Source organism: Corapipo altera, unplaced genomic scaffold, assembly GCF_003945725.1.
Source record: "Corapipo altera isolate COAL_440 unplaced genomic scaffold, ASM394572v1 52, whole genome shotgun sequence".
Taxonomy (NCBI): Eukaryota; Metazoa; Chordata; class Aves; order Passeriformes; family Pipridae; genus Corapipo; species Corapipo altera.
Genome location: NW_020884930.1, coordinates 4017426 through 4161604, shown reverse-complemented (window position 1 = coordinate 4161604; position 144179 = coordinate 4017426). Strand labels below are relative to the sequence as shown.

The 144179-nt window shown below is 38.5% G+C and overlaps 1 protein-coding gene and 1 long non-coding RNA gene across 3 annotated transcripts; one reads left to right on the top strand and one right to left on the bottom strand.

The window, feature by feature from the left end:
• Positions 1-45945: 45945 nt before the first annotated feature.
• Positions 45946-50011, bottom strand: LOC113954612. The gene is made up of 4 exons (XR_003530287.1): positions 49367-50011; positions 48604-48667; positions 47904-47986; positions 45946-46352 (listed from the first exon to the last, which is right to left on the bottom strand). It is a non-coding gene; the product is annotated as an uncharacterized LOC113954612 (long non-coding RNA).
• TRIQK (triple QxxK/R motif containing) lies at positions 47024-108341 on the top strand. 2 transcript variants are annotated; one of them, XM_027659154.1, is made up of 4 exons: positions 47024-47122; positions 65648-65729; positions 94365-94450; positions 105765-108341. In XM_027659154.1, the coding sequence occupies exons 2-4, from the start codon at positions 65669-65671 to the stop codon at positions 105876-105878; spliced, it is 261 nt and encodes an 86-aa protein (XP_027514955.1). In that variant the 5' UTR covers positions 47024-47122; positions 65648-65668; the 3' UTR covers positions 105879-108341. The 2 variants fall into 2 exon arrangements, with proteins under 2 accessions (XP_027514955.1, XP_027514954.1); XM_027659153.1 differs by lacking the exon at positions 47024-47122 and adding an exon at positions 49749-49833 and having other exon boundaries at positions 65645-65729.
• Positions 108342-144179: the final 35838 nt, after the last annotated feature.

The window sequence follows — 144179 nt, the reverse complement described above, 5'->3', positions numbered from 1 at the left end:
TTCTCTGAGATACCAGAGAATGAAATGATGAAATCTGCACAGAAGACAAAGTCTGCATCATAAATGAATAAAACATTTTATTTAATTCCTCTGTGGGGGCTTTTCTGTGAAATCCAGGTGTCCTTTCTGTTGAAACTCTTGGAAGAGGAAAAAATTACACTATTCATTATCACAGGCACAGCATTAGCATAGAACACTTTTCACACTGTGGCTCTTGTCAAAATATCCCATGCTCTGCAGCATCAGCTCTCTGACCACCATGTACTACTTGTGGCACCTTGGCATGCGTTTCCTATGTCCACTACATTCCAGCATGCTGAACATCCTCTACCATGCATCCTCTTCCCCTTTGCAGGATGGTTAAGATTTTTCTTCCTTCCTCTACCTGGTAGAGTAGCCATCTCATCCTCTTTAAAATAGATAAATCTGTATGAAAACTTTAGGCCTTTATTAGAAGGGACACTCTGAATGATTTGAACATGGATACCCTTTATAGGGTTCTTTTTGTCAGATCATTTTTCTCTCATACTTTTCACAGTGGTTCACAGATACTTCTTTTAGGGAGAGCCAGTTTGTTTTGTTAAATTACAGGGCTTTCACGTAGATTTCAGTGTTATTATGAAGAATAGAATACATAGAATTTAAACAAGCCTGCTCCTGTAACTTCATGACTCTTAAATGCACTACTCCTCTTTTATATCCTCTTAAATCATTTATGATACATCACTATTGAACATACCATACTTTACATTCTTCATGTAGCGACACAGGACAACTACAACACCGTAAGCTAATTAAAGCTACAGGGTAAAACTCAGACCCTGTTGAAGTGAAAGGGAGTTTTGAATCTTACTTCAACAGAATAAGTATTTCACCCCGAGGCCCCTGTCTCCCTAAGTCTCCCTGGCTGTTTGTGCAGAAGGTCCTGGAGAATATCAGTTCTCAGAGAGCTAATTAGCCAGTGACAGCCATATAACAAAGCTTCCTCCTACCGACATGGAGTGGGCAGCCCTCTGCCTTCAGGAAGAGGTCCAAGCTGGGATGGAACTGTGGCTCTAAGTCACAGTCCCCACGGGCAGAAGGCAAAGGTGGAGGAGCTGCTCTGCTCATGCAAGGACTCAACAGGGCACAAAGCTACATGAAAGTCGTCGAAGGTGAGGGGAAAAGGCCTGAAACTGTGTTGCAAGGGCAAGCGATCTGAGCACTTGAAAGCCAAATGTTTCCCGAATTGCTATTTAAAATGACCACTCCTGACTAGGGATGCCCAATCGTCTTCACTGGGTGGGCCACACAACTCCCTCCAGTTGCCACTGAGGGACATTACGTGGTGCCACATCCCCTGGGAAGGACCAGATGTCCTACACATATGAAGGGCACGGGATATTTTGCTTTTATTTTCTACTTTCCTAGGGGCTCCTCAACACAGGACAGAGAGTAGGTTGCTGGCTGGAGAAATTACTTCAGCAGTGGTAACCCATTCCTAGTTGCTCTGTGTCCCATGAGGTCCCTCAGCCCTCCAAGCTCATTTAACAGATGTGCGCTTTCCACATAACAGGAAACAAGGTCCCAGGCAGGGCTAGAGTGGTGAGCTGCCCCATCTCCATCTCTGCATGACAGAAATGAGATGCCACATAGATCTCTAATCACCAACACTGCTGGCCCATGGTCTGTGAAGCTTTAAAATATGACTTACAGAGACAGGACATGTTTCAACTGTCCAAGGTGATTGCTTCTGGGAGGGTTGTGGAGTCTTAGTAGCCCAGTGGAGTTAGTTGTTCCAAGTGTAAAGCTAGGTTTTGAAGAATGTAAGTCTATTCTTGATCTGAAATAATGAATAAAGATTATATTTCTTCTTGACATACTTCGTTTCAATGGAAAAGATTTTGGCATGATCTGGCCTTAATATTGGACAGTAAATTACAGCTCATGGAGACACTGACAAAATGGAAGGATCATAAGATAATTACAAGCTGTTGAAAGGTGCTTGCTTGGTGAAGTTATTGGTACTCATAGACTAGAGCACTCGGAGTTCTTGGATCAGGGTTACACTTACTGTGAGATTGAATCTAGAGAAGAGAAAGGATCTTTGAATTTGGTATTAGATCAAGGGTTTTCAGAGTTTTTTGAGGTTCTTAAGCCTTATGAAAACCTGAATCAGACATTGTTCACCTTCCAAATGACTATGTCATTGCCTGAAGGTCTCCTAGATGTCTGAAGTTCCTTGCTATTTTCATACTTCGCTTTTCACTGTGAGAATTGAATATGAACAAACAGTGTTCATTTTGGGATTCTTGTGTTGCAAAAGGTCAGGTCCAATTCTCTAATTCTATGTATTCATCTTTACAAAGAAGTCTTTTCTTCAATCTGGACACAGAAAGAGAATGAAAGCTCTTTAAACTGGTTAAAGGCAAACATGGATTCATTTATCCAGACAACTGTGTTGTTTTAAGAATAGTGAAGTACTGCTTTTGAAAAATCTTTGCTAAATTGCCTTGAGGAACCTTAATGAAATCAAAATCGATATACTTGTAAATATTTAAAAAGATGCCCATACCATGATGACATTAACTTTTTTGTTTCCATCCAGCAATCATTGGAAAGGATGACATAGAAGAAGAGTTCCACTGTATTCTTATCAAACATTTGAATTTTTTTTTCTGAAATGCTTTGTCAACAGAATTATTCCTGTCAAAGTCACTCTTGATTACCGATTGGATTTCTCATGCATCTGAGGTGCAGAGCTCAGTGAACTTCCAATCTTCAGCAGCAGCAATGGGTTCAACTGAGCTTAACTGTAGGTAAAAACTGTTAGGCCGTTTTTGGTGACTTTACACAAAATATCACCACCATGCAATGTGCCTCATGGAATGGTCTTTTACAGTAACAAATTATGATGCATTGAACTGCACGATTTCTTGCCAATCTTAATTTCTGTCATGTGGGTGCTCTGTTTTATGGGTGATGGAGCCAGTTATCAAGAGATACTAATCTTCATAAGTCCAGGGTCCTGCTAGGTAAAAGCTCTCTTAAACTGAGTATCTTCTGAATTGCTGAGACCACAGCAGTCAGTAAGCCCATGACATTCAGCGTAAATGTACAACTTATTTTTCAGCAGCTCCAGCTAAGAGGAATTTGGAGGTGTTCATGGATTTAGGAAGGCACCAATTAGAGGTATTTTAGAAGCAGGTAACTGAAGAGAAAGGAAGGAATAATTAATGAAGCAAGAACACCTTTGACTGAAATACTTATACTGGGAGTGGGGTTTTCCTAAAGCCCTTTCCACTGTAATATGTCTCAGGTTTTATTCACCACCTTTTGAACAGAAAACTTGCTTTAAATCCCATGGTGTAAGCAGTATGGCTTCCACTGTCAGTAGCATGGCAAGCATTTTTAGTCTGAAGCTTTTCTGTGATCCGCTGTGAAGGAGGTGTCTCACATGCTAACTAGGTAGTGGGGAACTCGAGGACAGCAGCATGGACTGTGCTTAACAGGTACCCACTAGTGTCTGCTGTACATTTGCAAGTCGTCAAAGTAGGATGGATGGATGTCCTGATGTGCTGCATTGGTCAAAACCCAAGTCCTTCTATGAAGTTATTTTGAAGTCAGTGGGTCAGTCCACTGGAAGCACATGATCAATGCAAATACTTGTTCATAGCCTGTGGTTGCTCTACCATCACTTTCCATGTGGAAACTCACTACTATCAGTTATGTTCTACCCTTCCAAAAGTTGCCTTCAAAATAAAAGTTATATCATATTGCATTAAGGATTTGGCTTGTGGAATTGACTGTCATATTTCTCTATTCCTTGACTGCTGTGAAGTATTGATCTCTTAATATTAGAGGATAGATACTTCCTCCTTTGTTCTAACATAAGCATGGAAAACACTGTTGTTGCAAGGTTGTGAAGCCTCCAAACATGTGACTATATTTTGTTCTTGTAAGATGACAGTTATACCAATACGTGTTTTTTGATTAAGCAATGCTAGCAGCATCTTATTTTGCACACCTTGTTGGTGGCTTTTTTAATGAAAACATGAAATATAATGGATAGAGTCATGTAGTTGGAAATGTAAAATCGTATTTCCTTTTTCAGATATTTTACACTTTTCTGATGAACACCACCTAAAACCTGGTCTCACTGACTGTTGAAAGGATTGATTTGCATCATTGGATGGTTCTGCTGCCCAGCGAGCCAGTTCCAAAATATTTTTCTTTCTACTCTTTCTAGGTATTATAATGAAGTGCACTGGAGTAATCTAAATTATGTAAATACTCTTTCCTATCAGCTATGCTTCTCACATATTCTCTTAGAGCAAGACTAAAACAGTGTAGAAAGTGTGCTCGATATTCCCTCTAAAATGCTATGCACTTAAACTGTACTTTTTTATGGCTTTTCTACTGGAATGAATTAGGCAAAGCAGAATTAACCTTGTCAGTCACCAAGTTAGTTTCCATGACACACAGGGCTGTAACTAAGAGTACAGAAATAATAAGAGAGCTCCAATGCAGTCACCCTCCACTGATTCCTGCATAGAGTATGTAAAGTGCTTTGGGGTGCTCTGAGGAGATAGACCCAATATAAATGTAAAGTAATAGTTAGCAAAGAAAAGTCTTTTTGCCTGGAAGCAAAGGTCAAGGGAAAGTATTCTCAGGCAAAAAAAAAGATTTTATGTCCAAACGCACGGATGGTGGAGGAAGCTCAGCACACACTTCAGACACAGAAGCAAAGTGCTGAGCTGCTAACTAGAGTATGTGACCTGAGCAGCAGTTTGAGGGAAGGAAACAGGTTGCTTTAGCACAAGGTAGTTGAAAAGTGGGAGACCAGAAAAATGGGGTGAATTCAAAGAGAGAGAGCACGTGCAGAGAGGTGTGAAAACTAAGTCCACTGAACCCCAGAGAAGAGCTGCCAAATCTTCCTGTTCTGACTAACTTAGTCTGGTAAAGGTAGATGATAAATGGGATCAAGGAAACCATGTGTTTCTGAAAATATGGTGTCTGCCTTTCTGCTGATATAAGATCCTAGGAACATCTTCTGCACTAAAAAAGGAAATGATTCTAGTTTTATAGGTACCTTACCTCTTTCTCTCTTGGTTGCCTTGAAGTCCTGACCATTCACTAGCCTTTCAAGCCCCAGTTGTTATTCTTGTTATTACAGTGTCCTGTTCCCAAACAAAGGGTGGGAGGATGCAGAACACAGCACTCGCTATGCTTCTGATGATGTTGTTGAAGTGGAGGAGGACTAACTTCTTCTCAGACTGGGGAAATGAAAACAAAGTGGAAGAATGAGGGGAAACACCAGCTGTGAACTGTTGAATGATGTTGTTGGGTATGAGTATGTGACAGAGTGTGAGAAAGTGCAAGAGAGTACAAGAGGGTGCTAGAGACACCCTCAGAGGCTGGGCCATGCTGCTATTGAGTAGTCTGCACGGATAGCAGCTGAGATAATAAATCAGAAATGCCATCCCATGGTTGGCTTGGGCACACATGACATGGTTTGTGGTGTTGTTTCTGTGCCACATCAAGTTAATGGATAAAGGAAGTCCTGAATGGTCTGAATGGGAGCTAGGGGACCAACATCCCTTTTTTTAGGAGCTTTTCCTTGTGAAAATTTCAGTGCAACTCAAATGAACATCTGTTAATGCATAGCACTGACCAGCATAAACAACAGTGCCTGTATTCAGATGGAAGGTACAACAACTCTTCATGTTTAATAGCTTCCAAAGAGAAAAGAGAGGACCAGAAGATCTGTCCTATAACATTTATAAATTGAATAGATATAATTTTTGTATCAGAAACCAAGTACTCTCCATTAACACTGGAACACATCATGAATCCAAATATTTCTGGCAAGCTTTTCTTAATTCTGTCTTTCTAATAATGACTACAACAATGAAAAAATCCTTTGGTAGTAGGAAAGAAGGTAAACTTGAGCAAAGCAGAAACTTCAAGGGGAATGTGTTATTTCAAAAGGGCTTGCCTTCCTGAGCTTTAACAGAATAGCCTAGTTTTCATGATATAGTGTTACCAAATTAGAAGAAAAACATATCTCAAAATACTCTTTGTTCCATGAATACATGTCTGTGTAACAGCAGCAACATTGTTATTCTGTGCCATCCCTTGTTGACAAGCCTGTTTGAGTTCCAGTAATGGAAAACTATCATGTTGATTTGCTTCAGATTAACCTCATCTTCTTGTCATACTACAGGTATTTTCCATTACAAGAAACAAATATATGGTGATAGGTAAATGATTTTAATAAAGTCTGACAAATATTTTAAAACAGACGCATAGCTGCTTATTTTATTTTAGAAAAAACAATAGCATCACAAAGATGGCATCTGTCAGATGTCTTTGGTAATTTTATCATTAGGTGTTGTCATGACTTTCTACATCTGGCTACAAGCAACAAATGCTTTTTTCTCTGTAATAAATATTATTTTAAATAGCGTAGAATTCTAAACCAATCAGTAAGAAGAGCTGAAAATAGTGAAATGACCAGCAAAACTAACATTAAGGACTGTAAATAATTGGTCTAACCAATTATGGTATGTTAGCTTCAGGCTACAATAATTTCATATCCCAGGCACAGAGCTGCTGATTGCTTCTTTTATCTTTTTCCCTTCAGATTCAGGGCCTGGGAAAAGTGAGTTATTCTGATCCTATAATGACAGTACTAGTGTCACAATGCAGAAGGTATCAAAGCATACAGAGATACACACTTGTATAATGTTTATAGTTAGCAATTACCAGAAGTCAGTAACATTTCTGGCTACAAGAAGACTTACCTCTTCAGTCCCTTCCAACAAAAATAAGTTGTGCAATTGAAACGCTAGAATTCTGTTCCAGAATTGCAATTACTTAGAATGTGTAGATATTGCAAGCCTCTGTTTAATCACATACAGGTACTGTGGTGTGCACAGTAACTGCCTATTAGGAAAATAAAATATGAAGGCAGTCTTTGCTCTTTTTCTATAAATTTACCCTTTTAACACCTTTTGCTTATCAAGGGATAAGGAATGCTCGGCTGGTAACAAACTCTTTTGCTTTGACCTCTTTGGACTTCAGTGTGCAGAAGAATGCTGCATTGTGTTTTGTTTATGTTGGAGTCAAGTCACTGGGGAGAGACCTTGAACAAAAATGGGACTATTGAAAAGCCTTGAGTTGTTCTCTGCATTCCATAATAATTCTGACTTCAGTCAGGGGGCCTGCAGATCTTGATCTGGTATGGAAAGAAAAACCCCATGTGCCCAAATGACAAACCATGTCTCCACTACAGGCATAGAAGGAGCTGGTAGTTCCACCTAGTGATTTAATGCAGAGCCTTTTAAGCCTGAACCCCATTGCCATTCGGTGCCTAATTGGTCCATGTGAAAACATTCTCTGGTCTCTCTTCACCTGTGATCAGAGAAATGGTCCAGCTACAAACCATCATCATGATTAGCACTTAATGGGCCATCCTCAGAGAACAGTCAGCAAGGCAGAGTTGAGCCCTCTGACACGAATCCTCTGAAATAGGGTCTTCCTCCCTTGACAGTCCACAGGAAGGAAATCTACCTTGTCTTCATCCTCTCCATAGGTATTACCATCTAGCAGTACCAAATTAACAGCTCAGGGGATGTAAGACTCTGACAGAGACCTATTACAGACCATAGTAGCTGAAAATGGGACTCCTCCTCTTGTCCCCGCTGTGTCTGCAAGCTCTGGGCACTGAGCCGAGCTTGCTCCTTCAGCTCATGAATGTCCTCTCACACATCCATGATCCCACTTTACCATCCATTTCCCTTTCCTACCTGTGTGAGGGAAGCACTTGGAACCAAATGAGGGTTTCTATTATTTCCACATAGGAAGATTTAGTGCACTTTTAGTGGCATTATCTGACAGTCTAGGCATGAAAGTAAGGTCAGATCTATTCCTAGGGCCCTGTTGGCATCTATAACTGCCTGAGTTGTGCTGTAACCATATGTGACACCCACCGAGTGAATTCATTGTAGCAATCACTTTGAGCATATCTCAAGGATTTCATCATCATATTTTGCTGCTTGCAATGCCAGAGAGAGAACAACAGAATGAAATAAAATGCACGGAACTTCGCCTCTTATGAAAGAGAAATGAAAGAACAGAAAACAGGCTGATTTTCTCCAGGGTAATTTTATGTAAAAGAAAGACCAGCAACATCCTTTAAGGCCTGAAATGTCAAGCTTGTAAAAATAGTATTCTTGGGAGTTGTATTTGATCATTTGTTAAATACTGTGATATAAAATGTAGAAATCCATGTGTAATGCTTCAAATCCCTAATCTGGTTTAAAAGGTCAGTTGAAGCCTAAAAGGACTTGACATTTTGCCTTTAAAAATCTGACTTTTTGACTCAGAGCTAACAACATTTGAGCCTGAATGACCTGAAGGATAAATACAAAAGCTGATTTCAATTGAACTATTTAGAAAGCAGGGGATCTTCTAATTTGTAAGATAGCATTCAGGGAGGTTTTTCCATTAAGAACTCAATCGACTGAAAAATGATTTCCTTGGGTATTCCACAATCTTTCAATGCTTGTGTAAATTTTACACAGGAGGGGGCAGTGAGTGAGGCTGAAGATGTATAACACAATACCAGGAGAGCAGAAAGCTCGTTATGAAACAGAGGTAACTGGTATTTGCCTAAAAAAAAATGTACCTTCTTTACTTCCTCCTTCACTGCCTTGGCAGACTGAGTCTGCTTCAAAATCTTTTGTGTCCAGTGTAGATGAGGCTTGCAAGCAAGTACCAATATCTTGATAAGCACGACTATAGTCCCTTCCAGCAACACCCCTTCCCACACCTCAGACCTAATTTGGCTCACAATGAGTGCTTCATGGGAGTTTGATGGCTGCTTTGCAGGTGTGCACTGACCACCTGCCTGGCTGTATGGATGTGGTTCCTTGCAGAGTCTCTGGCTCTTCTGTCTGGCCCCAGCTCCACCAGAGGCTCACTGTGGCAACTGAAAGCACAGTCACTTTTTTCTCCTCAAGCCTCCCCTATTCTCTGATCACCTCCCTCCCTCATGCCTTTCAGTGCCAGACCTCCTCTTGCTTGCTTTGTCACCATCTCATCTGTTTTTACCAATGCCATGAGGGAGAAACTAGGGATGCCTGGAGGCAGGACAGCCTCCCCCCTCAGGTCACTCATGCTCGTGGGTGTTGGCCCTGCTATGCACAGTCTTCTCAGTGCCCCGTGAGGGTGATGGAGGGGTGACCTCTCACAAAGCTCCCACAGTAACTTTCCTGTATTTGGTCAGGAGTGGGTGCCTGCTTTCCCTGGACAGTTAGCACACAGCTCCCTGAGGGTGCGCTGAGCAGCACCGCTGTGCCACACTGACACCTGTCAGACGGAGCATACCCATCAGTCACTCTTGGGAACAGAAATACCATTGATTTAACAGTGTTGTCCCAGGATGAATGTCTTCCAGCTTCCCTGGCATTTGTTTTTGATAAATGCCTCAGTTTCAGCTCACATCCACCCAGCAGCTGGGGACTATTATGCTGTGACAACCTTCTATTCCATTGTCATAGTGTCAGATGCCTGAAAAGGATAATAGGTAGATATTTCTGCTTTTTGGATGTTAAGAAATAAGTGGCATTCCTATTCCTTACTTAGTTACTTCTTAATTTTAATTAATGGATTTAGTGATAATTACCAGATTCCTATATTGATAAAAACTGGCACATTCTGCATGTTAATAACAGCACAAATTTTATATTTATGAACTGCTGTTCTTTTGCAAATATAGACATTTGCTAATCATCATAATGATGATAAAATTCATTAGAATTTGAGAAACAACCTATTATCCCTTCTGCCCATCATCTTTTAATTAAGTAACACAGAAAGATTTTATAAGACTTTCCTAGTCACACTGCAGAGTATCCTTTCTATAACGGAGTCTTTGTGTATCAAAATACTTTCATTTTTGTTTTGATAGACTTAATGAAAAGACCGAAAGAAAACTGACAGTAGATTTATTCCATAATGTATTTCAGACATTTCAAAAATTTTAACCACTCTTAGTTTAGCGCATACTTGAATCTTATTTGGAAGAAGACTGGAGTTTGAGTGTAGACTGCTGGAATCTATAATAGGATTTTTTAGTTTGCAATAGGAGAAAACTTTTATGCTAATTTATTCTTCAGAAATTTCTAACAGTATGACTGCTAGAAAATTTGTGAGGTCACTTACTCATATTAAAAGTTCACTTGTATATAAAATAATAAGTAATTCTCTTTTTTAATGTGGATTTGGCCAAGAATCAAAAAAGTATGGGGACGGATTAGATTCAGACACATCCAAACAGTGCAGGCATTTGATGAGGTTCAGTCAGAGCTCTCAGTCCTCAGCTACTCCTGATCTATGTCATATTTAAAAATTTTAATCTGCATTTTGAATGACAAAAATATAAACAGTATTAAAATAAGTTTTTACTTTTGGTCTTCTGGATATTAATATCTAGACAGTATAGATTTCTTAAGTAATAGGAGTGTTTTGTTGTTATGGTCATGACCTTTAGGGCTACATCCACAATAGGCAGTTTGCGTTATTTGATAATATCCTAAATTGAAATCTCAACTTATCAACACACACCTGATATTGTTACATTTTTAATGTATATATTTACCTGATTTAACCAAAGATTTACACTAACTTACTTTGATGCTACCTTTTTAATCAGTAGAACTGTCAAAAATACTGCTTATTTTAAGAGTTTTTATATATTTCATCTTATTCCTGATCACTTTGATGCTGGATAATACTCATAAGGGTAGCACATACAGCACCGGCAAATGTTTCAGGGAAAGATGCAGCCTGTGACTATCCTATCTTTGCCTTTCAGTCTTAACTAGGGCCTAATACACTAACATGTCTGGCAGATTCTCATGCATACTGTGATACATCATCACTGTGTTCAGCCAAGAGTGAAGGAAGCAATTTTGTGAGGTCACAGGATGGTCAATGCTCTTCTATTTGAGTTTTTCTTGGGTTCATCCAGGCAATTTTAATCTCAAAAGGTTGTTCCCCTTCTTTACATAGTTAATTCCTTCCTCTAAAAATCTGACATAACTCATTTGAAGAAAGCTACATTGGAGTTTCTTCTTCAGACACAATCTGGTGTCATACAGAGGCTATGATGACACAATCACAGACAAACTAATGAAAAAAACCCTCGTGAAACAGAAGAACAAAATATTTCCTCTTGTTGAGTCCAAAATTCACTCTCATGTTTGTTTTTTTTTAAATTATTGAAGCTAACTGGGTAAGTAAAATTCCCACTAGAAAAAAAAAACAAACAAAAAATCTTAAACAAAACACAACCAACCAACCAAGAAAACAAAACAAACAAACAAACCCCAAACAACAAACACTCCCCACTATTTTAATTTTTAAAAAAATTTAAAAACTCAAGAACTGAAATACTTTGTCGTAAATGCAAGAATTTAAAGTTGAATATGATTCTGCACCTGGGATTTGCATTCCTTCTCTTCCCACCATTATACGAGGGCTGACTTTCTTTGGCAAACTGATGCATCCAGTGATGCATGAGAACCACTTCTATTCTTGAAGAGTGATGGTATTTCATGGAAAATACTACCCTGTCCACACAAACACCAGAATGAGGCAACTGGACTGCGACATCCAAGATGTGCTACAATTGCACTACAGAAGAGGGGGGGAAAAAAAAGCAAAACAGTTTGATCCCCAAATTGAGACCTTTTCTGTAACGTTTACTTTAAAATCAAAGCAGAGTTAGTTTTCTCAGCCTTTCTCTAAAAATCATATAGAATCACAAATTTTAGATTAATTTTTTGATAATCTGCAAATCAGTAGAAACCTGTTGGAGTGGTGAAAGCGTTTCCCTTCCTAAGTTTCAGAGTCTAAAGTGAAGTTACCTCTAATAATGCTGAATTTCTGTGAAAACATTTTTCAAAAAACGTAATTTTTCTTAAATATACAATTTTATTGCTTTGAAATGACAGAGGAAACAAGCTATCTTAGTGCAGATAGTCTGCCAGTCCTCTGCTTGAATACTGTCTTTCACTAGTAATAATAAAAAAGTGAAGGAAATATGATTTATATCTCCAGAAATTTCCAAGGGACTGCCAAATGTTGTCTTCAAGCACCCTGCTCTTAGGCAGCCGCTATAGTGAAAATGTTCCCAACGTCTTTCCAATGCAGCAAGCAGGAATAATGTAACACTCTTCCTCCAGATGCATTACATTGTTAAGCACTTAATCTCAAGGACCTTTTTGAAGTACAGATAGTCCTACTTTATTCATCATCTAGTGTTTAGTTTAAAGTAACAAATGATTGAGCTGAAAGTCTTTCAGGAACAAAATTCCTTTTTTCTCCATACATAAACAGAGTTGCAGCCTTTGCATTTTTTGCCATCTGGCCTGCAGTGTGAAATGACATTAGTAGCATGTCAGGTTTATTCCCTTTCAAAGAAAGAAATAAAGAAAGAAAAAGAAAGAAAAAACATAATCCTAATCTATAGTATGAAGAGTATTAAAATGAAACATCTGCCTCACTGAAATGAGTGGATGAACTCTGAAGTCTACAAGCTGCTGGAGCTTGTCAAGTACATGTTTACATTGCTGACTGTTGTAAATTTGCAGGATGATGACAAGAAGTCCACAAACTAAAATATCTTATTCAAATGTTTTTAAACATCTGTTTCAAACAGAAAAGGCCAGAACAATGAAGTGGCACAGTGATCACAGGCAGACTGGGGACGCAATAATATTATAACTTGGGTTACATAATAAAAGACAACGGAAACAGAGGCTTGTGTTTGAAAGCCAATTGACTGAAATGCTGAGAGGGTTGTGCCTGCTGTTGAACTATATGACTCCATCCAGTGTAAGGACAAAATACGGTCAAATGATCCTTAAAAAGTTGGCTTTTTCTACAGCACCTGCTGATTATAAAGTCAAATAAATTCTGTGCTCTGGAGAACAGTTTTGAACACCTCCAGGAATGAAAGATATCAGATTTCTCAAGAGCTTTGTAAAACCAAGAAGAACTTGACCAATGAGATTGTATTGTTTAGCAAACAGACTTTGTCTTTGCTATTGAAAGGTTTTTGCTCAGAACTTCAGATTAAAGTCCTGGGATATAGTCCTTTTTTTATCACCATCATGAACTTGAGATGTTGTCATGTATGGAATAGTAATCTTTATAGTAATTTTTATTCTAAAAAAATACAGAGATGGTTAATAAGAAGGTGTTAGATTTTTTTTGCTTCTCACTTTTTTGAGAGGCAGTCAAGAATGAAACATAAAAACCCATTATCTTCCTGGTTCATAGTCAGTACTTCTTTAAAAAACAATTTAATTAAAAACAATTATTATTACTTCTTAATTTTCTTTGTGAGATGATATAACATTCTTCCAAAAATCACTGAAGTCCTTTGGAGAAGACTGCTGGGACCTAAGCACTTTTGATATAAAGTAAGGACAAATCTGAGATTTATATAAGTCCTTAACTCAAGTAAGATTAAAATATTCCACTGTCTTCAAGATACCTTTGAGCTGATGAAGCACAGTGCCAGGAAGCTAGGCAGAGTGACCATGGCAAAATATAGCTATGGTATAATTATGGCCAGGGCTGTCCATACTATTTATCGTATTCCCCCATCCAGTTTTGACATCTGTCAGTCAGCAGCTACTAGACAGGTGTGCTGAGGGACACTGAAAGGAATTAGGGTTGCTCCCCGATGGTATGTAGGACAAAACTGTTTCTCTTGTATTTTTGGGAAATAGAAAGCAATATGAATTAAATTTAATTATATAGATATGAGATGCCCACTTGCTTTGAAAGTTAGAAAATAGTTCTTGGCCACTTTTATTTCCTAGTATCCTTATGATAATTTATTTCAACTAACATTATTACAAGCAACAGAATTTTATTGTGTATTTGATTAATCAGAATGACACAATAGTACATTTGCACCATTGCTTCATCACGTTATCTTGGGAGGATTAATTCCCAGTGACTTAATTTCATGTTTATGCACCTGGGTTAAGAATGCAGATGAATGACAATATTACTGACTGCATCAGAACGGAGCAGGGTGAACCATCTACCTGCAAGGGAAGCGTATGTCCCAGGAGTACCATACAGGCTGCTCTGCCAGAATGACCGGCCCAGGTGCTAATGCATAGATGCAGGTGGAGTTTCTCAGGGCAATCACACAGCAACACTACCACATTAATGTTGGATCTTCAAGCAGAGGAAGTAAGATGAAGGCATGAAAGGGAAGAAGGGTGATTTATAAGCTAATGATAAAGGAAGGAAAAAGGCACCCTCATTCATTGCCTGCTATAGAGCAGTACGGGTCCTTGTTCCGGAGACATAATTCAAGATACAATTTATAACAAAGAATGCAGTTAAGCTTCATAGTTGAGCTCTTATTCATCTTTAACATAGTTATCTGATGGGTTTCAGATAGCTTTTAGTATCAGTTTTTTAATATTAGTGCCTGATTTACCATATCTCCACATTATCTCAACCTTGCTTAAACTTATAGTTAGCACTACTGACTAAGAGTCTTATTCTTTATTTTCAGGGTACTTGCCCTAGAATTCCTTTCAAGGGGAGGATCCCCATAGCAAGTCGTCATCATGTAAAATACATGATTTTCTCAGAGGCTTTGTATAACCTACACTTTTAGAGGTTGGCTATCCCTTTGAAGTACATCTTAGCTTCTTTGTGCTTGCTCATAGTAGGATCCAAGATTGAGGATCTGACTTCATCTTTTAGGGTTCCTACAAACTTGGACTATATCACACAAAGACAGCACAGAAAAGTAACAGTCCGTATAGGAAAGAACACAAGTCTTATGAGAGTGGTTTAGACAAGGTATATTTAAAGTAACTTAAATTAAGAAATTACACAAATAATAATAATTGCTTCTGTACATAACAGTTTTGTCTAGGAGGTTCTTAAGTCTTCATAGACTTAATACCACTATATGTTCCTGTAAATACTTTTTTCTATTCTGAGATTGAACAGAGAGGTGGCGGTCATGTATTTTGATAGGGAATTTTGGTGGAAAGCAAGCTAGGGTTTGACAGAGATACAGGGATGGATTGTTAATTAAGGTGTTAGGTCCAGCAGTCAGTTAGGCAACTTGCTTAGAAGAGTCTTCAGAAGCACTAAGAACCACTGGTTAGTACTTACCAAAGTAAAGGACTGCCACTTGCAACACTTCTGCTCAGCTGCCCCAGGCTTGGCTCTTTTTCTGGTGAGATCACTGCTCTTCAGCACGTGTTCCCAAGTTAATGTGTAAATAAATTTTCTCCATCGAGGTGACATTTTATCCATCTCTTTTTTATTAATGTTTTTAATTTCACTTGAATGTAATACCCTCTTGCATCTAATTCTTCATTTATTAGGAAAAAAAATGGTTATCACAAACTTATGTACTGGATTTTCTGACTCCTTTGTTGCCAGTGAGGAGTGTTCCTAATTTAGCCTATTGTCCAGTTCAGCTAAAAGTACTGAAGTGAAATCTTTGAGTCTGAAAATTTAGGAGCTTAAAGGGTATGTGGAGTCGTCATTCACTTAGTAAATCTACTCCTCCAGAAACCACAAAGCTTACAATTACCAAATGTGCAGGCATCCCTGATGATAGAAGCATGTTTCTCAAACTTAGAAAAAAATAACCATGCCTTAGTTAATGATTTAAATGCTATTTAGATGGGAAAGAGAAGCTAAATACCCACAAAATAAAGCAGCCTTTACCTGCAGAGCACAACTTTCTTTCATATGTCTTTTGGGTTCTCAGTTCATCAGATTGAAGTTGAAACAGAAGTTCAGAACAATTCAGAAAGTGTAGAAAATTTACAATCACGGAATCCTCTTCTATTGCCATAATTTCAATCAGTTGCTAAAGAACTGCCTCATTCTATCTAGAGGTATAGGGATAAAATATGTATATGTAAATCCGTCTTGTGAAGATATGTGCATATGTTGTGTGCAGAATAGGCTTAAGAAAAGGTCATTTGTTGGACTGTATTTATACCGAGGGCAAAATCCACAGGAAAAGAACAAACAATCGACCTCACTCAAAATATGCTTCCAGCACACTGCCTAGGAGAGGGTATGACAAGACCCTGTGGTGCTGGTAGACTAAACTGCATTTCATGGAAGGGCTTTCCATGAAGCTGCAGCAATGCTAACAAAGATTTGTCATTCTGAGCACTCAGGAGCTGTGTCAGCTCCACACAAATGCAAGCGTAGCACAAAGCCCACTGGATCCTCTGTTAAAGTCAGTGGAGTTACACAAACACATAATTTATTAAAATCTTTATCTAGACACAAGGTTTCTGTTGTAGTGAGGCTGCCAGAAGCATTGTTAGTTTCTCCAACTCACTCTGAAAAAGTAAAAGGACCGATGAAGTATATCACATGCATGGGTTCACCTGCTATACTGTATGGATACAAAAGAACAAAAAAAACCCACTTCATGAGAAGATAATGTTTTTGGAGAATTCACTCTTCCTCTGTGAAGAGAAAATTATTTCTCATCAGTGCTCAAATAATTAAACTGATAGTTTATAAATATTATAAATATTAACATTTTTTTGCTGCAAACAGAAAGGCTTTTAATATGAACAAATAGTGGAAGAAATTGTGAACATTAAGATGAATTAAGTGAAGAAATCTTTCTTTCCTATGCAGTGTTTTGGTTGGGAACAAGGAAAGGGTAGGAAAGTGTCTATGAAACCAAAACTCCAGGCTGCAATTTAAAATCCAGAGACTTTTAATCTGCTGAATTTTGATTGAAAGAAAGCAAGCTGGCAATTGAGCAGCCTTTCAGAAGCATGAGTATCTGAAAAGAATTTGAAAAGTGGAGGTTACTAAGGCTCCTATAAATTTCAGATTCCTAAATGAACAAGAAATTTGTACAATGGGAAAAAAAATATAACAAAATATTAACAGTATAATTGAAAATTATAATTGTGTTATGGCTAAATGTTTTGGCAAATTCTTCATTCTATATAAAAATATATCAAAAATTTAATAACATAATGTATATTATACATTACACTACCTGTATTGCTCTTGTTAAGGAAAATATCCAATTTGCCAAGTGTCTTTTACTGATAATAGAATCGTTCAGCTTGACTTTAACTTGATAAAATTCTGACTTCTCTAACAGAGTGCTTAGTACTTCCCTCATGGATTCCTGAGGTCTTCTCACATGCAAAATATTTCATGAAGGGCCAGGCTTTTCTAATTAAGGTGCTTCTGCTTTCCAGTTTATCTAAAAAATGCATTACTGAAAACCTTTTCCTTTCACAGGAATTTTGTCTATTGTTTATATAGGTATCACAGAGAGATATGTTTGATACAAATTGTTTCAGTTGGAAAGAGCTCTGCCAAAGAAAACAGACAGGCAGCTGTTTGCATTGCATATAAAAATTTTGTTAAATATGGCTGCACCTGTGTAAACACAAATTTATTTCCAAGAAGTACCCCTGCAGCTGCAAAAGCTTTCAGACATTGCCAGACAAGTTATTTTTATTAAACCATGTAACATACTAAATAGCTCTTTCAATGGTTGTCATGCCTTAAGAACATGTAACATAAAAAATCTTGTCCATTTTTAGGGAAGATATATTTTATTTTTATTTTTCAAAAGTTAACAGAGCAATGGGGCCACTTTATAAGTTAGCATTATGCTATATCAGTAAGAAAATGTAAGACAATGCATAGATGTATATAGTTTATGAGGTGCGTGCACACATATGTGGAATTTTATACTTTGTTAGTGCCTTAGTATCTGCCTGATCCAGGGTCTATCAGAGGTGATAGATAGATTTTTTTTGCCTGCAGCAGACTATGAATCAGTGTTAATTTGAAATACTTGTATCTGGAGTGGTGTTGGATTTTCTGTGCTTCACAACAAGAAAGCTTAAATAAGACTATTTAAAGACTGGGAGATGTCCAGATGTCCCATGGTGGGCAGAGGTGGAAGCTGGGGAAGGCACAGAGTCCCTACTTTCTGGCATCCACCAACACACTCATGCTTGAGTGAGACAGTACCAGAGAGGTAACAAGTCTTCTGGGTGCACTGGAAACCTGCTTGGATGGCTAGGAACCTACAGCCAAATTAAACGGCGAAAGAAAGCAGCATGACCATGCAGGATGAACTCAAGTGCTGTCTAGTTATAAGGCAAAATTTCTTCCCCAGCTCTGGTTACCCTCGAAGACACAAAAACACCTTGCCAAAGTGGATACAAATGAGTCTCCAGGGATGGCCTGTGTGACCAGGGGACACAGTCCATATTTACGAGTATGCATTCTCCAACCTTTAGTAGCCCCTGGGGTAGAATTATTGGACACGGTGTGCCTAGGCTCTGAGTTTCCCTATGCAGATGCATATTATGTAATTTGTTTGTTGTATCTGCAGTCACTCTGAGGACCATTTTGCTCCTGTGCCAGACTTGGCTAAAAATACATGTATCCTTATTTAAATCTATATGTATACACATTCAGTCAATGTGCAATGCATCAAGTGGTCTGCCTCTTCTTAATAAGTTCACAGATCTCCCACTGACATTTATTTTAGTTATTTAAGGAGAAGAGAAGCGCTTTTATACACTCTAGGTTGTATGAATGGCTTCTCCAGAAAGCCGAAATCAATAGTGCTTAGTGATTCAATCAGTGTTAGGTGCAGAGCCAATTCAAGAGTTAGGGAACTTCATTGAATGGGGTAATATGGTGCCAACGAACCCATCTGAGCTTAGCTCTCCTTCCTGTCTCTCCAGGGCGATGTAGAGGACAGTACTTCTTGAATTACAAGTGTAAACTGAAGTAACGGTCAGTGTTTTAAACTAGAAAGTGATCTAGTTGTACGTAGTTCTTTTTTAAGGTGTATTTCTGGTAATTACGTGTAAATGCAAACACACAGAGACACACATATATAAACATACTTTAAAAAGACATTTGTCAGTCATGTCTCTCTTGACCAGTGTTTCTCTGCTACCAATTCAAGTGCTAGAGAAAGGATCTTCAATAAATGCCATAGTTACCTTTTCTCAGCAGCCTCAGTCTCACTATCCATGAAGACCTCAAGGGCAAAACAAATTGGTATGTTGGGTATCATGAAGTTGCCACAGCAGCATTCAGTGAGAAATGTAAGCATCAGAGCAGGTTCTTATGCACTTTAACACAAATGCAACCTAAATCAGCAGGAGGAACAAGCCTGAAACACTGAGAGAAGCAGACTAAATATAGTTGACATGTACTGCTTGTCATAAAGCAGCCAGATTTCACATGCTGCTCCATTTCTGACCAGCAACTCTGTTTACAAAGGTGATAGTGACTCTAGTTTGGAGAGGGGAAAAAATGAAGCCTACAGATGTAGGAAAGAGAAATAAAGCAAAGGAAGTATGATAAAAAGGGATTACCAACCAATTGCTTTAATTCCAAGGGGATGCTGTTTCTGTTCTTCACAAACAAGTTGCCTTTGGCTCCCACAAACCTCTAGAGAATGATTTCTTTTAACGTCTGCTGTGACAAGCACTTGGATATGCCATGCTAGATCAGACAACCACTGGCATGTAACTTGCATCAGATACATGAGGAAAATGTTTATGGAACCTACAGGAGGTAAAGTTAGAAGTAATCTGGTTTTCAGAAGATCTCAGGCAAGTCAAAAAGTAGGGATTCCCATAATTTCAAGGACTGAACTTTCAGGTGTCTGTAGTAATGAAGTGTTGAAGTATTGTGATTGTGGAGAATCTTGCTATTAAAGTGAGTTGCACATATGCATAAGACCAGATAAAATTTATTGTTCACTACTGAGTAATTTTTTATTACTGTTTCATAATTTCAAGTTCAAAGAAAAGAAATTATGAAACAAGTAATAAGAACAAGTGTCAAACAAATAAATGTTGAAATATGATTATGAATTCAGCCACAATTGAGTAATAAATACATAAAAATGACGAATCACACATTTATGAAGAAAAAGCAAAATCAAAACACAAGACCAGTAGAGGACAGGAGAAGGAAGGAAAAAGCCCATGTCCAAAGAAACACCCTCCCACATTCACATTTCTGCTGGTGGGGGAAAACCATGAACATCAGATTGTATGTGCAGCTCTCCTACCTTGTAACAGATGAGTTCATGCAGAAAGTGTCCATCCCAGAATCAGACTGTAAATAAACAAGTACGAGACTGAACTAAATTGTGCCCATATCCTGGGACCATGATGAGCAAAGAGTAACTGCTTTCTCTCCCATTATTCTATGAGCGAAACTTTGATCCATGTTCTGGAAGTGGTTTACTCTATACCCATGCTGGTGGCTATAATTTGTGATGTGTGAACTTGACTTCTGTGAACAGCATATTCTTTATTAGTTCATATGAAGCTGGTTAGTTAGAAAACAACTCAAAGCCAACAGAAAAATAAAAAAGACAACATCAATATGTCTCCAGTATTCTTGGTAAGACTTCCACATTCCTAACGAGGGAGTCTTGACTCCACCCACCAGAAGAATATTCTCCTTCAGCAATAAGGACATAGTCCTGTGTCAGGAGGCAGAAATAGACAGTGCAGGACACAGTTTCCTCAGTGGGAGGCATGATGACATCTGCAATGGAAAAAACACGGCCATCAGTTTTCCTGCTCCATGGGTAAGGAAACTGATGACAGTGATCAGTTTGGTTTTTTTCCATCCAAGAAAGTCAAGAAAGATCATTTTCCTAACCGTCTGCTGTGTCCAGAATGTACAAGAGTCATTTTGGTTTCCTTATTCCTGGGAAAAAGTGCAGCATGATTGCACAGCCAGCACTGTGCAAAGCCGTCATGAAATGTATTGTCCATGTGGTAATTCATTATTTATTGAAGAAAGCCCTAAAATATAAAGTGTTGGTTGATTATGGGTAACCAAATCATGCTTAGATGTCCATAAGCAATTACAATAAAATATTAAAATAGTTATATAGTCTAGCAAAAAAAGGATAAAAATATAGAGCCACATACTTTTGATTTAGCTGCTTCAATTTCCTTTTTCGTACATTAAAAATGTATATAAGAACTGCCATTTTAGTTGCATAGGATATCAAACCACTTTATTTTTTGAGAAACACCAACCTAAGTACAGTTGATTTGCCAAGTCACAAAGATTTGTCCCCACTAAGCTGCACATAACTGAGTTATGCTCATGATCCCTCCTTAAATAATAAATTTAGAATCCTTATTAGAGAAAGTGTTGCTGTCTAGCAGGAGATAAACTATGCTGCAGAAGTCTCTCGAAAAAGATAGAAATAAGTCGCTTAATAAAGTCTAAATCATTCCTTAGGTTAGCTAATAGAAGCACCCGTGGTTATAAAATTAATCAGTCTGTGCTATTACAGCAAATTGGTGAAGATTGTATTGACACATCTTCATCTGCATGTCTCATCAGAGGTGTCCGTGCCATTTAGCTACAAAACCCTGGAGGCTTTACTCTGCACAGAATCTTATAATACTTCAATTAAGGGACACCAAGCTGCCAGCCAGACAGCAGAGCATTTATTTCTTGATGACTCCTTAAGTTGTGCCACAGGCCTATCATTAAGAGAATATTTTTCACAGCATGTTGCAAAGATCCTCATGCCATTAAAAGGAATTGAAAAAGCATCAATTTGTTGTTTCCACCTAACACAGATATTTTTCATTGCTGGAACAGCCATTAAAAACAATCTGTTTTATTGCGTTCTGAAAAGATCACAGGAAGTACACATTGTGATTTATTTTAAGTATGACATTAGTATTAAAGGTATAGAAAATCTGAAGTATTTGGAATATAATCTTAAGAAAACAAAGTATTAAATATGTTTTCTTAAAAATTTTGCTGAAAAATCCTTTGTCATGCTTTCATATGAGACCTTCAGAGATTCTTAAATGACCTTGAGGGGATCTTTGCTTTTTGAGAGTGAATAAGACTCTTTTGGCCATGTGACATTCAGAACTAACGAACAACACCACATAATGGATACAAAATTGAAAAGTGAATTTTTGTCCTCATATGCCTCTTGTGGCTGTGACCTTTCCTCAGTGTGGGTTAATACAACCTCTAGGCCAAGGCACAAGGAAGCTTTACATAGAATATAATATATATATTAAATAAATTATACTTTCTCTAACAATTTAGGACAGATCTGCAAAGGGACTTCAGCATTGCTCAGACACTTGAAGTGTTTAACTTCAACAGCAGGAAAAACTGAGGTCCTCAAAAGCAACTAAATCCCCGAGTGCCCACATTTCCTTAAATACCGAGGAATTGCCAATATACCTGCCAATGTGACAGTCCAATTTAACGTTACAGATCTGCTGTGTGCCCAACACTTGCGTAATCTGAAGATCAGCAAGTCCACACTGATCACTCCTGCAAACTCTAATCTAGAGCTCATTCCCAGAACTGTCTCCTCACTGGAGTCGGGATGTCCAGGGTCTAGCTGAGTGATATGTACTGCATTCAGCTCTGGGGCCCCCAACATAAGAAGCACTTGGTCTTGCTGGAGTAAGTCCAGAGAAGGGTCATGAAGATGCTCAGAGGTCTGGAGCACCTCTGCTATGAAGACAGGCTGAGAGAGCTGGGGCTGTTCATCCTGGAGAAGAGAAGGCTTCAGAGAGAGCCTATAGCACCTTCCAGATCCTAAAGGGGGCTTAAAAGAAGGCTGGAGAGGGGCTTTTGACATGGGCATATAGTGACAGAACAAGGGGTAATGGCTTTAAACTGAAAGAGGGTAGTTTTAGATTAGATATTAGAAAGAAATTTTTGTGAGGGTGGTGAGGCACTGGAAGAGGTGTCCCAGAGAAGTTGTGGATGCCCCAGCCCTGGAAATGTTCAAGACCAGGTTGGATGGGGCCCTGAGCAACCTGGTCTAGTGGAAGGTGCCCCTGTGCACAGTGGGGAGTGGGGCTGGAACAAGATCACAGAATTGCAGAGGTACAGAATACGCTGAGTTGGAAGGGATTTACAAGGATTATCCCCCTGCACAGGATCATCCTCAAGAGTCACACCATGTGCCTGAGTGTTCAAGATTTCTTGAACTTTGTTGGGTTTGGTGATGTAACGCTTCCCTGGGGGGCCTGGGAACCCTCTATGTGAAAAACCTTTTTCTAGAATGTAACCTAAACTTTCCCTGACAAAACTTCGGGTCCTGTCACTGGTTACCACAAAGAAGATAATCTTTAAGCTCCCTTCCAAACCAAGCTATCCTATAAGTCTGTGATTCTATATGCTTGGTTTTGCCAAATTGGTTGAGTGAATGAGGCTCTTCTCTTTTTTCCCATCATCACTCTCTGTAGAGCAAAAATATAAGCACAATTATCTCACCCATGTGCAAGGGAGTCCGCCATCTGCTAGAGTGTGCTCTCCTCTGGAGTAGGTCTCCTCTAGTGTCCCCTGCCACCATCACTGGTGGGGTCAGCCTTGGTGGGTGTATCTTGCATTGACCCTGTCAGACATGGGGGGAGCTTCTGGAAGCTTGTCACAGAAGCCACTTCTGCAGCCCTCTGCTACCAGAACATTGCCAAGGTTCAAGAACAATGCTGCATTTCTTTTTCAATCTTTCCACTTTAGCAGAGAGTTTCTTAAATTTTACTGCTAACTGTCCTATGTACAGAGGAGTGGATAAGAGCCTCTCAAGAGCCCACACAACCCTTAAGTTGCCATTTTCTCCTGAATACCACCACTGCTACCTCTGTGTCCTGGAGTATCTTTCCAAGCCACTTCATTCTGCTTGTGCTTGAAGGAAAACCAACTCTCACTGAGTATGAAGCCTTTCCAGTGCTTAGGTCCCTGGTGACCTCTACCCTTCCACACTAATGCTGTAGTTTCATGGTCAATTTTGAAGGAAGTGGTTCTCCCATTTTACAGTTTGAGAGGAGTATCACTCTCTCCCTGGTGATGGCACAGCTATTTATACAGTCATGGACTTCAGCTGGACAAAGAGCAGGGGTTGAAGTTAAACTGGCCAAAAAAATTGTTGTTTAATTTTCAGCCAGATTGGTCCTTGACATGTTCAATGTATGGTTCCACAATTTCTTGGGTAGACACAGGTCAGGATGGGCTGAGAAGGGAGGAACAAACAACATGGAGCAGAACAGAGCAAGAATCTTTTCACCAGGAATAGTGCCAAATTGTACTATTCCCTCATGGAATTTTAATGCTGGTATGTTGTTTAGTCAGAGCTGGTTAAGCAAAATATAGCATATCCCAAATCTTATGAAAAGTTTGCCTCCAGAGCATCTCTAACATACAGAAATGAAAAGTAGAACTGAAAAGTGTTTGTCACCCAAATATGATTCTTTGAATTGCTGTTTCAGTGTAAAATGTTTACTTAATACCAAAGAGTAATCAATTATATTAGCCACTGGTTTATCTGGCCTTAGTATTGATCCTCATACGAACAATCCCACTGAATGAAAAAAGATCTTTACCATGATTAAAACCTTCCTGAAGTAAATATTACTAGGATTAAGCTCCTTATTTGTAGTAAATTGTTTTGGGATGAGCCATTAGCAAGAGACATCTTTATTTTAAATCAGCACTAAACTATTATGGTAATATACCATATACAGAGAGAGATTAAATTATCTGGCCTCCTACCCTTATTCATAAATGTAAATTTCTGAAAATATATTGAAATAAGTAGCATTTGCAACTTAATCTCCTCTCCAATTAATTTATTTAAAATTAACGTATGGAGAGTGACAATTTTGTGCAGAAAAAATACGTTATATAATGAGGGCCAGACTCTATAGCTCAAATTCATGTGAATAGCCTTGCTTGCGTGAATAGTCCCATTGGTTTCAATGGACTATTCACACCAGTTCAATGGTATTATTCACACACTATGGTATTTGGGATGAAAGGCGTCATATAAATGTAAGCTGTTATAAAAATATTAATATGCATTTTTAGTTACAGCAAAATATGCGTTTATCCTGGTAGCCGTTATAGCTAATAAGGTAAATCATGTTTGAGCTAAGAAACTCCTACTACATATCCAAAACATTTATTTAACTGTGCTACTAATAAGTAGGTTTTTTGTAAAAATACAAATACACATTTACATGAACGAAAATACTACATCTATTTAGGAAAAAGCTTTTGAGAGCTTTCAGGTAAATACTATGTATGTTTTCCCATTCCATTAGGGCAATATATTTTCTTTTTTCTTTTTTAGAATAAACAAAATACAAAGGTCCAAATTCATCTCTGCAGTAGTTCTATTGACTTCAACTGAGTTTTACCAAAACCAGGAAGGCAATTTGTCACAAAGGGTATAACAAAAAACTCTACTGCCAATGATTCAAAGGATCAATTTGCAATGTGTTGTGTGCAAGCAGTTCTTCCAAATCAGCATGCAACCCTTCAGCAGCTTCAGAGGAGTTGAATTGCATATTAGGCAATATTCACATTTCTAATGCCAAAACCTAGAAATCCATAGTTACTGTAGATCCACAGAAATCCATAGATATCATTCATAGATTGCAGTAATAACAATAATTAGAGAAAAACTGACAGTCAAGTTGCACATGAAGAACCTTTCCTCAATAAAATAGTGTATTAAAAAAACTCTGTGGGGGCACATCCACAGCCAGTGTGACTCTGCGGTCTTCAATTCAAAGTCAGCCAACTCCTAAAGCATAAAAAAGGGGAGAGAAAGCATGTGAGTGATGTACAGTTTTATGCCTCCCAAACTAATAGCTGTGCAGTGAATTAAAATCACATAGTCTAGGAAATCAGTCACTGTCATGGAAACAGTCTGCTAATTTATTTGTTTGTTATTAGTCTATTTTCTTATTTATTTATTTCTTGCCAATTCTTCAGGATGCCCAGTAATGCAGTGAGCATAATGCAAATCCCAGCAGTATCCCTTTGGCCTGAGAACCAGACCTTTTTAGGTAACCAGCATGACAACCTAGTGTAATGAAACCCTATGTTTGTGCTAGATGAGGCGGTTCCTCAGCTCTCTTCACACTTTTTATTCATTCTGCATAGGAGAGAAAATTGGTCAAAGATGATGGCTGGAACTTGTTTTTCAGAGCTGAGCAATGTCACTTCCATCAGTGACCACTTGGGCTCAGCACTTCTTCTACCGGTGTATTTCATCAATGTGTTTTTCCTGTCCCTATGTTGTGTTCCAACCAATGTGGATTTACAGGCATGAAAGAGAGTGACCTGTGCCTGTTCAGCATTAGGAAGAGAAAACTGAGAGGGGACCTCATCAATATATATAAGTATTTGAAGTGGGGCTGTCAAGAGGATGGAGCCAGGCTCTTCTCAGTGATGCTAACCAATAGGACAAGAGGCAACAGGGCAGAAACTGATGCACAGAAAGTTCCACCTGAACATGAGGAAGAACTTCTTTAACTGTGCAGGTGACTGTGCACTGGAACAGATTGTCCAAGGACGGTATGGAGTCTCCCTCACTGGAGATATTCAAGAAACATCTGGATGCAATCCTGTGCAATGTGCTCTGGGGTGACCCTGCTTAAGGGAGGTTGGACCAGATAACCCACTGTGGTCCCCTCCAACCTTACTCATTCTGTGAGTCTGTGAATACCATACATCAGCATGGCACAGAGTAGGAAGGACTGAGGTTTGATTTGCTGGGGCCTTAAGTGGCTCCAGTACTTTAAGTCCACATTATGGCTTCAATGGCAAGGAGGTGTGGATGAGGTTCCAGTCCCAGGCACACACCACCTGTGCACAGAGGACAAACTGGTGGAGGATCCTGCAACCATGCTGTAGGTGGACCGCACAGATTTTGTCACTCTATGTCTTCAACTTCTTCCAGTAAAAAGGGAAATTCAAGTGTAATAGTGTGTCTGAATGCATGCTGTATTGCTCCATGTATAGTTGTAAGGCAGATTTACACCCAGAAGAAGCCCTCCCATTTACTATATTGACAACTCAAGGGAGATTTTAACCTTCTCCCTTTTTTCTTCCCTACTCCTGGTGCTAGTGCTGGTATGGTTGTAGCACCAGATGATTTTCATGTGTTGTGCTGCTCTATTTCTTCCTTAAATCCTTCATCCCATGCGTGAGACTTGAGAAGACAGAGAGAAGCAATGCACAAAGGTGAGAATAAAAAAGCAGAAGCTTCTCCCTGACAGGAGCCATGCCATGTAGATCAGCCCCCTTCACATACCTCTCTACATTTCACAGGTACTAATTTTCAAAGCTCATTCAAACTACACTTGACTTTCCAAAGTGAACAATAAATTCTGCTCTGAATGAGAACTGCAGTGGAATGACTTCAGTCACAGCTGAACTTGAACCAGAAGTATGCTGATCCGTATCCCTCTGTCTCCTTTTCTTGGCTTGCCTTTGTTTTCTCCTTCCTCAGGTGACGTATTTCATCACATCTCTACATATTTGCTTTCAGTTTTCCACCCCATTTCTTAATCTCAAAAACACTACAACAAACCAAAACCCTAAAATAGTACATTATTCTAATAAGTCTGGAGATCTCAGAGGTCTTTTCCAACCTAACTGATTCTGTGATTGTGTATTCCACAGCAAAATATACCAGTCCCTGGGACTCTTCTTTCTTCCCCTTCCCCTTTTTGCAGTGGGGAAAGATGACTGATCAACTGAAAAGCACAAAATTAACAGGAGGGCCAAAAGTGAATGGAGATGACAACATGGAACTGCACAGCCCAGAGAAGAGAAAGCAGTTCTAATCCAGTGATCTGAATCTTACACAGTTTAGGTCCTGAGCTTAGTGATTAGGGAAAGGCAGCTTGGTGCCTGAGCTCCATCGGGCCATAGGAAGATCTGAGATGTTAAAAAGGAACTGTGCTTTGTCCTGTCAGATCCAGCTCAAAGTCTGGGCAGGATTCAGTCTCTCAGAAAGATCAGACAGACACATTCCAGTGGTTTCAGAATGGCCCTTGAAAGCCTGCTATTTTCATCAGCATCATAAGAAAGACTCGTATTTTCATCATCTGTAGTGACTCTTTTTGCACAGCACTTCTATCTGAAAGTGAAGTAATAAGCAGGTGATAAGGAAAAAAAATTAAAACCACCATTGCTTTGTGACTGAAGGTTCTGTTGGGTTAGTCATGTTTAATAGGTACCAATGAACCCATCTTACATAAAAGCCTAATCTCTTCTGGAAAAAAACCCCACAAATAAAAATGCACCACTTTTTAATATTCACAGTCTTGGAGCAATGAGTTCCACAGTTTAAATATATCTTTTGTTTTAATTCTGCTGCTTGACTTGGGAGTCACTCTTACTCTCTGCTTTTGGTTAATCTTGTCTTCTTCCTTGATCTCGCTATAAACCCAAATATTTTTCCCATTTAAAAAAAACCCTGCTCTTCAACTGTCGCTCTCTTTCTCTCTTGTCTCTTCCATTTCAAAAATCTAGAGTTTTTCCTCTTCAAAAATTTTTCTGCATCCTGCAATTTGACTTCCACACTACTAAGGCTGGAAAATTGCCCTTGAATCTCCCACAAGGCTATTCTGACCACTGAGGCACTGCATAAAACAGAAGCAGTGGCATGAATTCCTCTTCCAGATGTGCTTTCTGTGGGAACAGCGAATTTTCACAAAGCTGCACCTTATTATTCTCTGCACAGCCAGCCTAGAATTCCCTTTTTTTTTTTTTTTTGGTGAAACCTACAGCAAACAATGCTAAGACTGCAGCTTGTTTTGATGTTCCATTTAACTTCCTTACATCCATCTGCCTTATATTCTTTCATCCTCTGAAACTTACTCTGAAACGTGTCTTTTTGTTCTGCACTTGTGCCTCTCCTCATACACAGATCTCTGCTGTGCAGATGAGACTCCCAGATACTGCCAAGCTGCAAGCAGCACTAATAACTTCACATCCTGAAATCATTTTTTTTGAATGTGGAACATGTACAGATTTCCTCTTCATATGCAATGTGATTAATATTTTGTCACAGGTAGAATGACATGCTTAAAAACCCCCCAGGTACCTATTGGTAGGAAGTTTAGTATAAATGCCAGCATTTTTAAGAAAGCCAAATGCAAGGTGCTGCACCTGGATTACGGCAATCCCCAGTATATACAGGCTGGAGAATAAGTCGATTGAGAGTAGCCTTGCTAAGAAGGACTTGGAGGTGCTGGTGGATGAGAGCCTGGACATGAGCCAGCAATGTGTGCTCACAGCCCAGAAAGCCAAATGTGTCCTGGACTGCATCAAAAGCAGTGTGGTCAGCAGGCTGAAGGAGATGATCCTGTCCCTCTACTCTATCTCATGGGACCCCACCTGCAATGCTGCATCCAGGTCTTGTGTCCTCAGCACAGGAATGACATCGATCTGTTTGAGCGAGTCCAAAGGAGGGTACCAAGTTGACCAGAGGGATGGAACACCTTTCCTATAAGGAAAGGCTAAGAGAATTGTGATTGTTCAGCCTGGAAAAGAGAAGGCTTCGGGGTGAGCTAACTGTGGCCTTCCAGTACCTGAAGGGACCCTACAAGAAAGATGGAGAGAGAGTTACAAGAGCATGTAGAGACAGGACAAGGGGCAATGGCTTCAAAATGAAAGAGGTTTAGGTTAGATATTAGGAAAAAATTCCTTACTATGAGCGTGGTGAGACACTGGAACAGGTTGCCCAGGGAAGTTGTGAATGCCCCATCGCTTGAAGTGTTTAAGGTCAGGTTGGATGGGGCTATGAACAACCTGGTCTAGTGAAAGGTGTTCCTGTCCATGGCAGGAGGGTTGGAACTGCATGATCATTAAGGTCCGTTCCAACCAAACCCCTTCTATGATTTTATTCCATTCAATCACTCATTTTTACAATATTTTAGCTCTCTGTTCATGAAAGGGATGAAGCCGAGATACTTTTCCTCCTCTAATAATTTTGGTGAGAAGTAAATCCACTTTTTATTCTTGCTGCAAGTAAAGGGCATGGTCATTGTGACTGCTTGACTGGGGTTACCACCAAACCAGAGGCTGAATTCGGGCATACTGAGATGCTTATCATTCAGCCAGTTGTTGCCTCTCTATCAAAGAACAGTTGTCCCTTACCATGTACCAATTCTACTTTATTATGACAGAAGAAAATCAGGGTGCTTAAGACAACAGTGGGCCTCCAGTCCTTCAGTAACTCTCTGCCACTGTTCTGTGGGCTCTACTTAGTCTCTAGAATGTCTAAGTTTCATTCTGCCTGATGCCTAATTTTGAGACAAAGGGATATCTGCTTATCTATCTCTGTCAGTTGTGATTTGCACAGACCTTTCTACTAGTAAGGCATTTTTTATTTTTCTGTGAATTTGGAAAAGATTCAAACACAACCACAATTATCAGCTTTGTCCCCAAATATAGAAATAAATTTTATAAACTCTTAGGTATTGGAACCACACTATTTACACACACACAATGAAATACATGTATTAATCTCTGAAGTTCAAATTCTACGTAAGCACAGAACAAGAGTAATAAAATTATATAATGAATAAATCAGGGAAAAGAAAGATGCAAATACAGGTGCATGTGTGGGAATTTTTGACGCTGAAACAAGAAAACACTATGAAGACTGCAGACATTGGTTTGAATAACTCAGGTCCTCTGTGCAAAGATTTGTTTCAGCACCTGAGGCTCTGAAACCAAAAACATGAATTTTCGGCTGATTCCTTTCCTTTAAGAAGTCACCATAATTAAGTAAAAAATGTGCTTGTAAGCATAGTAATACCATAAACATCGATGAATGCTCATTCAAGTTGGACTTTTAGTAATAGACTTGCAAGTCGCTGTCAGATGATTTGTTTCCATAAGATGGCTCATTTTTCTTACATAATTTAGGCAGCTCAAGGCATGAGCATTATCTCGATCTAAAAGGAAAAAAATCTCCATATACAGAGTTTTGTCTAATTCTGGCAAAACTCCTCCATGAAAGAACTGATGTGTTTCAAACACCCCACTAATGGTACAGTAAATTACATTTTCACATTTGGAACATTGTAATAGATTTCTCTACAGAGTGATTTATCATGCAACAATTAGGAACCCTAGGGAATTAGATGACCATTTTAAATTTTATCAGCTTGTTTCAATAAACTGTTAATGTGACCCTAATGTTTGGGAAGCACTTTAATATAATCAGATTTCAGTTGTTCAATCTACTGACATTAATGGCTACCTCATTAATCATAGGATTCTCACTGAGACCTCAGAGGCTGTGCTAAGTTCAGTGGACCAGTTCTTACAATAATAAAAACAACAGGCAATTTTCAACAGGGAAAAAAATCTCACTTTAACTGCAAAACATTGGTTTCTGTTATCCTCCAGGAGTTGACAAGGTCATTTAATAACCCTGAAAGCTTCCAAAACCAACATTTTTGTCTAGTTCAGTTTTATTTGTAAATTGGTCAATTAAAAATTATACAGTCATAAGAACTGCAATCTCATGACGTAAACAAACAGTGCAGCCTAAGATGTAAAATACGGGAGGAAGACTATGTAATAGCCTGTGTACAACTGGATGTTATGGTGCAGAATATCTACCCCATGTACCCAGAGAGTGATGTTTCCTCCGTGAAACAGTTGTATTCCATGGTGATGGCTCTCACCTTGCCAAATACACCACTAATTACTAATAAAGCTTACCAATGTAAGCTATTAACAGAATACTGCAGTGGCTTCCCTGCCACCCCCATCAAAATATCTTGTTATCCTGAGGAGCTTGATGGAAGATCATACCAAAAGTTTTGTATCAGATAAGGTGTTAGAATTTGTGCCTCAAGGTCTAAGGAAATATTTATGACTGTCCTTATAAAGGTCTTGACTGCAGGTTGTCCTTACTAGGAAACACAGAGTGATATTTCAGTGCAAACCCTGAAGAGATATAGGCATGGTCTGAAGCAAAGTTGAGTTCTCTGCAAGAACAGATAAAAAACCAAACACTTGAATATTTATTTTCTCTCATTCAAAATGTTGGTAAGAAGAAAGGGGTGGGCAAGGGATGTGAGGGGATATTAAAACAATTTCTGAGAAATTAAAACAGAGCAAAAATTACTAGTATAATAAAATACTGTAAACTCAGTTCAGTAGAAGGACCTTTTCCCTTCTAGTTGCACAAGCAGGTTCAGCAGCTGATGACCTGCTTGTCAGCCTTTGATGGACAGCAGAATGGTGGAAACTTCCATTGCCTCAGAAAGAAAATATTTTTCCTAATAGAGTATCTTCTGGAAATGCAGGAGCCAATAATTGCTCATAACTCTAACACACAGTCTGAGAATGCCAAACAGTAATCAGTAAGCACTGAAACAGTTAATTTTAAAAGTTGATTTTAATAGATCTTGGTTTATTTATTGATAATGCAATCTACTTCAAACTTAGGTATACATAATTGATAAGTTATTCACCTGATAGTCAATACAGTTAATGTGTACTGGTTTATTTGCTGAGTTCATCTGTCCAAAAAAGGAAAATGGTTGCAAGCCAAGAGGATATGTATGGTATTGAAGTATTTATCTAATGGTTTTTGGGGGCTTCAGTAAAATTAGTATTACCAAGTTAAAGTGTCAGTTATTTAGGACATTAGCAAGGATCATGTATTTTGATTCCTACTTTGTTTAGTAATGAAGTTAACAAAGACCACTAAATTAAGTCTATTTTTCTAATGCATTTGAAATACAAAAATATGACTTTGATCTTATCAGATAGATGTGTTCAGAGCAGGAAATGTTACCAGCATTTTAAATAAACTGGAAGGCAGCAACACAAAACCTTACAGCAGACGTGATTGTTTATTTAGCACCCAAGAAAGAGATGTAGCTTTCCCAGAAATGTTTTTTCAAGGTCAGTGAAAAAAAAGCAAGGAACAGTAAAAATCCCATGATCACTAAGTCTACATCCTGGCTGTCACAAGCACCACACCAGGCCCTTTCCTTAATGTCTGTCTTAAATAGGGTCAGATTTCTTGCTACAAATGCTTCCATTGAAAGCTACTCCAGTCCTCCTGCTCTCAAATGATTAGAAATCTTCTTAATAATCAAATAAAAGTTATCTATGGTGAGTTTTATCATTGTATTACTCTTTCATAAAAGCATTACCATACTTTTTGCTATTTGACTAGCATTATCATCTGGCTTAAATGTTTTCCTACTAGGCATTCCCATTCCCTTTGCATATATCCCATCAAACTCCAAGTCTTCTGTTCCACTGCCATAAAAATATATTTCATTTACCTCAGCATCCTATGTTTTCCCTTTTCTATTCTAGATTCACCTAATTCTTCTGGAACATGGTTGACGAGTCTTGCATACGTGGTCTCATCAGAAGGGAACCTAATATTGGTGTGCAGAGAGCTATGACAAACACATAATGGAGTGGTGGATTTATAATCAGTATAGAAAAGAGGACTGATATTAAAGACTGAGAACTGCTATTCTGAACTAGCCAGATACACATACATGTGGCTATAGCAGAAATTGTACAAGACAATTAAGGAAAGTAAACTCATGAGGTAAGCTGTTGTATGACAAGCTCTCAAAAGCTTATCTTCTAGTTCTGTAGGATTTTTTACTTAGGAAAAATCCTACAGAAAACCCCCTGATATAATTTAAAAGGGACAACATGAAAGAGTCAGGATTAGTGAGGGCAGAAGTATGGCAGTGACAGCCACCATTAGAAGCTAACTAAAAAAGCTTGAAAGCTTCTGTAACACAGGATCTCTCTATAACGTGCAAAGGCAGGAACAAACTGGAGGGAAAGAGCTTCATGGAAGAGACTGGGGAGGGGAAAAAGAACTAGCAGAGAACATAGCACCACTGGAGGCACAGGAGATCAGAATGAAGATACAGGAAAACGAACGGCACTAAAAGATTTGGAGATACTGAGTCATTTTAATTTTGACTAAAATCCTTATAAAAAATTTCAAGCCATAATCTGTTAGTGATCATATATGTGGTCATGGCTGATGGTCCAGTGGAGGAGTTACCTGATGTATGGCTTTAGTGTGAAATGTGACATTTTTAGTACATGCTATCAGCAGTGATCCATCACAGCATATGTATGATTATAATATGTAAGATTACCCACTGGAACCTAGTATTTTTTCTTCAGGTGATTTTATTTATAGTTTTTGCAGGCATAGATGCAGCAGTGAATCTAGGCTAGCATTGGAAGAGTTGAACAAGTGAAGCACCTTCCTTCTCGATCAAACTTTGAGACATAGACGGTACTGTTAGTGGAGTATCTCACATAGAAAAGCTACGGAAGGCTTTAAAGGGACACTTAACTCCAGGACACAGGTCTGGTTGTTTGCTCTGGGTTTTGAATAGGAGGGAGAATAGTTAGGGTTGGTGTTTCAAGGAAGGATGGCATTGCTTGTATTTAATTTATTTTGCTCTTTCTGATTGCTGTTTGGGAAGGAATGGCTTTGAACTCTTAATTGTATATTTTGTTTTTATCAGAGTACAGACTCATCCTGTCCTTCCTCACTCCCCTTTCCTTTCTCCTGCAGTCCTCATTTTACTGCTTTCTTCCTTCTCTCTTGCCTTTCATCTTCCACTCTGACAATTAACAGTCTGAAGCTGAATCCAGAACACAGAAATGGCTCTGATTCCCTTTTCATCCAATATGGATCCCAATAAAATGGCATCCAGATCTTAGCTTAGGGTCTGCCTCTAGCAAAGAAGAAATAAACACATCATGATTAGCCAAGGAGGGAGATTTTCCTTGAGCAATCTTCCACACTAAAGAAGGTGCTCCCATATTAGTAGGAATGTTTTTGTACAAGGAAATGAGCACTAGGAATGGAAGCAGCAGCAGCTTGGGAAGGGGTGGAGCCTGTGCAGAAAGGATGATGAAGATGCTAAGGATTAAGAGCCTGGATGCCTCATGATGCACCAGGTATTTACGTCAGTAATTCTCATTAGGTTTAATGTGAATAACAGTCACAAATCCCCTGGGGACTGAGAGAAGAACAGATTCCTTAATGTTTCTATGAGGAATACTTTGAAACCTTCATAAAACATTCATATTTGATGGAAAGAAAAACCTATTTTAATAAAACATGTTTACCATTATTATACAATCAGCAGTTGGTATTTTATCTAGTATTATCTTGAGTATAATGTATAACATACTTGCACTGCCATTATATATTATTAGGTTAAGATTGCTTTACTTCATATTATTGGTTTGTTTATCTAACATTAACAGTTCATTTTACTGTAACCCCAAAATGGAGCATTTTAACTAAGTAAGCCAGAATGAACTCAAGTTTACACAACAGGGTTTTTTTATTCCTCTAAGACCCTATTTCTGAATGTGGCTTCAAAGACCGACATCTGTACCACAGAATTGCTGAGTTCAAAGTTATTGTTTAAGGTTTATTTTACTGCCTTAAAGAAGGTCAGAATTAGGTTTGAGTCTCTTGTTCTGGGCACTGAATAAATGCAGCAGACTTTCAGAGGGCTAGTTTTCAGACTACAAAGGCGTGTCCCAAGACACCTGATGTGCCCTAAGGTATTTCACTTGGCTGCTTCAGAAAGCAAAATATCCTACAGGTTCTGTTCCTTATGTGCCAGTCCTGGGTGGAGGCTAATACACCACAGCATGCATTAGATGCCTATGTTCAGGCAACTTAATCCCCCATCTTTAAAATGTCTGCTGCTTCCAGAATACATCCATGGACATTTTGCTTGTGACTGCACACCCTCAATGTCCTTTGACTACAGAATGGCACAGGACATCCACAAAACAAGGCACATAGCTTCTGAAAATACTCGGGGTTGCATATATGCTGGTACGGAAATAGATACAAACAATTCAGAGGACAGCAAGAAAAGTAAGCTCTGCTCCATAAAAACTTTCCTCTCTCCCAATGCAATTATCTTCATACAATATTCCAAGTCAAACTCATGGAAATCTATTGTTAATGAAACATACTTAGCATAGGTTAATTTTAACTCACGTGTGTACATTTTAGAAATTGAGGATAAAATCTGTTCAAGTTCCTGGACAGCTGAGTAAGTACAGGTGTGTGATCCCCAGTGTTTTATATACCTTCTAATGATTGCTGGCATTTCAACCATTGTAAAAATAAGAGTAGTACACACTTAAAGTTTACATATCATGAGTAAAATCTGCAACACTTCTTGAGGAAATGTTAAAATGTTCAACATCCATGTTCTCAACAAGTAAATACCACATTATAGGGTTACATTATGACCAGATTATATCTATTAGTTACTGCTGTGCACCATGTAAACCTCCGGATTCCCCTGGGAAATGAGAAAAATCATTTCAGACTTCAATAACTAACAATCAGTTATTGCTCTGGGCAATAATAAAGCTGAATGCAATTACCTAAAGTGAAGTTAGCAGTGTAACAAATGAAATACAGATTTCTTTCTCTCCTAAAATAAATGTAGCATCTCCTCATCACACACTACTGCATGGTATAATAGGGTCTTCTAAACAGTGTTTTGTCTGAACAGCCTATTTCAGATTTGAAATATATGTAAGTAAAACTTATAAAAGTTACTTTTTAGGACATCACGTGCATGATTAGTGCTGGAAAAAGACTAACGGCTATGAAACTGCAAAAGTAAAGCAGTCATTCTAGGAAAACAGATTTCAAAACAAGATTCTCTGCTCCCAGTAGTACTCCTCTTTGCACAGTAAAGACAATTTATCCCAAAAGGGAAATAGAAAATTTCTGTTCATAAAATGCCTTTGATCAGATTTTTCTCAAAACATGTTAGAGCTGTAAATGCAGCATTTCAGTCTTCATACTTATCCTACTTCCTGTCACATTAATTTATTATTTATTCTGCTAACAGGAAAATGTTCAGTCTGTCAAGGAGGAAAAAGTGTTTTTATTTTAAGCTGATTTTTAAAAGAAATATTTGAGAACTGAAGTCCCTAGAAGTTAGAACTTTTCTCAACTTAGCACTGGATTGTATAATATAAAGGACATACATAAATGTTTGCAGGATGAGGGGTTTTGCATATAACTCTGTAATGAATAATATTTTCAGCAAGAATGAAGAGATTAGATACTGGATGAAAGAAAAATATGTACAAAAACATTAATAACTGAGAATAATACTGTTTACAGCTATATTACCTATTGCCTTATTATGGAGAGTAAGTATTAATTCTCTATGCTGAAGTATTGCTAATTAATTATTTGCATGTACTTTTTTTTTGTCACTACAGAATTCAATTATCCTGGAAAAGATTTCCCAGTAGAAAGTTAATCCTAATTCCTGATCTTTTGAGAAGCCAGTTTTTTATTTATAAATACAGATTGGGTTTGAACCAAGAACATTCCAGTTATATCAAGCTACTCAAGACTTTTTTTTACACCTAATGTTGAAGAAATAGCTTCTTATTATGTAACTGGGTGATTTTTTTTTATACTTTACCCTAAACTGATGTTGACATCTTTCAGCAGCTCCTTGGAAGCTGATAACCCCTCTTTCAAATTGTGTCCACTATTTTGTTGTTGCAAAGTAGCTCATTAGTGTTACATGAAGCTCATTTTCAGACATTTTCAGGCAAAGAATATCTTTCTTGTTGTATGTTTACACGGTGCATAGTTTGACACAGTATTATCAGTATTAGCAACACATTTACAAAATGTGTTGAAGCAATTCTAGTCAGATCTGGCTGCCCTTGATTTCAGTACATGCTCTATTGGAATAAAGATATTGAAAAGATGACTCACTTTGGCTGTACTAATCATGAGTACCCTTTTTAAGTAATTTAGTTTATATTTAGATCATTCTGATAATTCTGACACAAATCTCATTTTTAAAAAAAATTAAATCCAAGCAGCCATTAAAGCAAGGCAGCATCAAAAAAGTCCTGATACAGAGCAGCTGGGATAAAACACTACAGCATGAAGCTGCATCATTTTAGTTCAGTATTGTCTCAGTTAACTGGAACTGTGTTTGGCAATTATTTGTAAGGTTTGAGAAGTTCCAGCTTCTTACTACTCTAGTCTTACGCAACCCCTGCAAAACAAGGAGGAGAATAGGGATGCTCTCCATGAATGCTGTCCATCATTATGAGCTTAAGATTCATTGTCCAAACTCTGGGTCTAGTAACATTTAGATAGTTTCCACAGGGGAGAGTGAAACTCACAAAGCCCTACTGCAGTGAAGGGGAATCAAAGAACTCATTACCATACATCTCTGGACTCTCCGCCAGCCGGGAAACACGGGTTATGCCTGTACTTACTTTAGTGGTTTGAAGTGCTGACAGAGAAAGCATCCACATTATTCTGGAATTCAGGCTGTGCAAAAATGCCATCTGCTTTTCCTCACAGGTGATGCCAGGATCTTTCTAGGAAGGATCCTTCTGTCTTGTGTCAATCATTACCAAAGGGAAAAGGTGCTGGGACGGGCAGCCTTGCCAGGCACAGCATTCCAGCCACACAGTGAGGGAGCTGGTGCCCACGTGGCTGCAGTGCAATTGCCGTCTTCCCTCCCAACAGCAAAAAAGGACCACCAGCAAACACAGTCCAGAGGACAGTGTTGAGGTTGCTCTCACACTTCAGTGGCCTGTAGCCACAACACATCAAATCAATTAGGCAAAGGCTGTCAAATTAAAAGACCTGCTCTCTAATTGTAAATTTGTTATTAAAACTATTAGGGAATTTTGGCAGTCCACTTGTGTTTGTGGGAAGAAATGGTAAAGCATAACTTTCTTAATAACAAAACAATAGAGCACACATTAAAGATATTAATAAATAGATGGTGAACCAAAAAAGTAGCTATTATTGAAGATACACTTTTAATGAGGTTTTTGCAGGGAATGACAGCAGGCCACATGTCCTTTAAGATTTTTGCCAAAGCCCCAGCTAGGAATATAAGTTCATTTTTGGACAAAAAATTAGAACAAAAAGGTTGGCAGATAGCAATTAACACTGGGGATGGAATTAATACAGTGGTAAGAATCTGTTGTTAATCTGGAACAATTAAACCATTTTTTAATGAAGTCAAACAAAGAATTATGACTGATACTTAGAAAGGTGGGAGGCTTTATTCTGAAAAATAATGATTTGAAACTATTAAGGTCACTGCTTCCAAATGATTCAAGGCAGTTTGCCAAAGCAAAGCTTTGACAAAGCACATACTTAGTTGCTGGATATAAAACAATGTAATACAGTAATGGCCAGGGTTAATGATATGCTTTAATTCTGAATTTGTCTGACTGGATCATTTTTTGAATAAATTATGTCTTCTATCATTTGTATTTTGGAAAGAATTTTGATAAATTAGACAAACCACAGCAGACAGCTGTAAAAATTATGTGAGAGCTGAAGGGAACGCCTAGTGGTAAAAAATCTCAGTAAAACTTCCCAAATATCAGTAAGTATAGTTTATTAAAAGGGGGGTTAAATTGTGGTCTGATTACAGTGTATAAGCACCTTCACAGAGAAAAGATGCAGAAGAGCCAATGGCTGAAAGAGAGAATCAAATAGATTCAAATGAGGTATTAGAAACAGCTTTCTTTGGCTGTTATTTATTGGTTTTTTGATCTTAATTATGAATGAGATTAATCATGGGGACAAATCACAGCAGAAAAATGTCTGATTCTCCATCTCTGGATTTCCATTGCTCCTTCGCAGAGTGTACAACACATTTTGTTCAGACTTATGTCCCTGTGCTCAGCAACCCTCAGCACAACAGTGAGTTGGCAAGTTTTAATAGCACAGGATATACAGACTGTGAGATCAAATGACCTAACCTTCTCTTTTCACTATAAACTATAAATTTGAGGAATGTAGACACCATAGACACCATTGTACACCTGTCTGTGATGAACTAAACTTTCTCTGAAATACATGTAATTTGTCATGATGAGTGAGACAAACCTCTGCAGGAGACATACTTACTTTGGTCTGAATCATTTAATCATTTCATTGAATGATCTTGTCAACTGTTCATAAAATTTACTGATTATATAAAAGTCTACCATTGTCCACATAAAACAAACATTAAGTGGGAAGAAATATTTATAAGTAGCCTTAACCACTAACTATAATCTAAATGCTACTCTCATGGCAGTAACCTTAAAGTAACAGAAAATCTTTTCTAAAAAAGAGATAAATGTCATTTATCCCCTCAAGGTGCAAATCTATACATATACAGAGTTTTACCATACACTAAGATACAGAATTTCTGGCTAAATTATAATTTACTTACAAAAGCAGGGCTCATCCACAGGACACATAGTCCAGCAGCTGGAGGAGGCTGCAGAGCAGGAATTGGTTTCACCAGCAGGACCCAAAACCACAGCATCTGTCATGATGGGTGGACCTGGAGAGATAACTGGGTCTACTGACCATCCCAGATAAGGCAAAGCAAGGAAGCAGATCCACAGTCCAGAAAAGACTTTAACCTGCTGCCTGATTTTTATTTTTTACTTGGTGTCCTCTTCTTTTTTAGTTTTAGGAAGCAGCAAACAATTTCTCCTTATTTACACTCTCTGCAAACAATGACTTTATTTCCCTCTCTCACGTTATCTCTTTTCCAGGATGAAGAGTGTTTATCAGTTTAATCCTCTCTTTTACAATAGCCAAATCTGATCATTCTTGTTACCTACCTCTGTAATGGTTTTAGGTTTTATGTGTCTTTCCTGAGACACGGTTACAAGATGTAGTATTCAAGAGGCATACTGTTGTATAGTAAGGACTTCTGTTTTGTTCTGTTCTCTGTTCCTTTCTAAGCAACTCTGATTATTTTATTTTGATTTTTTGACCTGTGCTAAGCACTGTTCCAATACTTTTAGATAACTATCTACAGTTTCCTCAGGTGTTTTTTTTCTTGACTGCTAATAAAGACATAGAAATACAATAAACTCTGCCAAAGGCTGATTCTGAGCACTTGCATTTGATCGTCTGTGCTACTAAATAGCTACAAAGTCCCAAGCACAGCGCTGGCCTGTGTGAGCCAGCTCTCTTCCAAGCTCTTCTCAAGCATGGTTCAAGTTTCCTGAAGCACAAGTCATCGTCTAACAATTACTAACTGGTAACTGGCATTGGTAGCTGGTAGTTGACACACTGTTCTAGAGGGTTAGAGGGAACAGTATTATTGGCATGTGCCATGACCTCAGTGTTAAAGAAAAGTTCTGAGCAAAACTAACGTGCAAGTATGTTCAGGTGACAAAAGGAAGAGTAGGGAAAACGTGGGCCCATCGCTCAGAGAGACAGACGTTCTGGTTACACGGGACATGGTAAAGGCTGAGGCACTAAGGGATGCCATTGTTCTCACTCTTTACTAGCAAAATGAGCCTGCAGGTCCCAGAGACCAGGGGAAAAGTCTGGAGAAAGGAAAGTCTGGAGCATTTCTTCCCCTCTTTCTACTTCATTAGAAAAAAAGACTACATTTCAGGTGCCACCCTTGCTAGGATAGGGCCCTAAGGATTCATCTGTTGGATAACAGGGTGTATGACAAACAGCTCTCTGCTTATCCTGCTGATGTGTTCAACTCTGTATTAGCTAATGGAACAGTAGTGTATTAAGGGGGACAGTGCATACTTCACTTAAGGCACACATCAGGGATGGGGGAGAATTAAGTTCAACTCCAGACTTAGAATACTTTATTATTTGTACAGAATAGGGGAGAATTCTGTGGGAAATGGAGGAGAACTGCATCAATCTAGTAATTTGGGGCACTATCATGCAATATGGAGAATATGGATCCCAAATTATACTACAAATAATTTATAAAATTGTAAATATGTTTTTGTTTCCTGGATGACCACACTAATATTTGGAGGCAGAGTATTTTTTTGGTTAATTTTGTCATCACAAATTCCATATTCATTGTTTGAAGCTGAGCTTTTTGTTTGATCGTATAATAATAGATAACTATTATGTTGATACCTTATGGGTTACCTTTTTAAAAAATGAATCAAAATAGCGTCACAGTAACTTTAAAAGATGTTATTTTTTCCACAATGAAATATATCATTGTAATTACCCAATTAAATCAGTAAATATGAAAAACTTATTCCACAACACAGATGACAGTTGTTCAGGTGTAAGAACTGTATGTATAACTCAGAATAATATTTTCAAGTACTGTATCAGAAAAAATATCATAAATTATAATGTTATCAATCTTCAGTTGGTATTGGGACATGCTTATATATCTATCTCTATATCTCTATATATCTCTAAAATTATCATTTAGGTGAATGAGGATGTCAAAGTGTTCAAATTCAGTTCATAAGAACAGAAAATCTCTATCATATAGGAAATCTGTTAACATTGTAGAATATAAATAAGGTTTTTTTCCTTCATTAATTCTGCAATGTCCCCAAACAAATTACAGCTCACGTCTGCCTTGTAATAGGGCCTGTCCCAAAGACCTCTGAAGTCTCCAATTGACTCAATAGACTTTGGATCTGGCCCTAAAGTAGTAAAACCTTTCAGGAATGTTTATAGATAACCACTTAGTCAGTGCTGGCTTAAGGAAAGCAAAAGGAAATAAATTAAATGCATCTTCCAGTGACATAAGTCTCATGAAGAATTAACTAGGATAAGCACTTATTCTAGTTGGTGCACTGTCAATCTGAACAATGCAGACAAAAATAATAATTAAAACATAGCTTCATGCTGAGATGAAACTTTCAAGAGTGTCTACTGTGTTAAGCTTATGATTTTTCTGGTTTTGTATTTGCAAGCATAATTATGTCCCAGAGGCAACAGGAGCTAGTGCTTGTCAGTCCCCATTTACCCTCTGATAGGAGATTAATTTCTTTACACAGAAATCCAAAAGTTGATGTCAGAGCAATAATAATAATAATGTAAACAAGTATTCTGTTCTTTTAATCTGGAATGCATAATTTTAGGGCATAGTTATATAAATAATGAAAATATCACATCTACTTTAGACAATTAAGGGTAAACTGAAGGTAACATTTAATGTAGTATTGATTGACCATACCAACAAAATGACGGCAGACATCTGTATGGATGAGAGCAGTTAGGAAAATGCTACCAAGTCTATCAATACAGATTAAGCAGGGGTGGGATGGAGCAGACTTGATGGCTCAGAGTCGTGGTAATGGAATATGGAGCCTTTCACCTCCAGCACACCGACTTGAGCCAGCCTAGGTCAGTCTGTCACTGAAAGTCATTACCATCAGATGGTTCAGTGAAATGAGTTTGTCCTAATGGCAGGCTGTCTGTGTCACAAAATACACCATCTATCATGACTGACACCACGTTGAAACTTTCAGCTGGAAGGCTGGAAGGAAAGAGGATGGGCTCCACATTCCTTCTATCTCTGTGGGAAGCATGGGTAAGGACAGTTATCTGGGGGTTTTGAGGTTTTAGAAATGTTTGATTTGAGGGACAGTGGTGTCAACCACTAACCTGACATAGAGTGAGAGGAAGGTACTTGTGCTGAAGAAATTGCAACTGAAATGTAAGACAAGACACGAACTAACAGGCAGAAACAGTAAATACGGGAGAAGCACGACAGGAATCGGCTCAGCACACTAGAGCATGAAGTTACAGTAGCTATCCTGCTGTAGGTCTCTTTTGGATGGATTTGAGAGTAACAGTGTCACGTGGGGAAAGCAAAACAGGATTTTTTTTAAAAAAAAAAGTGCAATGAAAGCCAGAATTCTATGTTGGTCAGAGATGAAAAGCTCATATACAAAACTAAGTGAAAACAAGATGGGATAGGACTAAAGGATTTCAAAATGAAGGTGAAGTGTACACAGAGCGGGCAGAGAGATGGAAACACTGGATAGATGCAAAATGAGGAATTACATGGATAAAGGGATGAGCTAAGGCGATTATTTGTTTCAGCAACAATTCTGGTTGGATATGAGAAGAGCAAGACTGTATCTGTCAAAGCCACCAGAAATTACATTGTTAGGAAGTGACAGGAGCATAACGAGAGTTTTAGCTTTGTTGTTAGATGGGGAATATTGTACCTTTTAGAAGTTCTGGAGTAAGGTATTCCCTGAAAGATTTAATGATAGCCTGAACAGCAATCCTAAAAAAATAGCTGTTTTATTGGCAACATCCAGGTTACAGTTCTGGATGAGAGAAAGGGCAAAACTCTTACTCAATGATGGTAAAATTAATAGAACAAAAATAATTAAGAACATTCTTTCACATCTTTGGGCTTAACTTGGTAGTTAGACATACATAAGGAGACATCAAGTTAGACAGTAAAGTCGTTGCATTTTGGGGAGATAAGTTTTCTGTATCTGTGTTGTCAACTTGGAACAAAGATGTTGAGCATTGTTTTCCAACCTTTTGTCTAAAACTAACTAAACTCTAAAAGCTCAAGAACTGCTTCTCAGAGCTTTGCAAAAGATAAATAAAGAAGCCTACTTTCAGTAGGTTTAACTGAACTTCTATTAAAAAAAATTCACAAATCATAAACTTGGAAACCACTGCATACAAGAATAAAAACGGACAGATTCTTTTCAAATTGTCAGAGTAAGCTGAAGACCTTATGAAGGAATGAAAAATAGGAGAAAAACCAGGGAAAGAGTCACTGACAACAACACCTGATACATTTTCTTCAAAATTTTGTGAGATAAAACCATTTAAGTTAAAAATACTTTTGGAGTTTTAAATTCATCTGCTCAAAAGATATGACACAAAATGATGGGTGTAGAAAGATCAATAAAAATTACTCTCTAATTGACATACACTTCAGTCACAGTTACATAATAGTAATGGCATCCATTCTGTATTTTTACCTGTAAGAGAGATTTAAAATATTTGAAGGGACATATACTTCACCCAGGCTGCTTCTTATCCCACAAAAAGAAGCAAGTCTGTTTGTAGTACTTCATCTAAATGTAAACTGCCATTCTGAACAGTGGGAATGCCTTCTCTACAGAAGAAACCTCGCAAAGGGAAACATTTTTCCCATGAAATGAACATTAAGAATGAAGAAATGAAATAGTGAAACTAAAAATGAGAAAACTTCTCAGGAATCTTTTTCATGAAACTGTAATTCCTTATGAATTCTTTACGGATTCAGTGTCGAGGCTGCTGGGCATACATAAGTTTATTACTTAGAAGAATAACTTGATGGTGAAATTAGTAGTGTGATTAGGTGAAATGACTATTGTGATTAGGTGAAATTGTGTTCAGTTTTGGTTACTACAATATAGGAGAGATATTATGCTATTAAAGAGTGTTCAAAGGAGGGTAATGAAAATGGTGAAGGGTTTTGAGGGGAAACCATACGAGGAGTGGCTCAGGTCAGTTGGTCTGTTCAGCCTGGAGGAGACTGAGAGGAGACTTTGTCGCAGTCTACAACTTCCTCGGGAGGGGAAGAGGAGGGGCAGGCACTGATCTCTTTTCTGTGGTGACCAGTGACAGGATGCAAAGGAATGGCCTAAAGTTGTGTCAGGGGAAGTTTAAGTTGGATGTTAGCAAAAGGTTCTTTCTGCAGAGGGTGGTTGGGCACTGAACAGGCTCCCCAGGGAAGTGGTCACAGCACCAAGCCTGACAGAGTTCAAGAAGCATTTGGACAATACTCTCAGGTACATGGTGTGACTCTTGGGGATGGTCCTGTGCAGGGCCAGGAGTTGGACTTGACGATCCTTGTGGGTCCCTTCCAACTTGGCATATTCTGTGATTCTGCGAAACTAAGTGAAACTGAACTAGAACCAGATGTACTTTGCTACTAGAACTCACACAGACAAACACCTCAGCAGTGGTTTAGATAATGCAAAATCATGTAACTGAAAACATGGATTCTGATATTTCTTCATATTTATTTACTTTGGTTGTGATTATGCAGTCAAAATTCATGTATACCAGCTTTTTGAATGTGATTGCCGTTTTGCACATAATGCTATATTCAAATATCCATGAGCATAATCATGACTTGGGTTTAATTGAATCATAATAAAACAATCAAGAAATCAAAATAAACTATTAAAATATTTTATATGTATATGATTCCTAGTTTACTATTAGGAGTATGAATGAAATAAATTATTGTTCAGAATTCTGAACACAGAAGTTAGAAAAATCAGAGGAGGCGCTCACAGTGGATGTGACAACATCAGTCGCAGAGGGGGACAAAATTGCTTGGGAAGAAAATGTAAGTTTGTGTTCAGTGAGCCGCCATGTTCAAAGCAGCTAAACACCCTTAGCGTGAAATTTCTCGGCAAAAAAAAAATGTACAAGAAAAATGTTGTGTTTCATCACTCAAAATCAGGACGGTCTATCTTTCTAGGAAAGCTGTATCATTTGAGCTATTTATTAAGCTTGCTACAGAAATGACTGGAGAAAACTCTGTGGTTTGGTATGCGTGCCAGATACAAACTGAGTCATCAACTTTTCTGTAGGCTCGCTCTCCACTCTGTATGCGTGTCACCTAGAAAGATGGGAAAGTTCAGCTGGGTACAGCTTTCACTTCCGAACTTGCAGAGGTAAACAAATGCAAATATTTCTTTTTCGTGTATCTTTCCTTACAGGGGAGTGTTACACTTGGTTATCAAGTGCCATTTTGCAGGAACCAAGGCATGCACTAGCAATACTAATCAGTAAGCTGTTCCAAGAGTCAGTGGCTTGTACCGAAGTAAAGCAATTATCTGTTGCAGAGGACCTGGCATCATCTCAAGGTGGCAAAAAAATTATCTGACAGGGTTCATAATTTGCCATGTGTTATGTTTTTATGACCTTAAGTTCCCACTGAAGTGGGCTTGTGATGGTGACGATTGCGGGCTGAAATTAGATTATCTTTACGGTCCCTTTCAATCCAAATCATTCTGTGATGTTAAGGTGTCTAACTGCGTTTCACTCTACCTGTCTGGAGCAACAATTCAGACACAAGTAGGAAATAGCAGTAAAAAGCGAGCAGAGGGCGTGAAGGGGGTATGCTGAAACACTCCATGGCTGAGCTTTCAGCCTCCTCCAAAAAACTCTCCCCACAAAACCCAAAGAGACAACCGAGGGCCGCAAGCAGGTTGGAACCCTCCCGTCGCCGTACGTGCCGGGAGTTGGTGACGGGTCCAGGGCCGGGCAGGGCGGGCGGGACCGGGAGGCGGGGACGCTGAGGCAGGACGCGGCGGGAGCCCCGCTAACACAGGAAGTCGCTCCGCCGAGAGAGAAGGCAGGAGGCGGAGCTGTGCCGCTCGGCCCGAGGTACCGCGCCGCGTCCAGGGCAGGGCGAGAGGCCCCAGTCACCGGGCCCGCGGGGCTGTCACGGCGCCCGCCCCTCCCGCGCCGCGGGGGCGCCGCCATTGGCCCCACGCACGGAGCGCCCGCCAGCGCGGCCAGCACGCTGACCGCCGCGGGGCTGCGCGGCCATTGGCCCGCGGGAAGCGCTCCGCGCCGCGATTGGCCGGAGCGCGCTGCCAATCGGGGCGGCCCCGCCCCCGGAGCGCGGGCTGAGGGGCCGGGGCCAGGAAAAGCTGCCGCGCTGTCCTGTCCTGGGGCTGAGAGTGCTGCCTCGCCCGCAGGGAGCCTCTTTGGCTGCTTGGGCTGCTTTCCCCGTACCAGCGAGTGGTGCCGCGCTGGGTCCCTCACCAGGCTACCTGGAGGGAAACAACCTCCCCGTCAGGGTCTCGTCGGCGGGGCCGTGTTGCAGGCCTGGCCCGGGCCCGCCGCTCTGGCCGAGCTGGCGGAAGCCCGCGATGCTTCCATGTGCGAGTAGCTCGCGATTTTCCCTCGAGAGCGCGACTCCGCCCGTGCTGACGGCCGGTGGGGTGTGGTTGGTGTGAAAACCCCGCCTGCCCGGGGTGTCGCGGTGCCTGGAGCTCGACAATCCGCCGCTCTGTGCGTGCTGACCCCACGCGCTCAGTGAGACCGGGACGTGCCGGAGCCGCAGCACGGGCGGTGTGTGGCGGTGCTGGGTGTGTTTGGCCGGCTGTGGGTGTGCAGTAAATCTGATACAACTCGGAGTTGTTGAGCTGGCTGTGTTTACCTTCCAGGCGTGAAGCGTTCCGGGCACATTGGGCTCCTTTGTATTTTCTGCAGTGCGCCGGTCACGGTTGCGCTCAGAAAATCCTGGACGGAATTATGTGAGAATATGTGAGCTGCAAAACTTCTGAATGCGAGGTGTTGGCAGGGGATTCTGCCACCGTGTTTGTGTGACTCGCAAGCTGCTCCACCTTCCATCAGCCTACACAGTTACGAGGACAGAGCACAGCAGTACCAGAAAACCCCTTTGAAAGACCTTATGGTGTAACCAGGCTGTATATACAGCACACATGTTCACACTCAGTAATTCAATTACATGTCTTGCAGGTTTTGAGTTCTACCCTGTTGGGGACCTGGCTCATTCCTAAATAGCTAATCAGGATGAAAGAGTACCTGTTACTAAAGATATATTGACTTTCATCCAGCCTTTGCTACTGATATGTGACTTCTATAGCAGAAAACTGTATAAAGTGATTTTTAAGGGATACACAAAATTCTACAAATATGGGGAAAATTGAACCATTTTTTAAGTATTGCTGTTTGGCATGTCATCCTTGGCTGAATCACTTCCCGTTGAATCACAAAACAGGCTAGGGACAAACTTCATTGTTCAGGAAATAGTTTGTCTGTTCATGTAAGGAAAAATTTGGCAGGTTTTTTTTTGTTGGAATGATCATCTTTGATCATGAATTAGTACTGTTTACCTTGTGGGACTTCTTTTCTGTCTTCATGGAAGCAGTGAAGTTCTAAGTCTATTTGAGGTCAGTTCTGTAAGTGTGAGCATAGAGGAAACAAACTGTTGACTTTGAAATAAATTAATACAAACAGTTGGCAGTTTTTTTAAAAAGAGGTGAGTTGCTCGCTTTTTTGTTATTTTTCCCTCAATATGTAAATCCCTTTTGTAATTTATTTTCTAATTTGTAATTCTATAATTTATGTATAGTCTTCTGGCTAAACCTGTTTGAGCAGGGATAGATGAGCATAAATAGTTTGCCTCAAGAGGTTCTTTTCAACATCAACAATCCTGTAATTCTGTGAATTTAATTTATTAATGTAGCCAAGTAGAGATTACAACAAGGTTCTACAACTGACTTCTTAGTCTGCTTAAATTAGTATTTTGTATCTGCAAAAACAATACAGAAAATACTCAGTTACTGTTTCAACACAGATGTGGGAGCTCTTCAGATATCTAGGTTTGGAAAGATTGCTTCAAATCAAATTACTAAAGCGGAGATTCCTGTTAACATTGGTAAAACTCCCCATATAATTAGCTTTAAATCTTGTATCAAATTACATACAAAGACGTATATGTCTTTCTGTTAAGTCACATAAAAACAGGACTATTTCGGATGAGCAGCTCAGTTCCAGAGTTTAATTACTGCATTACATTGAATGACCAGGATTTTTCCATACATCTTTCCTTAAGAACGTACTTTAGCAAAAGGTAATATGCAAAGGGATGCATACTTTCTTCATAAAGTCAGGAGTAAAGGCAGTGATTTTATTACTGGGGCTTTTTTGGTCGTTTGGTCTTTCTTTTCATAAACTTGAATGATACAGAATAAGCTTATATGCATTTGAAGGTTCCACACTGACTTCTGCCCGTCCTGTGACTTCATAGCTCTCGCTGTTACACTCTGCGGCCTTTTCAGAGGTGGAAACCAGTTTGTGTGCCAGATTTGTAGCAGATACGGGAAAATCCTCCCTGTTGGTCACAAGTACAGAACGGAGACTAGTCATTTAAGCTAATCTGTCAACCTGTGGTACTGCCCAGGGTATCTTTAGGATTTACTTAATTCAAATATTTCGGCCAAATCCCACAGCCCAGTCTAAAGGGCAGCTTAAGCTCACTGTACTCTATTGCAGCAGCTCCAGGAAACCTCTAGTCTACATAGAAAACAAGACAAGGCTTTTATATCTTTTGCTGTGCAGTGAAGATATTTTCCTTGGATTTTTCTGTGAAATTTGTTTCTTGAGACCATGAATTAATTTTGGCTAGGTAATTTTAAATGTCTTTAAAAATGAATCAATACCACCAAGATTAGTTATAGTTAATTGCAGTTAGATTTTTAGAGTTTCTGTGAGATTCTTCTCATAACTAGGAAGTTGCTTTGTGGGTTTTTTTCCTTTGCAATATTTCCATATTAATCTAAATTTTTCATTAGGCAAGACAAGCTGTGAATTATAGATGAGGATAGGATACTTTGGAAAGTCTTTATATGTTGCTAAAGTGTTCTAATGTTACAAAATTAGGTTACTTGTTAAAAAACCCTAAACCAGTTGAATACCATCTTGAAGAACTGAGCCACCGTGTTAAGTACTTAGGAAGAATAAGTGAATTGTTGTGTTTACACATTATGAGATACATAGAGAGATTGCAACATAGATGGTTGTAAGGTATAAACAAAGAAGCCAATGATTTCCATTTGCAGTAGAAGTCTCCCTCAATCCTCTGACTCTCATACAATAATACTGTTGTAATGCAGTTACTCCTGAGAAACAAGACTATGAATGTCAATGTTTTCTGACACAAATGCTGCTTTAAATTTTTCTGCTCTTGTGGATTTTTTCATTTGCTTGCAGGTTTACTTTTGATTGAGGAAAAAATGTGAAGAGATTTATGGAATAAATACTGTCATTTTTTTTAAATAAAAAATGAAGCGTATTTCAGTGAATAGCTATTCTCATTTCAGATGAAGTCTGCAATGATTAAATATTAAAATGATCCATGGTTCAAATTAATATAAAAACTTTTCAGGACATTATTACAAAGATTAACATTTTTAATGTTTTAATACTTACGTAGTTTATCAATCACAGACACAGTGAAATTGTTTTTAGTTATGAAGCTGATGATGCCATATATTATTGCAGTATTATGTACAACATATCTTATGTATCTTACAGCTCTTTAATAACCAGTTTTATTCTTGAAGTATTTTTTTACACACAAAATAAGCAGTAACAATTTTTTTCTGTTTTGAGAAGAAGATAAAAAGAAAGGGTATTTCTGTAAAAACTGTGGTGTTTGCCATTGAGGAAGGAACTCTGTTTCACATAATGACAAACATAGATGGTCACTGGTACAGCAACAGAAGAAGAAAAAGTTCTTGCTTATGTTTCCAAATAGGTGTTCAATTAATACAGCTTTAATATCCCAAAATTATCTGCAACAACCTATGATTCCGGATACATTTTTATTTGTTAGAGTTATGTTTGAAGGTCATGGGAAAATGTCAAGGTATCCCAGGTGCTTTTGTATCACTACCTGTGCAAAGATGCTCCTGTAGTTGAGTAGGCTGAGTAAACACTTCAGGCATTCTTGACATGGACAGTGCTAATTCCCTTGTTTCTCATTTCTTTTGCATTTTTTTTAGCCACAGGGCTAAAAATCAGCATTAGTGATTTTTAAGTTTTATTCTGCCTCTCTAACTACACACTGCAGTGATACAATGGAGCTTTACACAATACAGTTTATTGTGTCCCAGGACTTTTTGCAGTTTTAAATATGATAATTCATATGTCAACAAAATATTGTTTATTCATGTGTTGTGATTGTTCTTGCCATCGTCTTTCACTCAGTATGTTTTACCATCAAAAACAAGGCAGAATTGGGAAGAAACACTGTGATGAATTAGCCAATGTAAACCCAATAGCAGTTGTAAAGAAGGATGGGAAATGAGAAAGGAAGGGAAGGCTGCAATAGAAATCCAGGAATGGATGTTGAGCTGGAGAAGTGAATAAATGGGGAAAGACTGTTCTGACAGCAGAAGCTTATAGTGGGAGAAGTCCTTTACAGCAGAAAGGACAAGTGTGAGAGAGGAAAAAAGCAGAGGTTGACACTAATAATAATAATTTAACATTGAGAATAGTATTGGGAAGTTAAAATCCAGAGGGCAAGCTGAAGCACACATTTTGTACACAAGTTTATTGTCAGCTATTAATGCTGTTATTTCTAGTCTTAGGTAAGACAACAAAATAAAAAGTGGCATTTGTGTCATCTGTAGTTGGTTGCCTCTAGCCAGAAACCAAATTTATCCTCATGTATTTCTGTTGAAATCAAATAAATAATGGAACAAAATAATAACCTTTTATGTCATGAACTGGTTTTTATACTGGGAAAACAGATTGGGTTGGAAATGTGGTAGATTTCAAAGTTTCAATTGTTTTCTCTCCGGCTGTCTTGTGTGGTGTAAATGAAGAAAAGGTTAAGTCTACCCATGATAATTCCTTCTCACATTTATGTTATCAATCAGCCTTTGTATCTTTTTGTGCTTTTATCTGTTGTGTTTTCATTGTAATCTTTACATGTGAAGTTCTCAATTCTACAAACTCTTACACTGAAATTTATTCACAAATGGCTCTGACAGATGTGCTCTGGAAGCCTTAGATGCTGTGGTTTAAGATGCTGCCAGCTGGTCTCTTATCCCCACTCCTCAGACTGCCGTCTGTAAGGAAGAGCCAGCAATACCTGTTCCTCAGTTCGCTTCCCTTGCCTGAACTCATATTTCTTTTGGGTGACTTGTGCTGATGCAGAGGCTGGGAATGGGATCCCAGGTCCTGGGGGCAGATCTTACACCTTCTTGTCCTTTCTTACAAGTTACTCACTCCAGCAGAAAGATGATTAAGCACCTGGGTCAGCAACATCTTACAGCCTCTCAGACAATCAAAGTTTGTTTATGAGACCCCCCTGTATTTTTAAGTTGAACATGTTTAAAACTCTCTATTTTAAATTACCTGTATTTTCAATTTGTTACTGTACCAAGTCAGTGTGGAGGACATTTCCATACTTGGTTTTACCATACCAATCTCTACTTAAACACCTCATGGTTTTGTCTGCTCTTAAAAGTGATCATGCCTAAAATCTTATATTAAAAACCACAGATCTTTCTTTCATATAATATGTATGGCATAGAAATTGTTCAGGTTTTAGTGTTGCTCTCATTGTGTGTGGAGCTGATTATGTTGCCTCCAATTAAGATTGCATCAGTTACCGCTAGACCAGTTTTGTATTACTTATGCTCTTGCCAAAGGAAATAGTTAACCTGAAGCAGTGTTTTGTTTTGTTTTTGTGTGTTGACTGTCAAACTGAAAGTACATTATTTATATAGCTAACATTTAAATTTGATTAGGTCCTTGATTTACTGTTATTCAACTAAAATTAATTTTAAAATTAGGACTGTACAGTAAAATAAAATGGATAAAGAGCTGGTGAGCTGCCAGCACTCAGAAATAATGGCTGGAGGCCACTGTCGAAGGTTGAGAGTGTTGAGGACTTTCCCCAGTGTTTGTGTCAAGTGTGATGTGCTTTGCAGTTTTGGTCAATTGTCTGTGTGTAAACATAAAAGCAATGGTGACAAACAGTGGATGGTTCAGTGATTGCTGGACTGATAAAAAAAAAAGATATTTAAAGCAAGGCTGCGATCATGGTAACAGGAGTCTGTTAAAGTGCAGTTTATCTGGGTGTGTGGAGGAGCAAGGAACGATGGAGGTGTGTGCAGAGTGGAAGATTTTTATCTTGTAAAGCTGTGACTGAGGGAACACTTGGAGGTTAGTGAGGAAGCTCCTGTAGCCAAAGGGGATTCAAGTGCAGGACAGTGTCAAGAAGAGCTGGTGCTGCCTAGTAGAGGTGAGGAGAGAGGTAGGAGCATGGTTTAAATCCCTTTAATAAGACCAGGGCTGGAATGTTGCATCTAGTTTTATTTCTATGAAAACCATGTCCTGAAAAATTTGAAAGCATGATGAAGGTCCTGAAAGACACAGACTTAGTTCTGTTAATAGCACTGCCCTTGGTAGGTGAGCTTGAGAGTGGGTTCAGGTTTGTTGTGTTCATTCTGACCCCAGGTCTGCCCTACCTCACCCACTGTGGACCTCAGCAAGCTCTGTTACCTCTCCCACCCACCTGGCTGCTTCAGAGGCCCTCCTACATACATAGTGTTGAGTGTCCTGAGTGAGGCTATGCTGCATCTGTGTGAATTTATCATTTTTTCCCTTTACAGAGGACATGAAAAGAACATTGTTTCTATTTTGTTGTGTATATATGTATATATATATATATGCAGCATGGAGAGCTTTTTAGAATATGCGTTTCAACTAACTTAAGTATGGTTATAATGGAACTGCTAAGAATTGCAGCAGCTGATAATTTAGTGAGTTTTTTAGTTCTGAAATCACAGGATGGTCAGAACAAGGGTGGATGTTGCTTTCTTTGGAATTTTTTGATATGTTATTTAATTTATGAATGAATCTTTTTGTAAATTGGAGTGGAAAGGTTAATAAAGCATTCTTAGCTGCTTACTTTTTTATCTGAAAGATAGGATAATTTGAAAGCCTGTGTTATTTCAGTATCTTTCTGGGTATATGAAGCTAGAGACCAATAGGCTAAATAGGAAGAGGGTATTGAGGGAAAATTATTATAGAGACAAAATCTATTGAAAAGAGCTTAAGACTATTTTCATTTTAAGTACACCAGTGGGGTTAAATAATATTAGTAACTTCTATTAGAGTAACAGATCATAATAATTTAAAACAAAAGTTCCCAGTGCACTTGCTAATATCCTTTATAGCTTCAGTAAAACACATATGAAATAATTTACAAAGCAAAGCTTCTGGATGAATTCTTCCAGCTCTGCATGGGAAGAGTGCCTGTTTATCTTCATGCATGTTTATAGAGACCCGTGGAAATTATGATCTAAATGTGGGTACCGTACTAAAACATAGCCATATATGCAGAGTAAAGAATTCAAAGCACTTGCATTCTGTCCTTTATTGCACACAAGTAATGTATATTGTATAGGCTTGGTTCAATTCTGTATTCTGACCATAGAAGGACTCTATAGAATATGTACTGTATCTTGAGAAGACCTTCAGGGGGATGGAGTGGTGTGTAGGAAACCGCTCAGGACAGTGGCTCCCTGACCAAACTTGTTTCTTGTCTTGTTTTGAGCCTTCAGACTTAAGCACTGTCATTGCTGAAAATAGTGAACAGCTGGAAGGATGTACTAAAGTGTTATACATTTTCGTTTACTCATGGTATTAAAATAAATAAATAGATCAGTGTGGAAACAACTGGGACAGCTGTAAAGCTGAACGCATTGGATAAAGTATTTCAAAAAGTAAAAGTGGAAGCAACTTAGCTAAAGTCCTTTTCAGAGTTGACCCAGCTCTCCTTAAACTTTTAAGCTTGGTTATGGAACTGTACAGCTATTGGGGGAGTAGTGACCAGATGGGGCAATTGTAGCAGGAACAGAGCAGACCTGCAGTTTCTTGTGATGTTGGTGTGTTCTAATCAAAACCAAACAAAACTCATTTTACTGTACGCTCTAGAAGGGGTTTTTTGTTGTTGTTTTTATGTCATCTACAAGGCTAGATTTCAGGCACTGCATCCTCCTTCTCCTAATGTGCAGGATGTGCTGCAAGTGGGCTTTTGTGATGGTTTTTTTGTTTGTTTGTTTTCTTTATGGCAGTGCTGAAGCATACATACTCCTTTGACTCTAGCTAAAGGCATGTGCAAACCCCTAGTGCTTGGAGAGATGCACTCAGGAAATTAGAGCAAACAGAGTGGATTGTCATCTGCCTTTTTATCTCAGGCTACCGTTCCTGAAGAAATGCTTGCAGCTACTCATCGAATAATCTCTTTTAGGAGTCCCATAACTATTCCATTCATAACTGGTTTGAGGTATAGGAATCTCTAATCAGAGGTATTTTTTTAGACCAGAGGAGGCCAACCTTTCACACATCAGAATCCAGGATCTTAAAAAGATGTGCCGTCTCCTAAAGCAGCAACCCATCAAAAAATGTTCAATTTTGTATTTCACTAATACTTTTATAATAAGTAGAATTTCATGTGTACCATATGACTTGAAACATCCAAAGTAATATTTTTTTTCAATGTGTTTGTCTCAGTTGGTGTCATCCTTTCCTTTGGTGTTTTTCTGGACAATGAACTCTGCAGCAAAATGTCTTCCTTGTGACACATGCACACTGTTCAGGAGCAGAGGGAATAGATGGGGTCACAGTCTCCTCCCACCCCATTCCCATTAGTGGGAAAATCTGTGAAAAGAACCCAAGCAGACATTTGCACAAATAGTTGCATCCAGCACCTTCAAACATTCATATGACGTTCTGTTACTTCAATGATAATTTTCTGCTAGTCGATAATTTTCCTTTTTGCTACCTTTCTTCCCAGCTGCACTCCATGCTTTTCTCTGTCTTAAAATGAGGCAAGTAAGCAGTTTACCAGACTTTCTGATGGCTATCAAAGCTTATTTTTTCATTTGGTACATAGAGGTTTTAGCCTGATTTTGATCCATGCCTTTAGTTCAATTTGTGTTCAAGATTCAGATTTTTGATGGATATGAATGATCTTACATTCTCCTCTTTGCCCAAATAGAATATAAAGCTCCCAAAAAGCTTACTTTATTCTTTATCTTAAAATTCATTGCCTTTAATAGAATCTCTAGGTAGGTTTCAGGAGAGCCAAGTCTTGAGCAATTTAGATATAATCTGCAGAGAGTGTGCTTGGCGTATTGTTTTGAACTACTTTCAAACTACTGAGCCTATATTATTTAAGCTATATTAAAGTCTTCACCCAATTATGGTATAATCCTTCAAAACCAATAGAGTAGGACTTGGTTTTAAAAATGCTGCTGCTAACATCTATTGGTCTGTTCACTAAGCCTGGCTGTTAAGCTCATTATTAAGTGCTGGGGGGCTGAACTTTACATTTTATATGTTAACACTAAGTTAGCTACTGGTTTATCTGCTGGTTTTTGCCTCAATTTTAAAGAAGAAAAAAGTACAAAAAAAAGATGTATTGTGTTAATACCAATGAAATGCATGTCAACTTTATCTTCTGATCTTTATGGGGAAGATCTGCATCTGGACTCAATCCTGTGCCTCGTGGTCTAGGAAGACCCTTTTTGAGCAGGGAGGTTGGACCAGATGTCCCACTGTGGTCCCTTCCAACCTGACCCATTCTGTGATTAACAGGTTACACTGTGTTTAATCAGTTACTGAAAAATGGAGGAAAACATAAATGCCAAACTCACCAAATGAAAACTCTTTACACTTAATCTTTCTTTTGCCTTGCGACTAGAATAGATTTATTTTTTTTTAAGCTGAGTTGCTCGTCTGAACGCCTAATACAGCATGTGAAACAAAACGTAATGCATAAAAACTATTTTCCTTCATAGATCAGTCTATTTAATACTTATTGAGCTGTAGTAGTTTCAGAGAAAGGAAAAAAATGCGCATTCATTCTGAACACTGGATAGAAAGATTACCTTTTAAGTCCTTTTGAATACCAAGTTTAGTAATGGAACTAATAATTCAGTTTTGCTGAAGTGTTACGATTAGGTCTACGTGGACTGAAGTATTATTTGCTGCTTTCATTTGTAGTGTGCTTTCAATTTTCGTAAGCTTGCTTGGGGTAAGAAGTGTAACAATCATTAGGCTATAAACGTGATGACCAGTTTTAGCAATTAGAATGACTTGAAGTCACATGATGGAACGTTGTGTTATATTACAGTGGAATATGTCACAGAAGGGCCTGTTTGTCTCCCGCCTTTGTGCCTGTGTGGCTTATTTGTGGCTGTTTGCTCTTTTGGTTTTCAGTTATTAGGTTGATTTTATTTGCTGAGAGTTGGGTTTCTGCTTGAATGATAGACAAATTCAATGAAAATGGAGTCATAATAGATGGAATATCAATGTTAGAATTAATGGGGAAAAATTAGGCTGAAACTTAGCCTAACATACTTCAAAAAGCATTTTTTTTAAAACAGCATGAGAAGAAAGGAAAAATTCCAGCAGTTTCAAACTGTCTTATTTTGATGTATTACTTCAGAAAAACTATTTCAGTTTTTATATCATTCATTCAGAAATCTTGTGGGTTTAATAGTCCAAGATAATGCAAAGGAAAAGAAAGGCACAATATAAACAAAAAGCATGATCAATTTTTGTGTGTGTGAATAACTTAAGAAGTTACAAGATTTATTCTCACTGAAGGTCGTTTTCCCATTTTACAATATTGAAAACTTTGTGAAACCGACTGTCCTCTGGATGGTCGTGAACTGTAGTTTAAGATTAATATACTAAAGGTAAGGATAATTATTCTCTAAGTATTTCTTCTCACTTAAGGAAGAATCAGAATTTCATTTCCATCAAAATGAACCTAAGCTTAAAAACCTACAACTGAGAAATTAACAAGTGTATATAATTAAACCACTCAGGCTTATAGCAAGCTATGTCTTGTGGCAGTCCCAGGAAAGAAGTATCATCTACGAAAAATGGAATTTTTGTCAGTTCCCAAAATTAAAGGGAGAGGAGAATAGAGAAGTTATTTTCTCATTTAAAGAAGGGAAATCACTCTTTCCTTGCTATAGCACCTTTTTTTTTTTTCTTGGTTTGGAATAAGACCTCAGGAAAACCATGTAGAATTCTATTAAATTCAAGAATGGCAACTTCATAAGATATTAGAAGTGAAGTGCTCAGGCAGACTTAGCTGATTTTGAAATCTAAGGTCTATGACCTCTAGCTTTATACCTGTTATTTAAATTATTCCCTACTTCATCAAAGGAAATGAGTGCTGAAGGGGTGTATGATGGGCATCAGAGAGGGAGTAAAACTGCCTGGATTTAAATGAACTGCAGAATGTTCACTTTTGACGCTTCAGTTACTGAGGTGGAGCAAGTAGTTGTTTCTCATTGTTGCTCTTGAATGAACTTCTAACTCTGGAGGCAGAGGGTGTGTGCTTCATTTGTGTCTTGTGCAGTTGAGGTGGTGGTGATGTCTGCACTTCCCCTCATACCACAGAGGTGGCTGTACAGCATCTGTGGTCGCTCCCATGAAAGCTGTATCCATGCCTGGCAGATGTGCCTCTGGGCATTGGGATAGTCTGGATGTCTATTCTCTTTCTACCCTTTTTAGCTCTGATTTCTACCATAGTCCTGTGTCTGTCCCCTGCACCTTCTCCACCCTGCCCCTCTCCCCCTCAAAAAAAGGAAGTTTAGACAGATTCTGTTATTTTGAAGAATGTTATTCTGAAATACTGCATATGATGTCATTTATTGTGTAATTTTCACTTTAGCAGATATTGCTCTGGGAATTACTGCATTTTGAACTGTCTGGCAAGGCAGAACTGAGCCACATGTATGCTTTTTTTCCTTGATGAACTTCTTTAAGGATATCTTCTTGAGACATCAGTGCCATCATAGATTCATAAAAATGAAAAAAAGTTCATCCTTGAATGTTTGGAATTTTAAATTTGTTAGATGAAAATCTGTCTTCATATTAAATATATGTTTCACAGATGGTATAGCTCTACTCATATGTGAAGTGAGTAGGGAATTTTTTTCTGAAGACAAATAGCATCCTAATAATGAAAATTAAACATAAGGTACATAGAATCACTACAAGTAAGAATATTCTTCTGCAAAATGTCATGCTTTTTTATTACAAGTATAACACCAATTACTAAATAGGTATCTTCTGTATAAGTAATGTTTTTATTAAGTGATTTTTTGCCTAGTACATTTTGATTCTTCTTCCTGTAGAAACTGTGACAAACTATATTCTACCTGGAATGGAAGGAACCTTTTGACATTTTTAATAACCTATTTTTGCTTAGGAAAATGTAGTGGGTTGACCCTGGCCAGATACCAGGTACCCAGTAAAGCCGCTCTTTCACTCTCTGAAACTGGACAGAGGGAAGAGAAAAAAAAACCAGCTAAGAATTCCTTAGTAGAGATAAGAGCTGGGAGAGGTCAGTTACTGATTACCTTCACGAGTAAAACAAGACTCAGAGGGGGGATAGTACTTATATTTATTACTAACCGGATAAGAGCCAAAGAGTGAGAAATAAAACAGTCTTAAAAATACCTTCCCCGCACCCCTCCTTCCTTCCATGTTCTCCCTCTTTCCCCCCAGCGGTGCAGGGTAACAAAGCTTTTCAAACCATGCATTAACAATTCTATAACTGTCCTTTGGTGAAGTTAGTTTCTCTTGTCTGTAATGATGAGGTTTTAAGGCATCAGCAAGTGTCCATGTGCCTCTCTCATCTTTCGTACACTTCTCGCCATCTTTGGAACTTCTCCCAGTCTTCTCTTGTGCCCACTGCATCCTTCTGCACTGACCTGGGTGTCTACGTTTTTATTCCCATGTTCTCACTCCACTCTTCCCTGGCTGGAATTTCTTCTGCACAACAATCTTTTGTTCTTAAATATGTTGTCACAGAGGTGTTACTATTAGTTCTTGTTGGCTTAGCCTTGGCCAGCGGCAGGAAGTCCATCCTGGAGCCATCTGACATTGACTCCAAAGGACAGGGGAAGCTTCTAGCAACTTCCAACAGAATCCACCCCTGTAGCCCCTCCCCCCCACCGCTACCAAAACCCAGCCACAGAAACCCACTCCAGAAAGCAATTTTACATAAATACAAAGTCTTTTTAAAAAATCTTGTTCAGGTTTTGCAACTTTGTTCCTGGCTGTGAGTAAAGTTAATGATAATCTTTTCAACTCTTCAGATGTTTAAAAACATTTAGCAAAAGTATGTAGATTTTCGGTAAAGGAGCAAATGCAAATATTTAGGCCTAAATATTCCCACCAAATTTTAGGCACCCTGAAGAGGTTTAGGAACATAACAAGAAAGCAATATTGCTGGAGTTGGTTTGCATTCCTTACCATTACATATCTGTCTTCAGCCATTATAAAGGGAGCAGAGGTGGCCTCCTGCATAACTTGTGTGTCTCATGTTCCTGAAATTTAGTGGAACTAATCAGGGCTGTTGATGCAATTTGTTTTTCATAATATATTGCCTTAAGATTTTGAAACATTCAGGAGAATACACTGAAAATTCATATGAACTATTACCTGTGTATTACTTTCTTTAAAAAAGTGCAGAGCTAATTTCATGGGGTTTGTATGTACTGTATAGCTATCAAACAACAGAGCGAGCTGCTTTCCCTAGAGTGCAAAGGGCACTTAGTGGAAGTAACAATATATGTTTTGTTCCTAATGCTTACGTGAAGCTGTGAAACAGCCTGATATATGTCAGAATAAAAGTTGTAGTTCCTTTATGATTTGAATCTTGGGATGTGGTACAGCGTTTGTTGTCCTTGTGTAGAAAGTTAAGATTATTTTAATATCTCTTCCAGCTGGAGTTACGGATCCTGATTTTTTGATTAATTTTCTCAAATTTAATTGAATTTAAATCACCTCTGCTGCTTTCAAGATTAAATTAAGAAATGTCAAATTCCTTTTATTAAAAGAAAAATAAATAAATCCTGAAATAAAGCAAAAGTAGATTCTGCAAGAAGCAACATGGGCAGGGTACTCTTTCCTTTGAAATAACAGTCTCATCCTTTGAAAGAGACTTTCCAGAGGAATGGTGAAGACTGCTGTAAGACTTATCAATAAAACATGAATTTATTTTATTTTCCAATTTTTTTATTTGTGCAAGGTTTTTTTAAATAATGGTGGTAAAGATTTCTAAATTCTTTCTCTTGGCTGAAGTATGGTTGAAGAATTCAACTGCATTGTTCTTACAGTTCTAATTGCAGGCTTCTTCCACTGCAATACAGATAGACCTTAACTGTTATACTTCAGCAGTATACCAAAAAAAGTCAATTAAAATAACCAACAGCAGTTATTTCCAAAATACCCAAAATGTTCAGATTATGAACCTGCATTGCATCCAACAAAACAAACAAAAAAGGAATTATTTTTAAGGTAGATAGCTATTTGCGATTAAAAATGAGCACATATAGAGATGCTGAAGACTTGGTACAATAGTGTTACATTTGTAGTGGTTCTTTTCTATCCCGAAGTTTTACTTGCTTTTCTCTCAACTGTCTAGTAATACTTCAGCTACAGAACCACTCATTTCATTGATTATTTCTTTTATGTGCCGTCTGTTAGGTAACTTACTGTTGAAGAATACAGACATATTATCAAATATCACTGGTAAGAAAGTTTGTGTGCATGAACATATGTATGTCTTTTGAGTGTTCACTGGTTCACATTTTAAGCTTTATCACTGTTATTAATCATTTGTATTGCACCAATGATGTTCAAAATGCAATCTTTGTGCTATATAGTTCCTATTCTTATTTTTATTAGTATTTTTACAATCATTCATTATAAGTTTTCTATTTCGTTAAGGAAATGCTGCTTCATTTTCTTTTTTTTTTTTTTTAATATACAAAATACTATGTATATATCAAGAATAGTGAGCTGGGATTCAAACACTCCCGTAGCCAGACCTTGAATGGACATTCAAAATTAGTTTTTATCGCACAAAATACTATTGGTAGTTGAAAGTGATAGTAGGCAAGCTATTATGTGTTTTAATTATTTTCAGCCACTGCTTAGGAATAAAAGAAGAGAAAAATAAAATCATGTATTTCTCTGAGAGTATAAACCTTTAAAGGTGAATTCTAGAGGGAAAGTGAAAGGGGGTGAAAAAAGAGTAAAGGGTACCACAAAAACAAAGATGTCTTTTAATCTTGTAGTATCTCTGAAGCAGAAATAAACAAAAAAAAATCATTCGTTTGGGCCTCACTTTGTTTTCTTAAAACCATCTTATATAAAAGCTTGAAAGTTGAGGGCAGCTCACGCTGCCTTCGTATTGTCTGAAATTACTCTTGAAGTATTTTTAGTTGCCAGTAAAAGGATCAGTGGCAAGCTCCTTATGTGTTTTTTAAAATTGCTATGAAGTCATTAAAATTTCAGGGAGTTGAAGGCTGCTTGGGATGCATGCAGCATGGCAGGCTACCTATCCCTTTGGTTGGTGAAGAAATTCAGGAGAAGCCAGATCCTCCCCTTGCTGACGTCAGAGACAGCAAAATGGCCAGAGACTCGAGTGCAAATCTCATTTACAGTGAAGATGACCTATTATTCTAGGGTGACCACTGCTATTTTAAATGGGGAGAATTAGTTTTGTGACTCATAAAGGTTTCAGGCTTTTCCTTTATGTAAAAATGATCAGAACGTTACACTGAAAACCACTCCTACAGCAAGGTTCATAAATAATAAATATTACCTCTTATTAATCCATATTTTAGCTTAAGTCTGGCTCATGGCAAGTTGCTTCCTCAGGGAATACGGGATTCTTTACAAGAGAAGGTGATGAGCCATAGTCCCCAAGGAATTAAATTGTGAAAACAATCTCAGTTTTATACATGCTAATATAGATCCGTTATTCCCTTTCCACATCTATCACAACACATTCTAAATTGTGGCTGATCTTTTATGCAAATAGCTGTCTTATTAGACATCGGGCTGCGTGTGCCAATGTCTCCATGGGTTTCTTGGGCGTTTGCTATCTAACCATCAAAGCAGTGGAAATGAATGATGATTACTGCATCCCTTTGAAGAACAAAGAGTTGAGGTTCTAAATATGGGAGTCGGTGACACTGATCCATGTAGAGCGAGTATCTCTGTGGCTCATATTAAATGCGACTATCTCTGTGGCTCATATTAAGTCATAAAAAAATAAGTCATTAAGAAATAATTTTTGCCTGTGTTTTCTTCTTGTGTTTTATTGGCATTGCTAAAACTGCAAACATCTTTCACAGCTGATGTTTTGTTACAAAACTTTAGTAACTATTGAAATTGCAAAAGGCAAGTCAAAACAGTCTCTAGCAGTGGTGTAAAAAGGCCAAGAACTAGTTTTGCAGTGTAAAACTAGTCTCCTCAATTAGCTGAAAGTTCAAATAGTTCTTTTATTAATTATTATGATGTGAACGTTATTTGCAAAATGCAGCTCAGTCTAGAGAATTTCTGGGAAGTGTAATAGAAGGAAAAAAAACCCAACCCAGTGGATTACAGTTCACCGCTTATGTGTTTTACATAAAACAGGGAGTATTCTCTGAATTCGACCAAAGTAATGTATGGAAACATTAGAACACTATAATTGAATTTTCAGTTCAGAATAAAAAATAGTAGCAGTCTTCTGTACCTTGCTATTATTCCTGAATACATATAAAAAAGGTTGCTGACTTTGGAGCATCTAAGTTAATTCTATGCCCTGTGTCCCACACGTGAAATTAAGGAACCTGGATTTGTTGCTTTTCATTAAATTCTAGTAGTTACTATAGAATAGATAAATACAAAATAATAAACTTTGTGGTTTTAAAATGCACAAATAACTGGGCGAATCATTTCTGCAGCTATATTTTAAACCTTTTTTGAAGCTATGAAGGAAATAACAATGAATGTTTAAGCTTGGGATGCTGACAGTAGCCTATTCAGCAGTACTGTGGCATGCTTTTTGGTTCATGATTTGGCATCTCAGTGCCTTCAAGGGCTGCACTTCCCAGACAGCGTGGCTTGGCAGAGACTAGGGAAGCTTGTCTTGCTATAACACAGCCGGTTATGCCTAACAGAAAAGTACAACTCCTGCAGATACTCTAAGGCCATATGTGCACAATCTGCAGATGGTTTGTGGCTATCCAGGGTGATTCAGCCAAAGTTTGCCCTTTGCATTGTGCTCGCCAAGGCTGGTTGGGAAAAGGCAGGGGTTGGCTGCTGTGCGTCTTTAGCGCTTGAACCACAAATCTGACGCTTTTGGAAGATGTCAGTCCTCTCGTGAGTGCAGGCATTGATGTTGGGACTTTAGTGTCATAGAGGCAGTCAGATGGTGGGGCTTATCATCACTGTGGTGCGTAATATCTTCAGCCCAGTCCAGCTGGTTCAGTCTCAGTGTTTTGAGCAATAAGTACGACTGCAAAAGCCAGTTATTTCTTAATTAGGGAAAAAGAGGTGAAATTAGCATGTTTGTAGGATCTTTCTGTATCATTTGAGTGGCAGCCTTGTGAGGGGATGAATACAAGACCATAAGGTTTTGCATGTTATAAGGTACATTGGAAATTTGCTATAACACTATTCAGATGATGCTTTTTCAGATACATGGGTGGTGTGGGAGCATCAGTGTACCAAAAAGAGCATCTTTGGATGGATCAGAGTGCACTTCTCTGTGCAATCCTATTGTCACCTGCTTGCCCTGTGCATGAGAAGCCCATTCAGGAGCTGGGATGGTTGTTATGTAAATGCATTGAAGATGATTGAAACTATCAATACCATGGCTGAGAGGTGTAAAATGGACACAGACCCAGCTGTCAGTTTTTGTTATCCACTTTCTTTTGATTCACAGATATCTAGACCCCATGGCAGGAAGGTAGGAGAGTGTGGGGTTGCTGTGTTTTAGGTATCTGTTCCTCCCTTTTGCTCAAGGTGGCAGGAGGGATGTGTCTGCAGGTGGGTTTCCCGAGCAATTACATCTGTGGGTGCACACATGCCTAGTCCTGCCTCTGACTCCTGTGTGTAGTGTCAATATGTTTGCCAATAATGGAAACAGCTCACAATACTGCATTCACTCCCTGGTTTACTAAAGAAACAAATTATATAGGAATGTAATTCAGTGGTACCAAATGCGGAATTACAGTACAATCAGTTTAAATCCTTTCTTTTTTCTTTATTTTTATTCAAACTAACAGGCATTATGTAATGTTAATAATCCATGCAATGGAGAAAAAGGTATGTTTAGAATTTATCTAATAGTCTTCAGAATAGTGATGATTAACTCCAATGTCTCATTGTACTCTGGGAAGGCTTATGTCTTTGTGTATAATCACGTAAATGTTGCTTGTTACCATTTTTTCTGATATTATAAGTAATAGATTTTCTTAGTAATTTATTTAGGAATAATGTTGTGCTTTTGTGGTTTTTTGTTGTTGTTGTTTTTTTCTAATACAGTGATTTTTTGGATTGAAAACAATGGGTAGAAAAGATGCGTCTACATCAAGGACTCCTGTTGACCAGTACAGGAAACAGATAGGTAAGAGTTCAAAAGAAAAGTTTGTCTGCTTTAAAAAAACCTCTTTTTTTTTTTTTCCAGTCAGACCAGCTACTTTAACAAAATGTATTATTCCTCTTCAGAAACTTAATTTTGCAAATGCTGTTGACAATTCATTCAGTAAAACCTTTTATGAAGGCAGTGTTTTGAGTAACTTTATCAAGTTCGTGCTCTGTGTTTGGAAATACTAGTGAAATACTGCAGTGAAGTGGCTTCACAATGTTTCTGAACTGTAGGAAGTTTCCTTATTTTCCTGATTGTCTCTAATTTCAGATATGGCCATTTGTAACAAAATGCTCTTCCTCATTCATAACAATTTTTGAAACACTGAATGACACAGACCTTTACATTGTATAACTGCATTTATTCTCACATTAATGGAATACTTTAAACATGTTAATAATTTCTTTCCTTATGTCTTTTTCTGTCCTTACCTGTTGCATATGTAGGTAACGTATACAGAGTATGCACATGCGCACATGTACGCTCATATAGATACTTACATAGCAGGCTCAAATCCCTATTTCTTTGCTTAAATGCAAAGGTGACTTATTTTTGAAATCCATACATAAGGATTCTGTCTCTACGTGTTAAATAATATTATAAAGCAGTCACCGTATTTAAAAAGTACATATATAAAATGAAGTGCCTTAGTCTATACTCAGTTATTTAAGTAAATTACTTTGTTTTACAGTTGCTAAGGACCCACATCTGTGTTTAAATACGCAGAAAATAGCAAGTGTCTGGGAAAAAAAAAGTTGTTTGCAATGTACATTCTTATGGTGAATGAGCTAGGGTTATGTGAATGGTTTTATTTTTATCATGTCTCAATTTTTTTAGTGCTGCCTCATTATTTTAATATAACTGTTTTAGTGGTCTTTTCAACTTCCTGTGAAGTTGAAAGTAAGGGATTATTTTGTATTTTATTTGTTTTAGATAGCTGTGAAATGGTCTATGTTTCTTAATCTTGGGCAGTTTGTGTGGCTGATTTCTTGGCTTATTCTCTGAGATAGTTAGAAACACGGCTGAAAGCTTTTGAGTGCAGATAAAATGGAAAAATGTTTCAATAGATGAGCTCTCTGCTTATGTGCGATTTAGATTTTTGTAGAAAACCTTGCAAGGAAACTATTACCCAGTAGATGACACCACAAGCGTTTCACCCAAATGCCTTTGGTGGGAAATGGGAGCCCTGCAGCTCGTCTTGGGGACAACTCCTCCTGTGTAACTGGGTCATTTGAAAGAGGATAATTGTATCAGCTCTCTGGCATTTTCTCCATGGCTGTTTCATCGCAGTCACTTCTTTTTCAGCCATCTCCTTTAGGCTTGCTTTTTTTTTTTTTCTTGTGAATGCTTTCAGGTGACCATGGTTAGAGTTGTTTATTGAAGTCCTCTGTAGGGCAACAGAGTCTGGTGATCAGTGGGATCAGTGGAGAGACCCGGGGGATGTAAAGCTGCATCTGAGACTCAAATAATTACCTCCTGCTCTTCCGCAATGTAGTCTGTTTCTTGCAAATTACTACCATGTGGCACGGTGGTTGGACATGTCACACCTGTGAGATGCCAGGACTGATCAGATGTGCCTCGAGCAGGAGAGAGGACACTGTGCTTTAGCAAGGGGCTAAGAGTATTTGTATTAGGGCCAAGCACTGAGAGGGACCCTGTTATGTTGCTGACTCAACAGTTTTGGCCTGGCATGTTGTCTGAACAATGTGGCACCTTCCCTGTTATACAATGCAGCATCATGATCCATTGGGTACTGCAAAATACAGTGGGGGCTCATAATAAGCTAATTTTGTTTAGATGCGACACATTGCTCTTAACTTGGCAAAAGCAAGTGTTAAAAATTATCAAGGGGAAGAATCTCATGCTGGCAGGCAAATAAACTACATAACTTAGTAGGTGTTTCTGTGATTGTAGTATACTGTAGAGGACAGAGAGCAAGAACTAAAATAGACTATGCTCTGCCTGTGCTCTGCTGATGGTTGTTTCAGCTCCCACTCTGGTCATTCACTGATATAGCTATAGAGTTTGCCAATGGAAATTATTTCTCTGAACTTAATGAATGTGAGAGGGAGAGTTTGAAAATGTATGGATACTGTTTTATACTTTAATGTTGCAGGTGTGTGAGTTTTATGTATAAGCATTTTGGACTAGCGTTAGGCTTGGTAGCTGAGCTTAGTGGAGTGATCCCTCAAGTCTCATTATGCCTTTAGGTGTATTATAGGACAAATAGGTGTACTGTTGACAGATATGGTCCAATACTGCCCTGACAAAGATGGAAATACTTCAGGTTTTTTGGCATTACTTCTTGGTTTTTTGTTCTTATATAGTTTTGCGTAACTGGAAATAATTCATCCATTTATCACAAGATTGGCAAGGATCAAAGGAGATAATTTCATCCAACCACCCTGCTCAAGCAGGGACACAAAGAGCTGATTGTCCAGAACAGAGTTCAGATGGCTCTCAAGTATCTCCAAAGATGGAAACTCCACAACCTCTCTTCCTATGTTTAACCATCCTCAGAGTAAAAGGTTTTTTTTTAATGTGTTTCTGTTTGTGCCCATTGCCTCTAGTCCTGTGACAGGGCACCACTGCGAAGAGTCTGGCTCTGTCCTCCCTTCAGGTATTTATATACATTGATCAGGTCCCCCTTGAGCCTAGTCATCTCCTGGGTAAACAGCCCCAGATCTCACAGCCTTTTCTCATAGGAAAGATACTCTAGATTCTTCATTTTAACTCCTGTTGATTCTTCTTGATCTGATTATATTCCAATACTTATTAAAACTTATACAGAAAGAATTTAATTTCTTTCTTAAAATACGTTAATCCAATAAACTCTAGATTTGACAGCTTAGGTACTTTCAGGTACTTTTATAGGGATGCTTCAGAGTAAGGCTGTTCAACAGATGACTCCTCAGAATAAAGAATGCCCTAATGCTCCAGGCTCATTTGTTTTGGAGATGGACATTTGATCAGCCTTTTTGAGATAGGTTATATCTAGAAACAGTGAACAAAGTGAGGCTGCACAGGGCCTGTCTTTAAAAAAATTAACTTATCCAATGCATTTAAAGTTCAAAATGTATGCTTGGAGTGACTGCTATCCTTCCTTTCCAGGCATTTGGTATCTATGGATTATTGAAAATATTATGATAGATGCTAGCTGAACAGCTATCTCTTGCTGACTAATGGTGTGATGTTATTTTTTAGCTCACAATTTAATGTTTTCTAGCCTTGCTGGATAGAAGGTAACCAGATTGAAACGTTTTTCATACCTTTTTTTTTTTGATGGAAAATGGCAGCCTTCAAGGAACAACATGTCACGAAGTCGTATCAACTTCAACACAATTTTCAGTTAGATGTTTAGTGGAGTAATTTGAAATAAAAGCAGATTTTTAATTTCATTTTGTTCCAAGCTTTCTGTTTTGTTCTGAGTTTCCATACGGCATGCCACATGTTTGCTCTGTGCCACAGTTCAAGTTCATGTTGATCACTTCAGTTCAGCCGTTTGCCTTTTCCTCTCCTCCATGAGAGCAGGAGAGGTGTCTTGTTTGCCACTGTGCCACTAGCAGTTGCTGTTTGCTTCAGTAGCATTTTCAGAGGATTCCCTCAGCACAGAGATTGATACTGCTCTTCTCTGTCAGCTGGCTTTCAGCCATCTCTCCTGCCACCAGCCAAAATTTGTCTGTAGTGCCACTTAAGCAAGTGCTCTGGTATCTGACAGTGGCATTGCCCGTTCAGTGGGAAGCAGAGGCAGTCTTTGAGTTACCAGACCAAACTGGCACTGGCTTTGTGATGCCTATCTCCAAATGGGACAGGAAACAACAGCAGCAACCTTCTCAAACTGGCTTAGGCTGTGCGTGGAGGAGGGAGGATGGCACTGAGGGAGTCTCTCCCCATTCAGATCTCCATAACAGCCAAGGCTGTGAAAGAAGCATGAGCAAAAGTAATTTTAACACTTTTTATTTATCTCTCACTCACATACCCAAACATACACCTGCAGTGCAGCAGCAAGCAGGGCAGCTCCTCTGCAGAGCGTTTCCTTCTCCCTGCTGCTGTTTGTGCTGCTGTGCTTAATTTGCTGGAATCTGTGGAAAGGTGTGAGGCAGTATACATCCTTCTGCATTTATGCAGCTTTGCTCCACAAATGCTGTGAAAATAGCAACAGGTTTTGTACCATATTTGCTTTGTTTACTGTTATGTGTGCTTTAAGTTCCCAGAACAATTCCACATGTATATTTTCCATCTTTCTTCATCTGGTGTGTCGCTTACTCGGCATGGAAGCCGCAGGATTTGTGGGTAGTGTTCATGACTCGTGTGATTGTGGGATCCTAAGCAGGCATACTGAGAGGATTATAGCATAACTAAAACCTGGTCTACAAACCAGGAATAGACATACTTTTGGCTCCCATTACTATTGTGTTGCTGTAGCATAATTTTTCATGAGAAAAGGTTGTTTGCCAATCATTCAACCTTCAATTTGTAGACTCAAAGGTCTGCCTATTGTCTGCTCTGTATCTCCCGACTTGCCAGCTTGATCCTTTAGGATCTGGTGCTTATACAGGCATAACCCAGGGGTTCTCTGGAGTAAACTAAGCTCCTCACATCCCCTGGAAAGGAGTAAAAATTATTAATGAAAATACATTCTCTTTTTGTTTTGAAAGCACAAGGTGGTAGGCTGAGCATGATGACTCAGTGATGGAAGTGGTACTCATTGGCATCACATCTGCAGAGCAGTGGGGTGGTAAAAGGGACTGGGTGGGAGTACTGAGACGCTGGCTGTACCAGCTCAGGAGGGGAGAGAGAACTGCCCACCTGAACTAACACATAAAACTCTGTAGGTAAAGTCAACCCTTTCTTAAAACTCCTTGGTGTGGAGACTGGTGACTTTTCCAAAATAAAGATACCTCATCCTAGTGCCAAGGGTTATGGTCTCACTGTAGTCCTGATGAGACAGAGAAGAGCTTGGAGGCTAGTGGCAGCAAAAGCATCCCTGGAGTTCCCACCCCCAGCTACCAGCTGGAGCCTGGACCTGTTGTCTCCCTGTCTCTGGAGGGAAGCCTTTCTTGTGTCAGATTGCCATCTCCACTTACTCTACTGCTAAAAAAATTGTCTCTACTCTCTACTGCCTCACCTTTTCTCTGTTTTCTGTTATTGTTCGCCTTCTCTGTGTTTCTACAGTTAGTGTGCCTCCAAGTTTCTTATCCTGAATAGTGCCATTACATACTCAGAATAAACTGGCCACTAACAGCCTTCATTTTCAGCTTAAAAAAAGGGAAGTGTTATATTTTGATAGTTTCTTCTGAAATACATTGCATACTTTGAAGTGAAATGTGATTGTTTTGTTTTGTTTTGGATCAGGAAATGCTTGTTATCAGCATGAAAATTTCAGATTTAATTTCTGAAACAACAGCAAGAGCAGCAAGAGTAAAAAGTGTTTGGACTGAATTTGTGCTGAAAATTTCAAAATTCCACCATTTGATGCAAAACAGGTGAAATTCTTCTCTGTGAAGAAAAGGCAACAGGACCAGAAGGCAGCATTTACATCAAGATTGCTCTCCTTTGTCACAAGCAAAGGTGTAGCAGGACTGATATCAATGGAATAAAAATGATCCAGTCTATTTTTTTAATTAGTCATCTTTTTTTCCTCCATATTTGATGTCAGTCACCTATTTACTGTGGGAAAGAAAGGGAGAGGAAAAGTACATAAACAAATACTGACTACTCTGAGACAAAAAGGGGAGAGATCTCTCCTACTATTTATTTACAGTGTAAGAAAACCCCAAGAAATAAGCAGTTCCAATGTACAGAGGGTTTTTTTTGCATATGGAACGTTACATTTACTCTCTTGAATTTTTCTAATAAAAATCTACTATTAAGCACATAATAAAGAGAAGTAAAAAAAAAAGCCTTCCTTTTGCTATTATGTGTGACTGTTGGCAAGTTTTGGAATCTGAGTTTCATACTTCACAGAGATATACCACTGATACCATGTGTAGTCTCTTTTATGAAGAATGAATTTTGGTGTTACAAAAAGGGAACTAGGTCCTTTGGTCAGTGATTCCTTTTTGATTTTAATTTTATGCCAGTGGAATCACTTCTTGGAAACTAAAGCAGGAGCAACTGAGGAAAACACTGCTGTGAAGTGAAGCCTAGTCTGGCTATACTAATTTAATCCACATTTTGTGACAATGGGATGTTTTTAAATATGTTCTGTGGAGACTGATGATGGATTTTAAGCACATACCGTTTGTGATCATGTATTTTTTAAGTCCAAAACAGTAAAGCTATATTTTATTGCCTTAGCTTAGAGCATAAAAGGTGATGGTAGATCTATATATGTATTTACGTTTGTGTGGATATTATTTAGACATAGTCTAAATAATAGTCATAGTCCAGACATAGTCCCAGCCTGAGCAAGGATGGGAGGGAGGGACAGCTGCAGAGCCAGGGCATTGTGGGAATGTGTACATACACCATAAAGAGAAGCTAAGGAGAAAGGTGATGTATCTAAACCCTTGCATCTCATCTCCTCTTCCACAGCAAAAGCTGAGTTTCTTTGACCTTGTTTGATTATATTGCTTTTACTGTATGTTCATACTACACTTGTTTAGTACTTTTATACCAATGGACGCTCATAGTCTGCTCTTATTTAATCTCATCAACAATATCACCATTTCACTCAGCGGAGTTGCTACAAATTTGTAATTGGTGTAAATGAGAGTGAAATTTGACATGTTTCCAGTTGGTGAATTGCATATCAGCCTGATGTTATTTCAAGAACTTGCAATTCCTGTAAGGTGTCCGGTGTCCATACCGGCTCTCACAGTGATACATATTTGTGTGTGTACTTTCATTTCTACAGTCAAAAAAAAACCAACCTAGAAAAAACTCTTACAATCCTTTACAAAATACATAACATTTTCACTATAGACACACATAAGCATGTGTATATTACATTCAGAGGCAGAGCAGTTTAACATTTTTAGAAATTCTTTCACCAGGCTTTGAAAATCTTAGCTCATATGTGAAAGCTGGACTTCACAGTACTTACGTCTCAATGTGAATATGTAAATCTAACTTCAGACACCCATTTATAAAAAATCTTAGACATAATTTTTCTATGTATTCAGCGTTCATATATATGCATTCTCTTCGTGTGGTGTGGGTGCTTATATTTGTAGGCAATATTACATCAATATAAATGCAAGGAGCGTTGGGCACTGAACTACAAATATGATTTCCTCTCATTTCATCATAACAAAGCAATGGAGAAGGCATAAGAATGAAATTCCCAGTGCAGATGCATCTCTCAGGATGTGCTTGATAAATGTTCAAGTTGGACATAATTAATAGTTGTAACTGCATTTCTTTAGTTACAATGCTATGAGATGTAGCACTAGTTTTCTGTTGATTGCAGTTAAGTTTTGTCCAGCCATTGTCCTGCCATGGAGGATGGTGGTCTGTTAACCTTCTGCTACTGTCTGGGCCAGCAGGAATAAAGGCAGCAGGGAGTCTGGCGAGCACTGCAGGGGTAGTGGTCTCAGAAGAAAGACATAGAATCACCTTGGATCAATTCAAGAGGTTTAACTGAAGAGATGGTTGTATTTCATGCTTCAGGATGTGGCCTGTGCGTTATGTAGTTCATCAGGCATTGCACCTTAGGACCTTAAAAGAATGTGTTAGATCTCCGTGTTCAGTGTAATTATGACCATAGAAGTCATCTGGTTTTTGTAATGAATTTGTTCACCTTTGTGATTGCTGTCATGCAGTCCATTAATTGAATGTTGTCATGGATATCTGTAACTGAATTGTTTTAAAAATATTTTTTTTCAGTGGAAGCTTTTGCTTATATTATGCCTTATTTTGGAAGAAAGCTAGGAACTGGGTATATTGTGGTTTCCAGGGTCTTGAACTATTTATGAGATTGTCTGCTAGGCTCTACATATTACTTGCAGGCTTTTAAGTGTTGGATGAGAAAAAAAGTTACAGGGCAGAAGCAAAATGATATTAGGAAGCTCAAACTGCTAGAATGAAAATATGAAAAGGCAGTTGCTTGATTTGAATTACAGGTACAGAAGTCTCAAATATCGTGCAAATAGCTTTTACTTTTACTTGATGGTAAAGGCTGATTAGAATAAGTACTACTGAAAGTATTCACAAATTAAAAGTTATTTTGAGATTTTTCATTCATATAGCAGTTGAATCAGTACAGAAAAGCACCATGAAGTGAACAAAGAGCTCTACAATAAGTGGAATGTGGGAAAACAAATAATTTACCATGGTTTCAGTTAATAAATTTACAAACAATATAAGGCAAGTCACTAATATGTTGCTTAATCTTTGAAATACTTTGAAATTCAAGTAGAAAAATCTGGTCCTTGTCATTATCCCAGCTACATAGATACCCTATTTACCATGGGACTGTGTGAATTTTTCTCTGCTAAGCTATTGATGCTGTTCTACAATAACTCATATATTAAATAATACTATTTTCAAGAATTTTGACTGTCTGTTAAATAAGAAAGGTGGAAAAGCCTGCCTTTTCCTTCTTTTATTTTCTGTGAATATCTTATCATTATCAGCATATCTGCTGTAAGATTTGTAGCAATACTGATTGCAATATTTGATTTTTCATTAACAAGGTAACAGTAATTTTAGAATGCATGGTGTTTTTATTGTTAGAAATAATTTTCCTGTGATATTTTAACCAAATACCTGTGGGCAATTCATGAGACTTGGGGTTTGCATAATCTAGGGTATGATAGGTAAGAGGATGTGACACAGCTTGTCAGTAAATCACTTGCTCAGGTTCAGCCTGGGTGATAGTCATGGGAAGATGGTAACTGCCTGGCAGATGTTGGGTGGCATTTATGATGCGTTGTTTGTGCATTCAGTTCCTAGTGGAGAAGTGTTGAAAAACATCATTATTTGTTGGCAGTCAAAACAGAGAGGAGCTGGATAATGAACTAGCATATGGAGTGAAACAGTGTCTCAGCATTAGACATGGTCCCTTCAGCTCAAGGTTACAGCATACTGATGAGGTGTGCCCAGATTCACTGAAACTGTTTTGAGTAAGTCTGAGCTCACAGGCTGCATTAAAGCCCTCAGCTTTGAGCTTCCTGAGCGTAGAGCTCGTGTTGACCTGTCTCGTAGCAGCGCTAATTAACTTGGCCATGATGCTCTGTATTATGGCAGTGAATCTCCTACTTGCACCTTGGCAGTTCCCATCACAGGAAGAATGAGTCTGCAACTGTCAGTTTAGACCTGGCCTGAGAGACCTTCGATCATTGTAAACTGGAGAGCTGGAAGAAGTTTTAAGTTAAAGTAGAATGCAAGTGAGGCCTCCTAGGAGTTTTGCAGGCATTGAGTGGGTATGTGTAAGAATCATCTCTACAGGCTTCTGTTCTACTAGGTGAAGGGTCTGAGTTTGGACCAGTGATTTGTGTCTGCACTTGTAGGTTAAAGCAAGTGTAGCACTGCTTTCTGACAGAGGTCAGCTGGCATCGAATAACCTAGACCTACTGTTAAACTCTTTTATCCCTAAAACCAAGCAGCTGCTTGCAAACTGCCTGTGGAAAATTGCTCCAGACAATTTTCAGTTCACTCTTGAGCCATGTGTAGAAATTGTTTGGGAATAGGCTACAACTGTCGGGGACTTTTGTAACAATTGGAATGCACATAACACTGAATTCAAGTTTCTATTCGCATTGTCTAATATATTGGTGCAAAGTGACCTTTAGCAACACCTACCTCTCTCTACTTGTTCACCATGTCACAGTGTATAATATACCATCCTCTTGAGTGGTGCAGCTGTTTGTGTGCCATTTTGATCCAACTTGAAGTAAAAGATGTGCTGGGCATTTTGTGAATTGAATGAATGCCCTGATTTGCTTCATCATCCAGCTGCATGCACAAACTGAGCTACTACACATCAAAGACAGGACAGCACACTGCAGGGACTGAAGTGTGTGGCTAAACTCAGGCCAACAAGTGACATAAGCCAGTATTGCTGTTGAACACATTGCAAAGCCAAGCTACACCTCAGCTGAACCTAGGAAGAATCTTTATTCCGTAAAACATGCAGGTTGAACAGATTAGGAAGTGCAAGAAGGATTCGCTTCCTGTGTAGGTTTCCCTCAGCTTCTCAGAATCGGTTTTGATTTCAATCCAGTGGCCTCTTTAGGTCAGATGAGGCCTGCAGACTGAGTTACTTCATGAATAATAGCTACAATAGTTTAAATCCATGTATTTTTAGAGATATTTTACACTGTCTGCAGTGAACGATGATGTTGCCTTTGATACATGTGGAAGGCACAACAAAACCTGAATGCAGTTCTTTTTTTGGCACAGCCTTCTCCTTTATGTTCAGGTTTAGTACACTGGTATTTTGCCTATTGAACAGTGAAAAGAAGTGGAGTGAAATGACTAGTGGGGTTATCCTTGAAGAAAATTCCCTGAAGAAAAGATAGACTGCAGTCCGCTCTGTCTTTTCTGGAATAGAAGAGGACTCTGCAAACTAGAATGAACTGCACAGGGAGAAACATTGAATAAATTGCAAACCAAATAGAACTGAAGGTACAATCCTTAACATACTTCATAGTGTGAAGTGTCTCAGAAAATCATCCTGTTAAGTACAATACCAGATGGAAACGATTGGTAGAGTTACAAGAAAATCAGACTCATGTCTGTAACACAGGTGGCTCCGTGTATCTTCATAGGCAACTTGGAAAACCACAGACCTCATAGCATATATATTCCATGGAAGAACTTCTGTCCAAATAGCTTGATGGAAGAAGGAAATATGAGCCATTGTGTTTGTGTAGAGAAAAATTACCAAATTCTAAGGAGTAATCATCATGAAAAGGACAAAGAGGGAAGTGCTTTCATGTATTCTTCAGAGAGGGAGAATAAAACATTTTGGCTATGACAAAAGCAGAAAAAGTGTACCCCACAGGGGGTTGTCTTCCCCATCTTATTTCTGTCACTGATGCAAAGAGAAATTAAAACCCGAGTTCAATGTTATGTTTTTTGCTTTATTCAGTTACCTTTCAGGTAATTTTTAGTTTGAAAAGAAACACTTCCTACAGTCAAGAGACCATGAGTAGGAAGGTTGGATTTTCTGGTGGTGGAAATTTGGGACAGGTATCACACTACTGAATTAAGCAGTTATTTCAGAGGCTTATCCTTGTAACTGGGAGCAAAATCCAATCCGTAAGTGTGAAGTTGGAATGAATAGCATTTAGATGCTGGAAAAGCTAATTATGTTTCTTCACAATTTGTTGGTTGTCTATGATCAAAATAGTATCAAAGAACTACACATGCTGATGACGAGCTAGTTCACAACCGATGATGTCAATTCATCAGCTGGAAATCTTAGAGGAAAAGTCCCCTTGCTTCCGTTGATCACTTGTGGTCATGAAAAAACTGTCCTTTATCCTTGCATGTATTTAAAGTAGTGATAAGAAATAATACAGCCATTAAATAGGGCACTGGGGACAGTGAATTTGAAGTACTCAGTACTGCTTTGCTCATCCATGTTTAAGAAAGATGAATTGAAAGAAATGCTGAAAGAACTACTAGGGTGACCAAGAAGAGCCTTGTTTAGCACAGTTGAACATGAATTAAGACAAATATGGTTCTTTTCGAATTTCCCAAGTTAACACTTGGGAAAGACAACAGTCCATGTATATCCAGTCTGTAACTGTGTATAAATTGTCCACAGAGCAACATAACAGGAAATAGAAGGCAGTTTCTTAAGAAAATAGGAGATTGAGCTTCTTGAGTAATGTCCTACTGGTAACACTGAAGATAAAAAACAACCCAAAAAAACCCAAATCCAAAGCTCTAACTTGTTTTCCAACTGATCATAGAAAACAATCAGTTTTAAAGAAAACAGGATGATATATGTGCCTTCCCTAGGAGAGCACTGGATTTCAGTAGTTCACCAAGGCCTTCCTAGTCATATGTTCCATATGGACAAAGTTTCACTGTGAAGTGGAACAGCTTTCTGGGATATTTATAGATAGAAAATGCATTTGGAAGGATTACCATAACTTTCTTAACTGAAGTTTTACTTGTGGAAAAATTAATACTGAGTATTTTTACCAAAATCAAGATTTCAGGAGAACTGAAAACATAATCTTGAATTTCACAGGCTTTTTCCTTTTTGTTGGAAAGAATATGAAGTTTGTGCTGAAAATCCATGCTGAAAAGCAGAGATGAGGGAAAAGGGGCACATTTTGATTAAACTTTGCTTTTCAGTGCCTGTGCTCTCAATACAGTGTGACAAAATTATCAAAACATTTCCACGGCATCATCTTTTTTAGTTTGTTTTGGGGATTTTTTAATAAATTGTTAAGTGTACGTTTGGTGTTACTGCTTTTTTTGTTCTTTGTATTATAGAAGTCCAGTACTTAACAGTCTACTAGTAAGTATAGTGTACAGTTTCTCAGAGGATGCTCAGTTGTACATCTTTGACAGGACTTTCCTGCGTTACCCCTTGGGTCTAGCTGTTGTAGCATGTCCCACTGGTAGGAATAGGTTGTGACTCAGGCATTTTGTGATCAAAAAATCTCAATAGGAAACTAAAAAATGGTTCTGTAAAACTAAATTAATACTTCTAGCAATTAGCACATCTCCAGGGAGGGATGGGAAAGAGAAATACATAGTGTCTGTAGGTTGACAAGGAACCTGGGAACATATTTCATTCAGTAAGTAAATAGGAAGAGTTTGGAAACAGTTTACAGCAGGTACCAAAGGTAGTAGAATAAGAGCATAGTAATATGGTCTATCTCCACCTATCTATTTATATATGCAAAATCAGTAATTTCCCAAGAATTATTTGAACCTAGGTTATCACATTTTGAAAGAAATTCATGCAGATGTGTAGAAGTAAGCATTACTGAAATCTTCACCATAGAATTGCTTAGATCTTGGAAGTGCACACCAATATGGGGGACACTGAAAGGGCTTTGTTCTCAGTAAATCTTGGAATAGGTTGATGTATTAGCTTAGAGTGGGTGTGGTGGGTTGACCTTGGCTGGATGCCGGGTGCCCACCCAGCGACTCTATCACTCCCCTTCCCATCTGGACAGGGAAGACAGTAAGATCGAAAACAACTTGTGGGGTGGGATAAGGCAGTTTATTAAAGCAAAAGCAAAGCAAAAGCTTGGTGCATGCAAAAGAAAAGCGAAAGATAACAAGGTTTATTATCTACTTCCCATCAGTAGCAATATCTGGCAACTTCCCAGGAAAAAGCGACGTGTAATGGTTCCTTATCATTCATTGGAGACAATGAATGCCTGCTTTCCTGCTCCTTTCCTTAGCTTTTTTATCTGAGCTGACATCATATGGTATGGAATATCCCTTTGGTTAGTTTGGGTCAGCTTGGGTCCCGTCCCAAAAGGAATGTTACAGTGCTGATGCTGTGTTCAGCAGTAGCCAAAACACTGGTGTGTTATCAACACCCTTCTAGCTACCAATGCAAAGCACAGCACTATGAGGGCTACTGTGGGGAAATGAACTCCACCTTAACCAGACCCAATACAGTGGGTTATAGCTGAGTAAACACCTGGAGTGGAAAGTGAGGAAGGCACGTGTGTTTCTGTGGATCATTGGTCGCTAACATATCACATTCATGTATCAACTAAGGCTGCTATTTGATCATGGCATGGGATGCTGGCCTCAGAGAAGAATGGGGTAACACTATTGCCATGCGTTACCTCATCAAATCTCTGCACTTTTCCTAACCCAAAAGAAGGAAGACTGTTACCTAGGACTGCATGTTGATGAATCAAAACTTGAATGTCTTGTCCAAGATCATACCCAAAACATGTGGCTGAGAGAGGAAAATATACTCTTGTCTTCATCAATTACCCCAACCATAAATGCATTTCTGATCTTCCACTGGTCTCTTGCCTCATTTATGACACATACAACTTGATCGATCTGTCTTACTGTCCATATTTACACAGCTCCTGAAAGAGGAAGGGGCTTCTGAGCAGCATACCTTATCTTAAAATGATAAAAATACATAAAACTCTGTATTCTGGTATATATGTTAGAGCAGACAACTTTATTCCTTGACTTTTCAGTGCCTACCTTTGAACTTGCCAGTATCTGTACTAAAAACACAGGTGGGTGCCTAAAGACTCTTCTTATGGCATTTCTATGAAGAAAATAAAAACTAAAGCCCCAGCACATCACCGAGTGAGTCCATTTGCCGCACTATAGCCTTTTTATCATAAGAAAAAAAATTACTCATGGCTTTAAACTGAAAGATGCAGGTATAGATTAGATATTAGGAAGAAATTCTTCACTATGAGAGGGGTGAGACACTGAAACAAGTTTTCAGAGAAGCAGTGAGTGCCCCATCCCTGGAAGTGTTCAAGGCTAGGTTGGACGAAGCTTTGAGCTACCTGGTTGAATGCCCCTGCTCAAGGTAGGGGACATTGGAACTAGATGATCTACAAGGTCCCTTCCAACTCAAACCATTCCATGCTTCCATGATTAAACCATGAACATTAAATTAGCATTGTAATTCAGCCACACCTTTGGATTTTGCAGCAAAAGAACTTGATGTAAATTTCCACTGTGTGCATGTTTCACTCACATGTTAGTTGCAGTAACACTGTTTTAATAATTTAGTCTCTTCTATTCTACATATGCAAAATCCCTTTGCTAAATTTTTAGAACCTGGCATAATGAGATTCAGTGGCTTTTTCTTGGATCTAGGACAAGCATGTCTGTCACACAAGGACTGTGTTGTTACTGAAAGTGAAGTTGTGTCTCTTTTCTTCTGAGGAATGGAGCTATGGAAAAACAGGCCATAGGGAGGGTGCGTGGCTTTTTGGTGGTGGTGTTCTGTGTTTCTGTGTCTATTTAACTATCTATGAAATGAGACATTCAGAAAAATTTTTCACTCCAAACGTGAGACAAACTTCATGTTGTGAGGAACTGAAAAATGACTGAAACAACCCTGCATTCTTCACTCTGCATGTTATGTTTAATAAATGTGTCCTTTCTGGTATGGTTAAAGAACAGAATCAATCAGATTGAGAAATGTCAATAGAGGACCATTCAGAGAGTTTACAAATAAACTCTGTCATCTGTGCTGAGCAATGCCTGTCCTGTCTGCTTGGAGCCCACCACCACGGGAGGTGGGGGGTTCTCTCTGCTGATGCTTCTCATCGGGACTGTCTCGCAGGAGATGGAGTTGAACATCACTGTTGACACATCACTGATGTTCTGTCACATGCCAGACCACACTATGTGACCCTAGACAGAGGAACTTCTTTAGGGGAAGGTGGGGGATGGTACACAGGACCTTTGTGTTGAGAACAATGTTCACATACAGTCTGTGAGGAACAAAGCACAGCTAAAATTTTGTTTAGTTCTTTTTAATTTTGTATGCTTTTAATTCCAGAAACTGAAATTGCATTGTCCATGGGTTTATAAATATTTAACACACATTTTTAATGAATAAGAAAATGACTGTAAGGGTCAGGAGCAAATTCAGTTACTTTTTCAGATACTTTTTTTAATTGTTTCTCATTATATTTGTAAAGGTAATTTTAAAATCTTTAAGAAGAAATTAATATAGGCCATCAGAGAATCATCTCTAATAGGTAACATTTATTAGTGTTTTTCACTTCTATTGTACCATTAGACCAGGATCTCAAGAGTTTTTGATGAGTACCAAAATCTTACAAGGAAAAGAGATTTCCCAAGGTCATGCAGTAATTTTGTGGAAGATTCAGGAATAGAAAACAGCTCCATGCTTTATCTGATCTAATCGAATAGTTTTTCCAGATAGTCGACTATTTTCCTCAGCAGTCTCTCCATCTTTTGTATGTTTCCTACAAGAGGCAGCATACTCAACAGATCATCCTCTGGAATAAAGATTTGGAAAAAACGATGCTGGGAGCAACCCTTGTTTCTTTGAATAAACTGCCCTAGTACATTCCTTTCACTATTTAAATAGTTTATAGTATAGTATGGTCAAAGTAAGGCTTACTGAAACCGACTGATTTTATCCATTAAAACATCAACAGAGCACTGATGTTGATGCAAATGGTGAAATAAAATCAAAGGATCTCAGATAAACTCATTACCATCACTGATGGCAGTTACTGGAAAAATACAGCATTTAAGTTACTTGACAGATTTATATGCCTAAAGAGAAGGTGTGAAGTGAAGCCTAACTATTCTTCACTGTATGTTTTAAATTGCAGTATTTGTAAAGGATACCAGACATTCACCTGTCAGGCAGTAAGTACAGTCCTGAAGTAAGGAATAAGATGGCAGTATTTTACTATGCACACATATGTAGTTCCTTTTCTGTGAGGGAAAAGAAAAAGATGGAGTAGTATATCTGGAAAATTAAAAATAAATTTAAAAGTTAGCCAGGCTCCTCTATCCTATTATCTTAACAGTGATCTCATCACTGACTGTAGCCCAGTTTGGCTCTTGAAAGTAAAATTGTGTCTTCTAATATGCCTTCAAGACATTACTACACCTTTAGCTCTGAGGTCCATAAGCCATTACTCTGGGTGCTCATAAATATGCATTTCTTTTACACTTTTAAATAAGCTGTTATTGCTGTCATTCACTGCTAGTTAAGACCTGTCAGGTGGTGTTTCTGTGTAAGGAAAGAAGTTTAAATTATGAGCGAACTGAAGATATGTAGTTCTTAGGTGTACTAAAATTATGAGTGAGTTGGAGAGATTATTCCTTACAAGTAATTTTAGGATCCCAAGGGATAATGGTGATGTATACAAGAGATGTTCCCTTCTTGGCTAATTCCATTAAAAGCCTCTGATTTCTGCTTTGCTGGAGTGAAACTCCAAAAATCTGCTTTTCCATCTTGCATAATCACTTTCACAGTATCCTGTAACATCCACCTCTGCTACGACTGTCAGTGCACTGACTTCAGGAGTGACAGTGATATATAGGTCTGACAAAGCATCCCTCGCAATGTTCTTCATTGAAGTAAGAACTGCAAATGCTGTCAGTATTACTGGAGGCCTTTTACTTAGGCAGAATTAATAAATTACAACTTGTATTTTGGTCTTGTTATATACAGCTGGTCCAGAATTATATGACTAGTAGGAAATTGCTGCACCTTGGCAGCATTCAATTTATTTTCATTTCTGAGAAAAGTAATATCCACTGGATAAGACACTGGATCAGGAGCTAAGGTATCCAGGATTGCAGTTGTGCCATTATTCTGGTGCCTGACTTCATGCAGATCTCCTCACTCAGATGTTTTCTCTTTCTTCCCAGACTTCTTCCTTTCCCTCTTTAAACACAGCTGTGATCATTCATCCCCTTCAGCTCTTGCAGCTTTTCCACTCCTAGGTGAATGACATGAATCCCATACTTGAACTAAATCATAAATTTACTTTGTTCCCCACAAGTTCTAGCTTCAGTCCAGGCTTTGCTTGGTTCAGACCTGGGAAGCTTTTCTTTAGCACATTGTGACCGGTGGTGAATTAATGTAATCTTGGCAAAAAAACTTAGGCTAATGTTAAAAGGGATTTCAGCTCAACAAGGCAAGCATTAGAGAGAAGTGACTCTGGCTTCTCCTGAGCTCCGCAGTCTCTGAGACTCTGTCCCTGGTTCATCATGCAACTTTGTTTGCTGCAAGGCTTCATTTGTTTTTCATTAAATCAGATACATGATTTAATTCTAGGTGATGTTTTAATACTGTTCAAATGGTTCCATACTATGGACTATGAGAACAAAAAACTGAAACTGATAGAAACAGATGTGATGTGGTATTTGCAGTGGAAGTCCTGTACTCTGTTTCATAGGGCCTCATCTATTGCCCAAGTTGCTAAGGTTTTCTGTGCCGCCTTCAACCTCTCTGTTCCAGTTGGGAAAAAGAAAGCTGTGGGTGACAGGTTGTGTCCCTACCTTCCTGGACTGGTTGTCACCATCCCTCCTTTAAGCAAAGCCCCATAACAGAACGGTTGGTGAGGTCTGTGGCTCCTGGGAGGGTGCTTGTGGAGAAGCAGGGACATGGGAGAAGGGATTACTCCAGGTTCATGTGGTGCCACAGTCCCACTATGACATTCCCCCAGGGACAGGCCTCAGTCATCTAATAAGGTTGGACACATCAGGTAGTGTGATGTTAACTACAGCAGAGGGAGAGACATCTTCTCCTGAAACACCATGACTCTTTATCCAAAAGGTTTAATACTGTTGTTACAGTACTTGGTGATACTGTGGTGCTTGTTCAGCAACCACTGTTGTGAATGAGTTAGTGGTGTTTCCTGGCAGGATCATGAAACACCCCAGAGTAAATTAGAAATCAGATTACTGGTGCTGAAAACATTTTTCATGCAAGGGATGGTTTGATCCTGCTTAATAGCAGAGATGTGGTCTGGAAGAGTTTCTTCCTGGTTCAGATAGGCTGAGGCTGCTTAACAGGTTTTGTCTTCAGTGAGGAAAGAAGGAAGGTGGCATTGCTTTCCTTTTGATTGTGGTCTTAGAATACTTTACATGTGTGCTGACTTTTTCCTAAAAACATGCCCCAGTAGGGTATCCTTGACTTCTCCTGTGATTTCAGTTGCTCCTGTTCTGTTTAAAGTGAAAATAAAGTAATTAATGAAAGACAATGACAGAAATTTCTGGTTATGTAGTTGCAGAGATAAGAAGAACAAAGATGTTTTGTAGAACATCTGTTACATGGGTATGCTTTATTATGGGAAATTCAATGGGGTGACACAATCTCTGTGTTTTCCTTTATTGTCTTTAAGTGTGCTTGGTGAACTATTACTAGTATTTTCCTACCCTCCTGCCTAAGCACAGGCCAGCTTTTACTGGAGCTAACCTCTGGTATTTATAAAGCCAACATCACAATAACAAGCAAACGGATGGGACATATAGTATTCATAAATTATTGAACACACCTTCCTCATCCTTCACAGTAAGCTCTTCAGGACAGGGGCAGTGTCTCGTAAGCACCTACAGTACAAAAAGGAGGTCAAAAACAGCCAATGTGGTTTGTTAAATCAGTTCTAGTTTCTTCTCTGACAGAGTAGCAAACTTTCCATTGATGAGGAAGAGGAAGAGGTGCCATACAATTTGACCTTGTCAGGGCTTTCTGACAATGTATTCTGGTAAACAAACTGGAGATGCATGAATATGAAACTACTGCAAGAGAGACACCAAAGTGGTATGAAAGCTGTTCTTAGTAGTTACTAATGCATCCACAGTGGCCTGTCCTGGGCCCAATATTATTATTGCCACTGGGATAGTGAAAAATTATACCAGTATGAGAGGCGGTAAAGACATGAGTTTAAAATTAAAATTCGAACTAAATTTGAGAAATCAGTGAAATGGCTTGGAAAAGTAGAATATAGTCCAACAGAAAAAGGGCAAAATTCTTAACTTTGGTATAAATATTCAACCTAGAAACTGAATATGGGTAAGAAATACTTAGGCAATAATCTTGGAGAAAGGGTTTGTAACAGTGAGTAGAGTCACAGGCAGACTGTGATTGAATGTGCAAGAAAAGTGTGTACATAAAAGATATCATTATGGTCTAATTCCATTTTTTTGCAGCCAACAGTTAATAAAATCACTGTAAGGCAAATTGCAGCTGGGTTCAGCCTGTCTCAAAGAGGCAGAAAGACTCTTTGTGTGCTGTATGTCCCTCTTACCACACCTTATGCTGCCTTTTTCACACCTCTTATCGTGAATGAAATAGTATGATAGTTTCTATTGTCTAAAAATTATCTAATCAAATTTTTGATCAAAATACGGCTTTTAATTGCAATGATGGTGGGTACTTCTTAAAATCGTAGGATGATTTGGGTTAGAAGGGACCCTCAAGATCATCTAGTTCCAACTCCCTGCCATAGGCAGGGGCATCTCTCACCAGGCCAGGTTACTCAGAGCTCCATCCAACTTGGCCTTAAACACTTCCAGGGATGGGGCATCCACAGCTTCTCTGGGCCACCCATTCCAGTGCCTCACCACCCTCACCGTAAAGAATTTTTTTGTAATATGTAATCTAAACCTACTCACTTTCATTTTGAAGCCATTCCCCCTTGTCCTGTCACTACATACTCTCGTAAATAGTCTTTCCTAAGCAGTAGTATTTTTTTGTTTTCTTTTCTCGTTTTCAGAATTAATGCTGAAATATGGTTGCTTATATGAAAATGTAACTGCTAGTAGTTGTTCCATAGCAAAGTAATAAAAGTGTGCTCAAAACTAGGTGTGCACTTCAATGTATGTATATATTATGTAGGTGGAGAAGAAAGAATTGAAACACCCACCCAGTGATCTGTTTCAAATTATTTATTTTTAAGAAAGGTATTTATTGTTTTTGTATTTGTTTGTTTGAGTGGAAAATATTATGGAGATTGTTGGAAAGCTTACTTGAACTGCCATCATGTGTGTGGAATCTACTCCTTTGGCATGGAGCCAGTACTTCTTAATGGCTGTAGGCATGCACCTGTTGGGCTTGAGCATAAGATTGCAACAGATAGTTTAGCACTGAAAGGCATGAGAAAGGACTGCCTATCAAATTATACCTAGTAACCATCAATATTTTAGTACTCTTCTTCAGATCTTGTATTATAGTCTTGCAGTTGAGTATATTATACAGGTATTGAAAACAATTAAATTACCTGAGTAATTAGTTTATTTAAAGTACTGATGTTATTTTTTGTTCTGTACATTATTGATAACCAGTTTCCTGAATTACTTTACTTAAATGCATATATCAATTTTTAAAATACTCCTTTAAAAAAGTATCAGAAAAGGTACTACTTTTAAATATGTTCTGAATTACTGATTACAGTGTATGCCTTTACACAAATTTTAAATGTAAAACATATTTTTTAATGAAATACTGCTTTTCATGGCAACTCATAGCAAATTCTGAGTGATTTTCTGTTTACAGTTAGAATGTTGTATTTAACAAATATTACCATATTTGGTAATATAGTTTGAAATGAGGGAAATATAGGAATAATTAAATGGGTATATTTTGGTGTATTAAGAATGCATTATATTCTATGTTTTTTAAAATCTTGCATGCAGCATAAAATGAACTTATTTTAATGCATCCTTCTTGTTGGCTTAAAGCTGAAATATAGTTGCTTGAAAATTAATTTACCTCTCATGAATGACTGGTTGGATTATCTTTGTAGCATTAAATGTCAACCCTGAGCTCAGAGCACATTGTGTCTACGGTAAAAAGTTGTCCCTGAGCACTTAATGTTGTGTTAAATGATGATGTGTCCTTTGCAAATGTATTATTAGTGTCAAGCTGTTCTGTCTCTCAAGATTGAAAAATGGTCAGTGATTTGAGCTGCCATTAAACCTGAATAAAATAGAGAGGCTGTGGGGGGTTTTCATGCCTTTTCTGAGTACAGACATACTCTTGTGTAGATATAAGACAGATCAAAATCTTTCTGTTAACCTAAGACCCAAAAACTCCCTTTGGAATCACAGCAATTAAAAATAAGAAAATCTCACTTCCGCTTCTCAGGAAAAGAAAGCTCATTGAATGCATCTGTGTGACATTAATAGCAGAAAAAAACAATAATAAATTCTTGAGAGCTTGGTCTTGTTTCTGTAGATGTAAGCTAGGGCAGTACTGCTGATTCTCAGACGTAGGTTATAAAACTGTTACCGATGTATGATTTTCTGACTGATTTTTAATGAAGTTAGGCCTGAAATTCCTCTAGAGTTTTGTTTTTCTGAGGTTCCTGAACATCTAAATAAATAGTTATTTCCAGTTTTAGAGTGTTATGAATAAGGCAGGCATGTTTAAGATGTGTTGTGTGTGAGTAGAGTTTCAAAGAGCTTCACTGGATTGAAGTTCTGTTACTCAGTGAATATATAGTGACTGGTTTAAAGTCTCAAAGATCGTAGAGTCATGTACTTACACATGCACCTTAGGAGCTAGGTGCCTGGGTACTTTTATGGACCTGGATGATATTACAAGGCACTTCAGAAAACACTTCTTTTCCCATGCCAGACACCTAACTTGCTGGCATTTAGGAAGGCACTTAAAAGTTCTACTGCTATGCATGAGCTCAGTTTTGAAGAGTCTCAGGGCACATAGGAAAAAAATATGTTTGTATTCCCTCCTACTAAAAAACAAACTACTGTAAAGTTATGAAATTGTCGATAGTACAAATTTGAATTTTTAGTCCTTTGACTTGCTGTTTACAGACCCTACTGAATTCCATTGATGCACAATAGTTACATTAAGGTACTTCAGGCAATGGGATTTTATGGCTAAATTCTCCCTCAGTTTTCAGTCATTTAGCTGGTTCCAGGAAGTGGTTCCTCAATGATTTGAAAAAGGCAAATGCCATGCTCATCTTCAAGAAAACTAGATGGAGGATATGATCATACTAGAGTGAGTCCAGTGAATGGCTGAAATGTCTATCTGGAGCACAGGATGTACAAGGAGAGGCTGAGAGAGCTGTCTTTTCAGCTTTTTGAGAAGGCTCAGCTGAGATGTTACTGCTGTTGCAAATACTTAATAGAAGGCTGCTGACAGGATGAAGCCTTAACTTTTCTCAAAGAGGTACAGTGGTAGCATAAGAGGCAAGTTAGAACATGGAAATCCCACTAGGTAGGTAGAAAATATTTTTACCATAAGGATGGTCAAGTATTGGAAAAAGTTACTCAGAGAGGTTGTGGAATCTCCACATTTGGAAATACTCAAAACTCAACTAGATAAGCTCAGGTAGACTAGCTCCCATAGTAACTTGAGCTGACTTTCAGGTTGAATCCAGTTTAGAAGTTAGCTCTGTTCTGAGCAGAGGGAGGTACCATGTGACCCCCAAAGACTGTAGCTTAAAGCGGGACCACAGCTGGTACACAGGAACAGTTCTGAAGAAGCAGTGTGCTAATTCTGGCGTATCTTCACCACAGTGGCTCTGTAGTATGGACATAGGTAACTGCCTTGGGAACAACCAGTCATAGCTGAGCTATGTTCTGTGGGGTTTTGCGTAGGGTTCTTGGAACCTTCACTAATTCATATCAGTAATCATGATAAACACATTGATTTTTGTTTAACCAGGTGTGTGATTTCACACTTCCAGTTTGACAGTAAAGCTTGCAACAGTCTGCCTCTATAATTTCTGATTAGCTGTGTATGCATTTTAGTATGGGTTTCAGCATCCGTTATATTAATGTACTTTAGTTAAACTACTATTGGTAACTAAAATTTACCCAGTAGTTGTAGTTTTATTACATCTTAAACAATACTTTAACATATAAAATGGATTGCTACTATATGGAAAATGTCTTATTAATGTTTTGATTATGAATTTAATACCAGTACAGAAAGATTGAGGACAGCAGTTTGTTGGTTCTTATGAATTATAGTGAAAGTGTTGAAAGGAATTTTAAATCTGTAATGTTGATTAGCAAATTTTACTATCTGTCAGGTTTTTTGGCATGTTGTAAATAACTCATTTTCAAATTATTTGTCTGAGTAATTAAATTTAGATTGCACATTCCTCATTTCAAATATTTTGACTCTTATCTATTTGGTTTTCCATTGTGGCTTAATTGGTGTGGTCTATATAAATGGACAATAAATTTATATACCTTTGTTATAAAGATCAGTCAGTGAATAGAACTTGGTATTCATCCCAGACAGAATTATGATTGAATGTATTTGCAAGATTAAAGCACTGAATTTACTTTTTTCTAATTAAAGGCAATTACAGATTTGCAGACACAAATAAAAGACAATGAATTGAGGAATAAGTGTAGGAGCAAGTCCATTTGCAGGTGAAAAGAAGTGCCTTTGAAGCAGAACCAGCTGTATTTTCACTGAAAGAATAACAGTTTAGGAAGCTTTTCTGCATGTGCTTGCTTGATAGCATAATGTACTCATAAGCAGCTTATGCAGTACAGTATTCAGAAAATAGCAGTGCATTAATTTTTAAAGTAGCAAATGCAGGCGAAGAGCAATGCTGCCACATGATGATAATGAAGGTGGATATTGTGAAGTCTGCTGAGAGAAAAGAAAGCAGGGAGCTCCTGAAATGTGAACGTTTATAAAACAATAACTAGATATTCATATGATAATAAGCTTGGACAGCAGCATCAACAAAGGCCAAAGAAGCAGTCCTGTTTCTGCTTAAGCCTGATGAATTGAAAAGCAGAGACAGTCTTCAGTCTGTTATTCAATTCCAGTAATGAGCTATTGTTAGAACGAAAGAAACCCTTCTAGAAATATCTAGAAGGGTTGGAAATATAATGTTTTTTCTTGTAGAGTTATTCTACAAATTTGTTCAAGTTGTATCTTAAACAGCAGCATTGTTAAATACAATCTTAAATGTAGTCAGTTTTCTTAAATGTTGTTCTCAACATGCTGTATTCTCAGTTACATGTATAACGGAGCTCAGTATATACGCAAAGTACAGTGTAATGCATACTACCTGGCAGTGTCACAGTATTCTGTAGAATGAAAAAAAATTAACCTAGAACTTGTCTAGCTCATACATATTATTTAGTTTAGGTTTTGCATTTATCATTGCGTCACTGGAGGTTTACTTAAAAAAGAATACTCAATATACAAGATCAGGTCATCTCTAATATGTATTAAAATTATTGAATAGAAGGTATATATGAGATCTCAATTTCCCTTGTAAGCAGAGTTAAATAAAAAAAATTCTTGTGCAATCCATAGATTATTATTCCTAGTTACATGAAGAGAAGCAAACAAACTCATGGTGTATATTGTATGAATCCCTAATATTCGCTGTGAAGGAGACATCCTTTAGCATGTTTCACAATATAGCTGTGTTTAGTAGCTAAAAAACTCTCTGTTTTCACCCTTATCTTCACCCTTTTCTAATCCTACAGCTAGTAGAATAGACTTCATTTCTACCTGTGGGAAGTTTTCCAAGTGAGATCTCTAAACAGGGCACAACTCAGTTCAAGTGCTACTGAGGTCACTTTGCCACCAAAGGAGCGGAAAAAACTGTGCAAGAAATATAGAAGGGAGGGGCGAGGTTCAAGGTGAGCTCTGGAGAGCCTCCAAAGGGCAAAGGGTACTTCAAACACTGAATGGAAAGGTGGATGATCTTTGCATCTGATCTTGAGAGTACCTGGCAGGAGGCAAGATGAGCAGAGTGGTAATATCAGTAGTCAGTAAGAAAAGTTGCCCTATCATGGACTATTTCTTTGGCCTTAAAAATGTAAAGGAAGTGATGGACTTGGAAAAAGAAAAAAGTGGCACATTTGAAAAAAAAAAAAAAAGGAAATTGAGATAGTAAAAAAAAAAAAAAAATAGGAAAGCTGGCTTTTGAATGATGACAATAACAACAATGAAAAGTAGAAGACGAAAGAATTGTGCTTAAGTAATAAAAAAAGTAAGATTTTGTCTGAAAATTTTCCAATTCTCTCTTTTGGCTTCTTCTTGTCTTCATATATTCCCTCAGGAAAACTCAGTGTCTCAGATAGGCATTGGGTAAGGCAGACAAATGGGGCTTTGTCTGATGAGTCCGTCTTAACTGGCTTTGACAATCACTTCCTGGGAAGAAGAAATAGCTTAAGCTGATGACTCTGACAGATAAATGTACTAGAAAGCTTGCAGGATAAATGAGATAAAAGTAGAAAACATTGAGAGTGTGAATATAAGTATTCCAACTGGTTGAATTTGCAAACCCAAAAGAGGAGAGGCTGTAGGGAGCCTGTATTATTTATTTCTGCTTATTTTCCAGGTGGCAATGATCAGTATTCACGTGGCAGGGGCTTTGCATTTCATAGTTCTTTATAGTCCTGTAGTGCAGATGTCTTTTCCAAGGCTTCAGAAAGTTCACATCTTTTAGGAGTCTTTTTGTACAGTTGACGAATCTGGTTTTCATTACAAAGAAGTCCACAGATGCCCTTTTTAAACTTTTGCACTTGGTGGACTCAGACCATTTTCCTTAGCATAGTTTGTTTGTTGTTTTTTTTTTTTCCTTTTGGCTGTCACATTTAGCAGTGAGAGTGGTAAATTAATGGCAGGTGCTTGGATTTGGAGGACTACCAGCATTAAAATAGCCTATTTGTTATATAGGGGGGTTAGTTGGTCATATCAGACTTAATATAAATCTAGAAGTATTCTCTAGATAAGTAGAATCCAATTTTAGTTGTAGCCATGATACTGGAATAAACAGTAGCAGGGTGCCTGAAACCAAGGGAAAGAGCACCAATAAGCTTTCCCTTTTCAATGAATAGATGTGGTCCTGCCAATAGATGTAGCTCACAGACTGGGTCTCCTGTGCAAATATTTACCCCTGCTTTTGTCTCCTTCAGACTTGAGCCTTGGAGAAGAGGAGGGAGAATGGGCAATGGTAGGAAGAGGAAGTGGGTTTCACTAGCTGACTTGTTTCCCATTGCTAATGGACCTTACAAAGCTTTCTAATTTTCATTATCTGATGCCACTGCGTCACTGGAAGGGAAACCTCTGACTGTCCTAGTTCATTTACCCAAGATGGGAGCAAACCTGAATGATGAGAGCCGAGATTGAACTTAGTGCTTGTCAGTTATATACTTCTAAGTGAATATATTTTTCATGCTTCAAACATCTCAGATTGATAAATTTCTATGGTTTGTTCACAAGTAAGTAAGAACAGCTGCACCACTTACAAAAGTTGGCTCCTAACAAACAAACAAAAAAATTCAAGGCTTGGGTATATCTATGCCAAATTTCAGCCTGGAGTGTATTTTTAAGAGTTATAAACTACTGCCATTTATAATGGAAATTCTGACAGGTCTTTAACTATTTCATAGCAGAAGCATGACTGCAGGACTTCAGGGAGAAGAAAGATGTTCTGTCTCTGGCTGGCTTCATCTCATGACTTAGCCATTATTGTGGTTTCTGCAATTCTTTCCCTAACTGTTCAAAAAAATGTACTGTACTTCTAATGCATCCTATTATCAGATATCATATATATTCTGAAGAATAATACTGCCCTGTCCTGCTAATGAGGTGCGTTGGCTGGATGAATATGTTGGAGCATCAGACATAAATCATCATTCTGTCATCTTTTCTTCACTATGTCCTCTAAGAAAGTTCCTTGGAGATATTCTGCTTTTTTTTTTTTTCCTAGTACACATGGTTTCAGTTATTTTTCCTTTTGTCATTGATTATTTTTAAGTTATTTCAAGTCTTTTATGAATAATACCTGCCCAAAGGATAATACGGAGACCTTCACCATATATAATCCCTAGGGCTGAGGAGAGATTATACAGTGAAAGCAAATTTGTGATGCAAGTTCAGCATCCACAGTATCCTACAGAGAGGATCTCTGTGTTGAGTATGAGCAGAGTGATAGGAGGAGTAGACAAAGGCAGAAGTCTGTTTCCATGAATCCAGTATATCACTGGAGAAGACCTTTCCTTTCCAATTCATGATTCAGAATTTCATCATTGCTCTATAAAACCCCAACTCTGAAGATAACCATAAAATAAGAAGATTGCATTATTGGTTATGAATGTAAGATCCCATCTCATTGGGCAAATAGGACACAGTTTTAGAGGAAAGGTTATTTGACTGTAACAGTTATGAAAGCTAATGTACAGATAGGTAAAAGTAGTGATTTAAAAATGGGAAGACATTCTACTTTAAGCATTGTAGCCCAGCTTTGGAAATAGGCAAAAAGGACAAAAAGGCATGTATGCATTAGGAGGCAAAAACCAGAAAGGACTCTTTTGAAAAGCCACAGTGGTTGTACTGAAGCTCTACCCCTTCTGAGCAGTTTCTTCACTGATTCCTCTTTTCCTTCTCCTCCTTTTCTGACTCTATCTGTACCTTGGCTTCTGTTAAAGAAGCTACAGTTAATAATACATAGTAACAGTCCTTTCAAACAGCAGAAATATCCCTGAGAGTTATGAAGTGTTTTATGCATCATTATTAAGTTGAGATAAATGATTTATACCATTTCTAAATACTTGCATGACCTCCTCTAAACTCAGTTCATATGGACTCATGGTAATGAAGCACTTGGCTGCACTCTGTGGCTGCAAGAGGTAGTCCTTCTAACTTCTAAAAAGTACATCTGGAAGTTTCTGTGTAACATGTTTCTACAAGCATATGATGTTGGGCAATGGTCTGCACTTACTTGGACTGACCTGCATATCTGTGAGTTCTGATACCTGCAAATAATGTTCCAGTTCAGAATAATGAAACATTTACATTCACGAGAATGGCCTGTGTTGCACATTTATGTATGCATTAGATATGACTAACCAACAAAAATTCTAATGAAAATTTTTGGTTTGATTTAGATCATAGGGAAAAACATAATGCACCTTTAATCTACTTCTTTGCTGTCTGATTCTTAATGAACAACTTAATAAACATTGTAGTAGTGGGTATCTATCCATATATGTATTTTGATGTCACTCTGGAGTAATAGATTCTATGCTGATTTGTCGGCTCTTGCTTGTTGCTATCATCGTCTGTTTTAAGGATCATTGTTCTATGGATCAAGTCCCTGTGTTACAGAGTAGCTTCTGTGTAAAGTGATGGACTATACGATGTTTTCAAAATGTTGCATCTGACTTTTTAGCTGAAATAAATGCTTACATTCTTTTTATTCTTTTTGCATTATTTTCATTAAATATGCTTCTCTACTCTAGGAAAACAAGATTATAAGAAAACCAGACCTATGTTAAGAGCCACAAGATTAAAAGCAGAGGCCAAGAAAACTGCACTAGGCGTAAAGGTAGAGATCTCTTTGATAGCTTAAACCACCTTTGTGTGTATGTTGTTTCTTTTCCCCATAGATGTAATGTGCGAATATTGATTTCTGAGAAATATTGTTTATGACACTTCAAAAACTAAGTAAAATGCTAGAATCTAAAATATTTATGATGAATTGCTTTTACTTAATCCTAAAATAAATTGAATAGTTGAAATGGTGAAAGATTTTAAGTAGTCCATGTCCTTGTTATGATGCATATTTATTTTAAGGTAAATAAAGTATTGTGTGCTTAGAAAATTGATCTTTTTGGGGAGCCTGTCTAAACACAGGACAAGTTATTTAACAATTTCATATAGTTAGACAAATTGCAATAAGCATCTTCCTTCTTTCTTTTCATATCCTATACCTAGTAGTAATTTTAAAACTGGGTTTGTTAGGTATTATCAATTCTCAGCATTATTGTCTCAGTTCTGCATCTTTGTGTACTGCCTCTGACTTGGAAAAAGAAAGCTTAACTAACTGCAAAACATATGGAAAGGTACTAAACCTTGTTTTGAAAATGTCCCTTTTTCAGGGAGATAGGAAGTATAATAATGAGTGACTGATCACGGCTGTGAGTATGACCAAGGAGGACAATTAGAAATATTTTCTACTGTCTACTACCCAGTGTGTCATCAAAACGGGATTTATCTGAACACACATTGTTTATTTATGTTGCCTTCAGTATTTTTCCTTCAAACTTATTCTTTTTAATCTAATTGATACACAATTAGCTTAGCAGCAAGGGTAAAACCTGAGTAAAATAAAAAAAGTGGATCAATTAACTTGGTATTCTAGTGAAAGAAACTTCAGAAATGTTAAAAGGAGAACATTTTCTTGTTTCTGGCAGATGAGAAATCAATTTTTTCAAGTTATAGCTTATAGCAAATGCCAAGGTATTACTACCAAGCTGTAACAGCTGTTGAGCTACCAGATGATGTATTTGGTTGTCTTCCAGAATTTGCTATTATAATCACGAAACAGTGCTTTCTTTTTGCTCCTGATTGCTGATCTCGATCAAGCATTACCATGCGATGCAGTATGTTTTCACAACATAATCTCCTCAGTTAGTGCTGTGTGTCAGGTTTTAATGAGAAAAAGTAGATTGCCTTTTTTGTTTAAAAGATAGATTATTAACCTTTTGAGTTCCTTTTCCTTCCTTTCTTATTGAATTTTACTTTTCATTTTATTTTCAATGATGTGACCTTTTAAAAGTGATGTTCTACTTGGAGACTTAGTGTACAGCCTAGTTCTTGTAAAATGTACAAGTTTTTTGTGTGTCTTTCACAAGTGAGAAGAATATGAACCTTGGTCTTTCAAAACATGTTTTGCTTCCTTATTTTCTGAAGTAATTCTTCCTTAAAAATGAGAGAGAATAGGAAAGCATATATGTAATAATATATGTAATGAAGAATTAGTGAGTAAAGATATCAAGAGCAGTTTATTTTGTAGAATAGTGTTTCTACATGTTATTGCAGAATACCAGCTAACTTTCAGGTAAGATTGAGTTTTGCCATCAAGGCGCACACATGCTGTCCAGGTCACAGGATATTGTGTTTATGGGGTGCAGGACTCCGCATTTGCTTTTGTTGAATGGTTCTTGATGATTCTTCTCTACCCATCTCTCCAACCTCCCAAGGTCCTCTTGAAGGGCTGCACAGCACTCTGGGGTATTGGACACTCCTTCCAGCTCTGTGTCGTCAATGAAGTTGTTGAGGAAGGATCTACCCCTTCATCTAAGATATTAGGACACCACTAGTGACAGGCCTCCAATTGGACCCTGTTTACAACCCTTTGGGATCTGCTGTTCACCCAGTTCTCAATCTACCTCATTGTCCATTCACCCAGTTCACACTTCCTGAGTTTGCCTGTGAGGATGTTGTGAGAGACAGTGTCAAAAGCCTTACTGAAGAGGTAGACAATATTCACTGCTCTCCCCTCATCCATCCAGGTAGTTGTTTCCTTATAGAAGGTAATCATGTTGTTCAAGCACGATTTCCCTGTGGAGAATCCATGCTGACTGCTTCTGATCATCTTCTTCTCAGTTCTGTGGATAAAGATGGCCCTCCAGAATGAGGTGCTTCATCACCTTTCTAGGGGTTCATCGAAGGCTGGCAGGCTAGTAGTTCCCTGGGACTTTCTTCTTGCCCATTTTGAAGTCTGGGATGACATTTTCTTTCTTCCAGTCCTCTGGCCCCTCTCCTGATCTCCACGACCTTTCAAAGATGATCATGAGCTGCCTCACTGTGGTGTCCACCAGCTCTCTGAGCACTCAGGGATGCATCCCCTCATGTCCCATGGATTTGTGGATGTCAGTTTTCCCTAGGTGTTCTCTAACCCAAACCTCCTTGACCAAGGGAAAGTCTTGCTTCCAATATTCCTTTAACCTGGTCTCCTGTGTCAGAGATTCCTGAGGGCAGGTCTTGTCAGTGAAAACCAATGCAAAGATGACACTCAGTACTCTGCCTTCTCTGCATCCTCTATTACCAGGGTCCCCCTTCCACTTAGTAACGGGCCCTGATTATCCTTTGTTTTCCTATTTGAAGAAACTCTTCTTGTTGCCGTTGACATCCTTGGCCAGATTTAATTCCAGGTGGGCCTTGGCCTTCCTTGTCTCATTTCTACTTACTTTGACAACCTCTCTATATCCATTCCAAGTGGCCTGACCTTGCTTCCTGTGTATTTGCTGCTTATGCTTGAGTAATGACAGGAGTTCTTTATTCATTCTCTCACAGGTCTCTTGCCCCCTTTGCCTCATTCCTCACTCATTGGGATGCATCATTCTTGAGCCTGGAGGAAGTGCTCCTTAAATATCAGTCTCTCTCTTGGACCCCTCTTCCCTGCAGGGCCTGTTCACATAGGATTCTTCCAGGAAGATCCCTAAAAAGGCTGAAGTTAGCTCTCCTGAAATCCCTGGTTACAATCTTACTTGCTGCCCTGCGTCCTCCTTGCCTGAGGATACTGAACTCCGCAATCCCATCATCACTACAGCCAAAGCCACACCCAAGAAGGTCTTCTCCGTTTCTTGGTATGAGGTTGAGGAGCACACCATTCCTTGTGGGAACCTCCACCACCTGTGATGGGAAGTTGATATCAGTGCTTTCCAGGAGTCTCTTGGACTGTTCGTGCTTCACTGTGTTGCTTCTCCAGCAACAGGTAGTTAAAGTCCCCCACAAGAACCAGTTCTTGTGATTTTGAGGCTGTTTCAAGCTCCCTATAGAAGGCTTCATCCACTTCCTCCTCCTGATCAGGCAGCCTGTAGCAAATACCCACAACAGCGTCACCCTTACTTAGTCTGCCCTTTAATCCTAACCCATAAGCTCTCTACTTGCTCATCATCCACTCCAAGACAGAGCTCAATACATTCCAAATGTTGTCTCACACAGAGGGCCACTCTGCCAGGACACCTTCCAGGTCTGTCTTCCCTGAAAAGCATGTAGCCCATCATGATGACATTCCAGTCATGGGAGCTGTCCCACCATGTCTCCATAATTACAGTGAGGTCAAAGCCCTGTGACTGCACACAGATCTCTAGTTGCTCCTGTTTGTTCCCCCTACTGTGTGTGTTAGTGTAGAGACACTTTATGGAAGTATTTGATTGTGTCAATGTCTCAGTGGGGGTGCACAGGGACACCTTATAGTCCTGTCTTGTGGTTATGTCTTTGGCTGCTTGTACTTGCTGAAAGCCTCCCCTCTTAAGCCTCCTTCTGCTACTTGAGTGGTCATTATAGATCTCCCTTTCCCATACCTTATCTCTGTCGAGCCTTCAAGCCATCCCCCTTCAAATTTTGTATAAATCCTTCTGAACGAGCCCTACTGACTCCTGAGCTAAGATCCTTTTTTCCCCTTTGAGGCAAGTGGACCCTGTTTGTTGCCGGTAGGCTCAGTGTCATATAAACAAACCCACAATCAAAACCCCCAAAATTCTGCTGGTAACACCAGTCTCAAAGCCAGGTATTTACCTGCATGATTTTCTTGGGTTTTGCCCCATCATTCCCTGAAACTGGCAGGACAGAAGAGAATGCAACTTGTGTTCCAGATCCCTTGACCAGTTGCCCAAGGCCCTGAGGTCCCTGTTGATTTTCTGTAGTCTTGTTGGGACTTCATCGGTACCTACCTGGAAAAGCACAAGCAATAGTCATTGGGCCATACCAAGCTGGGAAGTTTCTTGGTGATATCCCTTACCCACACCTCATGGAAGCAAAACACCTCTGTATAGTTTGGGTACAGTTGGCATGTTGTGCCCTCCATTCCTGTCAGAAGGGAATCACCAATGATTACCATCCTTTTTTTTTCTTAACTGGGGAACTTGTGATGTTGGGGGTAGGTTGCCCTGCCCTAGGTGATCCCTCCAAATTGAATGGACTTTCATTGACATTCTCATTTCCCTGGTCTTCAGATTCCAAGGCCTTATACCTGTTGCTGAAGGGCACCTGGAGAGGTGAGATAGGTCAGGAGGGGATTTCCCTGCCACCCTGAGGAGAAACCCATTTCCACTCCTCTGTCTTTAAGGTCTCCTCCTTGTGCCTGGTGATGAGTGATGGTGATAAGCAACATGATTCACCTTCCACAGGCTGGGATTTTAGTCCCTTTTTATTATGTGAGCCCCAATTCTGTGCTGTGACAGTTGATTAACTTCAGTCTGTGTTGAGGGGAAAAAAGAGAGATGTAACTACAGTGTAGTATAATAAGTAGACACTTTAAATAGAAATGTCCAAATAAATACCTAACACAATAAGCACCGTACAGCCACTTAAAACCGTAGGATTTTTAGTGTCATTGCTAACTCTAGAGTATTTTTGTTGTAGTGTCCTGAAGAACTTATATGCCTGGCTGTAAACTAAAACATGCTGTAGTATTTAGGGGGGAAAAAAAGACGCCTAGAAAATAGTGAAGGTATTTTAGTCCTTAATTTCTATGAAAATAATGAAATTCAACTGTTGTGTTTTTCACCATGAGAGCTGACAACATTAGCTAAAAAAAGGCCCCATAAATGACATAAAACTTTTCAGAACCAATCCCCTGGAGATCCTTTACATTTCATCGCTGGCATACTAATTAGCTTTTCTTGTCAAACTTTGATTGCCTTGTCATTTTAATGTAAGGTTTGAAGTAACAAAGTTTCTTTCAGTCACTGGCATTTAGTACTTTTTAATTTCCCCAATGAGAGATTTTATCTGTGTTGATAATGTCAGAGAAGCAGCTGAGCAGTAATAACTTATCAAAAGTTAGTTCAAGCAGGGTGACCATGCTAGTACTTGGTGTGTAATATTTACTCTTTAAACATGTTTACAGATTAAATATTGTAGCAGAGCTGTTGTACTGGCTCTGTTTGTATATGTGACACTAACGTAGACAGTGCCAAAATATATTGTGTCTCTTGGAAAAGTAGGACCCCTGTCTTGAGAAACAACTCCAAGAGAAAGCAGTATACTGTATGTGTTTGGATAAGACAAAATTCTTTGTAGAAGTACCAAAAAGGGAGCCTCTGAACTTTCTCTGTGTTCCCTCATGAGGGGCTTGTGCTGGTGGGAACCCAGCTGCTCATCCTTACCAGACAGAGCAGGAAGGGCTTCGTACCATGGGTGCTACCTCTGCTCTCAGTGGATGAGAAAGAGCTGCGGACAGGAGGGTGACAAGCAGAAAATGGTTTGAGGAATATGGAAGCTTGGCCCCCACATAGCTCAAGTTTGGTATGCAGAGGCCAAAAGTAATGGGACTTCTTGGGAAGAGATTTTTTTCGCAGGCTGCAAGAATAGGTCAGTGGTCCGTGGGACAGATGATGAAGTTTTCTGTCTTGTTGAAAGGTAGACACAAATCTGAATAGTAGTATTTGCAAAGTACTTGCAAAGACATGATTGACTGAAGAATACCACTCCATAGAGAATTATTAGCAATGCAGTACATTGATTAAACTAAGGAAAAAACTTTTTCCTAAACAAAGTGAGAGCTTACTGTCTGTCATTCCTTTGCATATCTACTTAATCTATTGTTTAGCTACCTCACCATGAAGAGTTTCTCTCATCTGGAACAAGTTATGTATGAACAGATAACAAGACATTCCTAGTGTATTTTGGCAGAGGATATTCTCTGATTTCATGCTGTTCATAACCTGCTAAGTTAGTGAACTACATTTCTCAGGATACAGTTTCATAAATTTGCAAAAATTAAGGCCACAAGAGACTATTAGATCATTTGATCTGAACTTCTGTATGTTTTAGATCATAAAATTTCATCCAAATACTTTCTACAAGTCCAAGCACTTTGTAATGGCCAAAATACTGGGTCTTCAAACCAGCTTACGTGCCTCACAAAGTGTAGAGCATCTTAATGTGCCACCCATGAATATAGTGTGGTATTCCCAGTGATCCTGGTAGTCAGGCTTTGATTCCTGACCTGGAAATGAAAAGGAGGGGAAGCAACACGTAAAAAGAGAACAAAATCAGACCCTGGCCTGACCTATAAATGCAGTAATCACAGTGGTTTGAGCATGAGAAGAAGATATACCAAGCAAGAGCTCAGGAGGATTTTCTGTACCCTCCAGAAGCAGTAGTCCATCTTTCTCAGGCCTACTTATGTCTCTACTTATGACTAGTCTACGTAACACTTCAAATGGAAAAGTCTGGGTAGCTAAGCAGGAGGTGTCATAACTTTTAAAAACCTGATACTTCAGGGGTTCAGAATATAGCGCTGACCATGTAAGTAATCCCAGTCTTCCCAGAGTCCTGAAAGAGAGGAGCAGCTGGGAGGGCTGTGTTCACCAACTCCAAGGTTGGCGGTCAGGACCTACTTTTCACACAAGCCCAAGTTGAAGTATTCTTTCCAATTGCTAAATAAAAATGTTCTTTTTTGAGAGAGATCTGATGATAAAAGACTCATAGCTATGGAAGGCCATATTTTCCCCAAGAGGTAACTGGAATGTTCAATCATTCTTGCCTCTAGGAAATGGCATATTATTTCAAAACTGAGCTTATCTAACTGCAGATGGACCTTGAGAGATTCTTGTAAACAGGATAAAAGGACCTCACTCTATGAAGGACCTTACTTAAATACAGGTGTATATAGTTATATGCTGTAACCAAACTACCTCTCATTCTTCTCTATGATAAAATAAATACCAATCATCTCCCTACTGGAAATCCCTCTGCCTTTGTACATCTAGAGATCACACTGACAGAGTAGTTACATCTGAGTTCCAAAGACCTTTTTAAGAGTCATAGTTTTTTAAGGCAGAGTACTCCACTTTGTAAGCACTATCTACATCTTTGATACCTGTGTGTATTATTTTGCATTTAGCTATATTAAAACAAATCCTGTTGCTTTGTGGGTGAATGGCCAAGCTTTTTAGATGACTCTGTAAGAGTATCTCGTTCTCATTATTTGAGACAGAACGATCTTTCTTCTATCTCAAATTTTTACAGTAAAAAATTATTACATCAGAAGTGCAGATAAAAGTTAATAAATTACTTTTGTTACCTTCTGTTAGCTGTAGAATGTCCTGCATTAAGGAAGCAAGCATCCATATTTAAATATGATTGTGTTGAAACTCTAAAAAATGGTCACAGTGAGTGTCCAGATAAAGTCTTCAGTTAAAAATTATATGAGATAAAAAGATTGATTGTCAAGTCCATATATGTTTGTTTTATTTCTGCAGGTATCCTTGGTCAGCGTGTTTTTTTGTGGGTTTTTTTCATTCCTTTTCAGAAAGAGGCAGGGCTAGTTTAGCATTTCAAATAGAGCAATTTGTAGTACTCTTTCACCTAGTTTTAAGCTACTTTCAGGTAAAAAAGGTATGATTCTCTCTCGAGGACAATAAAAAATATGTAAAAACACCCTAAAATTTCCTGAAAGTGTGATATTTCTCTATATGTGTAGGGTATGATGCTACCATGGTGTCAGGATTTGTATATAGTTATATGCTGTAACCACATATATGTAGCCATGTATATTATTGTAGCCAACATTTTTTCCTCACCCCATCTCCTGATTAATCTTGTTTAGATCCCAGCTCTGCCACTTGTTCCATCAGGGTGAATTTGAGGACATTATCCAAGTATTTTGGCGTGAGAGACATAAAACTGGCAAAAAATGAAAGGAGAATTAAATCTACATTATACTGTAATGGCGTGTGTTTCCAGTATGAAAAGTTTCTGAAAAACTTAATCAAGCTGAAATCAGTAGGGTTCTTCAGACATTATTCTAAGAGAATATAATAGAAAATTCTGTTAGTTTTTAAAGGTTTCTTTGATCGTATTTTGGGATTTGAGAGCAGGGATGTTGTTTCCTAGTGGTTTGTACCATGATATAAAAGAAAAAAAAAGGAGAAAAAGCCGTGTGATCATTTTAAGTTTATTTCTATAGGGCTTCTTCTATATTCTTTAATTATTCATGGTGAAATCCTCTGAGTAAATGGATTTTGCAGAGGGATGATGGGGATGATCCATAAAGTACAAGAGAAAGGGAGCTATATATGCCAAGTGGGGAGTATTTTAACATTTCATTTCTATGCATGACTTAAAATACAAATAGCAAAGTCTGATAAGTATAAAACAAATTAAAATGACAAGATATACTGTTGTTGCAAGTACAGTATAGTAGTGTAGCCTTGCATTTGCTATTTACCTTGTAAAATTTATGTTTATAAAAGTTCATAAACTGGATGCAATTCCTAAGAGACTATGTGTCTCTAGCTGAGAGCCAGGTATACTTTGTTAGGCCATTTATTTGAGATTTTTGTTACTCTACCTTTTTCAGTAACTCAAAATTAACATTCTTGCATAATTCTGAAACCTGGAGTTTCAATAAGGCTTTTCATTCCCAGGGATAATAAGTACTGATCCAGCCACCCAGTTCCTAATGGCTGTGTAAGGAAAGTAGTATTGTTATCACAGTGTTATTCATTGTAAAACTTAGGCAGAGAAATTAAAGAACTGCTCCCATCAAGCAGTTACTGGGCAGCCTGAGAATAAAACTCATGATTTTCCCGATTCCACTTCCTTTGAAACAAATCTTTAATGCTGAGATTCCTCAAAATCTTGCTGCTGCTACCACAGCATTTCATAAGGGAGACTGGGGAGAAGGGAGGAGAAAGGTGAACCTGTTGTAAAGCAGAAAGCATGGTAAGCGTGGCAACCAAACAAGGGAAAAAACTTTTTAATACTGGAATGAATTTGCTCTCTGTGTCAAGTGTGAACGGTGCCTGCATTGTGCGGTTTTGTTGTCCACTCTCCCGAGCAGATGGAGCTTGCAGTTGTATGTCACTTGTTTATTACATCCTCTTAAGATTAGTAGCTGTGTGGCCAGATGGGTCTGGGAGCACAGCTGTGGATACAAGGAAATAAATGAAACCTGTCTGATGCTGCCATGCCCTTTTGTGAGATACTGACGTGTTTCAACTGCAACAAAGCAAAAATCACTTTCCTTTAATATATTAGTGAATTAGATGTACTTTCTCTTTTTTTTTTTTTTAATCAAATCATATGAAATCAGGAGGATGAAGTTCAGAGGATGATACAATTCTAATAGGAAAATGTAGTTGAAATCTGTAGCCAACAGCCTCAGCAAATTTCCAGAAGCAATTTTAATGAGGTAAAATAAATTTAAAGTACATCTCAATTAATTATCCATATAAAATGTAAAGCAAAGGTTTCTATAGAACAAGAAATATGCTCCTATAGAACATAGGCCAACTAGGCAGTAGTATTTCAAAATTTATTAGGTGGCATATGTTGAATTATTGATCCAACATTCTGATAAACTATATAAATGCATTCATGTAAATGCAAATGAAGTGCTGTTCTATAGAAGAATGCCAGATTATGGGCTAGACTTTAAAAAATGAAATGCACAGTTTTAACTCCTTCATAGCAGTGGACAAACAAAGCTGATCACAAAACCACCACCAACGTAGAGATAGTGGATAGGATTCATCCTACAGTGCACACTAGAGGTACTATCTACACTCTCTTTCTGGTCTAAGGGAAGAAATGGGCATTTTTGGGAAGAATTCAGCTGGCTTCTCCTAGAGGACATAGTGAGTCTTACACCAGAGGGTCAGATTCTGTCCTTGCATGGTAAACAGTGTCTTATCTCAGTGAGGTGTAGGCATCTCCTTTCAGTCCCACTGGTGCAGAGTAGGTTTCATGTGGTGTCTCCAGTACCAATTTAGATTAGTTGTTATAAGGTCACTGAACTGTCTTTCTTCTCTCCTTTAAAGTGTAGAGCAGAATTGTTCTGATGTAGTTGTTTTATACCTTAACATGAAGCAGAGATTTGGAGCAGAGGTTGTTCCTTCTTTCTGTAAAGGGAAAATGGGGTTTGGAGGTACAAACTAATATGTTTCTTTGGAGAATCTCAGTGCATGATTTTAAAAATACATCATGATGATAAGGAAAATCTGAACTAGTGTAAAGTGTACTGTGCCTTACAGAAAAATAAATCTTAAAAATGTGAAATAGTGTGACTTTGAAAGAAGTATTGTTATAAAGGAGATGATCATTTATTATGAGATCTAAAGTCAGAGCTTAACAGAGTCCAGCCTTAAAGATGATAGGCAGTCACATAATGAGTATGACATGTAGTACAAAAACATTTTTCTGTTTCTGAAAGCTGCTATAAATCATGTATACTTTGGAAGACTCTTTTATGTTAATTAAGGAAGATGCAGCAAGTTGCAATATTTTATGGGAAGAGAGGCAAGTGCAAGTGCAAATTGTTGTGCTTTTTGCCTTATTGCAGAGAGAAAGGAAGAAAGGTTCCAATTCTGAAGGATTTTGTGGCTCCATATTGTAATGTACGCCAGGAGGTTGGGAGGTAGAGGTAGCAATTTTCATTGACTTCCACCATACTGTGTTTGCTTCATTAAAAAATTACAAATTTGTTGGCAAAAAGCAGTAACATATTGCTAGAAAACATCAAAATTCACAGTGTAAATTCATAACTTAAATTTGTGTTCAAAACTGTGGTTTGTGAATTCTGTCTTTTAAAAAAGAAGGAATAGCATAATAAAAGGATATAAAGCTCCTATTTCTAGGTCAGACTAAAGATTTTTAAGCCAAATATCCTCTTTCTGGCAGTATATCAGACTCACCAAAATCTTTATTAAGTGAGTGGATTTTATAATATTTGAAATGATAATCACAAAAAAGAAATCATTAAAGCATCAATGCCTTATGCGGTTATATATGTCTGATATTATTTTGATGTGTATTATAGAAGGGAAATAATATTTATTCCTGATTACTCTGAAAATATGATGTTATTTCTAACACATTTTGTTTTTCTTTTATTTCTACAGGAAGTTTCCCTTGTCCTTGCAGCTATACTGGTATTTTTGTTGGCTTTCTATGCTTTCTTTTATCTTAACATTTCCAATGAAGTTGACCTTGATCTGGATCCAGATGAAAACTAGCAGATGCAATGAATCCATCATCGAGATTTCTTCTACTTCAACAAGACTGCATAGGAACGCACAGTCCCTTCACTGTGAGACCGTAAACGATGCCATTTCTTGCAGTCCAAATTTGTAAGAAAGTTTTGCAATACGTCAGTCACTTCTACATTCTAGATCTCCAAAATAAGAACACTTATGCCTGGCCAAGTGTATTTGATTAACACCAAGGCCAGGAGCAACAGTACGATACCTGAAATTTATTGTTTACATTATTTTTGTCTCAGGCAGAGAACTTTGATGTCAAAAGACAGGTGCTATTATTATCATGGATATTCATGCTGACTTCACAGGAGTGTCTGCCTTGACCAAACTTAGGAATCAAAGCTTCCTAATAACCAAATTAGTTTCCTTTTCCAAAAGAAAGCAGAAATACCAAATAAAAAGTCTTTTATTTAAAATATATGAAAACACCCTCATCCTCCCTCTCCCTTTTAATCTTTCTTGGGCATGTGTGCACACGCGCGCACATGAAGATGGAAGAAATTGTAGGGGAAAAAAATCCTTTTAGAAGCAGTCTGTCACCTTCTATATGGACTTAATTTTATGTCATCCCAGATTCTGTGTGCTCATATATCTGCAGTAATCTTTTTCATTCTTTTGCCAACTGTTCGGCACACATGTGTTCTGTTAGAAATGGCACCTGGATGACAGAAGCTCTAACATTCGCATATGCTTCTGAAACACAGTTCTTTGCTCCTGTGCTGTCTGAACTAGTGTAAATAGAAAGTTCAGTTGATGTTGGTTTTAATTAGTATGTTGGTCTATTATTAATATAAAGTCAAAATTGTATTTTAATTATACTCTTCCTGATGGTTGTGGTATCAACTTGCTCTACTCATTAGGGGAATGTTGTAAAAAAATGTTCCTTTCCAACTATACAATCATTTTAATCATCAAACTAATGTAAGAAGTTGTAAGTAATAAGAAAACACTTTTTTTTCCAGGTGTACTAATAATTGGGTAAATCTTGGCTCCATGACATGCTTCAGTTCTTGCAAAGTACCTTTCAAATTATGCACTGTAGATAACATTTCTGATCCCTTTGATAGCCACAGGTCGCTTGAAGGAGTTGGTATGTCAGAGCAACTGCAAGGAGCTTTAGAATTCTGGCTTTATCCTGTTCTGCTTCGAGTTTGGCATATAACTAAAATTGTGGATGTAAAGGTTCAGCTTTGAATCCTTTAAGCCTGTGGTCAGTCTTTGTCTGGTTCAGATTCAGTTTGATATCAAGAAAAGCGTAGAGCCATTGGTGCTGAATGTGGCAAGGAAGTTAGGCAGACTGACTTCCTGAAAAGTTTTAATAATTTTTAAGTTTTATTAGCGAACTAGCTTCACTTTACCTTTGATACAAATTTCAGGGCTGAATGTTAGGTTTAATTGCAACTGAGGTATTTACTGTCTTGTTCCCGAGATGCCTGACTAAGATTTCTTGTAGTGATTTTGAAGACAAAGGGATACAAATCACAGCAAATATTATAATGGAAAATATATTTCTTTTAAATTGACACAGTCCCATTATCACCACTTAAGAAACTTAGATCAGTACAGTTAATTTTTAACCATACAGTAACTGTGAGCATATACATTATGAGTCTCTAAGGATTCACTTCTTATCTGTCATACTCCTTACTCACTTTATGCAATGCAAAACAACTCCTCTAAAAATTAAGAGTACAACAGTCTTCTGAGAAGAACACAAAAGTGAAACATGTATGTGCAAACATTTCTCTTTTTTTAATTATGACTCTTACAGGCACAAAATTCTAACATGTATGCATGCATGTGACTTATAGTCTGCTACTACTTGCACACATGACCACACACATAGCAACATGTTGAATTTATGGTGAAACATTATCTGACACATGGCCACTTTCAGTGGAGGGAAAAGCGTATCACAAGCTGTCTGCTCAGATGTGACATGCCTTTCACTTCACCAGTGCCCCACCGCATGTCACAGAAGCTGCACGCCTTTCCTGTTACTTTGCATTAGCAATTTTCTTGTTCTATAAGATGCTGGAAGGATTGCTTTCTTAATGTCTACATAGAGGTCTCTGGGTGATGCATGGCGTGAGAAAGATGTGTAGTTACTCCCTTCACACAGGTTGTCTTGTAACCTTCTCTCTGAATCAGTTATGATAACAAGCAAGCAATTCTTACTGTCAAATTTATTAACATGAAGTTCCTAGAACAGGAAGATTGCCTTTCCCATAATTATGAATCAGACAAAAACTAAAGCATATATATATCATGGTTCTAGCAAGTTCCCTGATGTGCGGCTTATGAGTCTGTATTGCCCACAAGTGCCATAGTTTGCAGTGTGTTTGCTTTGTTTAGATTAGGCATTTTCATTTATGTGAAAGATTATAGACTTGTAGAATGGATCATAGAATCATAGAATGGTTTGGCTTGGAAGGGACCTTGAAGTTCATCTAGTTCCAACCCCACTGCCATGGCCAGGGACACCTTTCACTAGACCAGGTTGCTCAGTGCCCCATCCAACCTGTCCTTGAACATTTCCAGGGGTGGGGCATCCACAACTTCCCTGGGCAACCTGTTCCAGTGCTCACCACCCTCAGAATAAAGAACTTTTTCCTAATGTCTAATCTAAACCTCCTTTCTTTTTGTTTGAATTGATTCGCTCTTGTACTGTCACTACATGCTCTTGTAAAAAGTCCCTCTCCATCTTTCTTGTAGGCTCCCTTCATGTACTGGAAGGATGTCCTCATGTAACAGGAACATTTCTTTTTCCTTAGGTAAACTGGATAGACTTGTATTCAGTGTATGTAGAAATACGTGGTAAATATTGCAGCAAATACACTTTTTTTCTTATCAGTACAATAATTTCTACTGGGACATGTGGTTTAATTTGCTCTTAATTATATCTGAGATTGAAACATGCCTCTTGGGGTTTGGATCATCTATCTTTGTATGAGTTGCTCAGTGTCTATTTTATTAATAAAGAATTTTTTACTATTTTGATTCTCTTATTAATGTTGAACACACTGAATTATATACATTTGAAAGGACATTAAAGCAATCAAAACAGCACAATGTTCAAAAGTGAGCAGTGATATCAGTTTTAGAATATCTGGATTATTTTAGGCAGTTCTAGCCCCTAAGCTCATATTAAAACTAAATGTGGCCTATGAATACTTAAAAGACAATGAAGAGAGCTTCCTTTGGCACGCTATCCAATACCAGTAGAGTAAGACTCTTTCTCCAGGCATGGTTTATCCATGTAGTTCTATCCCTTCAGACAAATTGACTTTATTATAAAAGTAATACTTTTATACACTTGTTTCAGAGAAAGATTGCTGATCAAATTCTTTACATGGCAAACTTGGCTTAATGGGGCAGGTTTTCTCAAGGATATTCACCTCTAGGGGAAGGGTAGACATCAGTAGTGTTGTTGTCCTCTGCTTGTGGAGTAAACTGAATTTCTTTCCAGCAGAGGTTGTGGAGGAGATGCCTATACTGAGTCCTTGTGCTGTGGGTGGGAGCAGATGTCCTGTCTGGAAGAATCTCTGGCTAGGAAGGCACAATAGTCTTCCAGCAGTGATTTTGCTTAGTTAACCTTTCCTTGGTGGTTTTCCTTTTCTCTTTGATCCTACAAAAGCAGAAGCAGCATATAGACCATCTCAGTGAAGAACCCTCAGTATAGTAGTTTTACTACTGCTTCTAGTGAACATTGCCAAGGAAAGGCTCTAGCTCTACTACCTAGTGTCTCTAAATATATTTTACTGGAAACTTAGGAGGCGTGTTAAGCATTTCCCTAGTAGACTCTAGAGATACATTTGAACTTTTCTTGAAGAATGCTTAAGTTAAAGTTCACTGTTGCATATCATATAGACATCATGTGATTCAGGATCAGTCATAGCTCCGTCCATCCGTCAGCCAGCTGTAGCAGGGACAACACTGTAGACTGTGAGATTATGCCAGAACACGTAACTGCAGATAGCCACAGCATGAGCAGACTCATCTGTTTGCTTAGGTGTCCTCTGGAGTAGTTGACCTAAAATTAGACAATGCTACTAAACTGTCCTAAAGAAAAACAAAGTGAAAGCCCTACAAAACTGCTCATACCATTTCCATGAAAATTGCTACCAAGGAAGAGGCTTATCTGCTGAGTTAGGGCCAGGTTTTGAATGCTGCCCTTTCAAGAAGGAAAATGTTGCTAGCAGCTCCCAGTAGAGTGATAAGTGATGTGGGATTGTGTCTGTAAGGCACAATTGAGCCAGTTGGTGAAGGCCAAATGCATTTAGGACCGTTCTCTGTAAAGGACTGTACTTGAAATGCATAATAGGCAAGTTAGGGTGCCAACAAACAGGATACTACAGATCTTGATTGCATTTCAAGTTTTACTTACAGTAGCGTAATAATTAGTGGTGCTTATGACTAAGTAACAATATGGCACATCAGTAAGACACCAGAAATGTGATGTTGGAACTGCTTCTTAAAAGATTTTACAGTGGATTATGCCTGTACTTTGGGAAATGAAGCCATGAGATGAATAAACTGGCAAAGATTGTCTTACAATATTTTTCCCTGAAAGAGCTGATGGAGATATTTTGCAGTACTTTTCCCCATCATCCTCTTAGTTTTATGTAATGCATTTTTTAGGTGTATTTCTACACTTTCCCAAGAATGAAAAAAATATTTTACTTGCAGTTCATCAATTCATTTAATTGACAGAATCCTCTACTCATCCTTTTATTCCCCCTTAATCACAATCAAATTGGTGGGGAGACAGCCAAAATGTTAGGTACCAGTGTCTCTCAAGCAGATGTCGCACCACTATTTTTTAGCTCGTTTAAATGAATAAACATGTTAAACTGTGAAGTATTACATTTTAGATTTTTTCATTAAAAAAAATGGGACAATCTGTTTACTGTCCTTAATTGAGACAACAATCCTGGCGGTTGCCAGTTTTGGCAGTTGTAATGATGAACTATAAATATTGGGACAAATTAACTAACTGATGATTGTGGAGGATAGTTCAAGTACAATTCTCATTCTGAATGAACAATTTTTTCAGTGCTATATTTTTTCTAACTTCCATAACTGTTATATTGGTTTTGGATGTTAAAACAACAAATAAATACCTGACTAGTCAATCAATAGGCTTGATTATGTTGTCTTATGCTTGATAACTAAAAACAGCAGATAAATGCTGACCACAGTGGACCTGTGGACCAAATGGACCACAGTTCATGCTTTGCCCAAATTCTCCCTAGCAAGTGTGTGTTCAGGTCAATTATAAATGTGAACTATAAAGAGCTTCATTTTGTTGAATCATGGAAAAACTGAGCAACATACAGATCTTCAGGACTTTGCCATTTCACAAAGAGATTGTAGGAATTTAAAAGAGTGCAGCCAAAGGAGGTGAGTATGGAGTTTGGAGTTTGGTGACAAACTGGTGTCATTCTCCTATCACAGTTCCTCCAGAAACAAGAGTGGGAGAAAATAAAAGTAAAACAGCCAATTCTTGCGGGAGATTACCACCTCACAACTCACCACGTTGCTCAAGACCTAATTCTTATATCAAATCAGACTTACCACAACTACTTATTTTTCATAGGACCTTAAAAGGGCGAGGAGGAGATAAAGGTGTCTAGAGCAAAGCAGCTTCTCCTTGGATGGATGGTTCATTTACTTAAGTAAGAAATAAACAGGATTTGGGAGATTTACGCATGTCAGGTTAATTGCTGCTGCCTTCATTATAAAAAAGTCACATTATGCCAAGTTAGAGTAGCTTTGTGTGTCTGTTACAGAGTTAAACATAAATGTACTAATACTGAGAACGTATGCATTTCTGTAGAGGCACCTCCTTCTCCTGTCATAGTATCAGCAAAGAGGAGGAACATGGAGGGAAATGGCAGGGGTGCCCTTTTGCTGATTCTGCACTCCTAAAGCATCGCTCCTGCTCTGTGGGGAGCTGCTCGTGTTTAGAGTAGGACTGCAACCCTGGACTGCTTTGGAGAGGCTACAAAAAGAACAGAGCAGAGCTTAACCTACAGGGTGAGTCTCCTACCATCACTGTTGCCTGATTTGTTACAACAAATAAATAGAAGCTGAGGCGTTCAGCCTTTTTACTTTTATTTATTAGGTTCTCAGGGAGGTGCCAGAAAAATTGTCTTTTGTTATCCTTTTGAAACTCGTTTCTGCATAGTTGTTTCCCTTATTGTCTGTGGGACTCCTTTTCAGTCAAAGAATGCCACATTCATACCTACTTCTTTTGGTAGTATCATGCCTACTGCATTACCGTTTTGCAAGGAGGCACTGGGGAGTGACCTGCTGTCTCCCCTGCTTTTGCATGGCTGAAACTGAAGAGGCCTCAAGTAGCTATTACTGTGTAATATAGTAAGACTTGCTCTGGTTTGGCAAGGGCAGCAAATTCTGAATTCAGGGCAGCTTTATTTAGCCTTTCCTGCCTGAGGAACCTTCAGAGCATCAAGCATGGTGAAAGTCAGGTTTTTACCTACTTCTCTTTTGATGACTTACTTACTTCTCATTTAAAAGATGAGCTAAGGTGCTATGCTTGTCTACTTAAAGCAGAACTGTTTTAACAATAGTATCATGGGGTTTTGCTGCCCTAAAGAGCTTGTGACTGTTCATTCTTAAAAAGCAGGTGACCATATTTGTGTTTTTCTGTTCATTAATCAAAGCCTTTCTTGAGTTACTTTTCTCAGGCAGTACTTTGTCTTTGTTCCACTTATCTCTACCACTAAACGGAAAAGAGAGTAGAGCAACTTCTTCAGATCATTACCAAAGACACAAATTAATTTAAATTAGGCAATGTATGTGGGGGACATTTTCCCAGTGCAGTATATAGATTTTTATGTTGAAGAGCAAGCCTGTTCACATGAACGTTTGTGAGTTCACATTAAAATAAGACAAGGTATAAACATGATTGTGTGACATGAGAATATGTCTGATTTTTTTATTTTCTCATAAACTGGTCAGCAGCTGCTTTTAATTAATAGAAAGTGGCCTTTGTTTGCAAGTGGTACAGTTTGGTCAAATACAGCTTCTCATCTGAAACGTTACAGAATGATAATTACATCCCCTTGGTTAAGGGGTGCCTCAAAATAGGAATTCTCATAATACATATGACTTTTTCCGAAGACTGTGATGCTAAAATTTGGTAAATTCTCCACAGAAATATGAGATGTATGACTTCAAAAAGAGTCATAGTTTTGAAATTTTTCCTTGTCTACAAGTTCTGCCTTCTGTATTAGGAAATTTTCAAGTCAATATCATGATAGAGGGGAAATGCCTGAAGGACAAATGCAAGGAGTGAAATAAATGCTCAGGAGACTGCATTATTCAACATGAATTATTCAACCTCTTATGTACACACCTTTGTGACTGGGCTATGTCAGTGTTATGGAGTGATGGAGAGGCAACACATCTGAGACAATCTACTTTGCTTGAGACTGTAGCACCCTCAAACCCACATTAGCAAGTGTTTCTTCTATGCTGTAGTATGCTCCTATACACAGAAGAGATGTCTCTTACTAAATTAATTCTTATCTACAGAAGAAGATAAGTTCTATTTTATATGTCTTCACAGATAGAAGAAAGAAAAAATGCTCCCCATGAGCCAGGGCATTTGGAAACCAAAATCATTCTTGCAGCATAGGAGTTGGGGACAGACATAAAACATTCTCAGTATAAAAGATAATACAGATATAGAAAGGAAGTTTTCATTGATCCACCATTCCTTACAGTACAGATCTCTAGAACAGTTTCCACAAATCTATTATTTCCACTATTCCATCACTAGTTTGGAGAATCATCATTGCCAACTCAAAATAAAAAATGATCTTTTATTTCCCAGAACTTAAACAAGAAAATTAAAGTATCTTTGTTATTCAGTTCCTTTGAAAGGGTCTACCAGAGGGTATGTACCATAATGTATAACTCAAAGTGATGTAGAATAACAGAAGGAAATTATAACTGACTTTCAACCTAGCAGCTAACTATGGAGCTGGCCTGGGGGCCTTCAGCACTGCCTTGCTGCTTCCTTGCAAAGCCTTAAGGAACAGATCTGTCCCATCCACTCATCAACATTTATCTCAATTACTGTCTTAGTTTTCCTGTCCTTTGCAAAGAATTAAAACTTCAGGGTCATTGGTCTGGAGAAGGCTGGATTTAATCTTTGCACCTAGATCAGGCCTTCCAGCTGGCTCAGATCAATGCTCTTTGGCAAATTTCTTCCAGAGAGCCTTAAGCAGTTTGAAAAGAGTCTGTGTACTCTTCCATCAGGTTAGCAATGAGATAACACAAGTTGAAGACATTGAAAAACTGACACAGCCTCCCTTGGAGAGAGAAGTATTTGCTGAGGTTGTCTGGCAGTGGGGTGCCAGATATGTCAAGCTCTGTATGAAGGGAGGAGTGAGTCTGGGCAGACGGATCTCAGGATGTCAGCAGGGACTTGATGCAGATGTTCTACCAGGTGCTGCTTCTTATGGGCTCCCTCCTCCAATGGCACAAACCCAAGAAAACTTATAAGAGGACTCCAATGCAGTCTTTTCATCATCCTTAGCATGAGACAGACTTCTCATGATCTTGAGTCTTACCCCTGAAAAGTTGTTCAATTTATTAATAACTCAGGATTATAGGAAGTACAAGCACTAAAATAAACCTTCCTTAGCCTGACAGCAAAGGTTCATTTGTAAAGTTTCACAAAAGCCCAGGCACATTACAGATAAATAAGCAGTTTAATTCTTGCAATGAGGAAATTGATGCAGCTGGATATGAGAGAAAAAAAATACAAAACAAAAAAAACCCATTTCAATAAGAAATATGTTAATTCTGTTCCAGAGGACCTACAGAGGCCCTAGCTCTGGTGGGGTCTGAGGAAGGAGATATGTACACTAATGATGTCTCCTTTCATCCTGTGCTAGTAATAGGGTAACACATCTTTCCACCCAGCCAACAGGAATACTTTAATTAAGTAAAACAGGATTACAAAACACCAGGCTACCTAACTGCCCCAGTTTAGAGAGCTGCAGAAATAAAGCTCTCAGTTCATTAATTTATGGCTTATATAGATACCCCACTACTACATGCCTCACAGCCAAATATCAAAACCAGATCCACCAGCAACATATTCACGCTCTGTCAAGTTCTCCTTTGTCTCAGAAGTCTCAAGGAATACAGAGACTGTCACATATGTGAGAGATTTTGTATTATGTTGCTCCTCTCACAAGGTGTTCCTTGACCTTAGCGTGGGCTGAGAGATGAAGTTGGGAGGCTAATGAGGAGGAAAAAGAGGATGTTCTGTAAAACCCCTGCTTTATGGTAGTCTTAATTATTTAGAGGCAGACATCATAGCCGTCCTCGGAGGTGGAACTGGGATAAAGTACTCTGGGAAAGACACTGTTCCTCTTTGGAAGGCACAGTGAAAAAAGCTTTGGACCATCTACACCCAGTGGACAAATAATCTGTGATGTGGAAGGCTGAATAGATGGCATTGAAATGAGGACAGCAACCAGCAAGCAGAGCACCCCCTTCTTCCAGACCTCGAATTAACAGCAGCACCATGGCCCAGAGGAACAACACTGCCTCTCTATCCAAATCCCAAGCCTTTGGCCAGCTCAGTCATCTTGGGAGCTTGGGAAAAACAAACCTTGTGTGACCCTTCACAGCAATTATGCGGGAGGCCTCTGCAAGAACGAAAATTTGCTTACACAGGAGAAAAGCGTTTGAAAAACTGCATAATACTCCCACCCACCAACACCCACTATTTGTGAATTGTATCACTGGATTTCATCCCTCTGAAGAACAAAGTTGATTTGACTAATACTGTTATTTTCCTAGTGAGGTTTTTTTTTTACATATATGGCAGCTGCATTAAAGGAAAAAAAAGCCCACGCAAATAGTGGCTTGATTCAGTGTGGCTGGCACAGATCACCCTTGGTGATAGAGGTGGGTTCAGTGTCTCTGGCAGGGCAGCTTGTTTTGGAGTCTGTTCATTGTTATGCCCTCATGACGCACTTCTCCCAGTGGTATTGCCTGCTCTGGGAGTCTGGAGTCCCTATAGGGCCAGTGCAGCTGATGTGCTCCCAGCTGCTGCATCAGCCTTCTGAGCAGTTCTAGTACTGACAGGACGTCTCTCTGCAGTAGACCTGAGCCAGCAATACCCTAGAGGCAAAATCAAGCCAGGAATGCACATGAGCAGAAGTCGCAGGGGACACGGAGCCTATATACACTAAGTTGTCAGGAGACTGGTGTCTAAATCCAACTCCAGTCAGAAATGAAAGGAATTTAGAGGTTAGTTTGGTTTAGGGTTGCTTTTAGGTTCAGCTGATCCTGAATGTACAGTGAACAGCTGTCCACTCCAGAAGTCTCTGGAGAGCAGAAGGCAGTCTGGAGTTGCAGATGTGTGAATATGCCACCGCAGGACTGCTACCCTCTGGGATGTCTGCTCCCTGTCCACAATGGGACCACAGGTGACTTGCAACAACCTGTCTGGTAATGCACTGACCCACTGCACACCATGGCAATATTACTTGTGCTCAGGTGTGTGGGCCTATGATCTCTGAAGGGCTGTCTCCAGCTATCTCCAGCTGCTCCCAGGCTAGCCCATGGAGGGTATATGGAGGGTGAATATACATCATTATGCATGAATGCATTGAGCAGGACTTTGTGGTCACATTCACCTAATCACAGAATGGCTTGGTTTGGAAGGGACCTTAAAGATCACTGTCCTAGTTAGAACAGCTGGGACCGATTCATCACTGGATGGGTGTAGCTCAAAACTGTGTATTCTATAGCCTTCCATGCCATTTCCCAGAAACTGTTATCAGTAGAGGCCTGCGAAATAGGAAGATGTTCCTGTCCTCATACCCTTTTATGGAATTCCTCGCTCTGAGGGAAGGACTGAGCATCCTCATACCCTTTTATGGAATTCCCCGCTCTGAGGGAAGGACTGAGCATTCCTGCCTGAACTGAAGAATATATAAACTTGGAGTTTCGGAACCTTTTGATCCACTCGTGGGATCCAGAGGAGGACTGCAGGCCACCGCTCTCAACCAGACTGCAGACCACCGCTCTCGACTGGACTGCAACCACCATTTTTCAACCAGACTGCAACCACCACTCTTGACCAGACTGCAACAGCACTCTCACCAACAGGTTTTTCCCTTTCCTTTTACTTTGGACTCAGGGGGGCCCAAAGAACACCACTCTGTTCATGCCCCAGGGTGCTGGGTTATATATTTGGGTTTTGTGGGTTAAAACCAATTGTTTTTCTGTATAACTGTACTTATTGTGTTATTTTATTAAATTGTTATTCTGATTTATAATCTGTCTTTTGAGCTGAGTTCATTTTCCCTGCTGGTTTACCTTTAAACCAGCACAATAATCTAGTTCCAACACCCTCTGCCATGGGTAGGGACACCTTCCACTAGACCAGGTTGCTCCAAGCCCCATCCAACCTGGCCTTGGACGCTTCCAGGGATGAGGCATCCACAACCTCTCTGGGCAACCTGTTCCAGTTGCCTCAGTACCCTCTCACTAAAGAATTTCTTCCTAATATCAAAATCTACCCTTTTTCAATTTAAAACCATTACCTCTTGTCCTATCACTAGTGGTGTAAATGTTGTAAGTTTTCTCTGCCATAATTATAACCTTTTTGTTTATGACTTGTGATTTGTTTTTTTGCCAGTGTTTTTCGCACCACTGTATCTCTAAACACCACTGAGATTTTAGCAGAGCTTTAGGGGACTATATCATTTCTTGTCTCCCACATGTGTGTGTGTTTTCTTGGGCTGTATTAAATAAGATGTTTTGCACTCACTATATTCTGCAGCAAACCAGTATGACAAAATTGCAACTTCTGAATAGTGCTGAATTGCAAATATAGGGAAAAAAATAAACCTAGGCCATTATTTCCAAAAAATAAATTGAATAGTATACATTATTCAGTCATGGATTAAAATGCTTATTTCTAATTATTGAATCATTAATAATTTAAATACTTTTAAGTATTTTTAATTGAATCTACTATGCTGAATAATACCAAATTCATTAAGATGAAAGCAATACATCGGAATGAAAATAAGCATCTTAAAAAGTGGATCACTTCACTCACTGCATGGTGCCAACAGTCTTTGTCCTGAAACCTACTCAGGCAATGTTTCACAGCTGCAGTGCTGGTTTGTCACACTCAGGTTTTTCCATCCTCCACTGTGGTGTTGGGAATGCTGAACAGCTTAAGATTTTGCCATTAGAATTAAGAAAAACTCCAAAACCTAATAATTAAAAACACCCTGTAGGACTTTTCTTCAAAGTAAAGGGATTTGAGCTGTGGTTTTCCTACAAACCTGACCTCAAATAGTTTTCCTTTCATTATTACTTAGTTATAGTACTTATTTCTTCTTCTGATCTAATCTATCATACAGGATTGACATTATCCATGTTTAAGCAGATGTTGTGATTCATTATAGAGGTGGCTGTATTTCAGTAACTGGATAAAGTGGTTCCACTGCATCATTTTGCAAAGTTTGTAGAATTATTTCAGGGAAACATTCTATTTAAATGTACATTATTTTACTATGATCATCATTATTATTATGAACATTGTCATCAACTACTAGGAGTGAATACTAAGAATTTATCTATCCACATTAGGAGTAGAAAGAAGCACACGGGAATACTGCAGAAGTGTTTGTCTACCTATTGCTTACTGTGAATGAATTCATAGTTTACTAACAGCTTTGTATTTTTTGCCTAACTGCAGTAGTAGTAAATGGAATGAAAACAGTTCAGAAGTATTTGTCTGAATACAGTAAACAAGTTGCTTTAAACAGATTTGAATATGAATTTCACATTATGTCTTCATTTTCCTGTCAAACTTTATTATTCCTTTGTAGGACATCATTACACTGACTGTGTGAAGCACTCACAGAAATGGTTTACAGGTGCATCTCACCTGTTGCTCATTGGGATGAGATTCACATCATAACTCGTCTAAAATGTTCTACATGGAAACGCATCACCTGATTATCTAAACATAGTTCATACAATTAATTCCTAATAAAATCTGTCATTATAAACATAGTCTGTTCTCCAACAGGGGAGAAAAATCTGTCTTTTTTACCTTTGAAACATACTGGCCATTGGCAGAAAAATATTTGGAGGTTCCCAAATACAAATCCCAGGATTTAAGAAGATTCAAGACCGATGAAGATTTTACCTATCACAACACTGTACTGCTGTGTATGCAGTTTCTCAGTCCCTGATCCTTAATTGGGTGTCCAGGATCCAGGAACAGCACATGGAAGTGCCAGAGGGTTGAGCCTGCTTGATCACAGGATGTGGAGATGTAGAAGTCAGGAGCCTGTCTGAAATCCCATGCCCTTCCCCACTTTGGAATGGCTTTTTAACAGGTTTTTGAATTTCAGTGCCAACAAGAGTACTTGTTCCTTTCCCTAGCATCTGAATGCTCTCTTGGTGGTAGTAGGTGCCATCTCTGTGACAGAGACAGTAGCTGTCACATCTCTAAATCACAGTCCTCATGGAAATTACTATTCCTTTTCTGTGAGAAGGGATGAGGAAATCTCACACTGACTTCCAAGGAGATGAACTCCTGACTGGGCAGAGTAAGGCATTGAGCTGTATCTCTCATATCCCATTCAAATACTGCAGTAGCTTAGACGAGGGGAGGACTCCAGTAGCCATATTTCAAAAGAAATCAATAGCTGCTATTGTGTTTTATGAAAAATCCAATTTCAGAGCTGTTTCGTAGGAATTTTCAAAGTACTCAAAGCAGCCCTAGGGGAAGATAAACAGAGGAACATATTTTTGTGTCCCAGCTAATCTGGTGCCTGAACTGGATGTTGGGCAACTTGACCTTCATTAAGACTGAAGAGCTCTTGGGGATAACCAGAATTCAAGTTGTCTGGGAACCTTTTGTACTGGCAGCTGAACTCAGAGTTTGGAAGCCTCCTGAAGCAGACAGCTGAATGTCTGTTTTGGATGTAAGCACATAAATTCCACCTCTGCCAGGGGTTAAGCATGTAAGTTCTTTTCTGAGTACAAAGCCATGACAGATGTACAGCCACCCTTCCATCTGAACTCCAAGTGGCTTTTTCATTCTTATTGCACAACTCAGGAAACTTTAAAACCTTACCTTGTCCTTGTTGTATGTTGAACAGCGTGCTGGTTTTGGCTGGGGTAATTTTTTTCACAGTGGTTAGTATGGGGCCATGTTTTGGATTTATGCTGAACACAATGTTGATAATAGAGATGTTTTTGTTATTGCTGAGCAGAGCTGATACAGAGCTAGGGCCCTTTCTGCTTTTCACACTGCCACGCTGACAAAGAAGTTAGGGGTGCATGGGAGGTTGGGAGGAGACACAGCCAGGACAGGTGATCCCAACTGACCAAAAGGGTATTCCAGCCCATATAATGTCATGCTCAGTATATAAAGTGGGAAGAAGAAGATGGAAGCGGGGGACATTTGGAGTGATGCTGTTTGTCTTCCCAAGTAACTGTTACATGTGATGGGGCCCTGCTCTCCTGGGGATGGCTTTTTTCTTCCCATGAAACATCATGGGAAGAAGTGAATAAATTCTTTGCTTTACTTTGCTTCTCTTGCATATATGGCTTTTGCTTTCCCTCTTAAACTGTCTTTATCTCAGCCCATGAGTTTTCTGGCTTTTACCCTTCCAATTCTCTCCCCCACCACACTGGTGGAGGGGAGTCAGCAAGTGGCTGCATGGAGCTTGGTTGCTGGCTGGGGTTAAACCACAACAAACAGCATTTTTATCTTGAATTTTCCTTCCATCGTTTCTTGCTAAACTAGCATGCAGTGGACATGAAAAAGCATGACGGGTTTCTATAACAACCCTGTGAAATAATAAATACCACAAAGCAACTCTGCAATCTCCAAATGATGTAAATGTTTTTTTCATTTAATTACTATCCACATTTGTGTCCAGCTTCAGAATAATACAGCTGCAAAAGTAATTAATTAATATAGAAATGCAGTTTAATAACAGCACAAGGGTTCTGTGTTCACCGGTTGGTTATGGGCATTAGCTAGCATGCTGATAACAGGTTGTTGCCATTGTTGTCACCTCATTAGAAAATCAGCATTTAATTAACTTAGGAAAATATGGAACATTTTTGATATGGGAAATATTTGTACACGTCGTCTATTGGAATTAAAAGCTTCCATCCAGCAAAAAGCGCAGCAGCCTCTACAGCTGGTGGCTGTTGGCCCACAGAAACTAAATAGACTTGCTGATCTGTGCAGCTACAGCCACTGCCTTTGATTTGGAGGGGAAAGGGAAGCTGTGAGATGCACTCTAATCTGAGGCATCAGCTGAAAGGAATGATCCACCCATGACATCAGCACTCGCCTTGCAGGCACCGTAGCAAGTCCCCAGAAGTATTAATCTGTGGACAGTGCTGGCCTCTGAACTGTTAATTTAAGGTTTTGAAGAAAGGATGGCTCTACTTCATCCTGGGCTTGATGCAGCCTCCCCTGAAGCCAGTGGGAGTTTTCCCACTGACTTCATTGGGCTTTGCATGGCACTGCTGGGGCTTCCTGGCCCAAGAGCCCCAGTCGTGACTTGAGCCAGATGCAGGGAGAGGCAGGGTAAGCTGCACGAAGGTTAATTAAGCACTGCTGGTCTTGGGGAGCAGAGGGTGGGGAAGAGAAGGGGACAGCCAGAAAGGGAATGGACTACTGAAAGGCAGCTGGATTTTCTTGCTATTGCATTGTTGCTCTTCACACAATGTGAGTGATCTGAGGTTTTGTATGTTCTTGTGGATCCTCTGAAAAGATCCTCTTTAAACTACAGTGTGGAAGAACAGCCTTAAACGTCCTGCTAGCAAACACAAAACATAAAAACATCCCTAGTTCCTAGGGTGAATTGTTATTCTGACCAGACCTATGTAGGTTGATGCAAAACCAGAGAACAGTCAGATGACACTGAGCCTTGCTCCTGCAGGGTGAGGAATTCACACCTACGTGTACCAGCACTGCCATGCACATCTGTGGGGGATTCATCCAGGCAGGGGTAAATGGCTATATCACTTCTGTCATCCCTTGGGCTTGGGAGCACATACTGCAAACCCTCTGCACGTGTTTAATGTTGCACATGCAAAGCCATGGAGTTGTGCCAGCATCCCACAAGTTTCTCTCACTGACATCTCTGCAGCTGCAGCTGCAGCAGCAGGATCTGTCCTAACCCCAGGCTGAACCAGCACTCTGCAGCAGCCAGCCTGCCTCAGCTGCTCTCACAGCCCTGCTCCAGCATCTCCAGGTACTTCTGAGAGAGATGTTGCTGCCATTATTAGCAAAAACTGAGCTCCCAGCTCTTTACTTGTCCTTCCCCAGTCCCATCAAGTAGATTACCACCTGCCAGGAGTGCTGTGGCGGGACACCAGGGTCTCGCTGAACAGGATGTGTGGGCTGTATTGTGGAAGGCTGTCTCCCCTGGGGTGATCTCACTCCTGTCAGTGCAATGAGCTGACAGGTAGGGACTGACAACACCCATCAATCACACCCTTAACAGCCTGAAATGCTGCCATTTCTCTTGTGGAGAGCAGCAGCCAAGCCGACAGGCTGCGTGGGGCTGTCAATGAGGCAAATGTCCTCATTGAGAGAGCTGCTCCTGAGAGGATCTCCCACAGTCCCTGTTTTTCCCGAGCAACTGCCCCCTGTTCTTCCTCCTGTTGTGAGGTGAACAAATAACAGAGCTGGACAGATTAAGAATGATTGTGCTGTGATTGGCGCAGATGCTTTTTAGGGCAGATGCTGAGGTGTGTGACACTGCTCTACGCTGTGTGTTGGGGCATGAGGCAGGCAGATAAAATGCAGTGGTATTCCTTCAGTCAAGGACAGACAGACCTAGCATGGCAGGGATGAGGAGTGCATACCTGCATTACATACCTTTAATTGGTGGCAGCAATTAAAGTCTCTTTGTGCATGTGAAGCAAGGGATGTAGATGAGCATAAGTACAGAGGCTTCACCATTTCTTTAAGGGAAAAATGATCTGGGCTTAAGAACTGCAGCAGCATCTTATCACCCAAAAATCATCTGGTGCATTCAGATTAAGATCAGTGCTGAAGGTCAAAGGTGGAAATAATGTACCTTTCAGTGCCCATCAGCAATGGTTAAATACGTGAAGGGAGAGACAAATAAATGAGGAAGCACTACGAAAAGCAGCAAACAAAACATCTAATTAAAATCTCACTCTGGGTCAGTTGTGTGTTTTCCCACCACTGATTCAGAACTGTCTGCTTCTACCTCATAGGTAGAGTCTTGTTGTACATAGCATGAGTTGGGCCCTCATGGACAAGTGACTGGTGCCATGTGTGTGGCTCAATGGGAAAGCAGAAGGGCAGAGCCCTGTCTGGCAGGACCTGATGAGCCACTGTATGATACAGACTGATGTGGGCTGGGGCCTTCAGAAGAAAACACCACATAGTCATGCGTTTTTACACTGACCTTTCCATTCACATTTTCCTGCATTCATGCCTTGCTCTCACTGCCAGTAATTTATCTTTGGTGAGATTTGGACCACCTACGTTTGTGCTAAAATTCAAGAATATTATTTAAAAACCTACAGGTGACTAGCTTAACCCTGAGGCACCCACATCCATTTTAGACCCCAGAGCTCCCAGAAGCAAACACCTTCTGTTCTTGGAAATATTCTGACATTTAAAGGAGCACAAATTGGAGCACAGAGCCATTGTCTTGTTGTGTGCCTATTCCATATACTCTGTTCCCCACACTCTGAATACTTGTGGGACATAGCTGCATGAGTAAATCACACCGGACCAGAACTTGATTTTGTCTCCCACAGTTGTCTGAGGTGTTTCTTCGTCAGGTTTCTCCCCAGTAAAATTTGTGCCTGAGCCCATCTGCTATGGCCAATCAAGGTCTGGTGACAATCTGGGGCACTACGTCCATCTTTGCTCATCCTTTATGTAACAGCCACCTCTGCTGTCCCTGGGTGCAGACATGCCGTGGCTGAATCCTTACAGCCCATCCAGTCCCAGCTCTCAGAAAATATATAGAGAATTACACTGTTGAACACTGATGAAATTTTCAGGTAGTGCTAAATTCTCCCTGTGCCACAGTACCTACATTCTGGCATTTCACTAATTTGAATTGCTGATCTATTTAAAATGTAAATTGCTGATCTATTTAAAAGGCTACAGCAGGAGCACAGTTTACATGGAGATCCAGCTGGGATGGAGGGTCAACATTCAAGTTCAGTGTTTTCTTTCTAAACAACTTGGCTGCTAGAACAACACCTCGAGGATTTGAATTTAGTAGATCAAATTTTCTTCACAGTACATTCCCACTGACACCACTTAGGTCAATGGACCAGTTTGTGAGCTCAGTTAAATCAGCATGTATTGGGAGTAACATTACAAAGAGTAGTGGAACTATTCCAGATTTATATTGGTAATAATGAGACCAAAATTTGGTCCAATGTACTTGCAGAGATCTGAGAGCAAAGCATTCATTTCAGTCCTCAAGTAAAATACACTGCCCTGCAGACTTTTTTAAATCCTTGAACACAAGTCTGTGTGTAACAATAAGCATAAACAGAGTGAACACTGTAGAATAAAAGAATAAACCAGTAGAGTATAAAAGATTAAAATTTATCCACTAACCTATACCAAAACTAGTAAAACCTGGGAGTGTTCTTGCGTAGGTGCAAAAAAATATCAGATAAACTACATGAATTCTCAAATTGTGAGTTTGGAAATATTTTTAAAATGTCTCATTTAACACAATATTTTGAGTTGAGAAGTATAATTCAAGGTTCCAGCCTTGCAAAGGCAGAGTACACTACTTTTGTTACTGGTACCAGCATCCCATTTACTTTATTCATATGTTATTAATCACAGATATGATTCTTTGTACTTCTACACTTTAGACTTCTGGCCAACTACCTGTCAATTCCTTTCCATTTACTCTTTCCACTTTAGCATCTTTGTAATTTGCTGGTTTTTTAAGCAGGTATTTTAGAAAGTGTCTTGGTTTTGTGATGGTTTGGTTTTTTTTCATTATATGCATGAAAATTTTGTTGTTGATATCAGAATGATTACCAAAATCAGAAAAGATTAGTTCAAGTTCTTGAATGCTTATTATGACAGAAGAGACTTCCCCTTTTTTAACTTGTTGGAAATGTCTGTATTCTTCCTTTTTGGACACTGAAAAGTGATAACTAGCACTCTGATAGCCAAGCTCCCAGTGTTAATACATGTGTGATGGAGTCGTAGAAAACCAATATGCCATTCAAAAATAAAAGTATAAACCTGAGAACAACCAGAACAGCTCCAACTCCTCCAGCATCAGTAAAGCTCAAAAGACCTAACCTATTTGAGCAGAGAAACAAAAATATCTGGATATTGCTTTCCATCACATTGGTTCCTTTTTCCTGGTGATAGTCTGAAAGGGTGGGACAAAAACCAGCAGGAAATATTTTTTCATAAAATGAAAAACAGTGAAAGAGAGAGATTTAGCAAACACATTTCTGAGCTGTCCTGTCCCTTTCCTTTCAAATTAGATGACAACACAGAAGGGGGTTGGGGGAGAGTGAAATTAGAGCAGGGGAATAGGAGAAAGCTAAAGAAGGTTTTAATTCCTCAGGGATGCCTCTGAAGGAGGATGTTTCCTGTCTCCCTGCTCTGGGAGTCCTATTTCTTAGGTTTTGTGTTGTTGTCGTTGTTGGTTTGTTTTGTTCTTTCTTCTTTTACAGATTTATCTGTATGTACTGGGATTCAATATAGAATGCATATACACAAGCTGGAGGCTCAGCTGTGTAAACCACTACAGTTTTCATAGGAATCAATGAAGCTGTGCTGATTTGAATGACAAGAGGATCACACCTTTATACCTGGTATTTAAACTGAAATAGCAAACTACAGGTGGCATAATTTTTACAAGGTTTGTATTTCTGTTTTAGCCAGTTTCTGATATGGACAAGGCAGAAAAGCACACAGAGATCTTTATTATCATCTCTAATTAGAATCTGAGCTCCAAACTTGATAGTATGTGACTGTGCATAAAATTAACTAGACGTGTCTGTTAGCAGATCTGAAGTTGTGCCTGATTATATTCTGCATGCATATTTGTTTTCAGTCATATTTACAGGGGTGCCTCTATCCTGATGCTTCAGTTAACTGTTACTTTGAGGAAATAAACAGAGGTGAGGGTCCAGTCACCTTCAGCTGTTGGAAGTTAATAAGGTGTTAATGAAACATTGGCAAATAGCAGCAGTTTAGCACTTGGTTGACACTTGATTTTTAAAAGAGACAGAGTGTAAATAAGCTGTGTTTGCAGTGAAAATTAGAAAAAGTGGAAGGTGGGGAAACAAATAACACCCTCACAGCTTATTGGTTTTAAGCAGGAAATACTCAGTAGACCACATCAGGGAGAGTAACTAGCATGCTGCAGTCACTGGCAGCAAACAATACCCGATGGCAAAGGAGTCTGTTTTCATACATGCCTTTTTAAGACGCTCTTCTAATATATGACCAACTGATGCACATAATCAGTGTAAGAGCACCCTTGGCACCTCTGCCTCTGACCTCTGGAAGTGCTCTATGGGAGCATCCGGCCTGCTTCAGACCACAAATCCTATGAATCCTTGTGCTTATTTATGAGGGACGGGCAGTCTCTTTCTGCAGGACACCTAAAGCTGTCAAGGAGCTTGAACTCTGTTGTTCCTGCTGCATTAAGGACAACAAAGGACACCTTGAGAAACAGTAACACTCTGAAGATATATCAAGTAAGATAGTACAGCATCATCCTGAGTGAAGCTTTTCACCACTTGAAGTATAAAAGTGGGTACAGGAGATGGTATAGCCAAGCTATACCTGGTATCCTGCGTCTAGCTCTGAAGAAAGAGGATAGTGATGGACCAGGATGGAGCGAGAGTGGAATTAAACAATGGTAGTTTAGCAAGCTAGGACCACAGAGAGATGAGGGAGGAAGCCACATTTCAGAGTGGCTTCTTGGAATAGGGATCATTGACATTAGTACCTAGCATAGGTCTAGGCTCAGTAGGAAGAGGAATATTTGTAACTGGAGCACTGTGGATTTTCTGTTTATGCAATATATCCAGAAAGATTCCTTGATAAAATGTTCTACAGTAGAAGAGTTAATGCCAAGGCAATTCAAAAAGGGAGATACCCTGGGGACATCACTTTTTCTGCATAGTTAAAAGACGTTGTTTGTTTTGCAGGTGAGTAGTCTGTGAGTGATGTTTCCTTGCCAGGCTAGAGAGATTGGTGGGTTCTAACAAATTATCAAACTACTTCTGAAATTACTTTAGCAGTGTAGAGTTGTTATAGTTAGAAACCTGAGTTACTTGATGTATCTTTTCTGCCATTCTCATGTGTCACATTCATTCACAGCAGCCTGTACTATAGTGTACCTTACCAGCATAAGGCAGCTCCTTTGGCACACATACTGTATAATAATCTCTTACAGTACATTACAATTGCAAATTAGAGCTAGCTTTAATTTAAAATGTAAAAATTTCATTTTCCTGAGGTAAGCATTGTCAGAGGAATAAACCTGTGGGTGTAAATATACCCCTGGGTATTAGCAATTCTGAAGTTTTGAATAAATGGAACACACAAAGCCTATATTTTTGTGTAGGGTAAATAATGCCACACATAAATATTGAAGTATTGAACATAAAACACTCTATGCAAAAACACAGACTTTGTTTGCTTGATTCTCCCTGATGTGTTAGAAAAGGTTTCACCCAAGGGGGACTATAAGTACAGCCTTTAAAATTAATTCAAGTGTTGTATGTTGTCTATAAATTTCTGTATTGAATTACTGTCTTATTTTCAGTTTGAGGCAATATATAATTTTGTTTATGAAGACTACAGTGTAGCAGGTATCTTTTTGGTATCAGCACACTGTTAGATAAACATCTTGCAATATGCTTGAAAGAATCTGAAAATCCACACTTTCCAAATGAGACAGAATCCCATGTTCTGTAATGTACTTCCTAGTAGCACTGGAGTTTGGCCGTGCTCAGAGTCAGGATGTTGGGCAGGGCACCGGGGGTGTCCTAACTTGATTGTGAAGCAGTTTGGGTACGTGGCCGCTCAAACACTGAGGACTTGAGGTCAGGATTTCCCTTGACAGGCTGGCATAGAACATTGAGAGCCCTTTTTCTGCCTTTGTAGTATATGGTCAATTTCCTAGGATAATCCATTTTTTCACTAGCAGCTATTATGAGGACATAAGACACCAGGAGGTGCACTTTGACCTCTCCTGTTCTCTTCTGTCATACACAGAGTATTTGAAGCTTTTGGCCTTTTGTACGAAAGGTCCAGTTTTGTTGTAGGATGTCAAGGCTCCTTTTGTAACGGGCAGAGACCATAATTCCTATGATGCTTTTGTCACAACAGTGTATTTGTTTTAATGACAACTAAGCCACCTTTAGCAAAAGCAATTGACCCTTGGTGATGGACTGACTTTCTTGCCATCAGAGCATGGAACGTTTGTTTTGACATTAATGCAATAATACCAGTACTGCTATTTTCTCTAAGTATTTTTCTCTGACTGTGTATCCCAAATTCGTGAATGCAAAAACTGCATGTTCAGTAGATAGAATATAGAATCTGGGTGAAGAATCTTTTGCCAATTGAATTTTCATCCTTTTTCTCCTTGTTTAGCATTTAAAATAAAGAATACAAGGTCTGTTTTCTTCAGATCCAGGTCAGTGCAACAGAAGATTGTATAACCACTTAGAAAAAGAGTCATTTGAGGGTATGAAAAAAGGAGAGAGAGAAGATGAAGGAAAACCACTATCATTTATGGTGTAGCAGAAAGTAAAGAGGAGACTGAGAGGAATAGAAGGAATAAAGGAAAGAGCACTAATATTTCCAGAATGAAATTATTTCCTCTGGGATATTTTAAAGGAAAATCAAAAAGTAATAGGGGATTAACACCTGAGGAAGAGCTGTTCTGTGGTAGTACTGTGAGTTGCTCTTTGCTCATAAAGGCTCAAAGTCTGAAAATGACCCATTTAGATTAGTCAGGAGCTAAAAATTCCTACTCAGACTTCTGCTTGACTGCAGATCTTGGGGAAGATTATTCCAGGTGTAGCTTTTCTGAACCCATGAAGACAAATTTTCCTAAGCTAGGCTAGAAGTTCAGGGCTGTATTCAGTCTGAGATTAAGACGTGCATACTTGGGTACCTAGATGTCTTAATCTAAAACAAGGCTAAACCATCTGACCCTCCATGGCTATTACAGACAATTTCCATTTATGCTCCTTGAACATGAATAGTCCTCTCCAGAGGAAATAGATTCCCAGCCTGTGGTCAGGATTTCAAAGTGAGTGGAACAAAACTCCTTGATATGCTCAGATGACTAATTTGAATTAGACACTAAGTAAATTTCATTAAGATGATTTCTACCTGCCTTTAAAATTAATTTTTCAGCTATTCCACATTCCTGACAGTCCTTGAGAACTTTGAAAAACAGGTTGTCCTGTATTAGCATTCATGGGTGTCATGCCACAAGGACACTGGTGATTTACAGATGCATTTGATGAGCAGGATACCGCACTCTCCCGGGGACAGATTTCAGCCTGAACAATAGCATGCTGGACATGCAAGAATTTCAGCTTCTGCTCTGGACAACTCTGGAGGAACTTACAGCCTCATGTTGCTGATCTGTCACTAATTTGCTTACAGTATGAAATGAAGAATTGTTGTTTCCCATGTTCTGATCATGATTGTTTTAATCAGTATCTAGAATGTACTGCTTATTTTGCTGCCCTTCTACACTGTGAAATGAGCTTGTGACCACTCTTTGGTGTGAGGTGGTTGTTAGCTGGTTTTCCTGTTAGCTGTGACACGTGGACTACAAATATGGCTTGCATTCAGGCTACTAGAGTAGCCTGGGTAACTTCTTTGGGGCCTATAAATATCTTGCACAGGTCCAGTACACCCATGCATAAATCATCATCACAAATGAAGAAGGAAGGCAGTTCTGGACAAATGGGTCGAGTTCCTAAACTGGCAGTGATGAAAAGGATGTTGGGACCTTTCCGCCATATGTAATAATACCTTGTGATTTCTCTCACTGTGGCTTGTTTGAAGGTTATACAGGAGATTTTCTGATGGATACCTTTTAGGGTACTCTGATCCCAAGTGATTGGACCGCTAAAGCTGGAAGCTCTGTTTAACTGCATTCTTCGTGTCCAGATCAATAGTCGTTTTGTTATGAAGCAACAAGCATGACCATGCAAAAAGGGTTGAGTCCTTTTTAATTAGGTGCTCCCGTGATGATTATTTTCCTGGCATACAAAAAAGGAAAATTAACCTATGCATAGTTTACCTCCAAGCACTCTTCAAGGATTTAATTTAATTTGTCAGTGATACAGAAAGAGGACTAATTTCTTAGTAGATATTTATCTGGAGGGAAGAAGGTGGTAAATAGTTACCCAGGCCTGTGAAGTGCAGGTGTTCATTAAGTGTACCCTGACATAAATATCTTCCTTTCTTTCGTCTCTTCTGTTTGTTTGCTCTCTTCTGTTTTATTCAGGAGCAGCCAAGTGTTACCCAGCGGGGATATCCACCTGTGGCCACTGGTCATTTATGTCATAAATGTTCCTGGAAGCTCATTCAAATAAATCTAACTCCCAACCAACTTTTGATTGCTTTCGAGCATTCCCTTAAGAAACTCTGTAGCCAACATTTTCTTACATCAAAATATGACTTTTTTTCTTTTAAATACACTTGTCTTCACGTCAAAAAGAACTAGTTGTGCTCCTTTTAAGAAGTGAGAGTTAGAATTTCACCTGTAATTACGAGACCATATTTCCTTAATAGGCTACAACTAGAACCTTAAAAGAAACTCAATAACAAACAAAAAAAAAACAAAAAAAAAAAGACCCCATAACCAAAACCCAAAACTTCAGAAAGCTTGAAACTTTGCTATGCAGTTTGCATTTCTAAGTTATTCATTGTTAAAAAACTTGCCAGATAAAACCTCTCTTTTTCACATTTTTCTGTCTGGCTGTCTGGTTGTGTTTTTATGCCTCTTAAATTATTGGGAAACTGCAGCAAAAGCATGTTCAAATCAAAAGGGCCTTGAAGTCAAAATTCAAAAATAATTGTACTTTGCGTTTTTCTAGGAGTTAGTTTCACAGCTTTCTCCTCTTCAAATGTTTTACCTCCAAATTTCAAAAGCCTTCATTATGGTTCTGATCATTTACGGTAAGCTTGAACACATGGAATTGCAGCTACCTTGGTGGTTTCTGAGTTGAAAGCAATTATTTATATGGCAATGACTTTACCTGTTATCTTCTTTGAAGATTAGAATCAAGGCACTGACATCATGCAGTTAGATTGAGAGTTAGATATGAGCACACAGAAACCCCTGATTTTAGTGCCTTTCTCTTGGTTGAAACTCTAACTCCTGTGTGCAATTTGAAGTATATCTTAGGATTCCTGATAGATGCATGAAGCTTTACCAAAAATAATTTGATTTGTTAAAAATCAAAGGTACTATATAGTAAAAATTTTTTCATGTTTTATTAGGATTGTTATCATGTGTGATGAGGTAATAAAATCCAAATAGTTCAAACAGAAAACTCAAAGTGTCTCTGCCATGTTCAAGTTTGCACAAAGATGGTGTTAAGGGATTGGATGCCATTAATTTTAAAGCTTTTTGGCACTTAGTCAGAAGAGAATAATGATGATTTTGTTTAAATGCATATGGTTGTGTCTTTATTTCACTAGAAAATAATGCTAAAGAGAAGAATAGAAGCAGTAGGCACTAAAACTCAGTTGTGACCAACTCTAAGATAAATTTCTCAAGGTGGCTCTCTAAGGCAAGCAAAGAGAACTACAAAAATCAAGACAGTGTCAGCAGTTAAGGTCTGGACATGATGAAATTTAATCCATCACAGCTTGGAGATAGGATTCTGCAAGGCCTGGAGACCCAACGTTGTCCACTGGCGGACATTGCTCTTCCAGCTGGAGAATACTTGGCAATGATGTTAAGTGTAAATCAGGTACTGATACAGATGTACTGTCCAAAGTGTTTCTACCTTCACATAGCATACAATATGTAGAGCATACCTGCCAGTATGACATTGCTCTTTTCTTCCTGTAATAGGCAACTTCCCTAGCCATACTTAATTGATAATTAAAAGTTTGGTCAGCAAACAGATATTGGAAAAGAATATTTGTCATTTAGATAGTCAGATAATTAATATTCAGCATATGTTATATTCCAGTGGGGAATAACAGGATGGTGTGCTTAGGGATGAATGCATAAACCATTCAGGATCTGTTTGGAAATAATTAAGGAAATAAGATGCCTAGTGTATATAAAGTGGGCTTTTAATTATAATAGAAAAGAAATTCTTCAGAAATAATTTGTGAGATAACTTACTTCTCAATTATGTTTTGGCAGGATTTCAAATAATGTATCAGATAGTGATCACATATTCTGTGACAAGATTACATCTAACCCAACGTATTATACAGGCTCAGCTACCACAGCTCAGTTCCCATCCAAATTTAATGGTATCCTGGGAAGGTATTGGAAAAATTCAATCTGCATTCAGGTACTTTTGTGTGCAAGATTTTCTGATATTTCATCAGAGGTAGAGAAGCATACTGTTTGCTCAGAACTATAAAATCCCGATCAAAGGATGTTGATAGGATAATCTCTGCTGGGAATGTGAAAAGCACTTACTTGCCTTTGCAGGAAGGTGGTGACTGCACAGTATAGTGTCTGGTCTATTAAGTCCAGGTGTAATCTGGATCAAGAAAGAGTATGTGAACATTTCTGTTAAATTAGCAAAAAAATGCACTACACGGTTTAGACTTCATGTTTTTATGCTGGTTATGTCCTTCCTCTGTCAGGACAAAGAAAGTGGTATTACAGCTGTCAGTAAGTTTTGTCGTAACTTTTGCATTAATTTGGTCTCAGAACACAGTCCTGAACATGGGAAGCCCAAGCTCACTGTGTCAGTTCACTTACCATTAATATTGTAGTAACACTTACAGAGAAGATAGAAGAAATTCAGAAAACATCACCTTAGATTACAAGCTGCTGATTAAGGTGTTTTCTCAGGAAGATGAAAAGGAAGATATGTTGGATTTGGTATATGAGCTACCACTCATGTGGCTGTGAGAAGGCACAAGGCCATGTACCATAGCTGGTTGTATATCATTGTTGCATGCCCACCACCTGCAATGTTAATTATTAGAGAATCAAGAACAGCTGAGGTTGGAAGGTGTCTCTGGAGATCATCTAGTCCACCTTTCCCCCAGCTCCAATTTTGGGAATATTCCTGCAGAACAGGGAGAGAGTCCCACCTAACTTTATGCTTTTGAAACCCCTAAACCTGTGACAGTCTTCACAATATGACCTTTGCATATAATACACTGAAAATAATTATAATAAAATCTCTCTCTTGAAATGCATACAATTCTTTTGAATTCTCTGCCTGGCTTGGAAACTAGTGTAATATTTACAGTTTCTGTAAACTGCCCTTTGCAAATGGTTTCTTTTCTAACTGTGAATCTCAGGGTGAATACAAAGCAAAGGGTATAGCCCAGAGTTTGCATTAAGTAGCATTTGATTAGGTGGTAATAACATTAATTGGCACCCAGAATCAGTTGGCTGTAGGTGATCTGAAGTGATAATGCACTAGAGCCTCTAACATTCTAAGTCAAAATGCTCCCTCAGCCTGGGGAAAGATGCAGATGTTTGGGATAAAAGAGTATTTTGTAAATGAAGTATTTTAACACCGTGATTCCACTTCATTAGTCTTCTGCTGTTGCTTAATATAAAATAATTATTCCCACTTTTCTTCTGTGTTTTAAAAGTATTAGAAAATTAAACAGTGAACGCTAAAGTCTGACCCAAGTATTTTTTGGAAAAAAAATTCAAGTCAAAGAAGAAAAAGGATATTGAATAGCTACAAAATCATTTAGAAACATTCCTGATTCAAACCAATGTGTCTGTTACTAAAAGATTTAATAATTCTTGATTATCTTGGTTGCCTTTGTGACAATGAATCCCTCAAAACATTGGCCTTCCCCGAAAGACTATTTCACCTTTGTGGATTAGGGTCTTCATGGAGATAGAATATATGTATGCAACTGGCAAAGCAATTGTCTTAGTGAATGGTAATTGTTCCCTGATTCCCACAAATCCTTTCATAACATCTAGGACCATAGGCCTTGTTCTTTTTTAGTGTTCTAGCTTACATTTCATTAGCAACTGAGCCATTGCTGAATTATACTTGATATACTCAGGAGTGAAGCTTTAGCAAAAGTGGTATTCAACAAAGCCAACTGAGGGATTCTGAGTGCTCTAGTAATTTTGCACCCTGGGGAAAAGGCAAAAAACATGAGCAAAAAATTATGAAAGCCTCTAAAATTTGTGTACATTGTATGTGGCCATGTAGAATAGAGGCGTAAAACTAAATTTGACCTTGTTGTGAAATTGCAGGTGTGCATTTCACGTCTTATTGCTTACTCTGAAAACTTTCTTTCCTGTATTTTTCAAGGTCCAGGACCATGACTGGAAGAAATGCTCTGTTACAAGTGCAGTAACAGGGCCAGAGGAACTCTGGCAAGACCAGGGAGGTTTTCTACAGCTAGGGGCCACAGCATTTAGTTCCAGTGCCAAGAGCCTGTGTCTGGCTTCAGGCAGACTGTGGTATGGGATGATCAGGCAGTAAAGCAGGAAATATGACTGGTGCCTTTGATAGTCTTGTGCAGGAGTGTAGTCTACAGCTCACGTTGTACCACTGGACAATGCTCCTAATATGAGGTGGAGGCAGATTGTACGATCTATAGGTTTAAACACAGTTTTCTCCTTTTAAACTTATACACTGTATCTGTCTGTAGTCTAAATTATTCTTGTGTATTATTCTGAGCAAGGTTTTAGTGTCCTCAGTTGTACCCAAGAATAAAATTGGCTTTCTTTATTTTTAAATAACAGGGAAGAACAAGAGTGGATAAAGCTGTGCATAGAACAAAACAGCATTTAGACATGTAGATCAGTATTTCTTAAGTTAAGCTATTGGAACATCTTGGAGTTCAATGGGCAAATCATTTGTATAAAACACAGAAGGGAAATGTGTAGCATAAACACAACAAAGATCCAATTCTTTTCTTTATGCAGTTTACATAGCTTGTGATTCCCAAACAAGAAGGGTTTTGTCAGACAGGGAACAATGTGCATTGCTGCAGGCATGAGAAAGGAGAGTTGCATTTGAAAAGTATTACAATTCTAATGGGAGTAGACTCTGAAGTAGATAATTAATGGTAGGGATACAGGATCTTCCCTTCCCACTGAGATTCATTCTCACTCTGTTGGTGTAACTTATAGCCCTGAGGAACACTCTTTTAGTTTCAAAACTCTCTTTTCTGGTCTCTAGGTCTTTCAGTGTTTTATTGCGTTGGTCAGAAAAGTTCAAGGAGGTCACTCCAGAAGATATTCTTTCCAAGGGATTAAACTGGCTCAGAGGAACAAAGTAATTTGAAGTTTTGCAGAAGGCTTCTTCTACCTTTAAACTACAAAAAGTCTTCTCTTCCACTCCTCCAAGACCATTTCTGAAGTGCTTTGCCCTTCTGATTTATATCATTCTTCTTTTAGGAAGATCAGAAAAGAGTATGTAAATCTAAATTGAGTGCACAGTTATATCTAAACAATAGAAACAGTGTATTAAAAATATACATGCTTGGAAAATTAGTCTGAATGATGAAATCAGTTATTTATATTATTACTGATTATTATAACATTGTTCTTTTTAATTACATTAAATAACATAGTTTTCTCTTCTGAAGTATCTTTTGTTATGAAAAATAAAACTTTGGCTGAAGAAAACTGATTTACAGAGGATGGTACTTCAACTAATTTTTTTTTAAGTCATTCCAGTACAATAGTGTAGATTAAAGGGCTGGTGTGAGATTTATTCCTGAAACACTTTGAATAGTTGTTGAACATAGTTATTCACATAGTTATTAGACTTAAGAAAGCAACACAAACATTACAAGCAGAGAAATCATTCTTAAATTTTGAATCGTTGACTGGTTGAGTATATAAACAATGAATAAGAAGCATAGGTTACTATATTCTTTAGATTATCTGATACAGATTATTGTTCATTTGGTGTCTGGCCTGTAAATAGAAATCTTCCAATTTGTATGCTAAGCACATATATAAGAACAAGAGAGGACTTGTAAGTGAAACACAGCATCACCTTGAAGTGCTTCAAAGTTATTCAGAGTCATCAAAACAGTAACTCAAAGTATCATCAAAGCAGTAAGCATCATAGCCTCCATATAGCAATATGTAAATAATTAGCAGAGAACCATCTGTAATGCATTATGAGCAAGTGTGTTCTCGTTATTTATCTATTAACACACATATATATTAATGTGTTCAATGTGTTGAGATATACCATGCTGTACATATTGGTAAAACAAAGGAAAACTATATTTAAAAAATTTTTAATTTGTACTTTTTTCTGTGTGCACTCAGGCATTTCTACATTTTTTTTCTTAAATAATAATATTAAATGTAGCCTTGATTGATTATGTTTATGTGAAATAACTGTCTTTTAGTAGGCCAGTTGGTATGGCCTACTGATATGGGTATAAAAGGCTTTTATCTAGTGAATCCCTTGTGGCCTAACACGCGTGTATATTGTCCATTCAATTAATGTATTTCAGTGTAAAGTAAAAAAAACTGGGCAAGTTTTATAATTGCTGAAGTTGCTGGAAAAAGAAGTATATATATTCATGAAGTGGGCCCTGTACTTTGATGTTTTGCATAATATAAGCCCTAGAAAATCACCAAAAGACAGTCCTGCTTAAAGAAAAATGCTGACTATATTGTTTAACAGGAAAATAAAAAATTTTATTAATTTTGTAGTAAAATTATATATGCAGAACCTATGCAAGATTGAATCATTTCTAATTCATAGCTGATTCTATTTATTTTACAGGTTTTGTGCAGTTCAATATTGTTGAAAAAATAGCATTTCTACAGACTCAAGCTTAGAGTTGTGATATGGTAAGGTTGAATACTGTTAAAATATACAGGTAATATCTTAATATGCATAACATTTGTGTTTTATGAATATCAGATAGATATAGTTTCACCAAGTCCTTAGATAGTGTTCTTCTTTAGCAATACTAACAGATTAAAAAAAATAATAAAATATTATTTTAAAATTTTGCATTTCAGATTTTTTTACTCTAAACCTTTTGCAGTATCTTTTATGAAAAGGAAAAAAAATGTAACAGTTATTTAGGAGAAAGAAGCTCCTGTTCCAGTGTTTCTGTGGATGAAGGTGAAGAAACTAGACAGAGAGACAGAGAAACAGGTGTAAGTATCATTATGTCATATATGGGAAAATGACCGGGAAGATAAATTGGCCAGCACAAAGTTATTTAGGGAAACTTCAATATAACCAAAAAGCAGGTCATGTATCTGTTCCCAAGTCCTATTACACGTTCTTAACCACAAGGCTGATTTTCCTTTTTCAATTGCAAATTAATAATAGCATTCTGAAATCATAATTTCACTCAGCTTTGTTTCCTGTTGTGCTGGCTGGTGGTTTTCAGTGTAGCTGGTATCTTGCCTCTTATTTTTTATTAATTGGTTGGCATTTGATTAGCCACCAGCCTCCTGAACAACAGGGAATTTTGTATTTGAGCAAGCTGAGGTGAGAATTGAGTCCGATATAAGTCATTTGTGTGCAGCTGAGCTGGAGATTCAAGGTGTTAAGTACTTACTGAAGACTGTTCTTATAAATCAGGTCAGTCTGTGTATATACAACTGTGCAATTTGAATTAATACACTTATGCATATTCTGTATTTTAATAGAGCTGGACAAAGGAGGTACAGTAAGGAACTGAGCAACTTAGTGAAAACCTAAGTTACCTTAATGGCAGTAGGACAAAAATATTGGCATATTTACTTACAGTGTAACCCGACTTTTTTTTTTTCTTTTTGAATTTGCATGTTTGTCTACCCTGAATGTGAAAATGGAGGAGTGAGGTAATGTGGGACACTTGGTTTGTTGATGTGCTTTTGCTTCTGTTTAGGGACTATCATCTTGCTTCTCTCCCTCAGCAAAATTGAGTTTAGGACAGCTTATAAGTAAAGAAGTTCTACAAAAGCCTACCCTCTTCCCTAAGGAAAGATTTGGTTTTAAGTTTGTTTTTTTTTTTTTTAATATATGTATATATTTATATAAAAGACCAAAGTGCTCCAATTCACTTCTGTCTAGTGTTGAAAAGGGCTTCTTACAGTCTGTCTCTTTTTATGTTTCATACCTTTGGCAATGCCCTTTTACCACTGGAAAATTTACCGCATATTAGAGGAACACAGATCCCAGTAAATGCAAAACACAGAGTTTGTAATGTTTTTGAATCAGAATACTTTGGCACGAAAGTTTCCTATTTTTCCAGCATTATAGGAATGAGGAGGGTCCATAAATTTGTAAAGCAAGTCATGAGCTTTAATGTCATATGCGCTATGCTTGTCATGCAAATTTAGAACCTGATTTACAAGCTGAAAGTGTTATCAGTTGAGCTAGAGTATTATGTAATACCTGAAGTAACTGCTCACCCTGCATTATTCAGAGGCATGTATTTATTAAAGAAAAACAAATTGAGCTCAAGTTTTTTTTGTGTTAAATTTAAAAAGGGGAGCAAACTGACAACTAATCAGTCAGAGCTTATAAACATGATTTGTGACTAGAAAAGGGAAGGGAAGCTAAAAAAAAGACGAGAGGTGAGGTAAACGTACTGTGAGGATTGATTGTGCTTTATTCTGGAGCAAAGTTGTTCAAATGCATTATAGATGTTGTAACTCAATAATAAATGGGGAGCAGGAGGGTACAAGCGATAAAATTACATGAATGCATAGAGTTCTCTGTATTTTAGTTAAGTGGTGCTGTGCTATGGTAATAGAAGTCTGTTACCTACAAACCCTGTTTTAATGAACATTGCTTTGTTATACTGCTGTAGTGAATGTTTCTCATTTCCAAGAACATAAGAGGGTATGTTACTGTGGGGAAAAAGATATACTCGTTAAAGTGCAAGTTGCCAACATTCTTGATATATACATACACACACACACACACATGCATATATATGTATATAAAGCATAATATGATTAAAACCTTCCTGAATGCATGCATACAATTTCATTTTTGTAATATTCATTTCATCTCTTGTCAAGAAATGCTGTTTAATTTGACTGAGACTGTGAATTTTGCAAAATGAGGTGGTAATAGCATTTTACTTAAACTTATGGCATCTCTGTTCGTATTGTATAGTTCAGGAATAGTTTCTTCATAATTAAAGTGTCAAAAACCTACATTTGAATCAAGAACGATGAAATTCATTCAGGATGATTTGCTAAAGAATAATAACTTTAAACTTTCTCCCTTTAAACAGAATTGTTTAGGGCTTTCTCATCCGTTGTCCAGGGTTCTCTTATTTCCTTTTCTTGTCTCTTACAATACTTCCTTTATTTCTACATGTTCTGCATATTATATACATTTTATGGATCAATTATTGGAGGCTGTTGTACCAATGATTTGCATGAACATTGGTAAATATTTTTTAAAACTTTCCTGAGTAAATAAGAAGATGCAACATATTACACCTCTGGTACAAAGGGTATAATCAGTAAAAGTCTAAGTTTTTGCAGAAATGTGGAGACTTCCAGGAATCCAAGTTGATAAATATGAATTTATCAGCATGTTGGACTTGACTCCACAATATTTGGCTTATTAGTTCACTGCTGAGCACAGGATGGTACCTCTGGCCTTGATTCAGCAGTCTTTAAATAAATGGATAAATACTCTGCTGAACTGGGGCCAGACAAGTGCAGTGTCAGTGTAGGGCATTTTGGGTGAAAGAAAATGTTGACCACAGGGGGTTGATTTCTTCTTTCCTATAGGGGAACAAATCTGAAATAAATCAGGAGAATTGTGTGTATATAGAAACAATAGCAAGAAAGAAGATGGACTGAAAAGCCTTAACCAAAAGTAACATAAAGTTATGTGTTTAGAACAGCAGTGGTGTTCTGTGAGATGGAAAAGATATACTTGATCTTCGATATTATTTTTTTAATTACTCACTGGAGTTGTATATAATAAGTGTGGGATTTGCTGCACCTTAATGGCTATCTGAAAACTGTCTAGTCTGAGCTTGTCTATGTGGAAAGAGACAGGCTCTCTCTAGGAGCTGATTTATCCCATCCTAAGGTACTTGTGGTTAATTACCCCCAGAGATGATGCTGTGTGGAGGGAAACTAGTGGACTCTAATCAGATAGGAGCTAGGTGAGATGAAGAAGATCCTACCTGACTAAATAGAAAAAAAGAAAGCTTATTACACAGGTGTCTGTCTTGTCTCTTGCCCAGCAGAATTAAGACATGAAACAAAGGGAAGAAATTATGTTTACAATTTACCTCTGTGCCTGTGTGAAGCAGGTGTCTGAATGCGAGCCAAATAGCCAGCCCTTAGATCCAGCTTAATTTCTGGAGAATGGCTGCTGTAGAAAACGTTCCCAGTGTTCATCACATTGACCTGGTTTTCAGTGTTATCTAGTGACTCTGTGTTAATGTGACCCAGTGTTTCTTTGCTGTTCACTGTCTGGTGCATTTAGTTTTTTTTCCTTTTTGTTTACTATTGGTGTCTATACTCACCAGGCATCTAATCCTGCAAAGTGCTAAGTCCCACTCGGGAGGTATGGGCTGTTCTCTTTTCTCATGTAGCACGAGTCAGGCTGCCCCATTTCTCCTAAGATTAGACTGGATAAGAGACAGGTAACCATAAACAGCATTGTAGCTGGTTTTAGGATTGTATGCCAGCAAAGGTCAAGCATAATGGTGCAATGAAAATAAAGCATTTTGAGTCATTTATTCCTTTAAAAAGGTTTGTATCATCCATGCAGCTGCAAAACCATAATGCTTTCATTAAAAGTCACATCTGTGCTGAATTAAAACACAAGCCTTTTGCAGCCAAGGCGTATTTGTCAGGTTGAAAGTTTTTCTCATAGCTCCTGAAGGTTTTTTCCAAAATTCAAGGACTGAGACAGAGAGCAGACCTTGTCACGAGCTGGTACTGAGGTTTAAGTACATTCCTGCTATGTTATTCACCGTCTGGCTCCAATTTGGAGGTACATCTCCCTTGTGTTCACTTTATTAACCTACATATGACTGGCTCTTTTGTTTAATGGGGAAGTGAAAAAAATAGACCCTGGGCCCTAGAAAAGTAGTCTGAAAACATCTTTTTCCAGATTTTTTGCTCCACTTGCATGGAAAATTTGGTGGACAAAATATCTTTTAAAAGATGTTCTTTGAGAGCAGAAATTTTTAGCTTTAATTGAAAAGATTTAAGCAATCATAAAATCTTAGTCCATGTATCTCCCCTTTTTGAGCGTATTTACTACTTTCTTTCAAAACTGACTTCAAAGATAGGAGTGTACAGAATCAATGAAAATTTACTAAGCAGATAGAAACCAAAATTAATGCCTCAACTGAGAGTGTGTCTGGAGCATGAGCCCAGCAGCTGTGCACTGTGTTTGGACCAACAAAGGAACAGATGTACATTCCTCAACAAACTGCTATATTCCCATTTCACAAAAAGCCACCACAAATGCTACTACTGATTTGTCCATCTGATGGGTATGAGACCCAGTAATAAGTGAGGGTATAACTTGAAGGAGGAACTGGAGGTATTGTGGGAAGATCTATGGTGGATGTGAGTGTGAGTTGCTGGGAAGTCATGTTTAGGACAAGCAGCTTTGCCAGTTCTGCTGCTCATAGGCCAGCTGACTGAGAAGAGGGATGGAAAGCTTCAAAGTTTATCTTCGTTTCACTTCAATTAAAAAAGACCACAAGCAGCTGTCTGTATGACAATCGTAAGCAGAGAGCCCAATGAAGTTGGGTTTCTAAAGCTCTGCAAATTATCTTTGTTGGGTTAGTGAATTTTTATTTTTTAATGCAAGAGCAGCAAGGCTTTGAGAAGTATCTAGGAAGAAAAAGATGAGCGTATCTTTACCAACACAAGTGATACCAAATAGTGCAGTGGGACAAGAAGGGTAAGCTACCTTTTATGCAACTGTGCTGCCAAGGAATCTCTGGTATTATCCAGGATTCCTTGTGCTGACCTTTGGATGACTGAGAAGAAAAAATCCCTTCCCTCAAGAATCTTAATCTACTTTTTCTGGCTAAAATAAACAAACTTCCACAATAAGTCAGGTTTTTAATGTCTAACATACATAATATATTTGCATAAATCAACTATCTATCTATCTATACCTGTGTATACAGAACAATTCTGAGTGCATCTTCAGTCCTTTAGAAAGGCCAACAAGTGAAGAGATCAGATTTTATTTTAGAAACAACAGCCTTTCAACTGGTTTTTTCCCTTTCTTACTCTGACACCCCACATCGCTGATGTCAATGTCTTACCCAGTCACAGAATTATGCTTTCTTATTTTTACCAGTAAGGACTGTCATCTCAGAGGGAAAGTTGTACCAAGGTTTCCTCCAGGTTTTTGGCTGAGCTGCTTCACGAGGGAAATATTTTGTTTGAAGAATATGTTTGGATGTATTACAAACAGTGTGAGGAGCTTCCCTCTCTGCAGAGGAGAAGGGGGAAACCACCTCCAGTTCTTTCTTTTTCATGAGAAGTGGCAGATTTTCAGGATGTGCTTAACAGTGCTGTGTTGGATCTCATATCCTGGGGAGAAGTTATGGCTCTGTGGAAGCTCACATCGATGCTCCTGCCAGCTCCTATGAATCCAAGCAGAGGCAGGACTCCCGGGAGCAGGGAGGATCTCATTTCTTCCTCGATCTCTGCAGTAAGGTTTGTGGGGGGCATTCCCTCTGGAGCCTGCATCATGCCAGGTGTCTGAGCTCATACAGCCACAGCTCTCCCTTCCTTTCTGTTGTAGAAGAGATAACTTGTTTCCATTGTATATTTTTTTTGGAAATAAATTTAAGGAAAATACCCCTGAAAATAAACTTTGATTTAGGTGTTCCCTCAGGGTTGATTGCTTAATCTTCTCCTTGTGCAATTGTTTAAAAGGAGAAGAGGATGGAGATATATGTGAGGGAAAGTAGTATTTTTCTAAGGAAAACCAAGGGAATTGGAGAAAAAAAAAGTTGTAAAAAAGCACTTCTGAAACAGTCCAACCTGGCTTTGCAATGCTGTAATTTCCCTCACCCTGTAAGGTTTCACTGCCTCCTATCTCTTTGGAGCAGAGGAGGAGATGGGCAGACTTTGCCTGTGTTTCTTCCAATAGATATTCTTGGAGAGGTGGTGGCAATCGATATTGAAGCACACTTTCATATTTCCAGGTTCCAGTAATTGAGAGTTTCTGAATTTAGCTGTCAGGTGCAAACATTAAAAAAGGATGAAAGGATTTCATTATTGCCAAGTTGCAATATTGTTCAGAACCCACTGTCTCTGGAGGCTGACTGGGCTCTTGTTCCACATTCCTTGCAAATTAAAGGAAAGAGGGCTTTGACGGACTTCCCCACTGCACGAATTTTGCCAGCTGAGAACAGGCATCTAGAAAATTAAAAACAAGTAACGTAAATTAAACACTTTGACATCGGTAAACTCATAGCAGTGGAAATTTGTATGCTGAAAAGCTGTTAATTCAGTGTTTGTCTTATCTTACTGTCTATTGGCTCATTTTAATTTTCAATATATTTAGCCTTTAGAGCCTCTGGACGCAGGAAGAGCTCATTATTTATTTAACAATAAAATAATTTTGTTTATGGCCATCTTTCTGCTTCTTATCACACAGGAGGGTGGGGTGGTGGGACAGGGGTATCACTGTAACCATTACTTCACTGAAGAGGAAATGCAGATGATCTCTTGGATCTATTCATTACTACTCATTGCCTTGACTTATTAGCCATTACAAATAGATGCAAGGTGGATGCAGGTGTCTGATGCAATGTTGCATGATGGAATGATGTGTGTTGAAGACTTGTGAGAAATGTCTTTCTCCCAGGAAAGCTTACCATGAGGAAAGCACTGGGTAAAAAACTCGGCGGGGCTTTCCTTTTGAGTGTTCAAGCCATAAGGCATTTCCCTACTTACACCCAGGAAGGGAGAGGTCTGAAAACCTATAGCACATGCACAAGGGAATATTTATGTGTTTGCAGGACCACAAGTTCGGTGCCTAAAGGATCTAGAAAGTGGAGGTAGAAGATCCTGACAGCTC

Coding starts and splice junctions, on each gene's coding strand:
- TRIQK (XM_027659154.1), top strand. CDS start 65,669: ATGGGTAGAAAAGATGCGTCTACATCAAGGACTCCTGTTGACCAGTAC. Junction 65,730..94,364: donor CCAGTACAGGAAACAGATAG/GTAAGAGTTCAA, acceptor TCTCTACTCTAG/GAAAACAAGATTATAAGAAA. Junction 94,451..105,764: donor AAACTGCACTAGGCGTAAAG/GTAGAGATCTCT, acceptor TTATTTCTACAG/GAAGTTTCCCTTGTCCTTGC.